This window comes from Aquarana catesbeiana, linkage group LG03 (genome assembly GCF_042186555.1).
Source record: "Aquarana catesbeiana isolate 2022-GZ linkage group LG03, ASM4218655v1, whole genome shotgun sequence".
Taxonomy (NCBI): Eukaryota; Metazoa; Chordata; class Amphibia; order Anura; family Ranidae; genus Aquarana; species Aquarana catesbeiana.
This window is the reverse complement of record NC_133326.1, coordinates 620,660,620-620,804,798: the sequence shown is the minus strand read 5'-3', so window position 1 is coordinate 620,804,798 and position 144,179 is coordinate 620,660,620.

Below are 144,179 nucleotides of genomic sequence, written 5' to 3'. Positions count from 1 at the left end.
TACGCGCCACCATATCCAACCAGACGATGACCATATCAGGGAATTCTTCCATCAAACGCCCAACATCCAACTTGATGTCTCGCGTAATGTCTACCATCGACCTGACCCCCAAATCATTGCCGCCAACATGCAAGACTAACACGTCAGGCGGTCCATCCCTGGCTGCATAACGCTGCACCTCTGGGACCAACCTACCCCATAATATTCCCGGGACTCCTAACCATTTTATACAGGCTTCCCTCCTATAAAAACCCAACTGCCTGCCATCATACCTTACGTCCCCTCTCCATGCCCCCCAGCACACATAAGAATGGCCCATGATCCAGACCATTCCTGCAGCCGAACCTGAAATTAAAAGAAGAAAACAAAACACCACAACATGACCATAATATTCGAGAGCACTATACCCGGGCAGACTGAAAAGTCACTACCCACATTATTATCTTACAAACTTACCACCAAGTGGGGCCTAACGTAAGACCTGAACCTGTTTGATTCCCACCGCCCAATACGTTTTACCGCTTCTATATCCATCCCCTGTCTAGCCGCTTCCGTGGCTGCCCCTATCCTGAACGAGTGAGATGAAAATGCTTTGAACTCCAAACCCAACTTCTCCAAGCATTTTCTAAAAACAGCCCCAAACTGAAAACGCAACAAAGGCGTTTCATCTTCATCTGCCATAAAAGCGCCTAGCATCGCCGGGCGAACCCTCAAGAAAACCCTCACCGCTCCTACCGGGCACATAGGCGAACCCGGAATTGGATACACCTGTACCAACCTCCCTTTTCCCGCTTTGATCTCCGTAACCACAAGGACAACCTTCCATCACTACACTCCACCTCATGACTCCCAAGTCCCCCCTGTACCTTCTTTGAAGGGCTGACCAATTCCCCAATCCTAAATGCCCTAAAGAACACCAACAAAAAGGCAACTTTGAACAACTTAATTTCAAATTCAGATGAACACACTTCCCCCAACCTGGCTACAATACCCAGCAGAATCTCAAAGGTCACAGGCCTCCTGGCATCCTTCCGAACCACCGATCGCCTGTAACTTTTTACAGCCTGCCGTACCCAGAAATCCTTTGTGAAATCAGGCAGCCCTTGTAATTTAAACAAGAAAGCTAAACCTGCCAGCTGCGCATTTACTACGGATGCAGATGCCCCCTCCTCCATCTTTCTTGCAACGTAGTATAAAACGAGTAACCACACTGCCTGCCTAGTCGGCTCCTCACCCACCTCCTGCACAAAAGCCAACCACTCCTTCCATACCTTCATGTATGCTGACCACGTGGACCCACTTACCGACCGCTTTATCCATCCCGCGATGACTCCAACGCTATCCCCCACAACCACTCGGGACAAGGTACCCCTTGCTGCTCCGAATCCGGTGCCAACTCTTGGAACCGGTCCCACTGGAAGCGAGATAATGCATCAGCTATCACATTCTCCACGCCTGGAAGGTGAACAGCATGAATGAAAACATTCAGTTGTAAACATCTCAAAACCAAATGTTGAAGTAATCTAATGACCGGCGGAGAGGATGCTGTATTCCTATTGATTACCTGCACCACCCCCAAATTGTCCCCATGAAAACGCACCTTCGGATCCCTGAATGATGCTCCCCACAACTCCACTGCAAGTACTACTGGAAATAATTCCAACAACACCAAATTTTTTGTGAAACCCGCTTCGATCCATGACCGTGGCCAAGGACCTGCGCTCCATTGTCCCTGGAAAAAGGCTCCAAAACCTGTGGACCCCGCTGCGTCCGTGAAGAGCTCCAGGTCAAAATTACTAACTGGCCCCGACATCCATAGCGCTCGGCTATTGAATGACTCCAAAAAGGTATGCCATACCCTCAGGTCATCTATATGTGTCCTGACCAAGCGTACAACGTGTCTTGGGGACTTAATTCCGTACGTACTCGCTGCCAGTCGGCGACTGAACTCCCTCCCCATAGGTAAAATACGACACGCAAAATTAAGCTTGCCCAACACTGATTGCAGCAAACGCAATTGCACTTTCCGCAATCCAATCAGCCCTGCAATTTCTTTTTTCAAGTCCGCCAACTTCGCTTCCGGTAACCTGCATTCCATTGCTTCTGAATCCAGGACAATGCCTAGGAACGTGATGACCATACAAGGTCCCTCCGTTTTTTCAGGCGCCAACGGAATGCCAAACCTGTCCACTATGTGCTCTAGAGTTGCCAAAAGCACCAAGCAGGTTCTGGAACAAGCAGGTCCTATACACAGGAAGTCATCCAAGTAATGAATTATCAAATTCACACCCGACACATCCCGTACCACACATTCTACAAAAGAGCTAAACTGCTCAAATATCACACACGATATAGAGCAACCCATCGGGAGGCACTGGTCGACGTAAAACTCATCGTCCCAATGACATCCAAGCAAAAAGCAGATTCTATATCAGCCTTAGCCATCAGGGCCTCTTTTCCGTAACGGCGCACCCAACCTACAGCAGCATCGAATGACATATATGTCACTGAGCATGCCTCCTGATCTATGGCATCATTCACCGACCCCCCTTTTGGAAAGGACAGGTGATGGATGAGCCTGAATTTATTGGGTTCTTTCTTAGGCACTACCCCCAATGGTGACACCACCAGATCAGCCAAAGGCGCCGACGGAAATGAACCCACCATCCTCCCCAGTGCAACCTCCTTACGTAGTTTCTCGGAAAACACAGCTGGATGTTGCAAAGCGGACCGCAAGTTGGGAGATATGGGGGGAACTACCTCCAACGAACAGGGAATTCGGAAACCTGCCGTGAAACCTTCCTCCAGTAAATGTGCCGCTTTGCTACCTGGATACCTACCGAGAAACGGCTGCATCCTTTCCACTTTCACAGGAGTCCTCCCTCTTGTGTCCAGCTTCCCCGGCGCGGCCTTTTCCTTGTCTGAAACATCTGGACGCTGGATGAGCTCCACTGCACCCTGAACACTCATGCTTGTACCTACAGGCACCCCTGAACTTGCATGTCCCTGTGTTGTATTGCCAGCACACCCCTTTTTTATTTCCAGCCGATTGTCCCTGGGTCGAAGGTCCACCCCCCCCCTGAAAAAACTGGTTCGGTGCCTGCGCAGTCGTCATTAGGCGCATCCATAAGCTTATGTCTTTGTGGTCCCATCGCAGTTCCTGACGCACCGTCCTCCGTTGACGGAACTGCTCATCATACCTCAGCCACGCTGTCCCACAATAAACTCTATAAGCTTCCCCAATGGAATCCTGATAACAAAACAGCGCCGAACAGTGTTCAGGCTGCTTTTCCCCAATGACACTTGCCATGATGGCGAACGCCTGCAGCCAATTGGCAAATGTACGTGGGATTAACCTGTATCTTCTCTTCTCCTCGTCCTCTTTTTTAGAATCATCTGGCTTTACTCTGTCTAAATTGAATTTTTCCAATGGTAGTAGAGAAAAAATCTCCACATACTCACCTTTCCACAGCTTCTCCCGAACCTCCTGTTTCAGGTGAGCCCCTAACAGCCCTTCGCAACACACATAAACTTCACATTTTGCTGCATCCGCTATCCTAATTATATCCTGCCGCACCGCAGTCTCATTCGCCACAGCTGTCTTGCCTGTCCCTTGCGCACCCCCAGTAACCACCACTTCTGTGGCTGGCACCGTGACAGCCACTGGAACTGCCGGTGCCACTGCACCTATGCCCGACGTAGTGCCTTCCCCAGTTCCTCCTAATGGCGGGACCCAAGCCGCTGCCGGCCCAACGGCTGCCTTCCCTGCCTGTTCAAACTTCTGCACCAGCTCCTTTATTCCCTCTAAGAAGCCCAATAAACCCACAGCCCCCCCGGAGGCCTCCCCCGCCCCCCCACTGGCTGTCACAACCCCTGACCTACCTTCAGGCCCTCTGCTCTCTATCAAACATGAATCAGGTACAATAGACGCTGACTTACCGGGCTGCACAGGTGTTGCCCCATCAGCCGACCGTCTGCCTTCCACCGCCGCTGTCCTCCCGGAAAGGGGGCCACCTCCTCTTCCGACTCGGATCGATCACCTGCCAGGTTCAGCACCTAATCTTCCTCCTCTTCTGATGAAAGCCTGCCAGGCCCGCAGGCTGTGGTTGCCGCAGACATCCTCCCCCTCCTCTGCGCAGCGTGCCCGTTCAGCGATTTCTGGACAGCCTTGCCAGGACCGGTGTGGGGTACCTCAGTCCTGCCGACCTCCGCTCTCCCATTCCCCTGCTCCCTCTGCCCTCGATCAGGCCGCTGTGGTTCTCCTGCCGCTGTATGCCCGGAGATCCCATCTGCATCCCTCCTCTGCATCCATCTTGTCCCCACCACTGGAAACCTGGGGGCGGGGCCTGTGCGCTCGTCTTCACCGTGCCTACTAGGCCTCGATGCAGCCCTGTCCCTCTCCTGCCTTCCCCTAAAAGATCTGGTTTCACGAGCAGGTTTCCTCCCCGGGCTGCCGCTGTCCGCCCATGACGCCCGTTTTGATGGTGGGCCCGCTGGAGGTCCCTTCTGGCTCCCCCCTAGCTGCCGCTGTGAATTCGATCGCTGCTCCAGAGAATACCGCTCCAGCGGCCCGGCCCTGTATGCCCTATTACCGCTCCTGACGACCGGACCGGTCGCAGCCACTGGCCTCATCAACGCTGCACCTAATGCGTCCTGAAGCCACTCGGAAACCCGCACCACTGCCTCCTCCCTGAGCTGGCCCAAAATTCTCTCCACCTCTGCCATGCTGCTCTCACTGGAACTTTCCCCCACGCTTTGGTGACTCATCCCAGGTGGAGTCACTTTTTAAGTATTCCACCGGCCCCTCCCTCTCGGCTCAATAATCACCACCCCTTAGTATAGTTAATTTCCGTGTTAACCCCGTCATGCCCGCCCTTCGCCTATTCACTTCATTGCTATTGCTCCGGGCTTTCTTTATCACGGAACAAGAGTTTCTAGTTTGTTTGCCTTGCCTCCTTTTTTGCAGTGTTTACTTTATGATCTACTAGAGTCTGGTTGTGATTGTAACCTTTCAATTCTCTTGTAGGGAGAATGGATTAGCCCACTCTCCCTGTCAAAATTCATTAGTTAGTTTCTCCCCGTTCCCTTTCCTGGTTAGCCCATGTCCCTGTTCCTTTTTTTACTCGTGGAAGGCTCTGTAAGTACATCCTCACAAGTCTTGCAATGTGTTTTACCTCCCTCCTGGATAAGCATTCCACATAGAGAAGCTCTCTCTCAACGCCCTACAACATCTACAAACCTCTACTGTTATTTTACAAATAAAATTAAGAAAGTTAAAGGACTTTGTTGTGCTTTTCTAGGAAGGCGAGCTAAGCTATCTAGCCTTATTTAAATCATCTCATATGACACTGGGGTTACAGAACAGTAAAAAACAGAGTGCTGTGCTTTGAAAAACAGCACAGAAAGCTCTAGCTTCTCACAGTCCTTATGCTAGGAACAAGCAACAGTGACAGGGCTCTCTGACAAAAGGGACTGCAAGCAACCTTACAACAATTCTGTCTTTTCTGGGTCCTCCCTCTGCATAGCATTACAGTGAGGAGCAGCCATCTTACCTAGCCCTGGGCACGCCACCTTTCAGCGGCCAGCAAAGGTCAGGCCCCAGGATACCTGACCGCTGCAGGTCCCTGACCAGCAACATCTGAGACTGTCACCCATTGCTGACTAGGTAACAGACCGCACGCCACACTCACTGGCTAAAGGCCTACACACATGGCAGAATGCAGACCCTCACTAGACACCACACAGGAGAATGATAACTCGGACAATAAGACCATTACACAACTGCGAGCGATGCAAGAAGGTGCAGGGCCTAAAATGAACAATCATTCAGACACAAAAGGCCTGCGAAAATTATGAAGCTGTCAGAAACCATGAATCAGACTGAGACAGAACTACAGTTAAATCACACTTGTTTAATAACAATAAAAAAAGGTAAACAGAGTAAACGTAGTCAAAACATAGTCAAAGTACAGGAACTGGAACAGATAGTCAGACAAGCCAAAATGTCAGAGAGCCAGAAGGAATGTCAGCCAAGGAAGTCTTTAACAGGAACACAGGAGAGCGTCTCTAGAGATGTGACCAAGGCGAAGGCAGAGATCATCTGGACTGGACACCTTAAGTAGGCAGGACTGACGAGCAGGATCATCAACAGGTGAGTCACTGTGGAGAGATAGAAGCTAGCAATTAGCCGACAGATGAGCGGCCAGCTCAGAGAAGGAAGGGCTGGGCACAGCCCTGACAGTACCCCCTCCTCAATGACCCCTCCCCCTCGAGAAAACACCAGGCTTGAGGGGAAAATGTCTATGGAAATCACGGAGGAGGACAGGGGCATGTACATCTGAGGATGGGACCCAAGTGCATTCCTCCAGACCGTACCCTTTCCAATGCACCAGGTACTGTATGCTCCCATGGAAACTACGGGAGTCATCAATGGACTGTACTTCATACTCCTCATGGTTCTCAACCTGAACAGGGTGAAGACATGGCACGAGGTGGTAAAGTGGTTGCAGACCAAAGGTTTTAATAAGGAAACATGAAATACATTTGAGATACGCATATTAGAAGGAAGATCTAATGCGTAAGCCACGGGGTAATCCTGCGAAGAATACGGAAAGGCCCAATAAACTGAGCTGCACATTTCAGAGAGGGAACACAAAGTCAGAGGTTGTGAGATGACAGCCAGACCCTGTCAACAACCTGCTAGGAAGATGCAGGCAGGCGTCTGCAGTCAGCATGGAATCTGTACCTATCATTAGCATGTCACAAAGCCTCCTGGACTTGTGCCCAAGTGGAGCGAAGACCACAGAGATGCTCCTCTAACACAGGAATACTCTGCGGAACAAAAGAATCAGGCAACATGGAAGGTTGGAAACCATAGTTCACCATAAACGGGGACAATCGTAAAGCAGAATTCAAGGCACTACTGTGAGCAAACTCTGCCCACGATAAGAGGTCTGACCGGTTGTGATGATGGTCAGAAATACAGCAATGTAGGAATTGCTCCAAAGACTGATTGGCTCTTTCTGCAGCCCCATTAGACTGCGGGTGATACGCAGAGGAGAAAGCAAGCTGAATTCCCAACTGGGCACAAAAGGCTCGCCAGAACCGGGACACAAACTGACTACCCCTGTCCGAGACAATCACCTTGGGTAGCCCATGTAAGCGAAAGATCTTCCGAGCAAAAATGGAAGCCAGTTCCTTAGAAGTGGGCAACTTCTTAAGTGGAATGCAATGAGACATTTTCGAGAACTGGTCAACCACCATAAGGATAACTGTGTTGCCCTGGGAGGTGGGTAACTCCACAATAAAATCCATAGACAGGTGGGTCCAGGGCCTCTCTCCATTGGGTATGGGTTGTAGGAGACCCACTGGAAGGTGTTGTGGAGACTTACTCTGAGCAGACACGGAAGAGGCAGCCATGAAGGCGGTTACATCAGCACGTAGACTAGGCTTTTGGGCCATTTTTTGGCAAATGGCCGAAAAGAGTTGATTCTTCCCAGGGTGGACAGCAGCCTTGGGAGAATGGTAAGTCTGGAGCATGGCAGTACGAGATTCTCTGGGACAAAGCAGCGGTCACAAGGTTTCTCAGGAGGATCATTGTCAGGAAAGGCTTGCTGGGAGTAGCAGTTCCACACAAGTAGGTGCATGTTTGTGGGCGCCTGTGCACATGCGCATGCGCACAGGCGGGCTATTTAAACTCAGCTGTTACAATGAAGCTTTGCTGTCTGACCTACAGCATTCCCTGTGAGTTACCTGCTTATCTGATCTGTTCCTGTGATGGAACATCATCTGATCTGTTCCTGTGATGTTTCTTGTGTGGAACATGCTGATTCGGCTTGTCCTGTGACTACCTCTGTTATCCGCCTGCATCTAAACCCGGCCTGTCCACGACCTTGCATCTGCCTTATCCTCTGGTCCATCCGTGCCTGTCTGTTACCGACCCAGCTTGTCTTGTGACTCTCCTCCAGTCTCCTGCATCTGTTCCAGTACTTGCTTGTGTATGACCCGGCCTGCCTGACCTTCCTGTGTTCCAGTCCCTGGAACCTCCTCTCTGTATCCTGTGAGTGCCTTCCTGATACAAGCCTGTTCCAGTTCCCAGTCTGCTGTATTCAGTCTGCTGTTTCAGTCTGTTGACCCCCAGCTTCAGCATTATCCAGAGCTCCAGACCTGCCGACCAGCTGTTGATCCTGCCAGGCACTCGTGCTACCTTGTACTCCCATGCCTCCTGTTCACTCTACCAGGGGCTGCGAGTCAGGGACGTAAGAGAGGCCTCCCTCTGCATATCGGGCTCATCTACTAGGTACGTGACAGTATCAGACAGCCATGTCTGAGCCCGAGCATGGATCCTCTCTGATGGATGAACTTTGTTTAAATCCAGCAGGCCTGACACAGGCTGTCAAGAGCCTCCAAGAAGGCTATACCTGCATGGAAGGGCATGTTCAAGCACTTTCATCTCCTGCTGCAACCCAGGGGTCTCCGCATGTCTCAGCCAGCACCTCTGCTCCACCTGCAGTATTGATGCTACACCCAGAGCCTTGTGTGCCCACACCTGAAAGATTCTCAGGAGATCACAGCAAATTTAGGGCCTTCCGTAATTCCTGTGAACTTTATTTTGCCCTGCAGCCACGCACCTTTTCCTTAGAGGCTGCCAAAGTGGGCTTTGTGATCTCCGTGCTACAGAATGAGCCCCAGTCTTGGGCACACCGACTTCTTGAACAAAAGGCTGCAGTACTGACTAACCTGACTACTTTCTTAGATGCCATGGCACAACTTTATGAAGATCCTCAGCTATCTGCAACCGCGGAAGCTGCACTTCATACATTACAGCAAGGTTGCAGAGCAGCAGAGGACTATGCTGCACAGTGTAGATGATGGAGTGCTGACACCAGCTGGAATGATGAGGCCCTCCGCTACCAGTTTCATATGGGACTATCAGATCCTCTAAAGGATGAACTGGCCAGGGTTGGGGTACCCCCAACCTGGATGCACTTATTAACCTGGCCATACAGATTGACTGACGTCTGTGAGAACACAGATCCGAAATGGCCATGGGTCAACCTCGCCCTACCTGGATGTTGCCAAGAGTCCCTAGCTTCTCCAATTCAGCTCCACCGGTACAGTCAGCACCCATTCCTGACACGTCCGAACCTGTGCAGTTGGGTGTGCTACATCCTTCACTTACAGAAGAGGAATGCCAACAAAGACATCTAAATAACTTGTGCATGTACTGCGGGGAACCTGGGCATTACGTGAGAACCTGCCCGGCTAAGCTCCGTAAGTGTCTTTCAAAGCCTGCTGACCACACTCTTGCTGTGACCAACACTTCTTCTCTCCTTGCTCTTCCTGTTCTGTTGCAGTTCCCCGAAAGGAACATCCAGGTACCCGCTATCATTGATTCAGGAGCATGCACTTTCTTCATGGACTCCACATTTGCAGCTAGACACTCAATCCCTTTACTGCCCAAGGCTCAAGGACTCTTAGTACACCTAGCCGATAGGTCTGCCATCAAGTCAGGTCCTGTCACACAGGAGACGACCCCTCTCCCAGACACCATTGCCAATCTTCACCAAGAACTGTTACGTCTGGATATCATCACATCACCACTGTTTCCAGTCATTCTTGGCATGCCCTGGCTACAGGCCCATAACCCTCACATCAATTGGGCCACCAGAGAGGTCACTTTCCCTTCTCCTTATTGCCATCAACACTGCCTCCAAGCAGTTACCAGTAATTCTCCCTCTTTGGTGTGTCTGGATTCCGAAGCCCATCAGTTAGTCCCAGTGGTATACCACAACTTCTTGGACGTCTTTAATTAAAAAGGTGCAGAAACTCCTCCTCCTCACCGAGTCTATGACTGCCCTATTGAGCTCCTCCCAGGAGCCAAGGTGCCTTTTGGAAGAATTTTCCCTCTAACTGAACAAGAGCTGGGTACACTCAAAGAGTATATTGATGATAATCTAAAGAAGGGGTTCATCCACCCATCCACATCCCCGGCAGGACTGGGCATCTTCTTCGTGGAAAAAAAGGACCACACTCTTCAACCCTGTATTGATTATCACTAACTTAATAAAATCACCATTAAGAATCGCTATCCTCTTCCTTTAGTACCTGAAATATTCCAGAGACTTGTGGCTACAGCCATCTTTAACAAACTTGACCTTTGAGGGGCCTATAACCTGGTCCGTATTAGGGAAGGTGACGAATGGAAGACAGCTTTTCGCACTCAATTCGGACATTTCGAATACCTGGTAATGCCATTTGGACTATGCAATGCCCCTGCCACCTTCCAGCACTTTATCAATGATATTTTTCGAGACTACCTAGACCTATTTGTTATCGTCTACCTAGATGACATCCTAATCTTCTCCTCCTCCATTGACAGTCATCGAAAACATGTCAAGTGTGTATTGGGTCGACTCCGGCAGCACGGCCTATACGCCAAAGCTGAACAATGCGAATTTGAACAACAAAGTATACAATTCCTGGGACTGATTATCTCAATCGGGAGCATTAAGATGGATCCCCAAAAGATTTCCGCTATCTTAGAATGGCCTATCCCTACAGATAAGAAGGGGATTCAGCGGTTTGTGGGATTTGCAAACTTTTACCGAAAATTCTCAGCCATCATCTCCCCCATTACTCAGTTGACCAAGCAGGGAATCCAGTTCCACAGGACTCCTGAGGCTCAAGTAGCCTTTGACACCCTCAAGAGACTGTTCATCTCTGCTTCAGTGTCAAAACAACCTGACCCTGCCTTACCGTTTATCATGGAAGTCGATGTTTCTGAAGTTGCTGTCGGTGCGGTGCTCTCGCAATGACAGGGACCCAAGGCCCTCCTGTTCCCCATTACCTTCTTTTCCTGTAAGTTATCCGTCACTGAAAGGAACTATTATGGGGGGGGACTGGAAACTTTTGGCGATAAAAGCCGCATTGGAGGAGTAGCGATATCTGCTGGAGGGGGCACTTCACCCGATTCTAGTTTATACTGATCACAAAAAACTGGAATACTTGAGAATCGCAAAACGATGGAAGCCACATCAAGCCAGGTGGGCATTATTCTTTTCCAGATTCTCCTTCCACGTCACGTACCGGCCCGGCTCAAAGAACTCGAAACCAGACGATCTGTCTTGTATGTTCAATTATTCTAAGACAACTGCATCTCCAGATACCATTCTGCCTGCAGAAATTTTTTTTCTAGTGCAGGGAGATCTACTTGCCCGGGTCGAACAGGCTTCCATTAATGTTCCTCCTCCTCTTGAAACAAAGTTGCTAGCAAAGATGGCCTGTTGTGGCACAATGACAACATCTTCATACCTGAGAGTCTCCGGGTCACCATACTTGAACTCTGTCATGACCATGTGTTAGCCGAGCACTTTGGCGCATCCAAGACATCCGATCTGGTACAACGCACATTCTGGTGGCCTCAAGTAGCAAAAGACTGTAAAAAATATGTGCAATCTTGTCCTACCTGTATCCGGAGCAAGAATAATGGAACCAAGGCATGGGGCTTGCTTAAACCTTTACCTGTCCTTGACAGGCCTTGGAAACTTATTTCCATGGACTTCATTGTAGAGCTCCCTCCCGCAGAGGGCCATACCGCCATCTTTGTGGTTGTGGACCGGCTGTCCAAGATGGCACACTTCATCCCTATGAAAGGAACACCTTCTGCCCCTGAAACAGCACAGGTCTTCATCAGGGAAAATTGTCAGACTTCACGGAGTACCAGCCAACATCATCTCAGACAGGGGAGTATAATTCACCTCCAGATTCTGGAAAGCATTATGCAAGTCCCTTGGCATCGAACTATCATTCTCCTCTGCCTACCATCCACAGACAAATGGCCAGACGAAGAGGACCAACCAGACCCTCGAGCAATACCCACAATGTTTTCTTCCTTTTCCCAAGATGACTGAATCTCTGCTGCCGTTGGCTGAGTTTGCTTATAACAACTCTACCCACTCAACCATAAAACAAACCCCTTTCTTTACCAACTATGGGTATCATCCATCAATTCTACCTAGTTCCATTCCAGAATGTTCAGTGCCAGCCATTCTTGAAACCGTAAACTTTTTCAGCACAAACAACAAATTGCTACAAGAAATGATGGCTAAAGCACAGGAACTCAACAAAGAGACCTTTGACAAAAAGATACGGGGAGAATTAATCCTGGAACCCGGAAACCAGGTATGGCTGTCTACAGTGAACCTAAGGCTAGCATGCCCTTCAAAAAAGTTGGGTCCTGGGTTTGTGGGTCTCTTTTCAGTAAAAAGAAGGATCAATCAGGTGGCCTATGAGCTGGAACTGCCGGATTCATTTTGGGTACACCCTGTTTTTCATGTCTCTTTACTTAAACCTGCTGTTGCCAACTCTTTCCCAGGATGAAATATGGGTCCTCCTGAACCCGTGGTGATCAATGGGGAACAAGAATTTGAAGTGGAAGTGATCATAGATTGTCTGAAGATAAACAAATTCAATTTCCTATAAAATGGAAGGGGTATGGTCCTAAAGAGAATTTGTGGGAGCCTGAAGGTGATATTCATGTCAAAAGACTAATCCAGTCCTTCAAGAGGTCTCACCCTGAGAAGTTGGCTCGGTTGGGCATCCGGAGGTTGCCCCTTGGGGGGGCAATGTGAGGAAAGGCTTGCTGGGAGTAACAGTTCCACACAAGCAGGTGCACGGTTGCGGGCACCTGTGCGCATCCCCAGCGCCATGCGGGCTATTTAAACTCAGCTGTTACAATGAAGCTCTGATGTCTGACCTACAAGCGTTCCCTGTGAGTTATCTGCTAATCTGATCTGTCCCTGTGATTATCCAGCTTGCCCTGTGACTACTACTGCTATCCGCCTGCATTTAACCCCAGCCTGTCCACGACCTTGCATCTGCCTCATCCTCTGGTCAATCCGTGCCTGTCTGTTACCGACCCGGCTTGTCTTGTGACACTCCTCCAGTCTCCTGCATCTGTTCCAGTACTGCCTGACCTTCCTGTGTTCCAATCCCTGGAACCTCCTCTCTGAATCCTGTGAGTGCCTTCCTGATACAAGCCTGTTCCAGTTCCCAGTTTGCTGTATCCAGCTTGCTGTTCCATTCTGCTGACCCCCAGCTTCAGCATTATCCGGAGCTCCAGACCTGCTGACCAGCTGTTGATCCTGCCAGGCACTCGTGCTACCTTGTACTCCCATGCCTCCTGTTCACTCTACCAGGGGCCGCGAGTCAGGGACATAAGAGAGGCCTCCCTCTGCATATCGGGCTCATCTACTAGGTACGTGGCAAGCATGGACCTGAGCAGCAAGAATTTTGTTACCCAAAGGAGAAGTGAGACTGGTGCGAACCATAGCCAGAATATGATCAAGAGGAATCACAGGAACCGGAACCGACTCCATCTTGGAAGTGGAGGAAAATTGTCATGACAAAGCGTCAGCCCTTACATTCTTAGTACTGGGTAAGAATGAGACAATGTAATTAAAACTTGACAAGAAAAGAGCGCATTGCACCCTTCTGGGAGAGAGGCGTTTAGCCTCAGAAAAGAATGTGAGATTCTTATGGTCAGTAAGAATGAGAACAGGCACAGTGGTACCTTCGAGAAGATGTCTCCATTCTTATAGGGCTAAAATGATCGCTAACAGCTCTCTGTCACCAATCTCGTAATTGCACTCCGCAGGTGACAATTTCTGGGAAAAGTAGCCACAAGGATGCATAGTGCTCTCAGAGGTAGGACGTTGAGACAGAAGGGCGCCAACTCCAGTCTCAGAAGCATCAACCTCAAGGATAAAAGGTAACGTAGGATCAGGATGTGCAAACACAGAAGCAGAAACAAAGGCAGCCTTGAGACTCTCAAAGCCCTTAATAGACTCCGGAGATCCACTCTGTGGGTTATTGTCCTTTCTGGTAATATCAGTCAGGGGCTTGACCAGAGACGAGAAGTTACAAATAAACTTCCGATAATAATTGGCAAAGCCAAGAAAATGCTGTAGAGGACGGAAAGCCATGGGTCGGGGCCACTGTAGGACTGCAGAAAGTTTCTCTGGGTCCATCGAAAAACCAGCAGTGGAAATTACATAACCCAGGAATTAACCTGTTCACGATGGAATTCGCACTTTTCCAATTTACAATAGAGATTGTTCTCTCTTAGTTTCTGAAGCACACAACAGACATCTGTGTCATGGCTCTTCGGGGACTTGGAAAATATGAGGATGTCATCAAAATAAAACACCACACATAACTGCAACAAATCTTGGAGGACATCGTTAATAAATTCCTAGAAAACTGCCAGGGTGTTACAAAGGCCAAAAGGCATTACAAGGTACTCATAATGGCGTGTTCTGGTATTAAACGCAGTTTTCCACTCGTCACCCTCCTTAATCCTCACGAGATTGTATGCCCCTCTCAAATCAAGCTTTGTGAAAACAGTTGCTCCCTTGAGGAGGTCAAATAACTCCGTAATCAATGGAATCGGATAGGCATTCTTAATCATGAAACGATTGAGAACCCTATAATCAATACAAGGTCTCAGTTCATCGCTCTTCTTCTTCACAAAGAAGAAACCAGCACCAGCAGGAGATGAGGATTTGCGGATGAAACCTCAAGAAAGTGCGTCTGCAACATATTTCTCCATGGCCTTATCCTCCAAGACTGACAAAGGGTAAACCCAGCCACAAGGGGATATGGCACCAGGTTGAAGGTCAATTGTGCAATCATACGACCGGTGTGGAGGTAAACTACCGGCTTGACCTTTGTCAAAGACATCGCTAAAATCACAATACTCCTCCAGCAGGGAGGAGAGTGAAGAGGTGCAATGGACCTTGGTTACCTTCTGAAAGCATGTCTTATTGCATTGTGGCGACCAGGAGAGGACCTCAGCATGGAGCCAATCAAAAGAGGGGTTGTGCCTCTGTAACCAAGGATAACCAATAACCAGCGGAAACTTAGGTGAGGAAATAACTTGGAATTGGATTATCTCATGGTGAAGAGCCCCTATGGCCATGGACAACGGAACAGTCTCATGAGTCACATGGGCAGGCTGTAGAGGTCTTCTGTCAAGAGCCTCAATGGCAAGTGGAGTGTCACGCAGCTGCAGTGGCATCGAGTGGTTCAATACAAAGGCAGCATCAATGAACAGGCCTGCAGCCCCAGGGTCCATTAGAGCCTGTATCTCGACGGACAACTCAGCCCAAGAAAGGGTAACCAAAACCAGGGGCTTATCCTTCTGGAAGGTTCGGGATGGGTCCCTGGATGCAGGGCTGTGTTTTGGCCTAGGCCGACAAGGCCTAGGCCTAGGGCGGCACTTTGCGGGGAGCGGCAAAATAGGCCGCCCCCCCGCATGAGACAAAGTCCCCCCACCCGTCTGACTGATTCCCGGCTCCCGCTGCCGGTTCCCGCTGCCGCCTCCCGCACACTTGCAGCCCACGGCGGCCGGCTTTCTGTAGCGGCGCCGCGGTGTATGGGCGTGCTTGGCAGAGGGTGGGGGCATGTATCTCACGCCCCCTACTCTCTGCCAAGCACGCCCATACACCGCGGCGCCGCTACAGAAAGCCGGCCGCCGTGGGCTGCAAGTGTGCGGGAGGCGGCAGCGGGAGCCGGGAATCAGTCAGACAGGTGGGGGGGCTTTCTCTCATGCGGGGGGGCGGCGTGTGTCACTCGCGCCCCCCATATGCAACAGGTGACAGGTGGAGCCTTAAGCTCCACCTACCCTCCCCTGCATTGCTTTCCTGCAGTGAATCTTCTCCTCGGCCCTGGGGCTGTGACGTCAGGAGGAGAGAGAGGAGCACGAGGGAAACCCCCAGGACAGCAGGTACAGTGATTTAATAAAGTATATCAATGTTATGGGCACTGGCAGAATTTGATGGGCACAGTGGCAGCGTTCGATGGGCACAGTGGCAGCGTTCTATGGGCACAGTCGCAGCGTCCGATGGGCACAGTGGCAGCGTTCGATGGGCACAGTGGCAGCATTCGATGGGCACAGTGGCAGCGTTCGATGGGCACAGTGGCTGCGTTTGAGGGCACAGTGGCTGCGTTTGAGGGCACAGTGGCTGCGTTTGAGGGCACAGTGGCTGCGTTTGATGGGCACAGTGGCTGCGTTTGATGGGCACAGTGGCTGCGTTTGATGGCACAGTGGCTGCGTTTGATGGGGCACAGTGGCTGCGTTTGATGGGGCACAGTGGCTGCGTTTGATGGGGCACAGTGGCTGCAATTGATGGGCACAGTGGCTGCAATTGATGGGCACAGTGGCTGCGTTTGATGGCACAATGGCTACGTTTGATGGGGCACAGTGGCTGCGTTTGATGGGGCACAGTGGCTGCATTTGATAGGGCACAGTGGCTACGTTTGATGGGGCACAGTGGCTGCGTTTGATGGGCACAGTTGCTGCATTTGATAGCACAGTGGCTGCATTTGATGGGCACACTGGCTGCGTTTGATGGGCACAGTGACTGCGTTTGATGGGCACAGTGGCTGCGTTTGATGGGCACAGTGGCTGCATTTGATGGGCACAGTGGCTGCATTTGATGGGGCACAGTGGCTGCGTTTGATGGGGCACAGTGAGACCCCCCCCCCGTGATAGCATTAAAACTCAGCAGCTAAAAATACTGTAGCTGCTGACTTTTAATATTAGGACACTTACCTGTCCAGGGATCCAGCGATGTCGACACCTCAGCCGATTTTCGGATTGGCTCTCGGGTTTTGCCACTATCATTCATGGTAAGGGAAACCGACCGGTTCCCTACTGCACATGTGCGAAGCGCGTTGCACTTTCTGAATGGCCCAGCGGAGGAAGGAGGAGGGGGGCAAACTTCAGAGGGGACAGCGCAGTCTCCCGGAAGTGGGGAAGGGTACCTGTCAGAAACAGGTACCCGTTCCCCCCTGAAAGGTGCCAAATGAGCCTAAAGAGGAAGGGGTGTTGTTTACAGATGATAGGGTGGGTCTTAAACAGGAAGGGGTGTGGCCTCGGCAGGATGGGGTGGGTCGTATTTAAATTAGGGGGGTGCATGCGTTTAGTCAGGCCTAGGGCAGCACAAAACCTAAATACACCACTGCCTGGATGGGTAGCACAAGACATCAAAAAGTGACCTACCTGGCCACAATAAAGTCACAATCTCTCCCTCCTCCTAAAGGTTCTCTCATCCGCAGAGTCTGGAGTCTGGAGTCAATGAGGATGGCAAACGTGATTAACTTCTCCAGCTCAGTGGGTATATCTCGGGCTGCTATCGCATCCTTGATGGTATCTGAGAGACCATGAGAAAAAGCAGCCACAAGGGCCTCATTGTTCCAAGCAACCTCTGCTGCCAGAGTAAGGAATTCAATGGCATAATCGGCAACAGTTCTCATACTCTGTTTGATGGACATGAGGCACTTGGCAGCAGAAGCGGAGCGTGCGGGAAAGTCAAATACCCTTTTAAAAGAAGCCACAAACTCAGGGTAACTCAAAACAACAGGTTTTTGTGTCTCCCATAGGGGGTTTGTCCAGGCCAAGGCTCTCTCAGAAAGCAAAGATATCATGAAACCTACTTTGCTTCTGTCCGTGGGAAATGCCTGGGGCAGCATCTCAAAGTATATCTCAACCTGGTTGAGAAACCCTCTGCATTGGACTGGATCACCCCCAAATCGCTGGGGAAGTGGAGCGGAACCAGACATACCTCTTACAGAGGTAATACTCAAGGTGGGTGCCTGCACATAGACTGGAGCAAAGCAGGGATGGACTGCGACACAGGTTGTACCGGAGCAGCCACAGTGGGAGATTCCAGGTGAGCTGTGTGACTCATAAGCGTTTGTAATGCCATTGCAAACTGATCCATACGGTGATCCTGCTCATCCAATCTGTAAAAAATATTACCAACAAGTGGATTGACTGCATCTTCATGGCCTTCGCCGACTGTCAGAAACCATGAATCAGACTGAGACAGAAGTACAGTTAAATCACACTTGTTTAATAATAATAAATAAAGGTAAACAGAGTAAACACAGTCAAAACATAGCCAGAGTTCAGGAACCGAAACAGATAGTCAGACAAGCCAAAACGTCAGGGAGCCAGAAGGAATGTCAGCCAAGCAAATCTTTAACAGGAACACAGGAGAGTGTCTCTAGAGATGTGACCAAGGTGAAGGCAGAGATCATCTGGACTGGGTGACTTAAGTAGGCAGGACCGACGAGCAGGATCATCAACAGGTGAGTCACTGTGAGGAGATAGGAGCTGGCAATTAGCTGAGAGCTGAGCTATATATATATCTATAGCCTGGAGCCCTCAGAGAAGGAAGGGCTGGGCCCAGCCCTGACAGAAGCTAACATTGATGCGCACTGCGCCAAGTTAGAAAGAGTTTTGGAAGACACAATACTTGAAATGTGTAATGCCATAGGTGTTAAGTCATGCCATGGACGTTACGTAACGATGTCACTGACTTACTTCACCTATCTGACTAGAATGAACACAAACGACAGCCTGCAAGAAAGTGACCTGCAAAAATCGATTAATCTGGAGCGAGAAGGCATTGTGGAGACTGCCGTTACAAAAGCAAAGAAAGGAGCTCCTCCTGGAGATGGTGTCACTGTGCTCTAGCACATTCAAACACTCCTTAAGGTCAGGCGAATCAGTGCAGTCTAATGCATCCAGTGCAAGTGGAAATGCTATCAAGGCATGAGCCACCGCGGAGGCTGCACATGCTAGGGCCAAACATGGCCAGAAAGAGGCAGCCATAAGAGCTGAAAGAGCATGCATAAAAGAGGAAGAGCAGACAGCAGCCGCCGCCACTGCGCATAAAAATGCTGAATTGGATGCAATCTTAGAAGCCCTAAGTAAGAAAGAGGACACAGCAGCCTCCATACCCCAGGCTGAAGTCTTGGAAGCAGCCATGCAACTGGACTGTGGGGAGCAAAAGTACAACCTGACACTGACATACAGCAGATTATGCGAGGAGCCTTCTCTGTTTCAACACCAGTGCAGTGAGGGCAACATATCTGACACCAAAGACTTGCTAGACCCGAGAGAAAACGCTGTTTCTCCAAGGGTACTAGGTGCCTGGGGTATCAGCAGTCAAAGAGGTCATCCACATGCCAGTGTGCTCATGGATGCACCACCACAGGCTCACCATGCGGCTGCGCTAACACAGAGAGATACAGTTATACACACTGGCCAGCAATCATCACGCACTTACATCAAAAGAGGAGGAGATCACAAGACCCTTCCAGGGAACCATGGCAGAACACGACCAGCACACTAATGTATCAGGCCTGACTGACATGGGGACCAGACAGCCTCTGGAGTCAAGAAGCAGAAAGACATAAACAAAGAATTTTCCATACATAAAAAACCACATCCGCTTAACAAGACATCGGGTTCAGAATGAAATACCATAAAGGAGTGCAAAAACGTACTCCGAGAGTTGGAAGCTTGCTTTAAATGCTGTGCTTCTAAAGGACATCTATCCAAGGAGTGTAAAGAAGCCATAAAATGCCAAAAAGTGTAACAGTGATAGGCATGTGACATCTCTACACCCAGAGACATTTAAGCCTAAAACGGTCAAGACCCCTAACCCTATAATAAGGCAGGGCGGGGAGGAAGAATAGGTTAAAGACACCTCCCCCATCGATAGCATCTAAATGTACTGAGATTTGTGGAGATGGAGGCAAAGGTAGATATTGTTCGAAGATATGCCATGTGGCAGTGCAAACCAGAAAGAGCTGTAAGAATGTATGCTATCATCGACGATCAGATCAACCGATCATTGGTTAGATAAGAATTTTTTAACCTATTCAACATACAAGATAACGCCTCCCCTTACATGCTTTTAATGTGCGTGGGAGGAATAGAGACAATAGGGAGGAGAGGCTACAATCATATGTGCCATGGATGGTAAGGTAAAGATGCCACTTCCCACACTTTTTGAGTGTAATCACATGGAGGAGGATAGGAGTGAAATCCCGACACCAGACGTGACACGCCACCACCTTTATCTCAAGGCGATAGCCGACTGCATCCCATTACTAGACGAAAGCACCCAGATCTTGCTGCTACTCGGTAGGGACATCATGAGTGTGCTTATAAAATCCGCAAACAACGGGATGGGAAACATGATGTCCCATGCGCCCAGAGGCTTGACCTAGGATGGGTCATAGTAGGCGAAGTATGTATTGGCAAGACACGCAGGCCTGACAATGTAGAAGCCCTACATACAAACTTGCTGGAAACCAGTCGTGCATTTGTCTTTAAGCCATGTCTGAACCACTTTCATGTTAAGGTGATGCTCAGGATCAAAGGAAGATAAAGGCATGTCATCAAAGCACTACGAGACGTTCCTGGGTTAGAGAAATGCACCAATAACCTACGGTGCACAGCATTCCTGACAACAAGGGACGATAACAAACAAGCACCTTCGATAAAAGATAGAGAATTCCTGAGGTTGATGGACAAGGAGCTCTAAAAAGCTACATTGGGTAGTTGGGTGGCCCCCTTGCCCTTCTGTTCACCCAGAAGATGTCTCCCTTATAGTAGAGAGCACGCCATCTCTAGGTTCACTTCACTCTGTCGTAACTTACAAAGGAAATCAGAGAACAGGGATCGTTTTGTAGCTTTCATGCAGAAAATGTTCCTGAGTGGTCAAAGAACCAGCGCCCCCATTAATGGAAGGTGAAGAAAGCTGGTACCTTCCCTCATTCGATGTCTACCATCCTCAGAAACCTGGTCAAATCTGAGTAGTGTTCTACATTCAACAGATGTTTTACTGTTTCCTTGTACGAGAAGATACCAGAAATTATCTAAGGTACCTTTGGTACCAAAACAATGATGTGAATGGAATATAGAATGAAATGTCTTCGGTAACAGCCCATCCCCTGCAGTTGCCACCTATGGACTCAGAAGAATGGCCCAAGAAGGGGAAGACGAGTAGGGAAAAAACGCTAGGAGTTTAGTCAAAAGAGACTTTTATGTGGATGACGGGTTGAAATCGGTACCCACAGAAAAAGAAGCCATAGATCTACTCAAAAGAACGTAAGGGATGCTAGCAATGCCCAATTTAAGGTTGCATAAAATAGCTTTCAATAGCACCACAGTAATGAAGGCATTTCCTGCAGAAGATCACATAAGTGACCTAAAGAATTTGGATCTGGGGATCAACACACCTCCTTTACAGCGTAGTCTGGGGTTAAGCTGGAATCTCAAAATGGACACATTCACTTTACAGGTGTCTATCGACAGAACCCTACACTCAATGAGGAGTCTCCTGTCCACAGTCAACCGTCCTTACGACCCACTGTGATTCATAGCCCAGGCACAATTCAAGGCAAGTCACTTCTCAGAGGATTGTCCTTCGGGAAACAGGACTGGGACTCTTCGTTGCCTCCAGAGAGATGAAAAGAATGGGAAATGTGGAAGGATTATTTGAAGACCCTTGAACAACCTCAGATCCCACGCCCCTACTCGCTGATATCACTCATGCTTCAACTGAGGCAATAGCAGCGGTGGCCTACTTAAGAACTAAAGATGCAAGTGGTAAACACCATATCAGGTTCATCCTAGGCAAAGCTAAGCTGGCACCACAAATCAACCATACCATACCCAGACTTGAGTTATGTGGCGCAGTATTGGCAGTAGAGTTGGTGGAACTCATTTAAAATCAATAGACTGTAAATAAGATGCTATCAGGTTCTTCACAGACAGTGGTGTTAGGTTACATATGCAATGCGAAGAGAAAATTCTATGTATATGTGGCAAATCAGGTGGAAAGGATCAGGAAGTCTACCCAATCAAAACAATGGAACTACGTGCCCACAGATCAGAACCCTGCAGATATTGCAACCAGATCAGTACCTGCAGCCAGTGGCATCTCCAGCTTTCATATTTAGGGGGGGCACATGGGGGGACAGGGACAAAAGTAGGGGGGCAACTATAAAATGCCATTATATATATATATATATATATATATATATATCCTGGGGCCCTTTACTACGAACCCACAATGGCCCTTTCACATGTTCTGCACTGAGCTCCCTTCCTACTGTATTGGGGCCCCCCAGGGTGGCAGAAAACAAGAGATGTCACCAGCATACCAAGAAAATATACCGCGGCGCTGATTAGCACTAATTAGCGCTAATTAGCGCTAAAACGCTATTCACTATAGTGCTGGTAAAAAAAATACTCCCAAAATCGAATTTACTATAGTTCCCTGAAAACAAATAGTGCCCAAACCCTTACTCTGCTAAAACCTGGAGTAGTGCACATGGAAATAATGTTTAGAGCATACTCAGACCTGCAAATAACTCTCATTTTAGCTCCAATGTCTTTTTTATAGGACACTATAGTAAATACCAGAATGAGCAGAGCGCTGTGTTAAAGAGCATTTTCTCTGAAATAAATATTCCTTTGCAACATTGTTGCTTCTACTTCAACTATTTTGTTTTTAAGTAGCTAGAATGTGGAATGTTTTGATGTTTTGGTAAAATATATTTTTCTTTGTGACTTTCACTTGTTACTCTCCATCTCACAACAATCTTTACCCAAACTCACACAGGTGTCTTTACAAACCACAAACAATACCATTGCTGATGCAAATTTAAAATGAGTTCAGATGTTTGTGCTTTTTATTATTTCCAAATAATCATAATTTGAGCCCAAACAATGTGATATGTGTACCAACATCAGAAATCAAAATGTAATTCTAAAAAATTTGAGGGTAATATCACTATTCTACGCTCACTCACAAAGTGCCACCAAATATCACAGAATAAATCAAGAAGAATGACTCTTGAGTAATGTAATTTCATCACCTGTATGTCCAAAGAAATGCAGTATTTATGTGTATTTATGTGTAGGAGGTTTTCACATGTGGCAAATCTGTGGCTTAGAGGTTAGAACTTCTATTGAGTGTCTGGGTTAAAATCCCAAACATGCAGCTTCATGTAGAGAAGTTGTCTCATCTCCCAGGTCCTAAAAATATGTCTAAATGTAGTATTTATGTGTAGAAGGGTTCCACCATCATTGTAAATCTTGCCAGATCTATCTAGCCAAAAGCATTGGAACGCCTGCCTTTACACAAACATGAACTTTAATGACAGCCCAGTCTTAGTCCGTAGAGTTAAAAATTGATTTGGTCCACCCTTTGCAGCTAGAACAGCTTCTGGGAAGGCTAGGCTGTCCACAAGGTTTAGCGTGTCTATGGGAATGTTCGACCATTCTTCCAGAAGTGCATTTGTGAGGTTAGGCACTGATGTTGGATGAGAAGGCCTGGTTTGCTGTCTCTGCTCTAATTCAGCCAAAAGGTGACATGGATGAGTGAGTTTGGGGTGGAGCAACTTGACTGTCCTGACCTCAACACAACAGAACACCTTGGGGAGAATTTGAGCAGAGACTGTAAGCCAGGCCTTCTCATCCAACATCAGTGCCTGACCTCACAAATGCACTTATGGAAGAATGGTCAAACATTCCCATAGACACACTCCTAAACTTTGTGGACAGCTTGCCCAGAAGAGTTGAAGCTGTTTTAGCTGCAAAGGGTGGGCCAAATTAATTTTGAACCCTACAGGCTAAGACTGGGATGCCATTACAGTTCATATTAGACATGTGCATTCGTTTTCGTCCGAATGCATTTTCGTCCGAATTTCAGGTATTTTCGTTATCGTTTTAACAAACGATAACGAAAGTGCAGAGTCCGAAAAACGAAAGATCCAACATAAACAAATGCTTTATTTTCGTTTTCGTTGCTACAACAGTTCGGTATAGATAGGAGATTCGACATGATGATAATAACAATCTGTGTCCATCAAACCTGTGGTCGAATGTGCCTAACCTTAACTCTTTTAGTCCAAGATTATTCTACATAGAGAGAAAAGATTCGACATAGAGAGGAAAGATTCGACGTAGGGGAGGAAAGATTCGACGTAGGGGAGGAAAGATTCGACGTAGGGGAGGAAAGATTCAACGTAGGGGAGAAAAGATTCGACGTAGGGGAGAAAAGATAAATAAAAATAATGTTGATGATGAATGTTATTGGCTGATTGTAACCAAAGAGGAGGAGCAGAAAAATAGCTAGAACTAAGTACACACGTACTTTGGCTTATGGTGTCTGTTGAAAGTTCTAAGATTCGACGGTGCAGGTAAACTATACGGCGTCGTACAGTTTAGCTGCTCCGTCGAATCTTCTTTGAACATTCGACAGACACCATAAGCCTTCAATGACAGATTCAACCTTAATTTTCGGACGAATGCAATTTTTAACGAAAAACTAAATAAATAAAAACGAATTTCGGGAGTAACTAAATAGATTTATTTTTCAGACGAAAACGAAATTCCGAAACGAAATATTTCAGTGTGCACATGTCTATGCATATAAAGGAGAGTGCCCCAATACATTGGCCAATATATTGTATATTGCTTGTTACACTGAGCATGGCTATGGACTTAGGGCTGGTTCACATGACAAAGATGCAGACAACATGTGTGAGGCTGCCTGCTGGCTAAATGGGTAGCAATTCCATTTAGCAGCACTGGGGTTGCTGGTTCAATTCCCGAACATGCTAATGCTTGTGTTGAAGTTTATATGTTCTCCCTGTGTGGGTTTCTCACCACAATCCAAAGACATGCTGGTATGTTATTTGTCTCCTGTCGAAATAGTCTCTAATGTAAGAAAGTTAGTTTTGGACTTTAGATTGGAAGCTCATTGCAGCCAGGGACTGATGTTAATGTTTGTCGGCACTAATCATGCCCAGGGACTTGGACATTTAAAATTGTAGAGTTTACATTGCACAGGTACATATGCTTAGAAAACTGTTGCTTTGTTTATGTGCATGCAAATGGACTTTGATCTTTGAACTGTAGTTGGAGATTTGATGCACATAGCCAAGGGCTAACACGGTTGCAAATAGTATTATGTGTTCCTGCTCATCAGGTGCAATCACTTTAGACATACATGAAGAGACAGATTGAAAGATACTGGTGGGCGTGTACTTCTATTGGGCATGTGTCAGTGTGCTAACAATACAACCTATCTTATATAAAGGGCTGCAGTAGGGGGGCTGATTTGGCTTGAGAAGGCCAGTTTGTTTGCTGTGATTTGTGAGGGAGAAGGAATGATATTGTGCATATTGACAAATGCCCAACTAGGGCTGTTTGTTTGCTGAAATTCTTGTGCATTGTTTCCATCAAAAGTGGGTTTATGTGGCCATGCTGTCAATGTTGTGTGTGTATTGTTCCTGTCTGACCATGCAAACATGGTTTGGAGAATGTGCTGACAATCTACTCATTGCTTAATCATGTACACAGAAAAGCCAAATTAAAATTAAAATAGAACTGGTGACAAAAAAGCAAAAAGTAAGATGAATGCTCAGAGTGAGCCATGTGCAAGTAATGAAGTGTACCTGGAATTGGTGGAAGTAGGTGAGTCTGGTAAGTCTAGGCAGGTGAATCAACAGGTGTGTGTGTGTGTCGTCTGTGATGCAAAGACTAAAATGCACACCATGTCAGCCCTCCAATATATACCCCCAGGAGATCCAACAGGGTTCCGCCCCCAACGCCATGATTGGATGACTGACACATGAGTGCAAGAAACACCCAGCTTCATGGGGGGGTGTGCGATCACAAACGCCTCCCTGGTGCATCCAGATGGTCTGGTATGTCCAGCCGCAATGACATTGCAAAATCGCAGATGCCATGTGGCTGGCACACATGCATGGCGTTGTGGTGTAGGTGTCCCCATCCACTCAAGAGGGAGGTTAGGACAGCTGGAGACAAGAAATCTCCCTGTATACACCTCGCAGCTCCCAGGTAAGACAATGGTGCCGCCACCACAAGAGAACTACACAACAGGGGGCCTAAATGTATGCCAGTGCTGGAAATTGCAAACTAAACAGTCTCCAACTCCTATGCCCCTACTATTCATGGCTCAGGCTTTCTATTCATACATATCATTAGTACTTAATGCATGATTATACTTTTTTACGCCTACAGTTCCCATTATATATGGACTCTCTGTTTATACATAGACACATACATATCATTAGTACTCAATGCATTATTATACTCTTTTACACCTACAGTTTCCAATACACATGGATTCAGTGAGACTCCTGGGGGGACACTCTCACATGCGCACCATGCCTGTCCTCTGGTTTGCCCCACTGGGGTCCTGTTTGGCTCTGCCTCCGCGGGTTCCCAGTTGAGACACCTGCTGCTACCTCTGGGAACCACACACCTGCTGTTCTGGCCTCATTTAGTGGTGAGTATGGGACCCCATATTATGGCTCCCACACTCTGCAACTACTCCATCAATACTTTACCACCTACCCATTTATATTCTTCTATCTTAGGTACATCTGTACACGCATCAACCCCTGAAGAGCGAGCTGGGTCACAGGATGAAGAGGAGGAGGAGGAGAAGGAGGATTGTGTCAGCATGGACGTGGAGGATAACACTCAGCAGCAGTCTTCAAGGGATGGTTTTTAGTCCCCAGAAAACCACTGGCCACAACTAGCTCAATATGCAATTGAGCTACTGGCCTGTCCTGCATCCAGTGTTCTTTCTGAATGCACATTCAGTGCTGCTGGAGGGTTTGTAACGGATCATAAAGTGTGCCTGTCCACAGACTCCGTTGGCTCACATTCATAAAAATCAATCAGTCTGGGATCAGCAGCAGCTATCAAACACCTGATGCTGATGTAACTGATTGACTTTTCTCTGGATGTGGGATCCCTTGAAGACTGCCTATGCTTAGTGACTATCCTATTCCTCCTTAATCTTGATGATGCTAGCTTCCAACAATATTTTTGGTTTAGGGCACCAATACCACTGCCTAAGGCCCAATTTTTCTGTCAATGTTTAACAGGGGCATGTAATTACAATTTTTGATCTAGTATTTCACAGCAGGGCCTATTTCTGCGCCCAACAAGAGTATCTGTGAGGGGTTACAGTGTTGTGGCACCAAAGGCCCAATATTTCTGCCCCTGTCCCAGCAGCAGAAAAAAAGGACAAGCGTGCCCCACGGCCACCTGCAGAAGATGCACCATGTCCATGACCAGCACCGTGGACTGTAGACACAGAGCCTGCTTGCCCTCTTTTAATGGCCTGTGAGCGTCTGCCTCTCCTTGGTGGCCTTCCAGACATGATGGGGATTTTGTTTTTCAACACCACACTACACTGTATTGTGTACTGTGTACACCACCAGAAAAGTAGTAGCAACTGCACTAGGGGTGCACGGTACTGTGTACACCAACAGAAGTCTAATAGTAACTATGGGTGCACTGTTTGTATTGTGTACTGTGTACACCACCAGAAAAGTAGTAGCAACTGCACTATGGGTGCATGGTAGTGTGTACACCAACAGAAGTGTAAGAACAATTATGGGTGTACTGTATTGTGTACACCACCAGAAAAGTAGTAGCTACTGCACTAGGGGTGCTCAGTACTGTGTACTGTGTACACCGCCTGAAGTATATTAGAAAAAGTACACCAGGAATGGCCTGCAGTCAGATATAGCTAAACTGGATACAGTGGAGATATATATATATATATATATATATATATATATATACACACAGGAGACTGTCTGTATATATATATATATATTAAATACACTGCAGCTAACTGAATAACCTGTCTGCCTGAAGTCTATTAGAAACAGTATACCAGGAACGGACTGCAGTCAGATATAGCTAAACTGGATACAGTGGATATATATATATATATATATATATATACACGAGACTCTCTGTATATATATATTAAATACACTGCAGCTAACTGAATAACCTGCCTGCCTGCTCAATCTAAACTCTCTCTCTCAACAACACACTACACGGGGCCGACGTGCAGGCAGACTTTGGCCAATTATGGCTCTCTTAGCTGAGGGCGCTAGGATTGGCCAAAGCTTGCAGGTCATGGTGCATGCTTTGGCCAATCATCATACAGCAATGCACTGCGCTCCCGCAGTGCATTATGGGCCGTTATGCGCCGCTCTAATTTAGCGCAAATGACCCATAATGTTCAGTTTTCGACGAACGGGCAAACAGCCAATGTTCGAGTCGAACTCATGTTCAACCTGAACAGAAAGCTCTTCCATAATTATAATTTCTATATGTATTTGTGCACCAAAAAAACTAATCTTTTCAGCAGTGTCAGCACACCTGCAAGTAAATGATAAAGGTGGAATCTTAATATATAACAGCTGTGGAAAATTGTACGTAATGAATTCAGCTGGTGGATAGGCAGTGTTGTATGTGTCAGCCCTGGTTCACATTGGTGCGATTTGACATGCAATTTGACATGTCAAATCGGCGGCAATTGCACCGTTCTAATTGGTGCGGCGCCGCAATTTCCAAAAGTAGTTTCTGTACTACTTTTTGGCGACTTCGGGGTATGATTTTTTTATTGACATCAGTGTAGAAACCTGCATAAGGCCTCATGCACACGGACGTTTTTACAGCCGCGTTTTTGAGCGTTTTTTACAGCTTAAAAACGCCTGTCTATGTTAGTCTATAGATTCATGCCCACCTAGACGTTTTTGAGCTGCAAATGGCATAGGCGTTTTTAAGCTGTAAAAAAACCCCAGGACCAGTGCGTTCCGAGGCGTGGTGCTAGAGCTGTAAAAACGCGAAACGCAGAAAAAAGCGAAAAAACGCTCAAAAACGTGACCGTTGCGTTTTTTCGCGTTTTTTAGCTCCGGCGTTTTTTTGCTCAAAAAAGATGATTGGACACTGTAATCTCTGTAAAACACAGGAAATTCCTGTCTGGACATTAGATTACCCAAGAGTCCTTTGCACAGCCGTGTGACTGTGCTTAGTGAGTTCAAGATGGCAAGTTCTGTGTCACAAGTGGAGTTGATAAGTGCTGTACAGGCCCATCCTGAACTGTGGGATGTGGCACATCCACTTCATGGAGACCACATCCGCAAAGTAAAAGCCTGGGAGGATATCAGTTCTGCCATTACCCCTGGCTGGGAAGAATTACGAAATGCAGAAAGAAAGGAAATAAGTAAGTCTATTTTACTTGAATGCATGATCTGTTTGTGTGTAATGTAAACGAAGATTGCATATTTAACCCTTTGTTTTCCTTGTTATTTTAGGCAAAATTATACAGCGCCGCTGGAAGTCCCTACGTGACCGTGTCAGGAGGGACCTCACGGACGAGGACAAGGTGGCACGTAGTGGAGCACCAGCGCCAGCTAAGAGACCACATGTCTACCACACCAATCTTCTCTTCTTACGGCAAAATATGCTGAGCCATACCAGACCGTAAGTTTTTTTTTTTTTTTCATATATTTGCCTATGTACATTGCTTTTCAGGCAGTATGTTCCATGGCTATTGTAACCACTTTCCGAATGCCACATGTATATATACGTTGGCAGAATGGCACGGCTGCACTAATGGGCGTACCTGTACGTCCCTTTTAAGTTGCCGCCTTGGCGGCGCGCTTTCCCATTGCGAGGTCCATGAGTCCGACCGCGGGTCCTGCGGACTCAATGTCCGCGGGCACACCGGCGATCGTCTCAGGGAGAGGAAGAGGTTAACCCATTCAATGCCAGTGTAATTTTTACAGTAATCATTGCAATTTTAATCGCACTGATTGCTGTAAAAATGACAATTTTCCCAAAAATGTGTCAAAATTGTCCAATGTGTCCGCCATATTGTCGCAGTCAGCCTAAAAATCGCTGATCGCCCCCATTACTAATAAAATAAAAATTAGTAAGAAAAATGCCATACAACTCTCCCCTATTTCATAGACGCTATAACTTTTGCCAAAAAAACCTTTATTAACTGAAATCTGTAGAAGAATACATATTGGCCTAAACCAAAAAAAAATTTTAGATTTATTTATTTTTTGGGGGATATTTATTACTTAAAAAAATTAAAATTCAAAATTCTAAAAAAAAAATTTACTCTTTTTTATAGCTCCGAAAAAAAACCCTCCAAAAAATGCAGAGGTGATCAAATACCACCTAAAAAAAGGTCTGTTTGAGGGGGAAAAAAAGGACGTAAATTTTTTGGGGAGCCACGTTGCACGACCACCATTGTTAAAGCGACGCTGTGACAAATCGCAAAAAGTGCTCCGGTCTTTGGCCAGCTAAATGGTCCGGGCTGAAGTAGTTACATTTATACATTTTGTATTGTCTGCAGGACAACTTCTAACATTAGACAGAGAGAGGTGGATGCAGAAGAGGCAGAGGTTCAGAGATCAAGCAGTCCCATGACGAGCACTGGATCTCCACGTCCAATAAGCTAAGGAGGTGTTGAGTGCACAGATGAGATAACTGCTTAGGTCTGCCTGTCTATCTCATTGTCTGTCTGCCCATGTACATGTCAATGTAAACATTTTTGTTCTTTTGCAGGAATCGAGGGCTTTGGAATCAGTGTCTCCTGCCAGTCAGCAAGGTGGAGAGCAGCGCGGTCGTGGCGGTGTTCGTGGCCGTGGACGTCAGACGAGGGGCGGGTTCAATACGGAGGCTGATGACAGAGTGCTAGCACTGCTGCAGGAAGTGCGGCAGGAGAGGCGCAGTATGGATGCCTTTTTAGACACCAACAACCCACACGCCTGCTTCTGCCGCAGCCTTTACCACATCCTGGAGGACATTGGGGGAAACCAAGAGAAGCTTTGTATGGATCGCATGTACGGTATTGCAATGCAATACCGACATGCAAAATTAAGTGGCGGACCACCTCCATGCGATCCATATAATGTTTCTCATGATCCCCCAATGGCCCCTGGGACCTCAGCAGTGCTAGCACCCCCCTCTCACTATCAGCCCCCTCCTCAACGCCAACCACCACCTATCCCGTCCCAGACCTCGTTCTATACCCCGCACTCCTATGCTGAATTTCCACCTTCTAACTCCCATTTTCAGCCCTCATACCCTGTACCCCGCTACCAGCAGGATTTTGGGAGTGATCCCCAGGCCCAAGCATTACCCCGTCCCCAATCCCCACATCCCCAAAGCGATCAAGCATTCACCACCACCTATCACCAGTTGTGATCCCAATCCTTTAATAAATATGTTTTTTGCTTGAAAATAAAATGTGTTCAATTTGTCTTTTATATGATGCACAACAGCACTCCTTTGCACTCTGCTTGCCCTGAAGGCAGAGTGCAAAGGACTCTATCGTACTCTGTCTTTGGACAAGCGTAAGCTAGCTCTTTTTTGGGCTTAGCCTAGGCTTACCCCGAAGGCAGAGTCAAATTTACTTGTTGAACAATCGTTGATAAATGGACATAAAAATAACAAACTTCAATTCTGAAATGCTTTATTTAAAAAAACACAAGAAAGCAAAGGTAGATCTAGTCCAAATACTTTTTAGACATAATCATTCTGCAATGATACTTCTCCATCAGGGGATTAAAAAAATTCTGCAAATTGGTTTCGAATGCTCATGACACGTGCAGTTGAACACAAGTCCATAAATTGAACCCTCTGAAGTTGGTTAATGGGCTCCTGTTCAACATTATTTCTGTCACTGTTCCGCAGAAAATTGTGCAGAACGCAGCATGCCAGGATGACTTTAATGGCGTTGTCAACATCCAATTGCATACTTGTCAGCAAAACTCGCCATTTGGCCGTGCACACCCCGAATGCACATTCAACAACACGGCGTGCACGGCTGAGCCGATAATTGTAGATTTTTTTGTCGTCGACTGAGGCCATTGCCACTGTATGGCCTCATAAGATTTTCAGCCAGTCCAAAGGCCTCATCTGCCACCATGACTAATGGCAAGCTGGGTTCTTCAGTGCAGGGTAGAGGCCTGCTTTCAGGAATATTGAGTTGTCCCTCATGTAGACGTTGTCCGAAGGCCGACTCGCGGAATATGCGGGCGTCACCTTGGCTTCCATATGCTCCCACATCAACAAAAAGAAATTTAAGGTGTGCATCGGACAATGCCAGGAGGACCACCGAAAAATATTTTTTATAATTAAAATATGACGATCCAGAGTGGGGAGGCTTCTTGACCCTGATGTGTTTCCCATCAAGGGCTCCTATACAATTTGGGAACTGAGTTTTTTCCCAAAAAGTGTCCACAACTGATTCCCAGATGTCTTCTGTTGGCTCTGGCATTACAATGTTATGCAATTCCTCCCATATTGCCACACATGTTTCCTTTATTATTTTTGACACCGTTGAGAGGCCAAGGAGGAAGTAATGATGCAAGGAAGCATAACTTTGTCCCGTGGCAAGGAACCTAAGATAACATAATAAATGTAGTTATTGAAAGAGAAAAGCATAAACATAAGTCCTAACCCTACCCTTAAACCTAACCCTATCTCCTAACCCTAACCCTATCTCCTAACCCTATCTCCTAACCCTAACCCTATCTCCTAACCCTAACCCTATCTCCTAACCCTATCTCCTAACCCTATCTCCTAACCCTAACCCTATCTCCTAACCCTATCTCCTAACCCTAACCCTATCTCCTAACCCTATCTCCTAACCCTAACCCTATCTCCTAACCCTATCTCCTAACCCTATCTCCTAACCCTAACCCTATCTCCTAACCCTATCTCCTAACCCTAACCCTATCTCCTAACCCTATCTCCTAACCCTAACCCTATCCCCTAACCCTATCTCCTAACCCTATCTCCTAACCCTATCTCCTAACCCTAACCCTATCTCCTAACCCTAACCCTATTCACTAACCATAACCCATATGTGTATTCACTTACCTGAGTGTCACTAGCATCCGTTCCTCCGGTGACACAGAGCTACGCATCACAGTGTCCATCCTTGTGAGCCTTGGTCTGAGCCTCTCCAACAGGTCATCAAAGAGCGGCACTGACATCCTTGTAAAGTTAAATAATTTTGTCGGATATGAGCGCAGTTGGGAATAAATATTGCCAAAGTACCCCGTAGAAAATCGATTGGATACCATTGGATGCACCCAAAATTGACGTCTGCTGCTTCTCTCCTCCTCCTGTCTCCTTCTCCGCAGCCTCCGCAAAACAATCAGAAGGATTGCCTCATCGATCTTCTGGATGACAGGATCCATATTTCTCAGAAAAGTACACAAAACTCAAACAGATTCTGAAACACTCTCTCCTCTCTCTCTCTCCTACCAAAATGGCACCGACACATGCTCATTAACATATTTTCTTTGGTTTCTGTGGCATTGTGGAAAATTTGGGAGTGTATATAGCTGAGAGATGTGTTTTTCATTAAAAAATGCTACTTAGCGCTAACGCTAAAAAACGCGCAAAAACTCTAATGCAAAACGCGGTAAAAATTGCGTTTTTAACGCCGGTTTTTCCAGGCGTCGAACCTAGCTTTACAGCTCGTTTTTTAAAACGTCCATGTGCATGAGGACTAAATGTTTCTGAAATTCCCCCCGCAGTCGGGACTGACATGCGGAAATGAAATCGTGTGAGTTCAGCTGAACTCGCACAATTTCCTCCCACTGTCAGTGTGAACCAGGGCTCAAACTGTGCCTTCGTCTTTGTTATTCACCTGCTGCTATCCCAGGGATAGCATTTCTTATCGAACTCCCTTAAGTTTACCTTCAAATATCATATGTAGAAATACAGATTCACATACCTGCAAATAAATAAAAATAAAAAAATTCTAATCGTGGTTGTGATCAAATATTCGCAGATGCGATCAAAAGAGTGTGAATTCACCTTCTGACCTGAAAATGAGTCATTGTAATCACCCAGAAGTTCCTGTGCTGGTCAGGATCTCCATCTAGGTAGACATGGCGAGGTCCCTCTTTATCAAAGAGGAGGTGCTGCTCATTTGTCGTGTAAGTGTAGAATATGTACTTGTGCTTACTCAATGCAGGGGTGGATGTGGTAGTTAGATTTGGTGTGGATGGGGTTCATTGATTTGTTTGCCATTACCACACATTTGCTTCTGGCCCATGTGCACACATCACTTCCTGCATTTGTTCTGCTGATGTAAATCAGTAAGGACTATGCAAATATAAATGAGAGCTCCTTTCTATTAAAATATATATGACTTGTTTCACAGTTGGGTGACTTTTCCAGCAAATTTGGACCTCCGAGTTGCATGACAAGTTGTAACCCATGATTCTCAATGATAACCATTCATATCTGTGCTACTTCAAGTTGCAACAACTTCAAAGTAGTCCCTGTACTACTTTGGTGTGACTTTCATGTGACTTGAGGTACATAGTGTGCAATATTACACAGGCATTCCCAGAAGTTGGGGCCAAGTTGCAGCAGCAAAGAGGCAGCAAAATAGTGTGACTTTCAGGTCGCAGCAGTGTGAATGAGATTCATGGGTAATACCTTTGAATTAGGCACTATTTTCACTTGTGCATCTTGCAAGTGGGTCAAATTCGTCTCTGCACTACTTTGGTTTGACTTTGATGCGACTTGAGGCCCATATACCACAATATTACACAGACATTGGTTGCACAAGTGCAAATGGGGCCTAATTCAAAGGTGTTATCAATTAATCTCATTAGGTTCCTTTCACACTTGGCTAACTTTTTATACAACTTGAGGTCTATAAACCCCCTTTCACACTTGTGCGACCTGAAAGTCCCGCGATTTTATAGTTTTTTTATGCTGCAAGTTTAATGTGATTTGAAGCAATGCCAGTGTAATATTGAGGTCTATGGACGCAGGAGCACAAGTGTGAAAGGGGCCTTAGGGGCCATCTGTCCGACATCAGATGTGATTTGCTCCGCACTGCAAATCATATGTGATGTCTGTGTGATGCAAACTCAGCCATACAGATTGTATGGTTGAATTTGCATTGCATTCAAACCAAACTCGCACAGAACCCTTTTTTTTGGTCCGTAGCAGAATTGGATCGCATGGGTGTTGTCTGAAATTGCAGTTCACTCTGCGATATGCAAACTGATTTGGGGGTGTCATTAGCTTTCTACTGACACTCCCAGCAGTTCGTATATGGCAGTGTGAATTGCCTGCAAGTTGTATGCGATGCGGGAACCCGCACTGGCTTCGCAGGGTTCCCGCATCGCTCCAGTGTGAACTGGCCCTGACCCTAGATTCACACCTATGCATTTTTTAATGCGGTTTGCAGAAACACTCTACAGTCCATTTAACATGGTTTCCAATGATACTAGTTCAAATCTATGCGTTTTGCGGCCAGTGCGTTTTTGGAAATGGTCGGGGACCTTTTTCACGCTATTTGCAGGTAATAGATTTCAATGGAACCGCACCAGAAATGCAACTGTTGCATTTGTGATGCGATTTTTGATGTGTTTTGCGGTTCTTATATAGCTAGTTGCTAACTGGGGGTCTGGGAAGCCAGACGCCGTGTCCTTAACAACCAATGAGTCATCAGCTGTCAGCGACTTCACCACTGAAAGTAAAAAAAAATGGCAGCCAAAAAAATTGCAAAAAAAACTGCATGGGGTCCCCCCAGGTCTATACCAGGCTCTTCGGGTCTAGTATGGATTTGGATGGGACCCCCGCGCCAAAAGTAAAAAAAAATAGTGTGGGAGTCCCACAGACCCATACCAGACCCTTATCCAAGCACGCAACCTTGGATAAGGGTCTGGTATGGGTCTGTGGGACTCCCACACTATTTTTTTTTACTTTTGGCGCGGGAGTCCCATCCAAATCCATACTAGACCCTTATCCAAAGTCCATACCAGACCCTTATCCAAGCACGCAACCTGGCAGGCCGCAGGAAAAAAGGGGGGGACCAGAGAGCACCCCTCCTCCTGAACCATACCAGGCCACATGCCCTCAACATGGGGAGGGTGCTTTGGGGTCCCCCCAAAACACCTTGTCCCCATGTTGATGGAGACAAGGGCCTCATCCCCACAACCCGTGCCTGGTGGGAGTCTGCAGGTGGGGGGCTTTTTGGAATCTGAAAGCCCCCTTTTACAAGGGGGCACCCAGATCCGACCCCCCCATGTTACTGCGTATCAGGTACATTGTACCCCTACCCATTCACCAACAAAAAGCAGTTAAATGTGACAAAAAACAATAGCTGGTTTTTGAAAATTTCTTTATTGTAAAATAGCTCTTAGTGGTCTTCTCCCCCGAGCTGTGTCTCATCTCCCGCCATCATCTTCTCCTGGTGCTGTCTCTCCCGCTGTCACCCTCTGTTGCTGTCTTCTGTCGCCGTCTCTCCTACCACCGCCTACTTCTCCCACTGCTGTATTTTTCCTCGCTGCTGTCTTCCTCCGTTGTGTTGTTACCCGCTGTCTGGCATCTCTTACACAGCCATGAGGCATGACCATCCATTGATGTCACACGGAAAGCCCACCCCCTTTATTTTTTTTTAAAAAGGGGCAGGCTTTCCGTGTGACATCAACGGGGAGAAGACCACTCAGAGCTATTTTACAATAACGGAATTGTCAAAAACCGGCTATTGTTTTCCCCGGGATCTATCATCTGTCATATTCTGGTAATCCCCCCTGCCCATGGACCCCCACAACCACCGGGCAAGGGTTGTGGGGATGAGGCCCTTGTCCCCATCAACATGGGGACAAGGTGTTTTGGGGGGCCCCAAAGCACCCTCCCCATGTTGAGGGCATGTGGCCTGGTATAGTTCAGGAGGGGGGGCCTGCTAGGTTGCGTGCCCTGATAAGGGTCTGGTATGGATTTTGGGGGGACCCCACGCCATTTTTTTTCAAATTTTGGCAGAGGGTTCCCTTTAATATCCATACCAGACCTCAAGGGCCTGGTATGAATTTTGCGGGGACCCCCACGCAATTTTTTTTTCATGCGGGGTCAATTGCAGGAAGGGGCTTTGGAGACAGAGGTGGCAACCTGATATTGCATTATTATGTGTACATGATGTTATGCACTGTTGTTTTGTTTTCACATATATACCACATAGTTAGTAATAGTGGTATCTCCAGATAATAGACAGGGAGTATCATGGAACAAGAGTCCCTAGTTTTTTGCCCAGCCTCCTTTTTTGACAGTGTTTACTTACTGATCTACTAGAGTCTGGTTGCCATTGTAACCTTTCAATTTTCTTGTAGGGAGAATGGATTAGCCCACTCTCCCTGTCTAAATTCATTAGTTAGTTTCTCCCTGTTCCCTTACCTGGTTTGTCCACGCCCCTGTTCCTTTTTTTACTCGTGGAAGGCTCTGTGAGTACATCCTGACAAGTCCTGCAATGGCATTCTGTTTTTATCTCCTTCCTGGATAAGCATTCCACATAGAGAATCTCTCTCTCAACAGCCTACAACATCTACAAACTCTCTACTGTTATTTTATAATTAGAGTTAAGAAAGTTAAAGGACTTTGTTGTGCTTTGAAAGGAAGGCGAGTTAAACTATCTGGCCTTATTCATATCCTCGCATATGACACTGGGGTTACAGAATACTCTTTGTGGGGTTTGTGGTTAACATCTGCTTTTTTTAATAAATAAATTACAGGCTTTTGTTAACATGTCACTATAAAGCTGGGAGAAAGGAATACAAATAAAACAGAAAAGCACAAAAGGCATGCCAATAGAAGACCACAGTTTCCACTTGTATTATGAAAATTAGTAAAACGATGCATCTGGCGACCATCTTAGTCCATAGCCCAAGTTACACAAGTGAATCCAGGACATGTGGAGTAGCTTTTCATCAAATATTAGGTTCTAGTAGAATCACATTAATGTGTTGCTGTCACTGTCGAACAATTGGCATGAACAAGTACTACATTTTATGTATGTGTGATCCTTTCGGGCAACATGCAATCTTTTATCAATCCCAGTTGAAGACATTCGGGAGAAGGCTGGGGAATAGAAGGTCAGTAACCAACTGTGGCCCTTTTCCTGTCACACAACTCACTATAATGGAAATCACCAATGTAGTATAAAGTGAACTTCTGGGCAAGTGATGGAGACTGGAGGGTAAAATATTAACATATTTTATAGTAAGTAAGTGGTTATAAGTAGTACATGAACTTTGGGTGAAGTCCTCACTGACCTCTGTAGCTCCAGTCACTGTGGAGTGATTAGCCATTGTGAAGTGGTTTAAGCTGGGTCTTAGCACTGAGATTTTCCCCTCTTCTCGGCCGGAAGGCTGTCAAGTCCCTGCTGGGAGGGAGCAGAATAAGCGTTTCTGGTTTACAATTAAAGATGAATTGCTCAAAGGAACACTTAACCCAACCCATTAAGTCAGTGGTCTCCAAACTGCTGCCTGGTGGCCAGATGTGGCCCTTTGCCTGTTTTTATCTGGCCCTCGAAGCACTATTTCATGCATTGATACCAATATTGGGGCACAAAACCCCCCACCACCACCAATGAACAGGCACAATTCCTCCCAATGACACCAATAATGGGTCACAATTTCATCCAATGATGCTAACAATGGGGCCCAATGACACCAATGATGGGGCACAATTTCTCCTAATGACACCAATGATGGGGGATCATTTCTCCCAGTGACACCAATGATGGGGCACATTTTCTCTTAATGATACCAATGATGGGGCACAATTTCTCCCAATGACACAAACAATGGGGCCCAATGATCCCAAGGATGGGACACAATTTCTCCCAATGACACCAATTAAGGGGCACAATTCCTTCCACTGTCACTAAAGATGGGGCATTGTTTTTTTACCACTGATGTCAAGACCTTTTCTACTTCCAATGGCCACAGTCTGGCCACCCTAAATTCTGAAGGACAGTAAACTGGCCCTTTGTTTAGAAAGTTTGGAGACCCCTTGTCATGGGCGCATTGTCCGGTGCACCAATGTGCGCCTGCGCGCAAATCCATGCGCGCCAATGCGCGGGTGCACACACGTACACGCACACCAGTGAGACTGCCGCCAAACCACAATACTGTCTGATAAGTATTGTGGTTTGGCGGCAGTCTCACTGGCATGCGTGTACGTGTGTGCACCCGTGCATTGGCGTGCATGGATTTGCGCGCAGGCAAATCTTTTCTGTCTGATCTGCAGCTTGTACCTGTGAAAACCTGTTCCTGAGATCCTGATCTGATTCCTGTGTTTGACCCGACTTGTTCTGACTACGTTTGCTCTCTGTTATCCTGACCCCGGCTTGCCTTAACTATGCTCACCTCTCCACTACTTGATATCCTGTTGCCGAACCTTGCCTGCATCCTGACCATTCTCTGCCTGTCGTTTATATCTGCATGATTGTCTGTTACCAAACCCGGCTTGTTTGACTACGCATTGCCTCCTCAGTTCTGCACATACCTGCTTCCTGTTCCCTGTCTGCATCAACTGAACTGACTACACCTGCCATTAACTTGCTGGTCTACCCTGGTGAAACATCAGCTGCACAGAAGACAATCCAGGCCCCCATACAACACCAGGCTCTTGTGGCCACTGTTGCAACATCGGTGGCCCTTGAACCGGGGTTGTACACAAGGCCTTCCCACTGCACGTCAGGTCACCCATCAGGTACGTGACACCCCTGGCATAAAGTGGATGTAAACCCACAACTCACCCAATATAAACTAATGGCACAGTATTAATGTATATATACATGCAAGCCTCCTGCATATATCCTTACCTTGCAAATGTCACCCCCTTCAGCAGTAGGAGCCCTACAAAACGCTGGAATCGGTGGGTTTGTCTCTTTGCCAGAGTTTGGTGGGCGGAGTCATGATGTCACAAGACTCCCCATCAACCTCTACACTCTCCTACTCTCCTATTCCTGAGTTTTGAGTAACATCCAGTCATAACTCAGGAAAGGCATCACATGGCTTCAGCATGCCCAATCATGCTGAGGTGTGGAGCAGCCAACCCTGGGAGAGCTGGAGAAGAAAGGAGGAGGGATGTGAAGCTGGAATCCTAACACTCTCTCTCTCTCTCTCTCTCTCATATCGTTCATGAGATAATGAAATCAAATGTCAGTCACAGCAGTGGGGGATGTGGCAACACAAACTTATCTGTGTGTCATTTTTTAATTTACTAAAAAAAGACAAAAGGATTGCTCAGAGCTGGATTAACTCTTCATGGCAAGACTGGGCAAAGATGACTTGACATCCTCTACTGTACCAGGTAGAAGTCTTCATTAAAACTTTTTTTCAGGTTTACATCCACTTTAAGTGGTTGTTCGACCTGCTTGTAATCAATTATATAGCTGCCAATAACTGCTGGAGTCACATTTAGAAATTGATGGACTTACCTTGTTTATGTGTGTAGGTAATGGTGTAGGTAAAACATTTTTCAAGAAGTTTAGCCTGAAATACTAAACAACCATAAAAAAAGAATTTGTTCAGAGAAATTTTGGTTTTTGATGAATGTTGGATGGTTGTCGTTTTATCGCTCATGGATCCCAGCAGTGAGACCTACGTTCCCAAGCTCCAATCACCTAAGGCAAGCCACACTGTGAGGAACACGTCTCACGCACCATCTCTGCATTTCCAGGATTTACAGACCCTCCAGGTCCACCAGGACTTCTGCTATGACTTCCAGAATATCTGTCATTACTTCCAATAATGCTTGCAGAATCCCTACCAGTACTCTCAATGGCATTTGCAGAATCCCTGCTAGTGCTTCCAATGGTGTTTTCAGATTCCCTGCCATGGCTTTCAGAATTCCTTCTAGTAATTCTAATGGTTCTCACAGAATCCTTGCCTGTACTTCCATTGGTGCTCAAATAATTCCTACCAGGACTTCCAGAGCTCTCTCACATGACACTGGGTTGTCTTCTGATCCAATGGATATTTAAGCATCAACCTTGTAAGTGGCTGGTGCTGTGTCCTCTCACAAACTACCCCTTGTTAGAAAAGAACTACAATACTTACGTAAGGATCTGTCTGACCATTGCTGACCCAGATTAACCTGACTACTCTTATTTGCTGCCTGCCCTGACCCCTCCCTGGACCTGACTATTTTCTTGGTGATCTCCTAGTGTATATTTCCCATACTATAGATCTCCTGTCCTCACTCACCTCTAAGAGGGGCAATCCAGATGACTGTGACCTGGAACCAGCCTGTAGCAAACAGCTCCAGGGGCTATTAGTGTTCCTGAGCCACCTCCACCATCAGAAGCTATGGTGAAGATCAGCTGGTGTTTAGACCCTGTGTCTCTGGTGACCCATGTCACCCAGTAGGGGGTGTTGCCATAACATTCATAAAGGACACCCACTGACATTTTTTAGTTGCTGAAACAGCAGAGATAAAATGAGAAGATTTCCAAATATATGAATATAAATAGTGGTAAAAATTTATTCAAAACTGAAAATAATAAAACAAAATGGCAGGAAATACTCTTTAATAGTTTTGGGTGAAATTGGCCTTTGATGGTATTTATGGCACTGTAAATCAGGATCTTACTGAAGGATCACAAAGTAAAATGTATGGATAATTTAATTAGAATGTGGAGCAACACATTTGAAAATTAAACATTTCAGTGAAGATCACTGTATACGATTGTAGAAAATGCTGCTGGGGACTGTAAGGGCAGCTGTCCATTACTATAATATTTGTTAGTCTAGTCTGAAGTAAATGGGTTACATAGATCTCCTAGATAGCTTTGGCCACAAGGTATGCAACAAAAATACGCCCATTAAAGTAGATGTACACCCTAAGTGAATGACATTTAGTTCGCTGCAGCACTTTGTCTACACAGCAGTTCTCAGGACAGGTTTCCTGATGGTGAAAACAGTGGACCATGCCAGCATAATGTGTGTTTAATTTTAAACTTGTAGTCTTCATCATAAGCCCATGTTACAGGATGAAAACACACAATACGATTGAGAGACAACAACAGCGATATGTCACCCTACAACAGGTAGTGCCTGAACAAGGACTTTTATGGCAGTATCACCAGAATTTATTGTATTGAAAGTTGCAGATTTAGGCCAGTTTCACACCTTTACTTGTGGTAATAGGTGTTTTACTGCAACTTACCTTGATCCATTGTATTGTACAAATTGTGGCACAGTGTCATTCATTTTTAATGGTATACCAACACACATTTCAACCGACACACGTTTTATCACAGCTCAACATGCAAAAGTGAAACATTTGTGATTTGTGGCATACTGGAAAAGAATGGAGGTGTGTGTGTAGGATCCTTTGATCCTCATGTGATTGATGATTATACGCATAGGGCGGAGCTGGGTTATGTCATAATCAGGAAGCAACATTGACAGTGGCAGAGCGGTGTCCAGCAGTTGATTACAAGTGGGAATATTGGAGGCTGTCTCTCTGTAATTAACTGTAGTTAATAAACATTGTATGCAGAGGATTGCTACACAGTGGAAGTTACTTCTTTCTTTTGAGCACATAGCCATCTATTTGAATGACAAAGACGATAGGAGTGGAGGTCTTTTCTCCTTTCAGAAGACATCTACCTTGTTGTCTTGCACAAAAGATCCTGGGTTGGAGATGGAGAGAAGAGGTGGGAGTTCACTAACCCTGTAAAGGGAATAGTACACTTTGACCTGTATTAAGCCCCTTTCACACGATCGGACCGTTCAGATCCGCCTGTCAGTTTTGACGGCGGACCTGAATGGGCGCTCCATGTTAGCCTATGGAGCGACGGATGTCAGCAGAGACATGTCCGCTGACATCCGACCCCCTCCGATCCGCTAAAAGCAGACGGATGGCCCTACATCTGGATCCGTCGCTGGCGGATCGGGTAAGATCTGATGAAAACGTACATGCTGTCCGTTTTCATCCGATCCTTCCATAGGCAGCAGCGGCACCTGACAAGCCCCTCCCCGCTCAGTGAGCAGAGAGGGACCTGTCATCCGCTGGCTCAGCGGAGATCAACAAAGTGATCTCCCGCTGAGCCGGCGGACCGAGGCGGGCTCCGTGGAAGCGGAGTCCGCCTCGTGTGAATGAGGGCTTATATATAGGTCCTTGAAAGAAGCTGGGAGTTTGAACACACTACGGCATACCTCCCAACTTTTTTGAAATGGGAACAAGGTACACCTATGAGCAAAAGTATGTAGGCATTGGACACACCACCTGCCATGCCCCCTTAAAAGAGAATTATACAAAATAATAATTAGTTAAACCCCCAAGTGCTTTTTTTTTTTTTTACCACTACTACTCCTTTATACTGGCTTTTGAAATTTACAAATGCAGCAATTTAAAAATTGGATGAAAAGGTTTAGCACTGGGAAAGTTTAGAATTACTCTCTTTGATCTTGGAATCACAAAATTAGAGACTTTATGCACATTTCTATATTGTGTTTTATATGGTTTTTCACCTTGTATAGTTTGTTACTCATATTGATTTCTATTTGTTGCTACACTGAACTTTTCCACATTTGTCTCTGGTGATTGGTGGGAGAGCAGCACTGCACTATTATATATTTGTATACTAGTGTCAAAAGGCTGTTGTAATGCATTGGCTGCTCATTCAAAATTAAAGTGCAGCCTTATTGAAATGCATTTTACCACACATCATAATACACGTTATCCTTACACAACACAAAGATCAGAATCTAGTTTTAAAAATATTGTAAATGGTTGAATATTGAAATTGTATTAACATGCTTAATTCTTATATGCGATTTTGGTGATTGTGTTTACATCTACTTCAATAAAGCTGCACTAAAAGCCAGCAGCTCTAGACTTGCATTTGGCCACTGGGGTATACAGGAATGCTTTCGCACTACACTACCCTGCCAACTATCCTAAAATGTGGAATGATCCTCTTGATTTTTGGATCTGTGATGGAAGTAATGATATGTGAATACATTGCTATTTAGGAAGGCTTTTCTTTACTAGTTAAAACTCTCCAATGTGCAAAAAAACCCACAAACTAAGCTGTGCAAGGTAGTATGTGAATGTTCTAATTTATCATGGAAATTACAGACAAAAAAAATATCAGCACTGCATGCATTTACATAGCTTTACTTGATATCTTAATTATTGTTTTTGGCATGCTTGCCTTTGTTACAAATAATCCTTAGAAGGGGAACAGAGCCAAAATGCAATTAGGAATAGTTTATAGAGAAGACAATGTAAAGGAGCGTAGTGTCATTAAACACTATATTTTAAACCAGTAAATAAACAGTTCTGTCGATTTCAAAGAAAGGAAGCTCATAATGATATACAAATATACTGTATATCCAGCATAAAATATGAAAATGTTCATAGGTATCATTTAAAAACACAAACCTTGTGTGAAAGAATACAGTGTGAATTTGCTCTGCTTTTGTGTTACAAAATAACAAGATACATGCAAATGCAAAACCAGAATTTGCTGCAATATTTACCTTTAAACCAGAGATTTTACCCTCCAGTACTTTTTTCTGCCACTAGATTTCCTCAGTCTGAAGGCCAGCATTATACAACCCACTACTTCTGATCCCAGGTCATCATGAAACCGCCCTAGCATGTGACTGGACAGTGAAAGGAGAGGAAGCACAGTGATGAGCTTATCTCTTTCGCTCATCTCTATCCAGCTATTAGCATGTTTTTTACTCGCACAAGAAATGATTGGCTACTTGTGCTGTTTGTTCCTCTTACACTCCAGCACTGCTATACAAGGACTGAAAGAGGGTGATACTAGATCAAATAAAGGTACTTAAACTACTGGTGTTTAGAAAATGTATCTGCCTAGAGTTCGTCTTTAATGGTATTGTATCCATGTATTCATTGCAAAGCTGCATTCATTTGTGTCTTATATCTGCCTAGAGTTCACCTCTAGAGGTGAATGCCACTTAAAGCAAATATTTTAACTTTACCTGGTTACTGGAAAGCTGAATTATGTGCTAGTTTCATTTACCTGCTGCAAGTATTACACAGGGGAATGATGGCAACAGGCTCCCCATTCTGTAAAATAAAGCATTGGAACCCAATGACTCCTTACAGCCTTGTGGAGGGTTCTTGGACACTGCTGCATAACATTTTTGTCTCTGGTTTATTACGCTGGTGCTCACCCAAAGCCGATATATCATTTTTAGCTTGAGTCAGCCCCTAAATAAAATGTCTTTATTTAATTGATCCTTTACAATCAAGCTATTCATATAAGGCAAAGAGCTCCATTTAAAAAAAATCAAGTGTTTGCTGATTGGTGAACAAAGCATTGGGCACGTATGGGTAGTCCAGAAACTGATCTTATGAAAAATGTGATGTAAAAATATAAAGGCATATACAGATTTCCTTTCCCCTTGCAAAATATTTAAATAGGGTTGGAGCTGCTAGTGGGATGGGGTGGGGTATTAGAAGAGAAGAGCCAAGGAGAGCTCCAGTAGGTGGTGGTAAGCAGCCACGCATTTTCCCTAAGCAGGCCCCAGCTTTGGGCCTAGTGCCATCATGGAGATGGATAATGCTTTGAGAATAGCCTATGGCAAGGACTCAGACCATTGGTGGCTAAATAGATCATTGTCATATATCCTGCCTAATTCAACCCTGTTTTATATCTGAATAATATTGACAAATATTCAATGAGCAAGCATGCTAAAATTCCAAGGAAGGTAAGATAAAAGTTATTTCTTGATGGACATCCTAAATTTGAGTAACTTTGCTGGGTACTCAAAAGTTTAATGGTATCCTATGTAATGTAAAATGAAGAAACACAAGCTGTGCAAACTCTGTGTAAGGCTGATTATTTGATAGATCTTGGACCGGAGTCACTTATACAAGATATATGTGAAACCAATCAGCAATCCAAACTTGTAGCCCCCCACAAAATAATTTCAGTTTTAGATGAACTTTTAGCCTTTAATGTAACAAACATAAATGTCCATAGTTCTCATGTTAACTGCTTTATAGAGTGCTTAAATTAGAGAATTTTGGGTGAAGCTACAGCAATTGTAGAAGCTAGAGGACATAGCAGTTGACCACTACAGCTGCAATGATTCATTGTAGTATATACATTGGAAGCACATTTCAGGGACAGATTAAAGCTGTCGAGTAATTGATACTGAAGAAACACAGAGGTTGAGCACAGCCAGGGAAGGGAGCAGAAGATAGTAGCTGTATTGACGGTGACTCTCTTCTAGGATTGCTGCCAGATATCGGTGCCCCCAAAGATTGAAACCTTAAACCAAGAAACATCTCAAGTATGTAGGCAAGAACCCAAGCAGGCACAAACCCAACAAGAAATGCCGCAGTGTAGAATAATTATCCATCGGATAACGTGGCTCAGAGTTCATATGGATGAAGTGGGCCACTTAACCTCTTGCCAGCAGGATTGGCTGCCGGATACAAATTAGTAGCTACAGATTAGATACACATAGTCTGCTCCAGACTCGCCAGCTGCAGCAGTGCTTCAAAATCACCTGTGAGTGCTGAGACTTGTAGTGCTACAACAATGGAACTTACATATGCTTCATATAGATGGATAGCAAGAATCGTAAAGTCTCTTTTAATCCCAACCCAAATTTTACATTTATGAAGACACTTTAACCACTTCAGCCCCGGAAGGATTTACCCCCTTCCTGACCAGAGCACTTTTTCCAATTTGGCACTGCGTCGCTTTAACTGCTAATTGCGCGGTCATGCAATGCTGTACCCAAACTAAATTTGCGTCCTTTTCTTCCCACAAATAGAGCTTTCTTTTGATGGTATTTGATCACCTCTGCCGTTTTTATTTTTTGCGCTATACACGGAAAAAGACAGAAAATTTTGAAAAAAAATGATATTTTCTACTTTTTGTTCTAAAAAAAATCCAATAAACTCAATTTTAGTCATACATTTAGGCCAAAATGTATTTGCCCACATGTCTTTGGTAAAAAAATGTCAATAAGTGTATATTTATTGGTTTGCGCAAAAGTTATAGCGCCTACAAACTAGGGTACATTTTCTGGAATTTACACAGCCTTTAATTTATGACTGCCTATGTCGTTTCTTGAGGTGCTAAAATGGCAGGGCAGTACAAAACCCCCCCAAATGACCCCATTTTGGAAAGTAGACACCCCAAGGAAATTGCTGAGAGGCATGTTGAGCCCATTGAATATTCATTTTTTTTGTCCCAAGTGATTGAATAATGACAAAAAAAAAAATTACAAAAAGTTGTCACTAAATGATATATTGCTCACACAGGCCATGGGCATATGTGGAATTGCACCCCAAAATACATTTAGCTGCTTCTCCTGAGTATGGGGATACCACATGTGTGGGACTTTTTGGGACCCTAGCCACATACGGGGCCCCGAAAACCAATCACTGCCTTCAGGATTTCTAAGGGCGTACATTTTTGATTTTACTCCTCACTACCTATCACAGTTTTGAAGCCCATAAAATGCCCAGATGGCACAAACCCCCCCCAAATGACCCCATTTTGGAAAGTAGACACCCCAAGCTATTTGCTGAGAGGCATGTTGAGTCCATGGAATATTTTATATTTTGACACAAGTTGGGGGAAAGTGACAATTTATTTTTTTTTTTTTGCACAAAGTTGTCACTAAATGATATATTGCTCACACAGGTCATGGGCATATGTGGAATTGCACCCCAAAATACATTCTGCTGCTTCTCTTGAGTACGGGGATACCACATGTGTGGGACTTTTTAGGACCCTAGCCACATACGGGGCCCCGAAAACCAATCACTGCCTTCAGGATTTCTAAGGGCGTACATTTTTGATTTTACTCCTCACTACCTATCACAGTTTTGAAGGCCATAAAATGCCCAGATGGCACAAACCCCCCCCAAATGACCCCATTTTGGAAAGTAGACACCCCAAGCTATTTGCTGAGAGGCATGTTGAGTCCATGGAATATTTTATATTTTGACACAAGTTGGGGGAAAGTGACAATTTATTTTTTTTTTTTGCACAAAGTTGTCACTAAATGATATATTGCTCACACAGGTCATGGGCATATGTGGAATTGCACCCCAAAATACATTCTGCTGCTTCTCTTGAGTACGGGGATACCACATGTGTGGGACTTTTTAGGAGCCTAGCCGCGTACGGGCCCCCGAAAACCAATCACCGCCTTCAGGATTTCTAAGGGTGTACATTTTTGATTTCACTCTTCACTGCCTATCACAGTTTTGGAGGTCATGGAATGCCCAGGTGGCACAAACCCCCCCAAATGACCCCATTTTGGAAAGTAGACACCCCAAGCTATTTGCTGAGAGGCATGGTGAGTATTTTGCAGCTCTCATTTGTTTTTGAAAATGAAGAAAGACAACAAAAAAAATTTTTTTTTTCTTTTTTTAATTTTCAAAACTTTGTGACAAAAAGTGAGGTCTGCAAAATACTCACTATACCGCTCAGCAAATAGCTTTGGGTGTCTACTTTCCAAAATGGGGTCATTTGGGGGGGTTTTGTGCCACCTGGGCATTCCATGGCCTCCGAGACTGTGATAGGCAGTGAAGAGTGAAATCAAAAATTTACGCCCTTAGAAAGCCTGAAGGCGGTGCTTGGTTTTCGGGGTCCCATACCCGGCTAGGCTCCCAAAAAGTCTCACACATGTGGTATCCCCGTACTCAGGAGAAGCAACAGAATGTATTTTGGGGTGTAATTTCACATATTCCCATGGCATGTTTGAGCAATATATCATTTAGTGACAACTTTGTGCAAAAAAAAAAAAAAAAAATTTGTCTCTTTCCCGCAACTTGTGTCACAATATAAAATATTCCATGGACTCGACATGCCTCTCAGCAAATAGCTTGGGGTGTCTACTTTCCAAAATGGGGTCATTTGGGGGGGGGTTTGAACTGTCCTGGCATTTTATGCACAACATTTAGAAGCTTATGTCACACATCACCCACTCTTCTAACCACTTGAAGACAAAGCCCTTTCTGACACTTTTTGATTACATGAAAAAATTATTTTTTTTTTGCAAGAAAATTACTTTGAACCCCCACACATTATATATTTTTTTAAAGCAAATGCCCTACAGATTATAATGGTGGGTGTTTCATTTTTTTTTTTTCACACAGTATTTGCGCAGCGATTTTTCAAACGCATTTTTTGGGGAAAAAACACACTTTTTTAAATTTTAATGCACTAAAACACACTATATTGCCCAAATGTTTGATGAAATAAAAAAGATGATCTTAGGCCGAGTACATGGATACCAAACATGACATGCTTTACAATTGCGCACAAACGTGCAGTGGCAACAAAATAAATACATTTTTAAAAGCCTTTAAAAGCCTTTACAGGTTACCACTTTAGATTTACAGAGGAGGTCTACTGCTAAAATTACTGCCCTCGATCTGACCGTCGCGGTGATACCTCACATGCATGGTGCAATTGCTGTTTACATTTGACGCCAGACCGACGCTTGTGTTCGCCTTAGCGCGAGAGCAGGGGGGACAGGGGTGCTTTTTTTTTTTTTTTTCTTTATTATTTTTTTGCTTTTTTATCTTATTTTAAAACTGTTCCTTTCATTTTTTTTTTTAATCATTTTTATTGTTATCTCAGGGAATGTAAATATCCCCTATGACAGCAATAGGTAGTGACAGGTACTCTTTTTTGAAAAAATTGGGGTCTATTAGACCCTAGATTTCTCCTCTGCCCTCAAAGCATCTGACCACACCAAGATCGGTGTGATAAAATGCTTCCCCAATTTCCCAATGGCGCTATTTACATCCGGCGAAATCTAAGTCATAAAATGCTCGTAGCTTCCGGTTTCTTAGGCCATAGAGATGTTTGGAGCCACTCTGGTCTCTGATCAGCTCTATGGTCAGCTGGCTGAATCACCGGCTGCATTCTCAGGTTCCCTGTTGAGACAGGAGAGCCAGAGAAAAACACGGAAGACGGTGGGGGGGGCATTCTCTCCCACTGCTTGTAAAAGCAGTCTAGAGGCTAATTAGCTGCTAGGATTGCTTTTACATGAAAGCCGACCGCTGGCTGAAAAGAATGATACCAAGATGATACCTAAACCTGCAAGCATCATTCTGGTATAACCACTCAAAGTCGTGAATGGTGTACCTGAAGACAAAAAAATGGTTAACAATAAAGCACAGTAAACGGTAAAGTATAAAAAATTGCATACCTGAAAAGCAAACATGATAAAACATAATAACAATAAAACATTGCAGAATAGAATACAGTAAAAAAGAGCAGAACAATAGAGAGAATAGAGAGAGAGAGAATAGAGAGAGAACAATAAAACGACAACTATTATTTTTTATTTTATATTTTTGTTTGTGTTTTTTTTTTTTTTTACACTTTTTTTGTAACTGTAACTTTTATAACTGTAACCGGTTCCAGGTTCGGGTCTCTCAAAATGCGATGGCATCTTGGGAGACCCTGTGAAAGTGTGTCCTAGTCTGTGCAATGCTGTACCCTACGCTAATACTCAACTAGTGAATGGTAGCGTTCAAAACATTCACCAATGCAAAGACCAGGATTGACAGGAGGGACAATAATAGCGGGTGTCACGCCTATATCCGCGTTTGCTGCAGACACAACATCTTTTTTGGGGGGTTCGTTGGGTAGGGGTACTCGGGAGGACATAAAAATGCCTCTCATGCAGCCGACTGCATTTGGTTGGGGATGTGAATGGGGGAACTACGGGCGCTGCAGAAGTGGTGGGTTCCCAATTAGGATTGGCGAATGCAGCAGGAAGGGCATTATGGGCACGACGGGCCTGTGTTTGTCTTTTTGGTGGCAGCGGGACACTATTTGTGCTTGCCACCTCACCAGCTTGAACTGCACTTATGGGACTCGCCACGTCACCAAGTGTTACTGCAGTGCTGGTTTGACTACGACCGGGGTGTACTAGGCCGCTGGCGCTTGCCAGTTCACCAAAACGCTACCAAAAAAACTGTTAGCGATTGCAGGGATCAGGCCTGACTCTGCGAACGCTGCAGTAATGCGTTTAGTGTTTTGTAAGTGACAGTGATCGATCGATACTGCACTTGGGTGGGCTGGGCTGGGCCGGGCGGAGGGGCAAAACGCAGGTGCTAGCAGGTATCTGGGCTGATCCCACTAACACTGCGTTTTTGGGAACCCTAAACTGCTGGGGACGCCAGTATAGATCTGATCGGATCAGATATTGATCAGTTCAGATACTATACCACTAAGGGAGGTGTACGGTGCGTGCGTGGGTGTTAGCGCGACCGGCGCTAACCTGACGCTGCCTGGGGCTGGTGCTTGCCAGTTCACCAAAACGCTACCAAAAAAACTGTTAGCGATCGCAGGGATCAGGCCTGACTCTGCGAACGCTGCAGTTATGCGTTTAGTGTTTTGTAAGTGACAGTGATCGATCGATACTGCACTTGGGTGGGCTGGGACGGGCGGAGGGGCAAAACGATGGTGCTAGCAGGTATCTGGGCTGATCCCGCTAACACTGCGTTTTTGGGAACCCTAAACTGCTGGGGACGCTAGTATAGATCTGAACGGATCAGATATTGATGCGTTCAGATACTATACCACTAAGGGAGGCGTATGCTGCGTGCGTGGGTGTTAGCGGTACTGGCGCTAATCTGACGCTGCCTGGGGCGACGCATATCACCGCCGGGCGATCAGGGGGCTAAACCTTTATTCGGTAATAAACGGCGGGTGCCCTGACACTATAAAAAATAAACGAACTAACCAGCGTCACCCGTAACGGTTATACGGTGATCAGTGGTGAAAGGGTTAACTAGGGGGCAATCAAGGGGTTAAAACATTTATTAGATAGTATATGGGGGTCCATGTCGCTATAAAACGCTGACGGCGAACCTAAATATTTACGTCCCTAACTAGCGTCACCAGCGACACTAATACAGCGATCAGAAAAATGATCGCTTAGCGACACTGGTGACGGGGGGTGATCAAGGGGTTAAAACTTTATTAGGGGGGGTTAGGGGGGTATCCTAGACCTAAAGGGGGCCTAACACTCACTGCCCTAACACTGTAACTGTCACAAACTGACACCAATACAGTAATCAGAAAAAAAAAAAAAAAAAAAAAACCTGCTTGGTGTCAGTTTGTGACAGGGGGGGTGATTGGGGGGGGATCGGGGGGGATCGGGGTGTTTTGTGTGCCTGGCATGTTCTACTGTGTGTGTGTGTTGGTGCACTCACATACCTGTCTTCTCTCCTCGGGCCGGAACGGAAATTACCGAGCCGAGGAGAGATGACATCATTTCCTCTGCCTCTGTGTACAATACAGAGGCAGGGAAATGATCCCATTGGCTGGGAGCGATCGCGAGGGGGGGGCCACGAATGGATGGCCTCCCCCTCACCACCGATCGCCGGGGGAGATTTGCCGACCGCCGCCGGCACCGGGGGGGGTCCGATCGGACCCCCCACCCGCGGGCAGGCAAGGACGTACCTGTAAGTCCTTTTGCCTGCCCGTGCCGGCAAGTGGTTAAAGTGCATGTAAAGCCCAAACCATTTTTTTTTGTTTTAAATAAACTGTTGAAGGGTTAGAATCAGTATTAGGTTTTGAATGCTGTCTGTCTGGTCACCATTGTCACCCAGGACTGAAAGAAAAGTAAGAGGATATACAAAATTTTGGGTTGTCACCACAACAAGAATAGTTGGTATTTTTTTCATTTGGGACAGCTTTCTAAGGCTGACCATAGACCATTCAAAGTTTGGCCAGTGCCACAAGAATTCAAGCTGTGCATGGCCCAGTCAATTTTTAATTTGACTTTTGTTGAGCCAAGTGGAAAATTACCACATACGAGATGCAGTCACTAATTGGCAGTCCCATTAAATTCAGGCAACTGCAGGTGTTGCGTGTAAGCAGGGCTTAACCCCCCCTCCCCCGAGAATTGGGAGGAGTCCACACATGGATACTTAAACGTTTAGTATATTGTAGAATTTAATGATCACAGAAATAAATCAAATTATGACAATGGCACTACATATGTTGTAGGTCATATGGTTCTTTGGACAGAAAAGGTAATGTTTATCAACAAGGCACTGTTTCAATATTAACCTCTTCACTCACGAATAGACATGTTTAGACACATTTACCCATGTTTAGGCGCTTCAAGCATTTTTTTCTGACAAAACTCTGCTGCTCCTGGATGCACTGGCAGTGGGGTTTTTTTCTGCCTCTAAACACCCCTGACTCCAAACTCTAAAAAAAAAAAACACTGAACTCCTGGGAGCAGCAGAAAAAACATCCACTGCCAAGCAGACCTATTTTATCACTCTCATTAACAACTTATCATCCCGTCCCTTTCAACTCTTTTCTACCTTCAACTCTCTACTTCACCCTCCACTGCCTTCACCCAGTATCTTACTCACTGCTCAGGATATCGCCAATCACTTCCAACATATGATTGGTGTAATTCATGAGGAGATCTCCACTGTACATATGCCTTCTCCACCTCACACCCCATGTCTACAGGTACAATCATTACTTCCTTCATTCAACCCCACCACTATAGACGAGGTTGCTAAACTTTTCTCTAACATCCACCTTACCACCTGCCCCCTGGACCCAGTTACCTCACAAATGGTACGTTCACCCTCTGACTCTATTCTACGCTCCCTCTCCTTCTAAACTCACATCTTCAATCGCTCCCTCTCTTCAAGCATCTTCCAAAACTCTCTAAAACATGCATTGGTCATCCCCATTCTTAAAAAGCCCTCACTAGACCCCACCAATCTTAACAACCAACACCCCATCTCCTTGCTCCTCTTTTTATCCAGACTCCTTGAACGTCTGGTCTACAACCGGCTGAGTGACCACCTCGCCAAGAATAACCTTCTTGATCCCCTTCAGTCTGGATTCCACCCTCAACACTCCATGGAAACTGCTTTCCTAAAACTCACATACAATCTGCTAACAGCTAAATCCAATGGACACTATTCTGTACTCCTACTCTTAGACCTCTCTGCTACCTTTGACACAGTGGACCACCCCCTCCACCTCAAAAAACTCCACACCTTTTGTCTCCGTGACTGTACTCTTCCCTGGTTCTCATCCTATTTATCCAACCGCGACAGTAGTGTCACTTACAACTCTACTTCCTCCTCTCCTCTCCCTTTCTCTGTCGGGGTCCCCCAAGGTTCTGTTCTTGGACCTCTCTTATTCTCCATCTACCACACCTCCCTGGGTCAGGTAATAGACTTTCCATGGCTTCCAATGACATCTCTATGCTGACAACACCCAAATCTATCTCTCTACCCCTCAGCTCACTCCTTCAGTCTCCTCACATATCACTCATTTACTAACAGACATATAAGTCTGGATGTCACACCACTTCCTCATACTCAATCTATCCTAAACTGAGCTCATGATTTTTCCTCCTCCACGTGCCTCTGCCCCTAATCTCTCTGTCAAGATCAATAGCACTACTAACAGCCCGTCCCCGCATGCCAAGGTGTAACGATGGACCCCGAACTATCCTTTCAGCCCCACACCCAAACGCTTTCGAAATCTTGGCATCTCAACCTCCGCAACATCTCCAAAATACGCCCCTTCCTAACCAATGACAACACAAAGCTCCTAGTTCACTCCCTGGTCATCTCCCGCCTTGACTACTGCAACTCCCTCCTCACGGGATTACATTTACCTAGGCTATCCCCCCTTTCAGTCCATGATGAATGCTGCTGCCAGACTCATTTACCTTACCAACCACTCAGTGTCTGCTACCCCTCTCTGTCAATCCCTCTACTGGCTTACACTCACCCAACGATTTAAATTCAAAATTCTAACAATAACTTACAAAGCTATCCACAACTCAGGACCCCAGCTACAGCACTAACTTAGTCTTAAAATACCAACCTACTTGTTCCCTTCATTCCTCCCAAGACCTCCCACACTCTAGTTCCCTCATCACCTCCTCCCATACTCCAGGACTTTTCCCGAGCCTCTCCTATCTTATGGAACTCCCTACCCTTCTCCTTCAGAGAAGCCTAGCTGTCCCCCCACCTAACAACTGTACTTTTACTTTCTCCATCAAACCATCCCCCCACAGTTATTACCTTTTGTAACACTTGACCCTCTCTCCTAGATTGTAAGCTCTAAGGAGCAGGGGTCTCTGATTCCTCCTGTATTGAATTGTATTGTAACTGTACTGTCTGCCCTCATGTTGTAAAGTGCTGCGCAAATTGTTGGTGCTATATAAATCCTGGGTCATAATAATAATGAGACCTAAAGACATCTTCCAGTATAGACAACTCAAGTTTTTTCCTTTAGCACAGTGTTTCCACCACTCGTAATATCATTGTTAATACGAGATTATGGGGGAGATTTACTAAAACTGGAGAGTGCAAAATCTGGTGCAGCTGTACATAGAAACCAATCAGCTTCCAGGTTTTATCATCAAAGCTTAATTGAAAAAGCTGAAGTTAGAAGCTGATTGGCTACCATGCACAGCTGCACCAGATTCTGAGTGCTCCATCTTTAGTAATTCAACCCCCATGTTTTCTATTTCACTGCTGCAGATTTGCAGGACCATGTAAGCAGCAGTGGATCCCTACAGTTCAGTTGGAGTGTGTATATTTTTTTTTTTTTGATAGTCCTTCAAAAAAGGGTAAGGGGGACCTTGGGGGTGGGGTTAACTTGCTTAGTAGCACTTTCTTTCTATACTAAGTGAGTTATATTTACCTGTTGATTAGATGTTCACCAAGAAGTGTAACAAGATGTGCAATTTATGTAAATGATCAAACAGAGAGTAACTAACGTTCAATTTACTAAATAGATGCAAAGTTAGAATCAATACTGCAAAAAGGGGCAGAATGCAAAAAGCATGCATACACCGCAGTATAAGAAGATCTTTCTGTTCTTGTTGGTTCATGCACTTAGAAGTCAACTTAGGCAGGTATCAATCAAGGATAAGGGGTATTTATATGATACACTTGGCTCTGTGCCAGCTCTATAATGAAAATCCATGTGAAAACTGAATTCCAAGGACCCAACTGTTGTGGGAATATCAGGAATATAAAAAAGCCACCTAGACAGATACTGTAGGTCACGCTGTGTGTTTATTCCCAGGCAGATAGGTCCTGCACATGTTCAATGACACGCTTACAGCTATAAATAAAGCTCAAAACCAGGTATATATAAATGTTATAGATTAAAGCATCTCTGTATTCATTAATACATCATTAAACAGATTTTTAAATGCAAACAGTAAAAATACCTGAATGTGACCTGGTATCAGCCTCTTGCAGCACATGTACAACAGAGCTCAGACTGTGGGAAGGAGAAGCAGCATATGGAACAAATCAGATATGCTGCAATGCAAAAAGCATTCTGTCCATTCACAGGGTGGGGATGTAGATGCAGACTGTGGCGGACAGTCCAGCACCCAGCTTCAGTGCTTCTATCAGTATATAGCTTCCTCCAGTCTGGGTCTAGGAATCAGGTATTATAGCTGAGCACCCAAGAACTAGATGACACTAGCTCAGGTGCAAACTGGAATTGACTTTATTGTAAATTCATACAGAATTTATATACCACACAAAATCAGATAAGAACTTAATCACGTTATACAAACAGTAATAAAATTAACATAGTTAAGGAACAACCAACATAAACATAAATATTAAGCTAATTAAACAGTAAGCTATTTAACAACTAGTCACCTAGACAAGCCTAGGTGACTTAGTGCCCACCCAGACTGTTTGGCAGGAGTTCCCCAGTAAGAAGGCCTAGGGTTGTCCAAATCTCTAAAGAATTGGCAGACAGACAGAAACAATAGGTGACTCAATAAACAATGGGAATTCACACCTAGGAGGCACACAATAGGGAAATGATATCACGGGAGAAAGACACCTTAGTAAACAGATTATAGCAGGAGACCCCAGCATTAGGTTGTTTTGAGCTGATTATATTAACATCTGCTCTGAGTCTCACAGTCTAAAGCAGTCATTGCTGGTTTGGGCACAAAGGCCCCAAATCTGTATCCAGGTCCTAAGTTCCCAGAGTCTGTGTGTTTCGGGGAGACACAGACCCGAATTCGATGCAAACCACTCCAACGGTCCCCTAGGCACACACTTCCCAACAATTAAGCCCCCTCAAAAGCCAGGGCCCATAGTCAGTAGGCAAGAGACTATCCTGCAGTCCCCTCCAAAAGCCCCTGTCCTGGTTGGGTGTGTCACACAGACCTGTTATAGAAAATGCAGCAGAGAAAAATCAGGCCCCCTGCCTCCTCAGTAGGGGCCTGTGGCTTTGCTGCATATACAGTATGTTACAAAAGTAGCAGTTGCATGTGGAGACAGACCCCTGTCAAGAGACCTGGTTGTCCCTATTAGGGACTTCATCCTGTGTGAGGAGGACCTCTTGTCTATAGGATCAAGATGGTCAGGACAGCTATGTGGGCCTGGGTGACCACGAGAGGATCTGGGAGGCAGAGAAAGCTTTTGATGTTATTAAAAAAAATAAATTATATTATTAAACATGAATAAATATGGTCATAATAAAATATGTTTTTACTTGACAAGAATGAAATATTACTTTAAGAGGCCAATAAAAAGCAAAAATCTACTCCTTATTTTTAGTTCAATGTCTTATTCCTTGGCACATCATTCCCAGCATGAGCAAATTACAGTCCCTAGCTCAGGAAGTCTATATTTAGAAGCTGTAAAAGGTTTGGATAAACAGGCAGTTAAACTCTCTATCTTCATAGCCACCCTGTGCCAGCCAGTGCATGATGTCATGCAGAACCAAGCACCTTTAAAGTGGACCTGTCAGAAGGAAAAGTGGGAGTTTCTGCGGATATGCCAACAAATTCATAAAAAAACACTAGTTCTCTTATGTGAGGCACAGAATTTTGACCTGGACTGTTTATACACCAAATACATATCAAAACGTGGATGTGAATGACGCACTGTGGCCTACACTCTGAGCACAGCAACATTTTAAAAAACAGTGCCCTTTTTACAAAACCATACTACTGTACATTTCCACTGGAAACTATTGTCCTGGTACAGCATGCATCTGGTAAATCTGTGTGAAGTGTACTGACAGGAAATGACAGTTTATATGCTATACATGCTCAACTGCTATCGCCTCTTTTTTGGTTAAAGGGTAAAAAATTAGCAAATAAAAAATAATAATATAGCATAAACAATTGCGACACAAGTCATATTGTAATTGAATGATATTAAAAATTACCTTTCCTTTTCATTCTGCAGCTCTGTAATTTTCTGTAAAATACAATGCAATATGGCTACCTTTAGGTGTTCTGTACACAGATGGTGTATAGAATGCCCCCTGAAAATGCCATTTCCTGTTTGTGTGGCTCACTGATTTTCCCAGGAGTCTGCACTAAGATGCAAATTAGGTTTTTGGCATCCCCTGCTAGGAAAATGTCATTTTTGTTGAGATACTCCCAAAGGGAAATCATGCCTAAAGGGATGCAGACCCTGCAAGTTTCCTCATTAGAAACCTGTAGGCGCAACAGCTGATTGATAATTATCAGACATCCCAACCTGCAAAAACTCATTTCAGGGAGGTGGCAAACTCATTTCAGGGAGGTGATGCGCCGCCCCCCCCCCCCCCCAATTAAATGCAGCCTGATCAGTACCAATTAAAGTTTGCCGTTTTTGACATACATAGGTATTCTGTGTCTCTTATTTTTCTTTTTTACTAGTAAGGCTGCTTTCACACTGAGGCCCTTTACAGGCGCTATAGCGCTAAAAATAGCGCCTGTAAAGAGCCCTGCCTCTAACTCCAGTGTGAAAGCCCGAGAAGTGAGACCGGTCAAGAAGTGAAATTTTGTGGTCCACAGGTAGTATCATAGATAAATCAAATAAATAAATAAATTGACTTTTCTTTTTCTATCCAAAACTAAAAGGGTTTAGCAGCTTTAGATACACTTTATTTTGGCACATTGGTTCCATTGGTCATCATCAATATCATTTGCCAGCGGTACCCTGTTAGGATTGTTTGTAAAACTCTACATGTTTTAAAAATCCTTAACATGTTTGCTTTTCATTTTCATAAAGAAGTCATTATATAGTGTTGCATGTATAGTGCTACCCCTGTAGCAGCCACTGGATAGGATTGGTCCTCTGTTCTTTGCCTCAACCTTCTCAAGAATCTAAGCCCCTCTGACACACCAGGTTTAGTGTACACACATAGAATATCACAGGAAATTGCTGATACTCAGTAATACTTAGTACCCAATAGTAGTGCTATATTAAAGAAAACAAGCATCAAACGAGGTAGTAAAGGCAAACTTGATATATTGTCACCATGGTTGGTAACTAGGCAAGCATAAAATGGATTAACAATGGTAATAACACAATTTAGCATACAATGGGAGTAACAGTAAGGACTAGGCATAAGATTACACTTGGCATCCAGATCAGCATAATCAGTAGCAAGGCCACCTAAACTACAGGTGTGAGCAGTAAAAAAGTTTAATCTACTGAGTGCTGGAACTATACAACCAGAGCGCATTTGTGGCAGCATTGCTAGTCCTAGACTGGCTGGTAGGGATGAGCTTCGCGTTCGAGTCGAACCCATGCTCGTCTCGAACATCGGCTGTTCGATCTTTCGCCGAATTGTGAACATTATGGGCCGTTCGCTCCAAATTCGTGTGGTGCGTCACGGCTCATAATTCACTGCGGCATCGCAGTGCATTGCTGGCTGATGATTGGCCAAGCATGCACTATGACCCGCATGCTTGGCCAATCACAGCGCCGTCGGTAGAGAGAGCTGTAATTGGCCAAAGCCAGGGTGGCTTTGGCCAATTATGGCTCAGGGGGTTTAAAACACGCCCCACACTATATAAGGCCGCCTACACGGCGGCCCTGTGTAGTGTGTTCCAGCTTGCTGGGAGATAGACAGAGAGAGAGACAGTGTCATTTCATTTCAGTTAGCTAGATTAGGCAGGACAGTCAGTGAGTTAGCTGCACTTACAGTGTATTGTGTATATATATGCATCCCAGGTGTTGCATATATATATATACACTGTATTCAGTTTAGCTAGATCCGTTCCTGTTATCTTCCTACTGACAGGCAGGCTTGTCTTGTTACAGTATTTACAGCTACCTGAAGAAATTTGCTGGTGTTCTTTTGATCCTATTAGTACCACAGTCAGGCAGCTAGACTATTTACAGTTAGTGTAGTGCGTCCTCCATACAGTGTTCAGTTAAAGCTACAAGTTAGTTTAGTGTGACCTCTGCACAGTGTTCAGCTAAAACTACAAGTTAGTGTAGTGCACAGTGTTCAGCTAAAGCTACAATTAGGGTAGTGTGACCTCTGCACAGTGTTCAGCTAAAGCTACAAGTTAGGGTAGTGCATCCTCCTCACAGTGTTCAGCTAAAACTACAAGTTAGTGTAGTGTGACGTCTGCACAGTGTTCAGCTAAAGCTACAAGTTACTGTAGTGCGTCCTCCTCACAGTGTTCAGCTAAAACTACAAGTTAGTGTAGTGAGACCTCTGCACAGTGTTCAGCTAAAGCTACAAGTTAGTGTAGTGTGTCCTGCTCACAGTGTTCAGCTAAAACTACAAGTTAGTGTAGTGCGACCTCTGCACAGTGTTCAGCTAAATCTACAAGTTAGTGTAGTGAGACCTCTGCACAGTGTTCAGCTAAAGCTACAAGTTAGTGTTGTGCGTTCTCCTCTAAAGCTACAAGTTAGGGTAATGCGTCCTCCTCACAGTGTGCAGCTAAAGCTACAAGTTGGTGTAGTGTGTCCTCCTCACAGTGTTCAGTGAAAACTACAAGTTAGTGTAGTGTGACCTCTGCACAGTGTTCAGCTAAAGCTACAAGTTAGTGCAGTGCGTCCTCCTCACAGTGTTCAGCTAAAACTACAAGTTAGTGTAGTGAGACCTCTGCACAGTGTTGAGCTAAAGCCACAAGTTAGTGTAGTGCGTCCTCCTCACAGTGTTCAGCTAAAACTACAAGTTAGTGTAGTGTGACCTCTGCACAGTGTTCAGCTAAAGCTATAAGTTAGTATAGTGTGTCCTCCTCACAGTGTTCAGCTAAACCTACAAGTTATTTTTTTGCAAGCTCTGCACAGTGTTCAGCTAAAGCTACCTGTAGAAGGTTGGTGGTGTTTTCCTGATCCTATCACTACCGCAGGCAGCTAAATAAGCTGCAAGTTATTTTTTGGCGAGCTCTGCACAGTGTTCACCTAAAGCTACCTGTAGAAGGTTGGTGGTGTTTTCCTGATCCTATCACTACCGCAGGCAGCTAAATAAGGTACAAGTTAATGTAGTGCGAGCTCTGCACAGTGTTCACCTAAAGCTACCTGTAGAAGGTTGGTGGTGTTTTCCTGATCCTATCACTACCGCAGGCAGCTAAATAAGCTACAAGTTAGTGTAGTGCAAGCTCTGCACAGTGTTCAGCTAAAGCTACCTGTAGAAAGTTGGTGGTGTTTTCCTGATCCTATCACTACCGCAGGCAGCTAAATAAGCTACAAGTTATTTTTGGGCGAGCTCTGCACAGTGTTCACCTAAAGCTACCTGTAGAAGGTTGGTGGTGTTTTCATGATCCTATCACTACTGCAGGCAGCTAAATAAGCTACAAGTTAGTTTTTTGCGAGCTCTGCACAGTGTTCACCTAAAGCTACCTGTAGAAGGTTGGTGGTGTTTTCCTGATCCTATCACTAACGCAGGCAGCTAAATAAGCTACAAGTTATTTTTTGGCGAGCTCTGCACAGTGTTCACCTAAAGCTATCTGTAGAAGGTTGGTGGTGTTTTCCTGATCCTATCACTACTGCAGGCAGCTAAATAAGCTACAAGTTAGTTTTTTGCGAGCTCTGCACAGTGTTCAGCTAAAGCTACCTGTAGAAGGTTGGTGGTGTTCTCATACTACAGGCAGGCAGTTGATTTTGCTAGCTGCAGTACATATATATATATATATATATATATATATATATATATATATCCCAGCTTAGTGCAGCTACAGGCCATTAGTATGTCTGGAAGGCCAAGAAGGAGATGCAGACAGTCACAAGCCAATAAAAGAGGGCAAGCAGGCTCTGTGTCTAGTGCTGGTCGTGGGGACGGTGCATCCTCATCAGCACGTGGCCGTGGGACACGCTTGGCCTTTTTTTTGGCAGCTGGCCGCGTTGAGCCGCAACATGCGGAAGACTTAGTCGAGTGGATGACCAAGCCGTCCTCATCCTCCTCATCCTCTCTCACCCATGCTCAGGGTACTTTGTCTGGCAAAGCAGCGGCCTCTTCCCTCGGCTCAATGTCATCAGTGACTCCTTCCCTAGCCCCACCATGTCCTCCTGAGGAGTCCCTCGAACTGTTTGACCACAGTGTTAGGTACATGCTCCAGGAGGATGCCCAGCGTTTGGAAGGCTCTGATGATGATAATGAGCTAGGTGAAGGCAGTAACGTGAGCACGGACAGAAGGGGCGCCCAAGAAGGACAGCTATCTGGCAGTCATGCTCCCCCTGCTGCAGCATACTGCCAGGTTTGCTCCAGTGATGAGGAGGGAGGGGATGATGAGGTCACTGACTCAACGTGGGTGCCTGATAGGAGAGAGGAGGAGGAGGAGGAGGAGGCGGCACATCACCAACGAGGCAGGATGCCCTCCAAAAAGTTGTTTGGTGTGGGCCTTTTTGGAGACGAGTGCATCAGATTGCACCGCTGCTATTTGCAACATATGTCTCAAGCGTATCTCGCGTGGCCAAAACATCTCCCGCTTGGGCACCACATGCTTGACCAGACATATGTTGACCTGCCAAGCAGTTCGTTGGCAAGCGTATCTAAAAGACCCACACCAAAGAACAAAGAGGATCTCTCCTTGCTCCTCATCAGCTGAGATCTCCAACCCCACTATACCTTCAGTCCTCTCTAAGACCTGCACTGAGAGGAATGAAGGTGCAGAATTAGGTGTGTCACAGCCAAGTAGTTGTGGGCAATCTGCTTTCGGTACACTGACGTCAGATTGTACCAGGCAAATTTCCCTGCCCCAGCTGCTGCACCGCCGAAAGAAGTTCGCTCCCAGCCATCCACATGCCCAGCGGTTGAATGCTAGCTTGGCAAAATTGCTAGCACTTCAACTGCTGCCTTTTCAGTTGGTAGACTCTGCCCCCTTCCGTGAGTTTGTGGAATGTGCGATTCCTCAGTGGCAGGTACCCAAACGCCACTTTTTCTCACGAAAGGCGATTCCGGCTCTCTACTGGCATGTGGAAGGCAATGTCCATGCCTCGCTGGAGAGGGGGCGGTCAGCGGTAAGGTGCATATTACCGCTGACTCATGGTCCAGCAGGCATGGACAGGGACGTTACCTAAGTTTCACCGTGCATTGGGTGACTCTGCTGGCAGCTGGGAAGGATGCAGGACAAGGTGCAGTAGTGTTGGAGGTTGTTCCACCACCACGCCTCCAAAATGCCACTACTAATAATTGTGACACACCTCTCTCCTCCACCCCCTCCTCTTCTTCTTCTTCCATGGCCTCTTCCTGTGCTTTGTCCTCGGAACCAGCGGTGCTCCGTAGCCGTTCAAGGGGCTACGCAAGTATGCAGGCCAAAAGATGTCATGCGGTGCTTGAGTTGGTGTGCTTGGGGGACAGGAGCCACACTGGGGCAGAGGTTCTGTCAGCTCTGCAGGGGCAGGTTCAGAGGTGGTTGATGACCACGCCAACTTAAGGTAGGAATGGTGGTTTGCGACAATGGCACCAACCTCCTCTCTGCCCTCCGACAGGGACAAATGACCCATGTGCCCTGTTTGGCTCTCGTCCTTACTTGGTGGTGCAGCGGTTCTTGGGCAGGTACCCGGGCTTACAGGATGTCCTGAGGCAGGCCAGGAAAGTCTGTGTGCATTTCCGCCAGTCATATAATGCCAGTGCTCGGCTGGCAGACCTCCAAAAGGAGTTTAACCTGCCCAAGACCTGCCCAATCTGTGACATGCCCACCAGGTGGAACTCAACGTTGGCCATGCTGCAGCGGCTGCACATGCAGCAGAGGGACATCAATGAGTACCTGTGAGACTATAGCACCAGGACAGGGTCAGGGGAGCTTGTTTTTTTTTCCCCACGCCAGTGGGCCATGATCAGGGATGCATGCACTGTCCTGTCACCATTTGAGGAGGCCACAAGGATGGTGAGCAGTGACAGTGCATGCATCAGTGACACTGTCCCCCTTGTCCACCTGTTGGAGCACATGCTGCGTGGAATAATGGACAGGGAACTTGAGGCAGAACAGAGGCAGGAAGAGGAGGACTTCCTTAGCTCTCAAGGCCCCCTTTATCCAGACAGTGTTCCTGCGTGCCTGCCGATCACACAGGAAGAGGAGGAGGAGGAGGAGGAGGAGGATTGTGTCAGTATGGAGGTGGAGCCTGGCACTCAGCATCAGCAGCAGTCTTTAAGGGATCAGTCCCAAGAAACACATGGACTTGTACGTGGCTGCGAGGAGGTGGCTGCGGACCATGTCATCCTTAGTGACCCAGAGGACTCCGGACCGAATGCCTCAGCAAACCTACGCTGCATGGCCTCTCTGATCCTGTATTCGTGGTATCAAGGAGAAGGACCAATACTGGCTGGCAACCCTCCTTGATCCACGTTACAAGGGTAAGGTTGCAGACCTTATCTTGCCATCGCAGAGGGAGCAGATTATGAAACATCTTCGGGAGGCCTTGCAGAAAGGTCTGTGCAATGTGTTCCTGACAATGTGTTTCTGAGGCTTCGGTCAGTCAAAGAAGGAGCGGTGGAGAAGGTGGCTGTCTGACCGATGCGTTCAGACAATTTTTTGGTCCGCAGCCCCAAGGTATGATCAGTTCCAGCAACCATCGCCAGCGTCTGTTTTACATGGTGCAGGAATACCTAGGGGCAAGATCTGACTTGGACACCTTTCCCTCCGAAAATCCTCTGGGTTACTTGGTCTTGAGGATGGATCACTGGCCAGAGCTTGCACAGTATGCAATTGAGCTACTGGCCTGTCCTGCATCCAGCGTTCTTTCGGAACGCACATTCAGTGCTACTGGAGGATTTGTAACCGATCACAGGGTGCGTCTGTCCACCGACTCGGTTGAACGACTGACCTTCATAAAAATTAATCAGTCTTGGATCACCACCAGCTACCAAGCACCTGATGCTGATGTAACAGAATAATTTTTTTTGAAATCTCAGATCCCTTCAAAGACTGCCTATGCTGATGCTGAGTGACTATCCTGAGTAATTATCCTCTTCCTCCTCAATGATCACGCTGATAGCTTGTAAGAACATTTTTGGTTCTGGGCGCCACCACCAGTGCCTGAGGCCCAATTTTTCAGCCCCTGTTTAACAGGGGCGTGTAATTACAATTTCTGATGCAATACTTTGCAGCAGGGCTCGTTTCTGCATTCCAACTAGAGTATCTGTGAGGGGTTGCAGTGTTGTGGCACCAGCACCAGTGCCTAAGGCCCAATTTTTCAGCCCATGTTTAAAATGGGCATGTAATTACAAGTTTTGATGCAATACTTTGCAGCAGGGCTCGTTTCTGCGTTCCAACTAGAGTATCTGTGAGGGGTTGCAGTGTTGTGGCACCAGCACCAGTGCCTAAGGCCCAATTTTTCAGCCCCTGTTCAACTGGGGCATGTAATTACAATTCTTGATCTAATATTTCACAGCAGGGCCCGTTTCTGCGCCCACCAAGAACAAGTGAGGACTTACAGTGTTGTGGCACTAGCACCACAACCACCAAAGGCCCAATTTTTCTGCCCCTGTTCAACAGGGGCATGTAATTACAATTCTTGATCTAATATTTCACAGCAGGGCCCTGTGAGGGCTTATAGTGTTGTGGCCACAACAACACCTAAGGCCCAAATTTCTGCTGAGTATATAGGGCAGGCCCCTACTTTCAAACATCCAACTTACAAACGACTCCTACTTGCAAACGGAAGGAGACAACAGGAAGTGAGATGAAAGCTACCCCTAGGAAGGGAAATTCTCTCCTGTAAGAGTTAATCTGGGAAAAACGTTTCTCCTTTCCACTGATGCTTTATCATCAATCCTTGTTTCACAAAAAAAACCCACATTTTCAAAAAACATTTGTCATTGGGACAAAAAATGAGGTGAAATCTTCTGAAGAGGAGCACAGACAGCAAAACAAATGTCACAGGGGTGATAACCCTTCCCTATGTTTTCCAAAAAGCTTAAAATAGATTTTTTGGCTGGAGCTAAACACGTTAAAAATGTACCAGTTCAAAATTACAAACAGATTCTACTGTTTCAACAAACCTACAGTCCCTGTCTTGTTTGCACCGCCTGTATACTGCTGTTCAGAGTATATAGGGCCTGGTGGCCCCACGCCTTTCTTTTTTTTAATTTAGTTGCGGGCTTCCCCTTAATATCCATACAAGACCCAAAGGGCCTGGTAATGGACTGGGGGGTACCCATGCTGTTTGTCTCACTGATTTTCATCCATATTGCCAGGACCCGACATTACATTAAAGCCGCAAGCAGTTTTAAATGACTTTTTTTCCTTTAAAAATGACATTTTGTGCAGGGACTGTTCTAAGCATGAGAAACACGCGCCACTTTACAGGCATACTATAGACACCCCCCAGGTACGATATTTAACGGAATATTTCACTTTTTTTTTTTAACTTTAAGCATCATTAAAATCACTGCTCCCGAAAAAACGGCCGTTTTTAAAAGTTTTTTTTGCATTGATACATTACCCCTGGGGCAGGACCCGGGTCCCCAAACCCTTTTTAGGACAATACCATGCAAATTAGCCTTTAAAATTAGCACATTTGATTTCGAACGTTCGAGTCCCATAGACGTCAATGGGGTTCTAACGTTCGTGCGAATTTTCGGTCCGTTCGCAGGTTCTGGTGCGAACCGAACCGGGGGGTGTTCGGCTCATCCTTACTGGCTGGGTATGCACCTTTGAAAAGAAAAGGAGGATGGTAGTGGAGGGGGCATGGGGAATAAAGGGGAATTGTAGAATAATTATTATGGGAGGGGCAATTCTTTGAGATGTTCTTCTGCCAGCTATCATTGGGGCCCTTTAAGAGCATCCTTGCACTTAAAGTGTTACTAAACCCACAACAGTAAAATCAGTGTGTATATGCAGTAAAGCATGCTTGTTATACTCACTGTGGAACCTAAAGGGTTAATCCTCTGCATTGTGTAAAAAGGCTGTTTTATCCTGTCTTCTCTGATCCTCCCCTTCTTCCACTGTGCCAAATCCATCTCCTGATAAGACAGAGCCTTTGGAGTCACTCTGTACATGCTCAGTTTGGTGTGTATTGCTAGAGAGTTTTTTTCTTGGGAGAGTACATGTGATCAGCACAGGGCCAATCAGCACTGTCCAGACAGAAGGCCAGGGGTCCTGCAGTCTGATAGGACAGTCTGAGGAGAATGAAAACTCCTCATACAAGCTCTAACCAGACACTGATAGAAGTCACAAAACTGCTATATATTGCTGAAGAGAAAAGGTATTTAGCAGTTTATATTTACTAAAATGATTGCATTTCCATGTTCTGTGTACTGCGGGACACTAGATATAGAAAATACAGGCTCCTGGGTTTAGTAACACTTTAACAACAGTCCCTTTAACCTGCATGCAGTATAGGTACAGTATAGTCTCGACACAGGTGCAAGATAACCCAAAATATAGCTGCTCCAGGCGATCCAGCCAGGCTGCAAACCATGAAACAATGATCAGATGGGGTGCACGCCCTATCACTGCTGCAAAAACATGTGTAAAGAAGATGAAAGTAATGGCTGCACTCCCAACATGATGCAATAAATTTATTTCCAGGAGATTATAAAAACAGATGTACAGGCATATGGAAAAAGGCAGAAAAAGGTGACGCGTTTCACACAACTAAAGTGCTTCATCAAAACCACAGGTGCAAGGTAGACGTGGTTCAGATGCAGTAAAGGTTCGGTATATTGTGGTATTGGATTGGCATAGGTACAGTCTAGGTTTGGAATAAGTGTGGTGTACAGTGCAGTATGGATTGGGTACACATGGTGTCCTGCTTGTAATGGCTCGGTTCCTGCTAGCAGTATCACCGGTCCCTAGGATGCTGCAGTGACCTGTCACTGTAGAAGGGGGCCCCTCAGTTTCTCTCCAAAAGCCTCCAGTGATCACAAATGGGAAGCAGAGTCAATGCTCCAATTTCCCTCCTGCAGCGATGTAAGTGCTGTGATGTGTGCGCTGCTGAGCTGCCCCTGGGTGTCCTCAGTCTCAGGCTCGGATCTCCGCTGGTATGGTCTCCAGCTGGCAGGCAAATATCCAGACAGAGATTTTCTCCCTCTAACTCCCTTAGTGCTAAGAGGAAAAACATTTTTTTTTTTTTTTTTTTTTAGCCCTTAAAGTGACTGGCACCCAATTGTTACACATTCCCCACCTTTTAGCCATGGACTCAGAGGAAATGCTAGCCCACCCTGTCTTTGGGGGTACTCCACCTGTCTCCAAGGGTCAGGGGAGTGCTACATAAAAGAGTGTAGCTTTGATATCTGGAAGAGGCTTAGCGCGGTGCAAACCTTTTACTATTATGTCACAAAAGCTTGTTCTGTCAGGGAAGTAGAGAGAGATCTGCTGTTCCTAGTGATCAGGAACAGCAATCTCTCTCTACTCCCTGTCAGTCCACTCCCCCCACAGTTAGAAACACCTCCCTAGGGAGCACGTAACCCCTTGATCGCCCCCTAATGTAAATCCCTTCCCTGCCAGTGACATTTATACAGTAATCAGTGGCTATTTTTAGCTCTGATCGCTGTACACATGTCAATGGTCCCAACAAAGTGTCTGCCACTATTTCGCAGTCCCGATAAAAATGGCTGATCACCGCCATTACTAGTAAAAAAAAAAAAATTATAATAAAAGTGCCATAAATATATCCCCTATTTTGTAGACGCTATAACTTTTGCGTAAACCAATCAATATACACTTATTACGATTTTTTTTACCAAAAATATGTGGAAGAATACATATTGGCCTAAACTAATGAAGAAATTTGTTTTTTTAAATTTTTTGGGGGATATTTATTATAGCAAAAAGTAAAAAATATTGTTTTTTTTTCCAAATTTTCGCATTTTTTCATTTATAGCGCAAAAAATAAAAACCGCATAGGTGATCAAATACCACCAAAAGAAAGCTCTATTTGTGGGGAAAAAAAGGACATTAATTTTGTTTGGGTACAATGTCGCACAACTGCGCAATTGTCAGTTAAAGCAATGCAGTGCTGTATCGCAAAAAATGGTCTGGTCATTAAGGGGCAAATCTTCCGGTCCTTAAGTGGTTAAAGACATTGTGGCCGCGGCATGTGTACAGCCCTGAGCAGCATACCCTTGTTCAAGCAGGCAATCGGAGGGGGGGTAAAACTTACTCTCAACCACCTGATTTTACTGCCTCCTGGACAGCTCCTGTGAACAAGCCCACACACGCCTGAAGCTTTCTATTTGTAAAACTGTAACCTCTTTACTACAGTTGTAAAATTTGCTGCTTTAGTACATGCTAGATTAGCTACACTGTAAAGTTATTTAGAGTTTAGGGCCCTTTTGCATTGGCTTTCCGATCAGGTCCGCCTGTCAGTTTTTCAGGCGGACCTGATCGGGGCCTCTATTCACTCCTATGGAGCTGCTATCCAATCTAATCCTGTCTGTCAAATCCAGACGGATGAAGGTCGTATTTTCCATCCATCTGGCGGATCAATAATAGTAATAATAAAAAGTATTATTATTTATATTATTATTAATATTATTATATATATATATATTTTTTGTTTGGGTTTTCATTTATTATTACTATTTTATTTAATATTATTATTATACATTTATTTAATATATATTTTTAGGGTTAGGGGTTAGTTTTATTTTTTTAATTTATTATTACATATTAATTTACTTTATGATGATAAATAAATATTAAATAAATAAATAATAAATAAATAACGTCAATTAATATGTAATAATACATTAAAAAATGTAAAAAACATTTTATTGTCATTTGTGCATTTATTTACCATCTATCTATTCATATTTTTCTCTTTTTTGTTCATTTGAGCCAAAAATTGCCCAAAAAAACGCGTGCCAAATTGTGCAGAAGGCTCAAAACGCATGTTTCCATTCACTTCTGTGGGAATAAAAACGCTCCAAAAATGTGCAGATCTGCTCAGTTTGAACTACAAAAAGCTCCAGAACTCTTTTTGAGCTTCAGGTGTTTGGCTTCAGGCAGCTTGTAGTGGAGATGTGAACCATATCCACAGAGAATAATCATTTTTTTTTTTTCTCCTCCAACATTTTGGAGCTACAAAACGCTGAGGTGTGAATGGGGCCTCGCTGTTGCTTGTGAGATTTATCTCTGAGATACAAGTCCTGTAAAAACATTATCATGCTCCAATGGTCATGGAGGAAATGTCATAATATAAAGGATATGCACCTGGCATCAGACTATTCTACTCTATAAGTTTCACAATAGACCTAGTAGATACTGTATGTGCCATTCATAGTAATCACGTCTAATTTATTACCACCATTACTGCTTTTCTACTAAGACTGACCTATTTTATTGACCTTTATATAATTCACCATCATTATTACACTGTGGTCTAAAAAGTCAGAGTGCACTTAAACATATTAGCTGTATTGGTATTTCTCTGGGGGTCCCCCTATGTGACCTGTCACTGCCTGCTCAGTACCCTTTGTCCTATGCATCCGCTCTTTGACCTTGGACCTCGCGTGATGAGAGTAGAGGGTCTGTATTGGATAAAAGTAGCCATGCCGTCTTTTTATATATACATATCCCCGTCGCTGCATGTGATTTACTTCTGTTCCCCATTTTTGGTCATTAAAAGGTTTATAAATCAGCGGCAGAGATATGAAATAAAAATCCCATTGCTATGACTGGGAATTGTTTTTGTAATTAATCAGGTTTTATAAACATTCCCCCCCCCCTCTCCATCTGAAGCTACTTTTACAACCAGCAGATATTAATAAGCTTCTCCGTCCCTCCCAGGATGACTTTTTACTGCTGTTTGAAATTGCTCTTTCACATTAGACTGCTGCAATAATTACCAAAGTAAGACTCAGAACAAGCTAATAAACTGGCTGTCTGTTACCATGAATCACACAGGCCAGAAACCATACCATATATGCAGGATTATGTAGTGCCGCGATCATTAAATAAAACAAACTTCTGTAATCCTTAACTTCCTCTTCAGATCTCAGAGGATTTCCTAGCATTAGATACCCATGTGAAATAAAAATTCGAGTCAGTTCTTTTGGGGGGTGATATTTACATTTTACATTCATTCTTACTTGGATGAGGGAACCTTGTAATTTTGAGATAATAGGTGGAACTGGAATGGCTGTAAACGGATGGGTATAATAGAAAGGTTTTGGATACAATAAAACAATGAGGTCTCTACTGTCTACAATATAAATACATGAAGTGTTCAATGGATGTCTGCAGTCTAAGCTTAAAGGGAAATTCCACCTTATAAATAATGTAAACATCATTTCCAACTGATACAAATGTGCTGGATCTAGTGATCTGACCAGTAACACATTTTTCTTTCCTAGGGTTACCTTAGAACAGTGCTACCGAACCCCTGCCCTCCTTTTCTCTATGTAATGCAGTAACGGCTGGTGCTCAAAATTTTTTTGGGGGGGCGGAAACAAACTGAAAAATTCTGAAAAAAAAAAATCAATTGCAGCCTCACTGTGCCCATCAAACGCAGCCACTGTGCCCATCAAACGCAGTCACTGTGCCATCAAACACAGCCACTGTGCCCTCAAATGCAGCCACTGTGCCCATCAAACGCAGCCACTGTGCCCGTCAAACACAGCTACTGTGCCCATCAATCGCAGCCACTGTGCCAAAAAAAAAAGCCACTCTGCCCATCAAATGCAGCCACTGTGCCCATCAAACGCAGCCACTCTGACATCAAACGCAGCCACTGTGCCATCGAACGCAGCCACTGTGCAATCAAACGCAGCCACTGTGCCCATCAAACGCAGCCATTGTGCCATCAAATGCCGCAACTGTGCCCATCAAAAGTTGCCACTGTGACCCCCCCCACACCCACTCACCGTCTGCCCGGCACTTACCCTATCTCTGTGGCAAGCTGTGGAACCCTGCAGCGGGTCAGAGAACGGCGAGCTGTGTCCCCCATGCATCTCCTCCCCTCCTCCTGATAGGCATCCAATCGCAGCGACTGTCCTTTCAGTCAATCAGATGACGGGTATCAGACCTGCGCTACGTGATTTGTGGAGAGACAGTTCAGTGTTAGAAAAGCAAATATTCATTTCCATTTCTAACACACCTGGGTGGACTCCAAACGCAATGATTTGCGCTCCGAGTTCACCTTTTTTGGCTATGGCTCTAATCAGGTGCTTCCAAAATACACCCTCGCCACTGTAATTCAGGCGCCCGGCGTCCAAAAAGGGGCCGGATGCCTGAATTGGGGGTGGCAGCTGCGGCCATGGATAGATTCATGCAATGCACGAATCTATCCATTAGACATAGAGGGGGCAGCACCCATGCGCCCTTAATGGACGGGCTGCCCCTGGCTGCTGGTGAATAGGGATCCCCCACCCTGCCTACACAGCCAGGCACACCAAATTTTCCACAGGCTCGCTTAAGTCAGGAAACAGTCTAGTAGCTTTGTTTTTGTTTTTTTATTTAGCGGTTAATAAACTTGGAAGGGGATAGGGGTATTATGGTATTCCCACTTGACTGGAACTAAGTCTCTTCATGGACACTTATATACACTCTATATACACTCCTCTTCCTCCAGCACATCACTTGCTTGCAGAACAACACAGGCCACAGCTGGAACACTGTTTTGGTGGATATGGCAAGGCACTTGCACCAGATCAAGCCAAAAATAAATAAGATGAGTCTGATGGATTCGGAATACTAACTGCAAATAAACTGCACAACATGTCCGAAGAGCAGAGACAAATGGCCGAGTGCCTGTTGCTAAAGAGATACTGGAAGAAAGGTGTGAGGGGTGATATTACTAGCAACACCTGCATTTCGGAATACCCAGCTCCTGTTCCAACTCCACCTCCACCAACACATCAGCACACACAGCATGTTGCCATTATCCTGCCCCTGATGGACCAAACTCATCATGGTCCCATGATTATAGCTACACAAATTTGTTTTATTGGTTTAAAAGTGTTGTTTTCATTGTTTTTTAACATAGTCCTGATAACCAATTTGCTCCTACCTTTTGGGGCTGATGCCCCCATGCTTCGGCATTTATAAATGGTACATGTATGTCCATCATTAGAAGTGGGTGGATGAAGGGAGGTATTCCAATGGTGGGCATACGCACCGATCAATCTCTTTTTTTCATGCAGCCCACAGGCTGCATGAAAAAAAAGTGTACAATATATGCCCAACAAGGACCAGCAACGTACTGGTATGTTGCTGGACTTTGAGTGGTTATACCAGAATGATGCCTGCAGGTTTAGGTATTATCTTGGTATCATTCTTTTCAGCCAGTGGTCGGCTTTCATGTAAAAGCAATCCTAGTGGCTAATTGGCCTCTAGACTGCTTTTACAAGCAGTGGGAGGGAATGCCCCCCCCCCCACCGTCTTCCGTGTTTTTCTCTGGCTCTCCTGTCCAAACAGGGAACCTGAGAATGCAGCCGGTGATTCAGCCAGCTGACCATAGAGCTGATCAGAGACCAGAATGGCTCCAAACATCTCTATGGCCTAAGAAACCAGAAGCTACGAGCATTTCATGACTTAGATTTCGCCGGATGTAAACAGCGCCATTGGGAAATTGAAAAAGCATTTTATCACACCGATCTTGGTGTGGTCAGATGCTTTGAGGCCAGAGGAGAGATCTAGGGTCTAATTTTTTTTTTTTCCAATTTTTTCAAAAAAGAGTACCTGTCACTACCTATTGCTATCATAGGGGATATTTACATTCCCTGAGATAACAATAAAAATGATTTAAATAAGATAAAAAAGCAAAAAAAAAAAAAAAAAGCACCCCTGTCCCCCCTTGCTCTCGCGCAAAGGCGAACGCAAGCGTCGGTCTGGCGTCAAATGTAAACAGCAATTGCACCATGTGAGGTATCACCGCGAAGGTCAGATCGAGGGCAGTAATTTTAGCAGTAGACCTCCTCTGTAAATCTAAAGTGGTAACCTGTAAAGGCTTTTAAAGGCTTTTAAAAATGTATTTAGTTTGTCGCCACTGCATGTTTGTGCGCAATTTTAAAGCATGTTGTGTTTGGTATTAATGTACTCGGCCTAAGATCATCTTTTTTATTTCATCAAACATTTGGGCAATATAATGTGTTTTAGTGCATTAAAATTTAAAATAGTGTGTTTTTTCCCCAAAAAAATGCGTTTGAAAAATCGCTACACAAATACTGTGTGAAGTAAAAAAAATGAAACACCCACCATTTTAATCTGTAGTGCATTTGCTTTAAAAAAATATATAATGTTTGGGGGTTCAAAGTAATTTTCTTGCAAAAAAAAATAATTTTTTCATGTAAACAAAAAGTGTCAGAAAGGGCTTTGTTTTCAAGTGGTTAGAAGAGTTGGTGATGTGTGACATAAGCTTCTAAATGTTGTGCATAAAATGCCAGGACAGTTCAAAACCATTTTGGAAAGTAGACACCCCAAGCTATTTGCTGAGAGGCATGTCGAGTCCATGGAATATTTTATATTGTGACACAAGTTGCTGGAAAAAGACAAATTTTTTTTTTTTGCACAAAGTTGTCACTAAATGATATATTGAACTTAATTTTCATCTCCGGTTGAGATGACTATTGTTCTAGTTCTATCTCGAGATAGATGTGTGTATATATATGTATTGTGTTTTGGACAAAGGGGGAAGTACTGCTCAGTTGATATTATGGACTATACGATTATGGATACGATTATTCCACTTGTGTTTTTTCATTTTAATATTCTTCCGGGTCATCAGCAACTTCCAATCATGTGCAGACTTTCATATCCGATTTTTATCGTACGGATTGTATACACATTAAACACAAATTAGTAGTGCTGTTGATGGACGAAAACTTTTTTCATGTTTGTCCTTCCGTTTTTTTTTTGTTCGGTGGATCAGAATCGGCTTTCGAAAGTTGTGTACACACTATATGAAAATCTTACAATCGTTCCTAGGAATTTTTGCCCGATTTTCCTGTACCCCACTTTAGCCTGGTTGAAAAAAAGACACAAGTCCATCTAGTTTAACCAATAAAAGGAAAAAAAAATCACTTTACAAACCTATCTACTGTACACAATCCCATACCCACAGTTGATCGAGAGGAAGGTAATTGGATATTTCCTGGATCAACTTTACCTATAAAAGGTAAGTATCCAGTTATATTATGTACATTCAGGAAAGAATCCAGGCCTTTTTGTAGCCTCCCTGGCGGTATGATTCTGTCAGATTTTTGAATCTCAAAGCGGTACAATTGTTTTGCATAGAAATTTGACATTTTATATTGTACGCCTGTAATTCTTAGGAATAACTCACTTAAATCTGTCCAAACAAGAGTCTAGTAGACATTACGGGTTTGAAACACAAAATCATAAATTATAATATAATAAATAGCTATAAATAATTATAAAAAATAATAATATAATAATAATAAAATAAATTTTCCCACTAATCACTATCGCTCAATTCTGCAAGTGTTCTAATTTACTATCACTGTTTTCTAGCTGATCTAAAACCACTTTTGAAGTAAAAGGACACTTTTTGGATGCCATGGATATTCTCAAGTTTCCAGGCAGAAAGAACAGGTTATATAATATAAAAGTGCATGCAGGGCACTGGACAAATCACTAGGGACAAAAGGGAGGTGACATGATTTGATACAGTAATGTAATCTTACAGATTACAGTGTACTGTATGTGTTATTTTTCTGTACTTTTTGAATTTGCCGCCGGGCTCCACCCCCATGCGTCGCGACGTTTGCAGGGAACGGAGCCCGGCACACAGAGGCATCGGGCGGAGGACAGAGCCCGCAGACACAGCGGGGGGACATCGCAGGATCCTGGTGACAAGGTAAGTACGCTGTACCAGGATTCTGCAATGCAATCCCGAGTGTGGCTCAGAGTTACCACTAATGGTACTGAAATATAATCCCGAGCCACACTCTCACACAATCTACTGAATTGGACAGAACCAGCTCTTGAGGGAAACTTCCTGGAAACTTTTTTGAAATGTTGGCAACTATGGTATTGCAGTTTCTGCTTGTTTAACCACTTGCCGCCCGCCCTATTACTAAATGACGGTGGCAAAGTGGTTTGATATTCCTGACCGGACATCATATGACGTGATAAGGATATCGAGCCGCTGCGCGCCCCCAGGGGCGCGCCCCCGGGGGCGCGCATCGCGGTGATCGTTGTTGCGGGGTGTCAGTCTGACACTCTGCAGCACCGATCTAGGTAAAGAGTCTATGACGGAGACTCTTTACCACGTGATCAGCCGTGTCCAATCATGGCTGATCACGATGTAAATAGGAAGAGCCAGTGATCGGCTTTTCCTCACTTGCGTCTGACAGACGCGGGTAGAGGAGAGCCGATCGGCTGCTCTCCTGACAGGGGGGGTCTGTGCTGATTGTTTATCAGCACAGCCCCCCCTCAGATCCTACCCAGGACCACCAGGGAAGCCGCCCAGGACCACCAGGATGACCACCACATGAACCACCAGGTATGCCCCCTAGACCACCAGGGAAATACCAATCTGTGCCCAGGCAGCTGCCAATCTGTGCCCAGGCAGCTGCCAATCAGTGCTCACTCCAATGCCTACCACTGCCAGTGCCACCAGGGATGCCTATCAGTGCCGCATATCAGTGCTGCGTATCAGTGCCCATCAGTGCCACGTATAAGTGCCCATCAGTGCCATGTATCAGTACCCAGCAGTGCCGCCTATCAGTGCCCATCAGTGTCCAGCAGTGCTGCCTATCAGTGCCCATCAGTGCCCAGTAGTGCCGTCTATCAGTGCCACCCTATCAGTGCCCATCAGTGCCCAGCAGTGCCACCTTTCAGTGCCCATCAGTGCCAACCAGTGCCACCCAGTGCCACCCATGAGTGCCCATCAGTGCCGCCTATCAATGCCGATCAGTGCTGCATATCAGTGTCACCCATCGGTGCCGCCTACCAGTGCCCATCAGTGCCGCATATCAGTGCCGATCGTCAGTGCCCGTCAGTGCCCGCTCATTGGTGCCACCTCATCGGTGCCTCCGTATCAGAGCCTGTCAGTGCCGCCTTATCAGTGCCCATCAGTGAAAGAGAAAACTTACTTATTTACAAATTTTTTTAACAGAAACAAAAGCAAAACTTTTATTTTTTTCCAAATTTTTGGTCTTTTTTTATTTGTTTAGCAAAAAATTAAAACCACAGAGGTGATCAAATACCACCAAAAGAAAGCTCTATTTGTGGGAACTAAATGATAAAAATTTGTTTGGGTACAGTGTAGCATGACCGCGCAATTGTCATTCAAACTGCAACAGCACTGAAAGCTGAAAATTGGTCTGGGCAGGAGGGTGTCTAAGTGCCCAGTATTGAAGTGGTTAATCTGAAGTGTCAAACAGGCTGAAGTTATTCACAGAGTCAAGGCAAAGAACAGAGAATCCAATCTACTAAGTAGCAGGGTAGTGTTACAAATATTAAAACTTGATGAATGATAACAATAAACTAAGATGCTCTACATTTAGAAGAACAATGGCACTTTACAGAGACATTTCCTGTTTATTCCACAAAAATGCCCAGAAATTTCCATGTACAAACACAAAAGTGTCTCCTCTACAGCATCACTACTATTTACCTATGTCTATGAGCTGCAATATTGTATTCCATCTGTATCACCACCTGGTGGTTACATGTGATATTACAGCCCAACCATGTAGAAAGTATGCACCATTGTGGATCTGTGGTGAGCACTCATTCCTTCCAGTGTTGAGGGTCCTTCGTTCGTGTTACATCAGGGATACTCTATCTGTGTGGAGTTTGTAAGTTCCTTATTTTTTCTTTTTTTCACCAGGAGCTCCACTTTTCTACTGCAAACCAAAAACTTACTATTAAGTTAATTGGCTTCTGACCTTCAGAGTATCATAAGTGTGATTGGAGCATTAAACTGCAAGCTCCTATAGAAGCACAAGTGATGTGAATGGTTCCAGTACTCTTGAAAAATAATTGCAATAACCACTAAATAATAATATGATCCAATCAAATCCAATACTTTGGTTGGATTTTGCTTCGAGGGAGCCCAATAAAACTCAAGTTTTACAGAGAATAAAAAAATAGGCAGGCGTGCATTACAAAACAGCAGCATTTGCTACAATATTCACATCTTTTTTAGCACTGTCCCCAAAGACTCATTGTTCCATCCTGCTGTTGGAAGAATGATGTCATTGGCTTCTGAATAAGCTTAAAAAATATAGTAAACATAAATATTGTCTATAGACTTCTATAATTGAAGGTGTATTTATAGTATTCTTTTTTTTTTTTTTTTTTAGTTTAGTTTGCCTGCCAGCTATAGCTGTACTGTGAAACTACAATGAACAAAAAAACAGAAGCAAAAACTCAGCTGTTTCTCACATTGGCCCAGCAAGTTTCACCTTTTATTCTCTGGAATAATGGGGAATGTGAAGGGATCCAATAATGTTTGTCATTTTGTTAGTTGTTATAAACAGACTCTGTGGGGGGGATTTACTAAAACTGGTGCACTCAGAATCTGGTGCAGCTGTGCATGGTAGCCAATCAGCTTCTAACTTCAGCTTGTTCAATTTGATTCAACATTAAAACCTGGAAGCTGATTGGTTTTTATTTGGAGCTTCACCTGGTTTTGCACTAGAATGCATTAGGTGAAAAACCCTGAGGGTTTTCAACCCCTTTAAGATATACTTTAACTATAAGCAACGGAAGCAATGTCAATGCACTTGGTTGTTGCTGAGAGACCTAGAAATATTAACAGAGTCTTAGAGCCCATTCACACAGGGGCAACTTTGGATCCGACTTCAAGTCGCCCCAAGTCGCCCCTAGTCGCCTCAAGTCGCGCTACATGAAAAAATCAATGTAAGTGAATGGATCTGTCTTAATGCACACTACTGCAGTCGCTCCGACTTCAGAAAAGGTTCCTGTACTACTTCAATCCGACTTGAAGGCAACTTGTACCCATTGATTTCAATGGAAGTTGCCTCCAAGTCTGATCACTGTTCATACTGAGGCAACTTTACAGGAAGCAGAAAAGAAATAGAAAGTAATTTCCTCCACTAAACAGCCAGCCCCCTCCTTCTCACACACAGCTGATAAGCTCTGATTGGCCACTTGTAAAGTTCCCTGTCCTGGAGGCGACTTCAAGTTGTGTTGTAAGTTGCCCCAAGTCGTGCTGTGATTCATACTCAAGTCGTGTCCAAGTTGCCTCCCAAAGTCGCGCTGGAAGTCGTGTTGCCCCTGTGTGAATGGGCTCTTACTTTGCTTTATTTCTTCCCAACTTTGAAACTTTTTGCTATTTGATCCCTAGGGGATCCTTGTCTGAAAGAAATTAAAGTCATTTTTATTGAAAGCACAGTAGAACAATTGGCAAAATAGTTAATTCTCCAGACAGAGGCTGGAGTGCATGCGTACAGTTTATATATTCCCTGGGGAAATGTGAGGATTGCATTGTAAAACCAAGCTTTCAGAAAATGCACTTCAATTCATGACATCATTGCAATGCATTGTATTCATTCTGATCACAAGCACTCACTTTATATGGAAGCCTTTTTATAAAATTATCTACTGGACTACACTGTACTGTCTTAAAAAGGGGGATTTTCTATAAAAGTCAAGGAAAGAAATATTGGAGATGTTGTGTGAAGCGGTTATCCAGTTTTTTTTTTCCACTGTAAGTATGAAAGAGAAGGAAAGAATCTGATTTGTTGCCATGTTCAAGACATCCAGTTTTATATTCCTTCACTTTTATTGGCTATCACCTAATTTATGAATCATCAAGAATTTAAAGACCCAAGCCAAGTACAAATAATTTTAGATATACAGTATTTCAAGCTTGTAACAGCCAGTTTGAGGCTGGTAATTTTGGGCCTCATTTACCAACGCGTTTTAAAGAGAACCTTAAGCTGGCCATACACTAGTAGAATTTCATTAGAAATTTGTTTTCAGAGCATGCGTTCAGTTTTGAAAGAGCATCATGGAAGATTTTCCTTGAACAGATGAATTCCTAACATTGAATGTGGTTTTCATTCAGGAAAGTCCATTCACGTCAAAATTGACTGTTCAATTTTTTGAGAACTTTCAAACGGCATATATCAAGTCATCGAATGTGCTGATGAGAACCTTTGTGCAAACTTTCATTCAAAAATCTACTGGTGTACAACCAGCTTTAACCACTTCAGCCCCCTTCCTGACCAGAGCATTTTTTTGACGATTCGGCACTGCGTCACTTTAGCTGACAATTGCGCAGTCATGCGACGTTGTAACCAAACAAAATTGACGTAATTTTTTTCCCACTTATAGCGATTTTGTTTGGTATTTTATCACCTCTGTGGTTTTTATTTTTATAAACAAAAAAAGGTTGTCAATTTTGAAAAAAAAGCAATGTTTTTTACATTTTGCTATAATAAATATCCCCAAAAAATATATATAAAAAAAAAATAATTTCTTTCTCAGTTTAGGCTGATATGTATTCTTCTACATATTTTTAATTAAAAAATCGCAATAAGTGTATATTGATTGGTTTGCGCAAAAATTATAGTGTCTACAAAATAGGGGATAGATTTATGGCATTTTTATTAATATTTCTTTTTTTACTAGTAATGCCGGCAATCTGTGATTTTTATCGGGACTGCGAAATTATAGCGGACACATCGGACACTTTTGACACTATTTTGGGACCATTGTCATTTATACAGCGATTAGAGCTACAAATAGCCACTGATTACTGTATAAATGGCACTGGCAGGGAAAGGGTTAAACACTAGGGGGCAATCAAGGGGTTAAGGGTGTCCTAGGGAGGTGTTCACTACACCATGACAGAGATCACTGCTCTCGATGACAGGGAGCATACGTCCATTTGCCTCCCTGTGCCATTCTGTCGATGTACATCTGTGTGCGGCGGTCAGAAAGCGGTTAAAGTGGTTCTAAAGCCAGAAGGTTTTTTATCTGAATGCATCCTATGCATTCAGATAAAAAAAAACCTTCTGCGTGCAGCAGCCCCCCTCAGCCCCCCCAATACTTACCTGAGTCCCATCTCGAACCAGTGATGTTGCACAAGATACTCGGCTGTCCAGGACTCTCCCTTCTGATTGTCTATGACACATCAGTGGGCGCCATTGGCTCCTGCTGCTGTCAATCAAAGTCAGCGAGCCAATGAGGAGAGAGAGGGGATGGGGTAGAGTCACAGCTCTGTGTCTAAATGGACACACAGAGCAGTAGTTCGGCTTGGGTGCCCCCATAGCAAGCTGCTTGCTGTGGGAGTACTCGGCAGGAGGGAGGGGCCAGGAGCGCCACCGAGGGACCCCGAGAAGAGGAGGATCTGGGCTGCTCTGTGCAAAATCACTGCACAGAGCAGATAAGTATAACATGTTTGCTATTTGAAAAAAAAAAAACAAGAAAAAAAACAAGACTTTAGTATCACTTTAAGCTCTTTCAGTTATATGGAAACACTGGGATTTATTTACTAAAGAAAAATAGACTGTGCACATTAGGAAAGGTTCCAGACGAGTAGGGAAAGGATAGGGACACGTCATCATTCCTGGAGACCTTCCCATTTGGGCACAGACTGGCCAGGCCGCATTCCGCCCCTCAAGACAGATGCTGCTGGCACATCCGACACGTATAATTTTTTTTTTTTGTATAATTTTTTTTCCCTTTTATTGGTTGAACTAGATAGACTTGTGTCTTTTTTCAACCAGACTAACTATCCGAGACCTGCTCTGCTACACATCACTGTTGCATTCTGTGAGTGTTCCCAGTTGGGTGCCTTCCCGCGGGGCTTGTTTTGAATTGCCTCAATTTGATGTTAACACAAGTTCTGTTTTTTTTCAACTGGATTCTGAGTGTTTACTGCCACTGCGCCACGCTGCACCTCGCCACATGTGGGCATTAAGAACTTGACCAGGTAGCAGAGTGTACGGACAGTATAGGGACTTCTCCTAGACAGCACTCTCCCACCAGAACCAAGCGTACCTGCTCTACCGATCATCTCCTCAGGCTCTCTCCTTCCAGTTCTTGCAGCTCTCCACACGGACATCTGTCAGTGCCCCTCTCTGAGCATGTCCGCTACCTCAGTGAGGCATGTTGACAGTGGAGGCTTTGAGGGCTGGATAGGGACAGTCAAAGGCCCAGATGTGTGCCTCGGGCCACAATTTGCCCATGTCTGCTCTAAAGTAAGGGAAATCTTCTCTTAACAGTGTCCCTATGTGAAAGAGATGCCAGGAGAGACTGATGGGTGCAGCGGCTGCCGTTTGCATTAGTACGGCAGTCAGGTGGGCTGGCAGCAGGCAAACAAGCGGGCCTCCACAAGTAGAAGGAACGGCATCCGGGAGGAGAACGCCAGTGGCATCTGTTGCAGCTTGGGGGGATGGTTGCAAGCCCCTCTGTAGGGGTGGAACCTCATGCACAGCATTATACTCAAGTTGCTGCCCCTGCCCTCCCTTCCAAGGCCCGCTGGGCTGAATGGGATGCTGGACAGGGAGTCCCCTGCAAAAAGCACAGAGACTTTGAAAAAAATTAATGTTTTGCAGCTCCTGTGGGTCCGGAGGAAGCACAAACAACTGAGGCACACAGCTAAGACTGACAAATTTATAATGGTGGACTAATGTGTTTCCTGCTTCAGGGAGAAGGAGCCTATCTCTCGGATGCTGCCCTGGAAGATGATTTGAGAAAAAAAAATTTTTTCTACTTTCTGTTCTAAAATATATCCAGTAAATTAAAAAAAATCAAATTTCTTCATAAATTTAGGCCAAAATGTATTTTGCTACACGTCTTTGGTAAATAATCCCAAATAGTGTATATTGGTTTGTGTGACAGTTATAGCGTCTACAAACTGTGGTATATATAATATAATTAACACAGCTATGACACTATAATGGAAATGGCAGTGATCAGCGACTTATAGTGGGACTGTGATAGTGTGGCAGTAAATCTGATGCTAGCTGACCCTGGCTGGGAGGGACACTAACTGACTCTGACATCAATAGTGACACTAATATAGTGATCAGTACTAATACTGTACATTGTCACTGTACTAATGACACTGGCTGGGAAGGGGTTAACATCTAGGGCATTCAAAGGATTAATTGTGTGCCTAACAGTGTGTAATGTGTGTAATATGTGCTGCTTTTACTTTACTATCCCCCCCCCCGCTTTGCAGGGAGAAGAAACTATATACTATATTGCAATATTATATAATATTATACTATATTACAATATTACATTATACAGGGATATGGGAAATTATTATCGACACTGACACACTTACACCAACAAAGGTGGAACTGTATGGACTATTGCCTTTATTCAACCTTACCTACTATTTAAAGTGGAGTTCCACCCAAAAATAGAACTTCCACTTTTTGGATTCCTCCCCCCTCCGGTGTCACATTTGGCACCTTTCAGGGGGAGGAGGGAGCAGATACCTGTCTAATACAGGTATTTGCTCCCACTTCCTGGCATAGATCACCGCGGCGCTTGCGGTGACCTACGCCACTTCCGGCGCCTACCCCGTCCTCCCCCGCTGTATTCTGTGAGACACAGAACACAGCGGGGACCTGAGAGGACGCGCAGCGCGACTCGCGCATGCGCAGTAGGGAAACAGGAAGTGAAGCCGCACGGCTTCACTTCCTTATTCCCTTACCGAGGATGGCGGCGGCAGCAGCCGAGAGCCGAAGGACGGATCGGCTTCGGCTGCCGACATCGCGGGCTCCCTGGACAGGTAAGTGTCCATATATTAAAAGTCAGCAGCTGCAGTATTTGTAGCTGCTGGCTTTTAATATTTTTTTTAGCGAACCTCCGCTTTAAGAAACAAACAGATTACTGTTCACAGAATACAGAGTTGGGTGATTGGCCACAGCAAAATCATTGGCTGAAATCAGATGCCAAACTTGTGCTGTATCCAATCACAGTACGGGTTGGCAGTGGGCATGCCCTCAGATACACCGCATCACCGACCAGGGTAAAGAGCTGATGATGTAGGCTCTTTACCATGTCCAGTCACAGCCGATTACATGTAAACAAATGCCGGTTATCGGCATTTCTTTTCCTCAGCGCTGTCAGTGTCTGAGAAAAGGAAAGCTTATAACAGGAATTCCAGTTAAAGGGGACATTTACACTGATAATCAGGCACTGATCGTCAGTGTCCTGATGATCAGTGCAGCATATCAGTGTCCATCAGTGCAACCTAGTGTCCATCAGTGCAGCATATCAGTGTCCATCAGTGCAGCATTTCAGTGCCCATCAGTGCAGAATATCAGTGTCCATCAGTGCAACATATCAATGCCCATCAGTGCATCATATCAGTGCACATCAGTGCAGCATATCAGTGCCCATCAGTGCAGCCTCATCATTGCCCATCAGTGCCTCCTCATCAGTGCCGCCTAATCTGTGACCATCAGGGCCGTCTATTAGTGCTGCCTATCAGTGCCCATCAGTGCCGCCTATCAGTATCCATCAGTGCCGCATGTCGTTGCAGCCTCATCAGTGCCGCCCCATCAGTGCCCTTCAGTGCATCATATCAGTGCCCATCAGTGCAGCCTTATCAGCGCACACCAGTGAAGGAGAACAATTACTTATTTACAAAATGTTATAACAGAAACTAAAAAAACTTTTTCATTTTTATTTTTTTAATTTTTCGATCTTTTTTCATTTGTTTAGCAACAAAAAAAAAAAAACTGTGGTGATTAAATACCATCAAAAGAAAGCTCTATCTGCCTCAAAAAAATTATAAACATTTAATTTAGGTACAGTGTTGCATGACCGCACAATTGTCATTTAAAGTGTGACAGCACTGAAAGCTGAAAATTGGCCTGGGCAGGAAGGGAGTGAAAGTGCCCAGTATTGAAGCGGTTAAAGAAGAATGTACAGTCAGATTGTAAAATTTATGGTGAGATTTATATACAACTACAGAGACCAGTGGGGTAATACACTACAGATGCCATGCTATCAAAAGACCTACTGTCAACAGACATTTTATAATGTCACCAGCTACAGGAGCAAGGACCACTCTATTTTGCTAAATATCTGGGTCTCCATCAGTATTCAAGTATTGTTTTATCCTGAAAATTTATTCTAATAACTATTCCAGCTAACAGCTCTTCTCTTTCACTAATTATTACAAGCCGTAACAAGGTAGGAAAACTTTGCTGCACAAAACATTGTTTTCCTTCATTGTAAGCTAAGACAGCGTACCTGATGACAAGTGAAATGCTAGTGAATATTTATGATCTTTCTGGACGGCAAATTGTCAGCTACATGACAAGTAGCACGCTTTTTCTGGCATTGTGAGATACAGGTCTGACAGCTGCCGCTGCATCTGTCATACAACTTGGAACGCATTCTACAGAACAATGGAATAAAACATTTGTTTACTGTTTATTACAAGTTTCTCTTTAGTGACACCGTCAATCCGAACGCGATTTAGCAAAGACCAAACTCGGACAAAGAAGTGGGTAACGACCCAAATATGATCTTGGCTTGTTCCTGAACATATACTGCATCAAGCATATCTCGATCTTATATCACACACCTGTATAAAATGTGATTTTTGTGAAAAACCCCTGCTGCGTTTCTATTTGTCTTAATTCCCCCCAAAAACCTTTATACATAAGATTTGTTGGCACAAACTGATACTGTATTCTAAGTTTAATTTTATAACTACAAGTAGTTTTGTAAAGAATTGTATAACAGGAACTGCAATGGGGTGTCTAGAAAGATTGTTTTAGAATCATACTGAGGCCTACTTCTGGCAGCAGGTCTTGTTTGAGAGTAGACTGCAACAAGCAGACCCTTTCTGGTAGCCAACCTGGTAGTGTGCAGACAGAGAAAAAATAGGATTTTTCTACATACCATAAAATTATTTTCTTGGAGTCCAGTGAAGGACACAGGTTGTCTTTAACGTGGTTGTAAAGGCTCAAGCTTTTTTGCCTTCATGCATTCTATGCATGAAGGTAAAAAACCTTTTGTGTGCAGCAGCCCTCCAAAACTTACCTGAGCCCCATCTCGCTCCAGCGATCCTCCTCACTGGCTGACACAGCACCGGGAGCCATTGGCTTCCGCTACTGTTAATCACAGCCAGTGAACCAATAAGGTTAGAGCAGGGGTGGGGCAGAGCTGCACTCTGTATGTGAATGGACACAGAGCAGCGGCTCATGTGGGATGGTGCTATGGGGACACACGGCAGGAGAGAGGATCAGGAGTACTCGTGGGGGACACCAGACAAGGGGGATCAGGGTTGCTCTGTGCAAAATCACTGCACAGAGCAGGTAATATGACATGTTTGTTATTTATTTTTTTAATCTGCCTTTAATATCACTTCAACCTTTGGGTTATACTGCCGCTTACAGGAGACTTGGAAAATGGCAAAAGAGAAAAAATGTAGGTTAGCCAAGGATAATCAACCCCCCCCCCCCCCCCCCCCCCACAACCAGCATGTCTCAGATTTGGTTAATTTAGCAGTACTAAAAGAATGATCATAAACACAGATTTCTGGGGCCCGTGTAGCACCCCCCTGACCCTTGGCATCAGAGAGAGCTGACATTTCATCTCGGGGTGCTGGTTCTCAGGCATGTTGGGTGTGTATGGTTGTAAATGCACTCAGGTGCGCTACTAATGTCAAAAAAATATTTTAAAACACTGGTTGAAAGAACCCCTTCAGCCTCGGTATGCATGTTATTCAAACTTTGGATGTGAATAAAGCAATGATTATTCCAATAATGTGCAATACATAAAATGCAAAAAATGCAATGAATGATTTATTCCAATATTGTGCAGTCCACTTGGGGAGTGAATAATTAGAAAAGTCCTGCAAACTCAGTGTGTGCTTTCCTATGTGAGCGATCCTTTTTTCAAAGGTGTGAGTGAGTGAAGTGTCATCTTCTTTGTATTATACAAGCCAAACTTTTGTACAAAAGAAAAAAGGGGGGCCGCTTACCAGATGTGTAGGACCCCTGTTAGGGGGGTCTTAAGGGCTCAGATATGTCAGATCCCGTAGGCAGGAACAGCTGATTAGGTTTTCATATTCAGACATCCATCCGCCTTGAAACCTTCACTAGTGCTGGGATGACAGTATGATGAGCTCCCGTAGGCAGGAACAGCTGATTTGATTCTAAGCATAGACTTCGATCCGCCATGAACCCTTCACAAGCGCTGTGATAACTGTGTGGTGGACTGGCCTCTGTAGAATCACTCGCAGTATATAGGGAGAGATTACAAAAACAGAAGGTCCTCCATAGTGTAGTAGGTTAAAAAAACTCTTTATTAAAAACAATGGGTGGCCGGCATTAAAGGTATTATCAGAAAATCAATGCACAAAGTTAACAGCTCTGCTGCAGTAAAGTCAGCCAGCTGCTGTGTGGTGACGTCAGGTCCCGTAGCTCCGCCCTACACTGCGTTTCTCCGTAAGAGGCATCGACTGGGAGAGGAGACTAGAGCTAGACATCACACACCACACTTTATAAGCATCTCAGCGGGCAAGGTGACACTGGAAACAAGATTAGAATGATTTATCAATCAGTTCACAGTGTAACCGTAACATATCTATAAATGCTGTTAGATGTCCAAATCTAACTGTGCTACATGCAAATGGGAAAAACAATTAAAATACAGAAAATAAAAATAAAAATAAAAATAAATACATATATATATATATATATATATATATATATATATATATATATATATATAAAATACCAAAAAAACAGCAAAAACGATTGTTTAAAATATTGAAAAAGGACTAATATATGTAAAAATTGCATATAAGACATTACTTATGCTGGAAAGAAAGTGCTGCTGACTCATGCATATGAGTGAACAAGCCTAGCCAAATTCAGAGCCCAGCATTGAATCATCCTCCCCTGCCCATTTACCCTCTGATCAGAGGGAGGAAGACATTGTGGGCCAGGTAGGATGTCCAAAAGATTCTACCTTATTTTGGATACATTAGAATAAATAAGTGCAGCTGAACATACAATTATAGTTCTAAGCGACCCCAAATAGCCTAAATAATATATTGAAACATTCTGACTCATATATGGATAAACGTTGTCATCTTAGGGAAACCAAGTGATATAGAGGAGAACTCTTCACCTAATGATATATATATATACTCATACCAGAGATGGGGGAACAAAATTAGCTGTTATCTATATAGCAGTTTATGTCCCATTCAATGTTAAGGCCCAAAGGGCTATAACACTGCATGTCGAATATCCAGCGGGTTTCACGGCGTGAGATATAACGTTTTAAATTACTGCCCCTCCAATGGGGGGTACATTTTTCTATGGCCATAACTTTCAGCAATGATGTATCACGGTTGTGTAACTGGCGAAAATGCCTTGAGACACTATGTCCGATGAACCCCCTACGTATATTGGACAAATGCTCATCGATCCGGATTTTGAGCGCGCGGGTGGTCCTACCAATATATTGAAACCCGCACGGGCAACTGAGAAGATATATCACCCCTACAGTCCCACATGTAATGAAATCTTCAATGGAATAGACTCTAGAGGTGACAAAAGATGAAACGGTGGAACTTTTAACGGTTTGGGATAACCTACACACCGCACATTTTCTGCAGGGAAAAAACCCTCTCAAATTGCCAAACATTTGTACTCTGGGGGTGGATCAATGACACTAGGTGCCAAAAGATCTTTAAGGTTTTGATTCCTTCTGTATAGGACATTAGGCCGATCCAGAAGTGCAGGTCCTAACACCTTGTCACACTTCAAGGTCTGCTAATGCTTTTGAATGGTTTTGTTTACCCACCAATACTGTGAGGAAAAGGTGGTCAAAAAAGACCACTCCAAATCTTTATTTTTTCTTCTCATCTCTGTTTTTAGGGACTAAAAGACTTTGTCTATCAAGAAGGGCAACTTCCTGTAGGTCCCTATCAAGTGAAGAGGGCTGGTATCCTTTTTCTGTGAATTGATTTCTTAGAACAGTAGCTTGGGCCTGAAAATCTTCTATATGAGAGCAATTCCTTCTAATGCATTGAAATTGTCCCTTTGGGATTGCTTTGAGCCACTTCGGATGATGTCCACTGTCCAATGGAATATATCCATTACGATCAGTGTTTTTAAAAAAGGTTTTAGTAAGGAGGGAACTGTGTTCTTTGAAAATCACTACATCTAAAAAGTTAACTGAAGTAGAGCTATATTGATAGGTAAACTTAATTCCCCAATTGTTGCTGTTCAGTTGAGTCATAAAAGAGTAAAGGGATCCTTCGTCACCCTTCCACATAAAGAAGGCGTCGTCTATGTAACAACGCCAAAAAATGAGGCGGGGCTCATCCAGGGAAAAAAGTTTGTCATTTTCCCATAAGGCCATGAACAAGCCAGCTAAGCTGGGGGCAAATTTAGCCCCCATAGCAACTCCAGTGCTCTGGAGGTAAAACTGCCCTCCATAATAGAAATAGTTATGTTCCATGGCAAATTGAAGTAATTTCATAACAAACTCTATAGTGGAAGTGTTATATGAAGGCTCTTTTTTGAGAAAAAACTCAGCCGCCCGATATCCCAACTCGTGAGGTATGATAGTATAAAGGGAGGCAATGTCTGGCGTAACCAGCAAGAGGTTGTCCTCCACTTTATACTCAGATATTTCCTTAATAATTTGCACTGAATCTTTTAGAAATGCTGGTGTCTTGATTACTACCAGCTGGAGGTAAAAATCAATAAATTTCCCTACTCTGGAGGTCAGGGAGTCAATGCCACTTACAATAGGGCGGCCAGGGGGTTGGATAGGGTTTTTATGGATCTTGGGGATGTAGTATATGATTGGTGTTCTAGGTGCCAAGGGTATAAGGAATTTGCGGTCTTTCTCATTAATGATTTCTTTTCTGTAACCATCCTGTATTATGCTATTTAAGGACCTCTTGTATTTATTTAAAGGATCCCTGTTAAGAATAGTATAAGTATTCCTATCTGACAGAAGAACCTCCATTTCCCTCAAATAATCCTGTTTTTTCAAAACAACAACCCCTCCCCCTTTGTCCGCTGGCCGTATAATAAGTTCCTTCCTTTGACAGAGGGAGACTACACCTTCCTCAGTACTTTTCTGGTGTTCTTTTTTAAATTTCACCTGTTGTAAGTCTTGTAATACTAAATCTTTGAAAACCGATATATTGGGGGTTAGTTTTCCCGGGGGACTAAATAGGTTTGCATTTTTAAGTCCTGTTCCCTTAGAGGTTTGGTTTCCTGCTTGAGAATGATTTTTTACAATATGATTTGAAAGAAAATAGCATTTGATACTTAATTTTCTAATATATTTCTGCACATCCAAAAACATCTGGAATTTATTCAAAGGTTTTCTGGGGGGCATACTTCAAACTCTGGTTCAATGTTAATTTTTCTGACCTAGTTAGTTCCTCTCCACTTAAATTGAACACTCCTTCACATGCTATCTCCTCTGCTTTCTTGGGGTGGCTTCGTTTCCCTCCTCTGCATCCTCTATTAGTCTTCCTTTTTTGTTTTGGCCTTTCCCTAAAAAATTATCCACCTTATTTCTTAGGGGGGCTGCTCCTAGGGGAACATCATGGGTACGACTTTGTTGGTTTCCCATAGATCTTGATGCTGTAATAATCTGTTTCTTCCACATTCTCCGTATACCCCTGTAATGGACCATATTAATTTCTTGTTGGTATGCCATACTTCCAAGGAACCTGTGGGGAAAAGGGAGGACATTCTCTATGTCCATCGCCTGGATGGTTTCTGTATGTTTGGTCATCATAATATCCCCGATAATCCATTTCTGGTTGTCTAGTTCGGGGATATGATTGAGGACCAACATGATGTTGATTGGACCCATAAAAGGGTCTACTATTCCTATTGCCTGTATTTGAACCCCTTCTTGGGTTCTTAGGCTGCTGGTAGGTAGAGGATGGGTGTTGATTATATGGTCCATTATTAACAGGTCTACCTGCATTATTGGTAGTATTTTTCTTTCTATAAGATTGGGGTGTTTGGTCACCTGCTACTCTGGCAAGTTCTGAATCTCTATGGGCTGGAGTGGAGGTGCCCTGTATCGATCTGAAATGTTTATTTGTAGGAGGTGCTGATGTGCTGACGACCATCTCACACCCCTCCATGTTATTTATTTCAGATGGTTTTGCAAAAACATCACGATAATTTTCCTGCCACTTAAAGACATTGTGGGATTTATAATCCTCCACGTCCCTGAGATACTTCTTTGGTTTTTTGATTTTCTGCTCCTCCTCTTCTTCTATCATAATGTCATGTAATTCTTTCATGTATACTTGATAAAGTCTCTCTTTGTTCATAGGGGCTAATTTTTCTTTTATGCCATTAATTTCTAGTTGTAACTTGGCCACCTTAGATCTTTTCTTGGCAACCAAAAGCTCCAAAAACGCCACTTTTAAAATGAACAAGGTGAGTTTATTGCCCACAGCAACAAAAAATGCAGGAAGAGAGAGTTAGGGCACAGAACACCCTTAGGGCAGTAGGTAGACAGACTCCAAAAACAAAAACAGCCAGGTAGACAGCAATACACAAACAAAGGCCTTAGGCCTGCACCCAAAGCTCTGTATCTATTGTAGCTGCAGGATTTCTTTGGATGAGTCTCTCTTGATGCTTTCCCATCCTCTCCACGGTCCCCGGCTTGTGGAGGTGTAACCTCTGGTACTCCATCCCAGAACTCCATCACTTTCCTCATGCCTCCAGGCAAGAACCAGGCTCTCTCCACCAGAGCCTTCCTTGTGCCTCCAGGCAACAACCAGGCTCTCTCTGCCAGATCCTCCCTCATGCCTCCAGGAAATAAACAGGCTCTGTCCACCAGAGCCTCAAGGACATGGCCAGGTCTTGGACTCCAGGCCTCATCCAATGCAGCTGTTCCTCCCACATCCACTACAGACCAAGGTCTGGGTGGGAGGACCCCGATCACCTGACTTCCTCCAAATATACAATGTCTCCCAGCATGCTCAGTGGCATGAAACTCTTATTGGCTGAAAGAGATGTGCATATTCACTGCATAGTCTCACTGTAGCTTATTATACTAATGCCAAAGTCAACAGTGCCACCTATTGACAGAAGAGAGGAACAACAATCAAACCAGGCTTAGGAGAAAACCCTAATGATCACAAAGAATAGAAATTATCTAGGTTAGTTACCACCTAACACAGCTGAATTTACTAGTAACTCCTGTTTAAGTCTAGGGTGGTACACCCCCAACAGACTACAAGAAAAAGACTTTATGATGAGAACAAAAATCCTATTTTCTTTCTCATCCATTAGGGGCACAGAAAGTCTTTAACCTCTGGGATGTCCAAAATCAGTCCAACTGGAGGGTTGGAGAACATGTGAACAGACACGGTGGAAGGCTTGCAGATCTGGGAAACAGTTGCTTGATACAAAAAAAGCCCAAGAAGCACACAGATCTAGTAGAATGTGCTATGACAGGAAAGAGTGGAATCTGATGCTTGAGACCATAAGCTTGGATGATAGTCTAAGTCACCTAGAAGTGGAGGAGCAAAAAATGTTGCACCCTTATGGAGTCCATCCAGGATGGTAAAAAGCAACCAGTCTTTCTCAAAGAAGCAACAGCTGAGAGATAGATTCACACAGCCTGGAACACATTCAGACAATGGAAAGAATTTGCCTTTTGGGGAGCTAGAATGGAGGAATAGTCCTGGTAAGATGAAAGGCAGACTTTATCCTAGACAGCTTCTGCCTTTCATCTGTCCTGGGTGTCAACACAACCTTGTCCCTATTGCAAAACCAGAAAGGACTTTTTGCAGGATAGGACTGCCAGTTCAGACACTTGCTTTACAAAGGAGATAGCTACATGAAACACCTAGCCGAAAATTCTAGGGAGGAAGCCGCAAGACTCACATCATATTAAGTATGCCTTCCACGCCTGATAAAAGACCTTGCAGGAAGTAGACCTTCCAGTTTTTAGCATTGTAGGAGTCACAAACTCAGAGATGCCCCTGTCCCTCAGAACCTGAGCTTTAACAGCCATGTCATTAAAGCGGTAGTAAACACAGCTGGGACATTCGTACCTACAGGTATGCTTACTAAAGCTTACCTGTAGATAAAAGGAATATCTCCTAAATGTGCACTGTTTAGGAGATATTCACTGTATACACATGATGTACCTTCAGAGCTCTGTGCCACAGCCATGACTCCCATGTGCATGTGACTCCCATCCCATTCAAATAGCCGGAGCCTGCAAACCTGGAAGAATAAGACCAGCTATACATGGAGCGAATTTCTTTGCTGCAGCCACATGTTGCCACAAAGAAATTCGCTTGGTTCCCCCATCAACACAGACAGTGTTGATGTGGGAATCCCTCCTGCTGAACCATTGTCTTCTCCTGGTGGGGAGGCAGGGGAAGCTGTCCCCTTGGGAGAAGACAGTAATAATCGCAAGCGAATCCAGCAGAATGGTTGTACCCAAGATTACCCAAGATTATCGCACAATCAACTTGGTACATTCAGCATTCCCATTAATGGTTTGAATTCAAACTATGGCAGGCCTAACCGGGTGAAAATGGATGCACTGTCAGTGGTAACAGTGAGCCACTGGAGGGCTTCATTTTAGGTAAGTATTTCGTAAAGTGCTAGTATGCAATGCATATTAGTACATTATGCCCTTATCTGGCAAGTGGAAAATTTATTTTGTAACTCCTGACTTTACTACAACTTTAAAGCCAGGGACTGTGAAGCGGGATGGTAAATCTGTAGTTGGCACAGAAGATCCTGAAAATCTGCCAGAGCCCATAAAGTATCTGACAACCTTCACCTGGGCCAGTCTGGAGCAATTAGGATCACCTGAAGGTCTTCTGTCTTGATCTTACAAAGCAGAAATAGCAGAAGTTTCAGGGGAGGAAATGCATAGATCAGGGTGTACCTCTGGTAGTATCCACTGCTTCTGCTAAAGGATCCCTGGACCTGACGACAAGCCCTTCCAGTTTGTTGTTGAACCTGAAGGTCAGGAGGTACACATCTATTGTTCCCCAGCTGCGACACAGATCCTGGAACACATCTGGGAGAATGGACCACTCCCCCATATCCAGACATTGCCAGCTGAGGAAATCTGGCTGCCACATGGAATGTACACAGCTGACAATGCTTGAATGGTACATTCAACCAATCATAAGATCCTTCCTATCTCTCCTGCTGCAGCAGAATTCTATTTCCTCCCAGATGATTGATGTGTGCCACAATCGTGTCATTGTCTTACTAAATTAGATTGACCCTCCAGGACGGTGTTCTGATACTGCAATAACAACCAATTCACCCTATGCTATAGAATGTTGAGTGGGAGATGAGACTCCTCCTTCAATCAAATTTCTTGCACTGATAGGGTGCCCCTAAATCCTCCCCAACCCAACTGGCTGGCATAGGTCATAAGGATCCTCTAAAAGATGTGAAGGAAAGACTTCCCATTCCAGAGCCAGATTCCTGAGCCCAGCCTTCCTTGACAACCAAATCAATGGTGATTTGGTTGTCATGGTGAGTTTGAACCTGAAACTGTAGCGTCTGTCCTGTACTTTGTCCATGACTAGACACAGATACTCCAAATGATGAGTGAAGATTTCTGAATACTTAAGAATTCATTCCAATAGCTCTAACATCTAGACAGTCAATGTCACAGTGGGGGAGATTTACTAAAACTGGAGCACTCAAAATCTGGTGCAGTTGTGCATGGTAGCCAACCAGCTTCTAATGTCAGCTTTTTTAATTACACTTTGACAACAAAACCTTGGAGCTAATTGGCTACTATGCAGAGCTGCACCAGATTTTGCACACACCAGTTTTAGTAAATCAACCCCATTGTCACAGATTCTGTGCCAATTGTTCCTTTAGCAGCAGGTCGTCAGGGGCGGACTGACCATTGAGCCACTCGGGCACTGCCCGAGGGCCCTGGGCCACTAGGGAGCCCCATCAGGGTTGACAGCCTCAGTAAAACCAGGGACAGTATGGACCAGGGACAGCCAATAGACAGTATAGACCAGGGACAGCCAATAGAAACATGTCTGTGTATACTGTGTGTACATGTATGTGTATACTGTGTGTGTGTATGCTATGTGGCCCCATAATCTCTGATTGCTTGGGGGCCCCATAATCTCCTATTGCCCGGGGACCCCATAATCTCCTATTGCCCGAGAACCCCATGAGTTGTCAGTCCGCCCCTGCAGGTCGTCTAAGTTTTCTACAATGCCATGATGCCATGAGAGCACAGCAAGGCTAGTACTGTGCATGCACCTTGATAATAATTACCTGAGGTACTGAAGAGCAGAGCAATGAGCTGGCAGTGTAGAGGTCCAAGAACAAAGCATAAAAATCTCAAATGCACTGGAAAGACAGGTATATGTAGGAAGAGGTGTACATGCCTAGCACCAGGATCTCTATTTCCTTTTGAAAAGGTGTTCATTATCCCAACATTCTTATTATGAGTGTACTCATTATGCTATGCACATTACAGTATTAATGCATAGAGATACTCAACATCATTATACAGAGCACAGTGTTCATTATCAGTGTATAGAGATACTTGCCATCATTATAGAGAGCACAGTGTTCATTATCAGTGTATAGAGATACTCGCCATCATTATACAGAGCACAGTGTTCATTATCAGTGTATAGAGATACTCAACATCATTATACAGAGCACAGTGTTCATGACATATGAAGGACATAACCCACAGTCTCTTACCAACCTGTTATACATACTCTAAACCCCTCCAAATCCTCCACAAATGAATTGACAAGGTTTTTGGAGTAAATGGCCTGACGGCCTTTTATGGCGGCCTGTTATTAACAATTATCGTTAATAGAATAAATAACTTTTAAATAACTTTTAAATAACCGTTAACTGACTTTTTATATATATCCTTTTTGGGGTCTTCGAAGGCAACGACACACAACATGGTCACTGCGACCAACTTCTTTTAAACTTTAGGCCTCCAGTTGCAAGTCCCCGACTCCGAGGCGATACTCAAACTTCACAGTGACCTACCTTCTACCCCTTCCTGGTTAACCCCTCGTTAACCGGAAGGTACCTGAGAACTCCATACCACAGATGGGTCCCAACCATGTTATATGTATATAACAGTCATCTTCTCCTCCTCCAAAGATCCAACACTGCCGGGCTGTCCTGACAGCCCCACTTTTTTATCAGCCAACCTCGGGAGGGTGTGTGGGAATCTTTCTCTCTTCATCGCTCACAACTGACGTCACTTCCCCCTTCTCCTGTTCATCCTAACCACGCGCGCCTCCCTGCTCTGGCCACCCCCCTTTTCTTAAAGGGGACAAATTCTCCAATCTTAATGCATGAATGTGGCTGTCCACATTGTCATGCCGTTGGTCCGTTCATCCCTTACTCTCATTCATTATCAGTGTATAGAGATACTCATCATCATTATACAGAGCACAGTGCTCATTATCAGTGTATAGAGATACTCGTCGTCATTATACAGAGCACAGTGCTCATTATCAGTGTATAGAGATACTCATCATCATTATACAGAGCACAGTGCTCATTATCAGTGTATAGAGATACTCGTCGTCATTATACAGAGAACAGTGCTTATTATCAGTGTGTAGAGATACTCGTCATCATTATACAGTATTATAATACAGTATATAATAATGTTGAGTATAATAATACTTGGTGTCATTATAATTTTAGTTATTTCAACATTTCTAGTATTCTGGGCCAAACTACCTAACTTGAATTTATGTTCCTTTTGTTGCAGCAGATAGGGAGTAGCATGTCTGGTTTCTGGGGAATATCCTACTGCGGTTTATTAGCAATTAGCTCACACTAACCACAATTAGATTTCACTCACCATAATAGCAGTGTTCACCTTCCCTGTGAATAGCTGGAATACTTGTGGTCCTTTACTGACACAGCACATGGCCACAGCCACCAGGCTCTGGTAGAGATATCCTGCACACACCACACACCACAGACCATGTACAGCACATAAAAAAGTCTATAACTTTATTTTGTTACTGTGTCTGCATGGGGACGATCAGTTATTGGCCAATAATCATCTAGGGACAACCTTCTATATGAGCAGGCACCTCTGAATGAATTAGTAGGAAATATTGATTAAAACTACTTTTCTGATAGGTCATTGTAGTAGTGGCAGAATGAGGCCAGTACTCATGGCATCTACATAGTTAGCAGACATGGATTCTGCAGCAAGAAAAATTAAGAATGCTCAAACTTACAAGGCAGATTTTTAGGATGCTACTTAGGCAAAATATCTTCGCTAAAAGAGCAAATCTTCACCTTTTGAACTCAGGTCCACTAGGGTTTTGTTACTTTGGAACATAGTGAACATTTTCTGAGGCATTGCAAAAAGAGCAAACACTGCTGTGTATATGTATATATATATATATATATATATATATATATATATATATATATATATATATATATATATATATATATAAAACTGCACTCCAATTGTTAAGCTTTCAGAAAATGTTGAAAACAGGCCTGCCATCATAATAAAGTGATCTGACTATAGTCTTTAACATGAATATTCTGCCAGCTCAGCTGGGGCCCTTGGCATGCAGGGAAACAAGAGTATATCTGTAGACTGGGTGTTGCCGTATTGTGCCTGGGAAGTGAACTTGGGCAATGTCTTTAGATGCAGTTGAGTTCTTAAATGGAGGCAAGCACAGCTGCAGCACTTTGATAATAGGGTGTAAGCAGTTGTAAAAGTCAGACATTAGGGTGTACACACCTACAGCACTCTGAGGAGCAGAACAGATAACTTGGCTGTGTTGGACCTAGCCTAGCAACAATATGAACAGTTAGCACAATAGTGGGTGAAAAGTTTATATCTGCAGCTTTTTGTAACTGGGAATTGGCAATATCAACTGTGGGTCTGTGACTCACTCACCACTCTATCTCTCTCCTGGTAGTTCTCCTGTAGCAGTTAGTTTGAGGAGAGAGGGGCCACCTTCTTGTTGTTTACTGTCACTTATGGCAGGCGATATGGCGAATACCTTGGTGGTTCACTCTCGGGGTTCCCCAGTAGGTATGGATCACAGATTGGCATTTTAGGGCAGGCACTGGAGCAGTTAGTTGTACTCAGCTCAGCCCACCCACCTGGGTCAAGGTGCATTAGCATCCTATGAAACTCAGCACAGCACAGCACATAATTTCTTCTCTCAGCCTCTCTCTGGCTGGTACACTCCCCAACTGCCCCTCTCCTTCCCAGGCTTTTCCTTTTGTCAGACCTATGCTGCTCCCAGGTATCATTGGGTATTGTAGTTGATTTCCCAGTTATGGTCATGGCTCAGATCATCCTCAAAACTACTCCCAGAGTGCCATAGCCCAAAGTCAGTCACAAGCTAAAAAAAGCGCACTTGCTACTGCCACCTTATGGAACAAAAAGTTTTGCAGCAAGTGACATTACCTCCTGTTACACAACCATAACTTCTATAAGGTTTAATTAATCCCAAAACTCACAGAAGGCACTTGCTTGCCTGAGCAAGAAATCTGTAACCTGGTTAAAGACATTCCAGGTGCTTACCCTGGAGCCTCTTTGACAGTGTGATGCTTTGTTTGGTATGCCTTAGATCATCAAGCTATCAATATGCTTCCTGCAGGAACATGATTAAGTGCTTTATTTAAAATCAGTGGCATCAGTGCCATTCTTCAGTGCCATTCTTCACTGCAAAAAGAGTAGTAACTTATTGCAACCAGAATGTATCACTTATTGATGGGTACATTAATCTAAATGTGCGTGTAGCACAGGGAGCTCCTCACAAATTTTCTCGCCAGGAGTAGTTATCCTGGTTGATTGATAGAGATCTATTGATTTCTCCCTAAGTTTGGCCTTGTTGCACTTTTCTCTTCTACCAGGCCAGGTACTTGGCCGGTTACTTGGTGGTACTAGATATTAGAAGGGCAACCCAAGGTCAGGTTATGGATATATGGGGTATCTCAGCCAATGGCCAGGGGTTTTCTTGAATCCTTTGGCCTGCTGGGAGCACCTATATATTTGGGTGGAGTCAGGTGATCTGTGTTCTGTGCCACCTGGACGGCTGTCTGGGTGGACGTTTGTTGTATGCCCTGGGCTGCTAGGCTGGAGATTGGGCCTAACCAGGGGGCATCTGGCTGCCAGGCTGTGTGAGGGCCTATCCAGAAGTAAGAGGCAGCGCAGGGTTGGGATTGCGGCTTGTAATTTAACCAAAAGTGACGGTTCTGCCGGCTGGAGAACCAGTCGTGGTCGGAGTTAGAAGGGGGCTGTCACCTCTAAGGGACCAACCACCCTTACCAGGGACCACAGTGGGTAACTGAAGCAAGTACTGGAGCAGTATTCTCACCGAACGGGCACGGTGGAGAATCGGGAAAACTTCAGGCGGTGATCAAGTCAGGGACCCAACCAGCGGAGGTGACGCTTGCAGAGCAGCCTTGTGAGTGAAGCCAGGGACCGAGTCGGTCAGCAGGGGTGACGCTTAAGAAGTATCTGGAGTGCCAAGCTAGGGACCCAGCAGGGAAGCGTGGGTGGCGCTTGAGGGCGATACCACCGCAAAGATTGAAGGAGCTCAAGGGATTCAGAGTCAGTGAATCAGTGGGTCTAGTGAGAGACCGGGAGCCCATTGTTGAAGAACTACAAGAAGCAGTTATAGTAAAGCTGAAGGAACTGTTACGTTTGAGTTAGGAACTGTTAAAGACTGTTGCCATAGGAGACAGCATTCCTGCATGTGCAGATGTAGCACCTTGCTGGGACCTTTCCCTGCACCGATGTCCTCCTATTGAAATCTCAGAGTCTGCCAACTACTTAAGAGTGTCCTGGCCCTAACCCTCTTTCCCCCAAAATTGAAATGGACTGTTACCCTGGGTTCACACTGATGCGATGCAGAAACCAGCGCAATTACAGCGCTGGTTCTCGCATCACTTCTCTCCTGCAGGCAGTTCACCCTGCCTTATGCGAACCGCTGTGAGTGTCATTAACAAAGTTAATGACACCCCCAGTTTTGTTCACAGATCGCAGTGTGAACTGTGAACTCACACAGGAATCGGATTGCATAGGTGAGAACACCCATGCGATGTGATTCTAGTGCGGGGAAAAACAAGTCCCTGCACTATTTTCTGTGCGATTCTAATGTGAGTTCAGCCATACAACTGTATGGCTGAACTCGCATTGCTCAGAGATCTCATGTGATCGGCACCTGCAGTGCGGGACTGAATCACATGCGATCTCTGAGATCGCAGCAGTGTGAACCCGGGCTTAAGAGAAATAAAACCTCTTTTACAACCAAGAAGTGTCTGGCGCCCAATGACTTTCACCATCTTTGCATCCAATATGCCTCACAACCCACTCCATATTGAAGGATGTCAGCTATCTTTGGCCTTGAAGGTCCTCATTAAACTGGAAGAGGCTAAAGACTTTGCTACATGCGTAAATACCATTTTGCGCATAGTCATTTCCCCTTGCACTCTGCTTTGTGGAAGTAGACCTGATCAGACTGCAACATTGTAATACTGTGAGAGAGATAAGGCGAGAGGCTTGGCAAAGTGTTTTCTGAGTGGGCCAGGAGAAAATCTGTCACAGTTGTGTATGAAAACTCTGTGCCTCTTATGCTGCTTGCAAAATTCAGTGAAGTTATGGAAACATGTTTTGAAATAATAATTCTGATTATTTGGGTTTTTTAAACCTCCACATCCTGCACAGCACAGTGACACATACCATATGTAGAGCGGGGACGGATGTCCACCTCCACTATCAGTCTCATATTAGCAAATGACTCATTGATCTGTTTTGTTTTAGAAAATTGGAAGCAGTCCATGGAAAATCAATAAATATCCTAACTTTAAACAGTCCATAATATGATACAAGCTTTTCATCAACATCTTGTATGAATAAAATTACAATAAGCTTCAGACAGCCTCCACAGTTCATTAAATGCATCTTAAATGTTTGGTTAATATTATGCAGAAAAAAACAGTGATTATAGCTAAAGTAAACTTTTTTGTACTATATACTGTATGGATATACAGCTGACTTGTTGCCTGATTCACATTGCCATGCTGCATTCCCTTAGCTTGTGTTATTATCCCCCATGCAGGTCTCATCTAGATCCTTCAATCACAATCCTCATCTGTTTGCCCAGATCTTGGCCTACCTTTTGGGTATTGCTGTTAAGAGGGCTTTCACACCGAGCCGCCACCGGCGTCAGCGGTAAAGCGGTGCTATTTTTAGCGCCGCTTTACTGTTGTTTTAGCGGTGCTATTCGGCCGCTAGTGGGGCTGCTTTAACCCCCGCTAGCAGCCGAAAAGGGGTTAAATCCGCCTGCAAAACGCCGCAGGAGCTGCGTTTTGCTGGTGGTATCGCAGCACTGCCCCTTTGATTTCAATGGGGAGCAGCGGTGGAGGAGCGGTGGAGGAGCGGTGAGTTCACCGCTCAATCACCGCTCCAAAGAAGCTGCTGGCAGGACTTTTTGTGACGCCCTGCCAGCACACTGCTCCAGTGTGAAAGCCCTCGGGCTTTCACACTGGAGTGAATGGAGCCGCTTTTTTCAGGCGCTATGCAGGTGCTATTTTTAGCGCTATAGGGCCTGAAAAACGCTGGCAGTGTGAAAGGGGTCTTAGTCTCTTGAAGTGTGCCTGGACTGCAGAAGTTGTGCCCCCCCCCAAAAAAAGGACTAGTCATCAGTATTTCCCAAAGGCCTCCTACAGCAGGTGTTTTCCCCATTACTGACTTACCATACATGGTTCTGTACTGTATCTCTGTGTGGAGGTGGCCATTCTGGTAGAGGAGCAGGGCTTTGCTTCCTTATGTCAAAGCAGCTGCTTTGGTGACTGATAGCTGATGACAGATAAGGTAATGATTACAGATCAGCTGGAGAGATGAAGATAGCACTGACCTAAAGCATGAATGAAGTAGAAGCAGACAGATCTTTGTACTTCGTGTCCTCATGTACAACTTCCTCTCCAGCAAGGATAACAGTGAGCAGTATAGTAGTGACATGGTGAGACTAGATGTCAGAGGCAGCAGTGCTCCAGGTGTTCACAAACTGCTGATATACAGCTATTAGGCTGTAGACACAGGAGTGCCTAGACAGAGAAAGTGCACTGCTATGATCCAGGAGAAATGTGGCAAAAGGTAGAGAAAAGGTGGCAAAGGGTAGATTTATACTGTAAGTCTAAGGCACAATTACACAATTAACATTTCTATTTTTCCCTATTTGACAACAAATTTTCTGTACTTGATTTCAGGTGCATTTTAACCCCACTCCAGGTTAAAACTTATTCAAGTGCATTTCATTCTTTGTTCCCACACCCTACTGTATATACCACATTGGTGGAGTTACTGCTCTTTAACCACTTCAGCCCCGGAAGGATTTACCCCCTTCCTGACCAGAGCACTTTTTACAATTTGGCACTGCGTCGCTTTAACTGCTAATTGCGCGGTCATGCAATGCTGTACCCAAAAGAAATTTGCGTCCTTCTCTTCCCACAAATAGAGATTTCTTTTGATGGTATTTGATCACCTCTGCAGTTTTTATTTTTTGCGCTATAAACGGAAAAAGACCGAAAAAAAAATGATATTTTCTACTTTTTGTTATAAAAAAATCCAATAAACTCAATTTTAGTCATACATTTAGGCCAAAATGTATTCGGCCACATGTCTTTGGTAAAAAAAAGTCAATAAGCGTATATTTATTGGTTTGCGCAAAAGTTATAGCGTCTACAAACTAGGGTACATTTTCTGGAATTTACACAGCTTTTAGTTTATGATGGCCTATGTAATTTCTTGAGGTGCTAAAATGGCAAGGCAGCACAAAACCCCCCCAAATGACCCCATTTTGGAAAGTAGACACCCCAAGGAAATTGCTGAGAGGCATGTGGAGCCCATTAAATATTACATTTTTTTGTCCCAAGTGATTGAATAATGATAAAAAAAAAAAAATGTCACTAAATGATATATTGCTCACACATGCCATGGTTATATGTGAAATTTCACATATTCCCATGGCATGCTTGAGCAATATATCATTTAGTGACAACTTTGTGCAAAAAAAAAAAAAAAAATTGTCTTTTTCCAGCAACTTGTGTCACAATATAAAATATTCCATGGACTCGACATGCCTCTCTGCAAATAGCTTGGGGTGTACTTTCCAAAATGGGGTCATTTGGGGGGGGTTTCAACTATCCTGGCATTGTATGCACAACATTTAGAAGCTTATGTCACATATCACCCACTCTTCTAACCACTTGAAGACAAAGCCCTTTCTGACACTTTTTGTTTACATGAAAAAATTATTTTTTTTTTTGCATGAAAATTACTTTGAACCCCCAAACATTATATATTTTTTTAAAGCAAATGCCCTACAGATTAAAATGGTGGGTGTTTCATTTTTTTTTCACACAGTATTTGTGCAGCGATTTTTCAAACGCATTTTTTTTGTAAAAACACACTATTTTAAATTTTAATGCACTAAAACACACTATATTGCAAATGTTTGATGAAATAAAAAAGATGATCTTAGGCCGAGTACATGGATACCAAACACGACATTCTTTAAAATTGCGCACAAACGTGCAGTGGCGACAAACTAAATACATTTTTAAAAGCCTTTAAAAGCCTTTACAGGTTACCACTTTAAAATTACAGAGGAGGTCTACTGCTAAAATTACTGCCCTCGATCTGACCTTCGCTGTGATACCTCACATGCATTTTTTTTTTGCTTTTTTTATCTTATTTTTAAACTGTTCCTTTCATTTTTAAAAAACATAATTTTTATTGTTATCTCAGGGAATGTAAATATTCCCTATGATAGCAATAGGTAGTGACAGGTACTCTTTTTTGAAAAAATTGGGGTCTATTAGACCCTAGATTTCTCCTCTGCCCTCAAAGCATCTGACCACACCAAGATCGGTGTGATAAAATGCTTTCCCAATTTCCCAATGGCGCTGTTTACATCCGGCGAAATCTAAGTCATGAAATGCTTGTAGCTTCAGGTTTCTTAGGCCATAGAGATGTTTGGAGCCATTCTGGTCTCTGATCGGCTCTATGGTCAGCTGGCTGAATCACCGCTGCATTCTCAGGTTCCCTGTTGGGACAGGAGAGCCAGAGAAAAACATGGAAGACGGTGGGGGGGGGGGGGGGGGCATTCCCTTCCACTGCTTGTAAAAGCAGTCTAGAGGCTAATTAGCCACTAGGATTGCTTTTACATGAAAGCCGACCACTGGCTGAAAAGAATGATACCAAGATAATACCTAAACCTACAGGCATCATTCTGATATAACCACTCAAAGTCCAGCAACATACCAGTACTTTGCTGGTCCTTGTTGGGCATATATTGTAAACTTTTTTTTCATGCAGCCTGTGGGCTGAAGGAAAAAAAGAGATTGATCGGTGGGTATGCCCACCATTGGAATACCTCCCTTCATCCACCCACTTCTAATGATGGGCATACATGCACCGTTTATATATGCCGAAGCATGGGGGCATCCGCCCCAAAAGGTAGGAGCAAATTGCTCCTCCGCCCCTGCTGCCCCCATGCTTCGGCATATATGCTCTTTTTTTTAACTGTGGTGGTTAAATCACCTCCTACAGCGCTGAAGTCACGGCTTTATGTATCGTGGGAGCAAACGCTGTTGCTGTCAAGATAAATAAACCCCCGCTGCAACTGAATGGCGTACCTGCTAAGCAAATCATGGTTAACAATAAAACAAAGTAACATTACAGTATAACAGTAAGACTTACCATACCTACAAAGCAAATACAAAAAAAAACATAGTAAAAAATAAAACATTTTTTAACGCAACCTATGCCTAAAATATATATATGCCGAAGCATGGGGGCATCCACCCGCAAAGGTAGGAACAAATCGCTCCTCCGCCCCTGCTGCCCTAATGCTTCGGCATATATGCTCTTTTTTTTAACTGTGGTGGTGAAATCACCTCCGACAGTGCTGGAGTCACAGCTTTATGTATCGTGGGAGCAAACGCTGTTGCTGTCAAGATAAATAAATCCGCTCTGCAGCTGAATGGCGTACCTGAAAACAAAAAAATGGTTAACAATAAAACACAGTAAACAGTAAAGAATAAAAAAAATTGCATACCTATAAAGCAAACATGATAAAACATAATAACAATAAAACATTGCAGAATAGAATACAGTAAAAAAGAGCAGAACAATAGAGAGAGAATAGAGAGAGAACAATAAAACGTTGTTTTTTTTATTTTATATATTTTTATATATTTTTTTGTGTTTTTTTTTTTTTTTTTTACACTTTTTTTTGTAACTGTAACTTTTGTAACTGTAACCAGTTCCAGGTTCGGGTCTCTCAAAATGCAATGGCATCTTGGGAGACCCTGTGAAAGTGTGTCTAGTTTGTGCAGTGCTGTACCCTACGCTAATACTGAACTAGTGTATGGTAGCGTTCAAAACATTCACCAATGCAAAGACCAGGATTGTCAGGACAGGAGGGACAATAATAGCGGGTGTCACACCTATATCCGCGCTTGCTGCAGACATGACATCTTTTTTGGGAGGCTTGTTGGGTAGGGGTACTCGGGAGGACATAAAGAAAATGCCTCTCATGCAGCCGGCTTACTGCATTTGGTTGGGGAAGGTGAGGTGGAGCACCGTCTGGAAACAGAAGGGCTCTGATGATCTCTTCCTGGAATTTAAGGAAGGATCCAGTCCGTCCTGAAGCTCTGTATAGCACATAAGCGTTCAGCAAAGCCAATTGAAATAAATAAACAGACACTTTCTTGTACCAGCGTCTGGCCTTACGGGCAACTAGGTACGGCGCCAACAACTGGTCGTTGAGGTCCACCCCTCCCATATTTTGGTTATATTCGTGGACACAGAGGGGTTTCTCCACCACACCAGTCGCCGTAGTAATTTGGATCGTCGTGCCTGCATGAAGGGAGGTAAGAACGAAAACATTATCCCTCCACTTCATAGCGAGCAAATTATTACACCGCAAGCAGGCTCTCTCCCCCAGCCTAAGACAGGAATCTACAAGCCGCTGGGGAAAGCCCCGGCGGTTAGGTCACACGGTGCCACATGCTCCAATCTGCTGATCAAACAAGTGACTAAAAAGTGGCACGCTCGTCTAATAATTGTCCACGTACAAGTGGTACCCCTTTCCGAATAAGGGTGACACCAAGTCCCACACAATCTTGCCAGCGCTTCCTATGTAGTCAGGGCAGTTTTTCGGCTCTACGTGACTATCTTTGCCCTCGTAAACCATAAAACTACATGTATAGCCTGTGGCCCTGTCACAGAGCTTATACATCTTGACCCCGTATCTGGCACGCTTGCTAGGAAGGTACTGTTTGAATGACAAGCGGCCAGAAAACTTAATCAGGGACTCATCAACGCAGACAACTTGATGGGGAGTAAACAAGTCTGCAAAACGTTGGTTGAAGTGGTTTACGAGGGGGCGTATTTTGTAGAGCCGATCGTATCCAGGGTCTCCACGAGGACGACAGAGTTCATTGTCATTGAAGTGCATGAACCGCAAGATCTGCTCGTATCGTGCCCTGGTCATGGAGGCAGAGAACAAGGGCATATGGTGAATTGGGTCAGTGGACCAATATGACCGCAACTCACTCTTTTTAGTTATGCCCATTGGTCTCCAATCTCTGGCAAGGGAGGACTGGGGAATAGTGGCGATGTGTTGACCAGCGTACAAATTGCTTTGGTCCACAATAGATCTAGATCTTCGGTGAAAAACAGCGCATAAAAATCAAGTGATGTAAAATCAACTGTTTCCACCTGAATGCCGGCTTGGCCAGTGAATGGGGGAAGTACGGGTGCTGCAGAAGTGGTGGATTCCCAATTAGGTTTGGCGAATGCAGCAGGAAGGGCACTATGGGCACGACGGGCCTGTGTTCGTCTTCTTGGTGGCAGCCGGACACTACTTGTGCTTGCCACCTTACCAGCTTGAACTGCACTTATGGGACTCGCCACGTCACCATGTGATACTGCAGTGCTGGATGTATGACCAGGGTGTACTAGGCCGCTGGTGCTTGCCAGTACACCAGAAGGAATAGCGGCGCTAGTACTGATCTGCTCCATTTGAGGGACCTGCGGTTCTTGCACATCAACGACAGAAGAAGAAGTTCGGGGTCTGGTACGCCTGACCTTGGCAGGGACCATACCTCTGTTGTCAGAGCTATCTGTCATGGAGCTGCTGTAGTCTACAGGATCATATTCTGAGCCTGAATCTGACAGATGAGTGACTTCCTCTTCACTATCTGTCATGCTCAGAAACGTGTAGGCCTCTTCAATAGTGTACCTTCGATTTGCCATTTTGGGCTCTAAATTTAGTGGTACACTAGTGAGACTCACAGGTAAATAAGCTCCTGACTGTTAGCGACTGTATCAAAACTCTACCAAAAAAACTGTTAGCGATGGCAGGGATCAGGCCTGACTCTGAACGCTGCAGTTATGTGTGTTTAGTGTTTTGTAAGTGACAGACGCTAGTATAGATCTGATCAGATCAGATATTGATCTGTTCAGATACTATACCACTAAGGGAGTTGTATGCTGCGTGCATGGGTGTTAGCGGTACTGGTGCTAACCTGACGCTGCCTGGTGCGACGCAGGCCCTATCTGACCCTAAAACCTAACTTATATCACCACTGGGCGATCAGGGGGTTAAACCTTTATTAGGTAATAAATGGCGGGTGCCCTGAAACTATAAAAAACAAACTAACTAACCAGCGTCACCCGTAACAGTTATACGGTGATCACTGGTGAAAGTGTTAACTAGGGGGCAATCAGGGTGTTAAAACCTTTATTAGATAGTATATGGGGTCCCTGACGCTATAAAACGCTGACGGCGAACCTAAATACTTACCTCCCTAACTAGCGTCACCTGTGACACTAATACAGCGATCAGAAAAATGATCGCTTAGTGACACTGGTGACGGTGGGTGATCACGGGGTTAAACCTTTATTGGGGGGGGTTAGGGGGGTATTCTAGACCTAAAGGGGGCTAACACTAACTGCCCTACCACTTATAACTGTCACAAACGGACACCAATGCAATAATCAGTAAAAAAAAAAATGCTATTGGTGTCACTGTGACAGGGGGTACAGGGGGTAATCGGGGGGTGATGGGGGGGGGTGAAAAGTGTGCCTAGAGTGTTCTACTGTAAGTGTAGTGTTGGTGCACTTACTTGGATGTCTTTTCTCCTCAGCGCCAGAACGAAAAAGACCGACTCGAGGAGAGATGACATCACTTCCTCTGCCGCTGTTTACATTACAGAGGCAGAGGAAGATTGTCATTCGTTGGGAGCGATTGCGAGGGGGTGGCCACGAATGAGTGGCCTCCCCCTCAGCATTGATTGCTCCCCTAACGATGCTGACCGCCTCGGGCAACGTCCGCGGGAGGCAGATCACGTACCAGGTACGTGATTTTGCCTGCCTGTGCCATTCTGCCGCAGTATATCTGCGTTAGGCAGTCGGCAAGTGGTTAAAGCGGATATTCATCAAGGCAAGCCATACATGGTGCAACTTTCTTTCCTGCAACCATGGGTTGCAGAAAAGAAATTCTCATGATTCCCCCATCAACACAGACAGTGCTGACAGGGGAATCAGCAATTGTCAGACAGTGATTATCGCTTGTGGCTATAGCAGCCGCTAACGATAATCGCAAGAGAATTAGGTAGGCTGGTTGTACCCAAGTTGATCAATCGATCAACTTGGTACATTCAGCCTGCCCGTTAACAGTTCGAATTGTGTATGGCCGGTATAAGTACATGACATGCATCCACTGCAGAAGCTTTGATGACATCTTGATGGTAGTGAGGGTTATGTGAGGCCTCTCTAAATACAGCATAATATACAGTGTCCCCTAGTTTACAAAAAATAGGTAGCAATTCAGAGTTACAAGGCTTAAAAGCCATTACTGGTTTCAAAGACCACCACCATTCAGATATACTTCACTACTGAAAAGGCACTCAGAGCTGTATAACTTTTATTTCTCAGTACATAATTTAAATCTTCTGTGTGTGCAACACCACACTTTGGGGTTGATTTACTAAAGGCAAATCCACTTTGCACTACAAGTGCACTTGGAAGTGCAGTCGCTTTAGCTTTGAGGGGAAGATCTAAAATGAAAGGAAGCTCTGCTGATTTTATCATCCAATCATGTACAAGCAAAAATACTGTTTTATATTTTCCTTGCATGTCCCCCCTCAGATCTACAGCGACTGCACTTCCAAAATGGAAGTAGTGCAAAGTGGATTTGCCTTTAGTAAATCAACCCCAAAGGGAATCCAAACCACAGCAGCTCCAAAAAATCAGCAGAGGTGGTGAGCCTAGTCACTGTCAGCAAATGATTTTTTTACCCAACATAAAGGACGAATAAAAATGAATATATACAGTACTGTGCAAAAGTTGTAGGCAGGTGTGAAAGAATGCTTTCAGAAATAGAAGTGCTAACAGTTTAATTTTATCTGTTAACAAAATGGAAAGTAAATGAACAGAAGAAAAATTCAAATCAAATCAATATTTGCTGTGACCACCCTTTGCCTTTTTCTGCAAATGCAAATGCAGATTTGGTCAGGATCAGTGGTGTCCTCAATGCTTAGAAATATAGGCAGATACTTATTCATCATGCCATACAAACAGGGATGAGTGTTATTGGCCGCAAAGTTATTCTGCAGCAGGACAATGACCCCAAACATACAGCCAATGTCATTAAAAAGTATCTTCCACAAGAATAACAAGGAGTTCTAAGATGTAATGGTTTGGCTCCAACAGAGTCCTGATCTCAACTCAATCGAGTCTGCCTGGGATTACATGAAGAGACAGAAGGATTTGAGGCAGCCTACATCCAAAGAAGATCTGTGGTTATTTCTCCAAGATGTATGGAACAACCTACCTGCCGAGTTCCTTCAAAAACTGTGCACAAGTGTAACTAAAGGAATTAATGCTGGTTTGAAGCCAAAGGGTAGTCACACCAAATAATGATTTTGTTTAGATTTTTCTTCTGTTCAAACTTTCCGTTCAACTTTGCATTTTGTAAATTCATATAAACAATTAACAAACAAAAAATAGGACAAAATAACAGAAAAGGTCAATGTGTATAACTATTCACCCCCCTGAAGTCAATAGTTTGTAGAGCCAACTTTTGCGGTTATCACAGCTCCAAGTCACTTTGGATAAGTCTCTATGAGCTTGCCACATTGCTTGCCACATCTTACCACTGGGATTTTTGCCCATTCCTCTTTGCAAAACTGCTCCAGCTCCTTCAAGTTGGATGGTCTGCTCTTGTGAACAGCAATCTTTAAGTCTGACCACAGATTTTCTATTGGATTGAGGTCTGGGCTTTGACAAGGCCATTCCAACACATTTACATGTTTTCCCTTAAACCACTCAAGTTTTGCTTTAGCAGTGTGTTTGGGGTCATTGTCCTGCTGGAAGGTGAACTTCCATCTTAGCCAGGGCCAGATTAAGAGCAACATGGGCCTGGTGCTAAGGATTTTGGTGGACCTTTTTATGGAAATAAATCAAATGAAAACGCAAACAATTTTTTGTTAAATTTAAATTAAAGAGAGAGAGGGGTGTGAGAGAGAGAGAGGGGGGAGGGGGGTGTGATAGCGAGATGGGGGGTTGAAAGAGAGGGGATGAGAGGGAGGGGGAAGAGAGAGAAAGGGGGTGAATGAGAGAGAGGGGGTGAGAGAGAGAGAGGGTGAGAGAGAGGGGATGAGAGAGAGGGGGTGAGAGAGAGGGGGTGAGAAAGGGGAATAGAGAGAGGGTGAAAGAGAGAAAGGGTGGTAGGGGGTGAGAGAGAGAACAGGGTGAAAGAGAGGGGATGAGAGAGAGGAGGTTGAAAGAGAGAGGGGGATGAGAGAGAGGGGACGAGAGAGAGGGGGTGAGAGAGAGTGGGTGAGAAAGGGGAATAGAGAGAGGGTGAAAGAGAGAGAGAGGGTGGTAGGGGATGAGAGAGAGGGGGGTGAAAGAGAGAGGGGGGTGAAAGAGAGAGGGGGGTGGGAGTGCGGGGGTGAGTCTGTGGGAGGCACAGCATAGTACATAATACGGGGGGGGGGATAGCACAGTACATTACATGGTTGGCACAACACATTACATGGTGGATACATGGATACAGCACATTTAATGGTGGGCAAAGCACAGTACATTACATGGTGGGCACAGCACATTACACGGTTGGTACTGCACAACACAGCACATTGCATGGTGGGCACAACACAGCACATGCACACGGAGGGCACAGGACCTTATATGATGGGCACAGCACATGACATGGCGGGCACAGCTGAGCATATTACATGGTGGGCACTGCACATTACAAGTGGGCACTGCACAGCACATTATATGGTGGGCACAGCATATTATATGGTGGGTACTGCACATGGCATGGTGGGCACTGCACAGCACATGATAAGGGCGGCACTGCACAACACAGCACAGCGCATTACATTGTGAGCACAGCACATTAAATGGTGGACACCGCACATGACATGGTGAGCCCTGCACACCACATTCCATTGGGCACATTGGTGGGCACTGCACGACACAGCACATTACATTGTGAGCACAGCCCATTAAATGGTGGACACTGCAAATGACATGGTGAGCCCTGCACAGCACATTCTATTGTAGGTACTGCACGGCACATGTCATGGTTGACAATGTACAGCACATTACATGGTGAGTACAGCACATTAGATGGTAGGCACTGCATGGTGCAGCACATGACATGGTGGGCACAACACAGCACATGACATGGTGGGCACTGCACAACAATTTACATGATGGGCACAGCACATGACATGGTGGGTACAGCGCATTACATGGTGGGCACTGCATGGCAAAGCACATGATGTGGTGGGTACAGCACATTACATGGTGGGCACTGAATGGCACAGCATATTACATGGTGGGCACAACACATTACATGGTGGGCACTGCATGGCATAGCACATTTCAAGGTGGGCAATGCAACTCCACATTACATGGTGGGCACTGCTGAACAGCACAGCACATTACACAGTGGGCACAACACAATACATGCTGGGCACAACACATGGCAGGGTGGGCACAACACATGACATGGTGGGAACTGCACATGACATGGTGGGCACTGCATGGCACAGCGCATTACATGGTGGGCACTGCACATTACATGGTGGGATCACTGCATGGCACAGCGCATTACATGGTGGGCACTGCACATTACATGGTGGGATCACTGCATGGCACAGCGCATTACATGGTGGGCACTGCACATTACATGGTGGGATCACTGCATGGCACAGCACATGACATGGTGGACACTGCAAATTACATAGCGGGCATTGCAAGGGACAGCACATGACATGGTGGGCACTGCACATTACATGGCGGGCACTGAATGGCACAGCCCATGACATGGTGGGCACTGCACATTGCATGGTGGGCACTGCAAGGCACAGCACAACATAGGGGGCACTGCACATCACATGAAGGGCAATGCAATGCACAGCACATGACATGGTGGGCACTGCACATTACATAGTGGGCACTGCAATGCACAGCACATGACATGGTGGGCACAAGAGAGCACATTACCTGGGGGGAAGCAGCAGTCTGTCCCCTAGCACAATAATTACACAACATCTCCCTAACAAATGTACTAACCTTATCATAACAGCATGGGAGATGTCCTTCCTCCCAGGCTCCTGCTGGTTAGGAGAACATCAGCGCCCCTCCCCCAGACACTGAGGAGGATACATACATGAATAGAGCAATGTGTGAGTAATAATACCCACAACATAACAACAACCCAGCATTTAAACATATATATAGAGAGCATCGATGCTCTCTATATATGTTTAAATGCTGGGTTGTTGTTATGTTGTGGGTATTACTATTATTACTCACACATTGCTCTATTCATGTATGTACAATTACTCATTTTTCTACATTTACCTACTGATGCAGCAATTTACCATGTACTGTATGGTTGTTTTATGGATATGTATTGTGTGTAATGATTGATGTTTTGTTTTTATGTTTGCTGATAGCTTGGCCACTATGCCGGGTAATGCACACTTATTGCTATTCCCATTTGGTTATACAGCATTTTGTAATTAATAAAATGATTTTATTGCATTCTCATGTATGTGTGCCTAATCTCTCCCACCTCACTCAAAGTCCCAGGGCGACTTCCCCCACATTTTTTGATCTTAGCCTTAAATCACACACAAAGTGGTACAGGTTCTGCTCAAGAATATCCCTGTATTTAGCACCATTCATCTTTCCCTCAACCCTGACCAGTTTCCCAGTCCTGACTGCTGAAAAACATCCCCACAGCATGATGCTGCCACCACCATGTTTCACTGTGGGAATGGTGTTCTTTGGGTGATGTGATGTGTTGGGTTTGCGCCAGACATAGCGTTTTCTTTGATGGCCAAAAAGTTAAATTTTAGTCTCTTCAGACCAGAGCAACTTTCTCCATACATTTTGGGAGTCTCCATGCCTTTTTTTGCAAACTCAAAACATCCAATTTTATTTTTTGCTGAAAGCAATGGCTTTCTTCTGGCCACTCTGCCATAAAGCTCAACTCTATGGAGCGTACGGCTTATTGTCGTCCTATGTACAAATACTCCAGTCTCTGCTGTGGAACTCTGCAGCTCCTCCAGGGTTACCTTAGATCTCTGTGCTGCCTCTCTGATTAATGCCCTCCTTGCCCGGTCCGTGAGTTTTGGAGTGCAGCCATCTCTTGGCAGTTTTGCTGTTGTGCCATATTCTTTCTAATTGGTTATGATAGATTTGATGGTGCTCCTAGGGATCATCAAAGATTTGGATATTTTTTATAACCTAACCCTGACTTGTACTTCTCAACAACATTGTCCCTTACTTGCTTGGAGAGTTCCTTGGTCTTCATGGCAGTGTTTGGTTAGTGGTCTTACTTAGGTGTTGCAGCCTCTGGGGCCTTTCAAAAAGGTGTGTATATGTAATGAGAGATCATGTGACACTTATATTGCACACAGGTGGACATCATTTCACTAATTATGTGACTTCTGAAGGTAATTGGTTGCACGAGAGCTTTTTATGGGTTTCAGAACAAAGGGGGTGAATACATACGCACATGCCAATGATCAATTTTTTATTTCTGAAAAATAGTTTTATGTATAGATTTTTCTAATTTTACTTCACCAACTTAGACTATTGTGTTCTGATCCATCACATATAATTCAGATAAAAAAACCCATTGAACTAAAGGCTGCAATGTAACAAAATAGGTAAAAAGCCAGGGGGGGGGGGGGGGGGGAATACTTTTGCAAGGCACTGTATATATCTATCACTATCCCCCTACACAGAGAGTTATTGTTTTTACTAGTTTACGTATATAAACATTATATTTTTGCCTTTTTTATCAGATATTATCTTATGGGCTTTTGGCTGCAACTTGCTGTGAATGTGTATGCTGCTTTAATCATCCAACCACAGATTGGATAAGTGGTCTACTCCACCTCTGAAACTGGAATGACAGTCTGGTTTATGAGTCATCTCCTTCTCCATATGTCATCTGATATCTGCCTCATTGTTTGTTGTGCAACCAAACCACTTCCCTCTCATCAATATTGTTGTGTATTTTCTATTTTGACCACCTCTTAGTCTTTTGACAAATTCCAATTTTATTAATAAAACATTTGCATGTTCTACTCAGTTTTCCGGAAGGTCTTTTGCATTTAGTTTTAACCCCACAATGTACACACTTCATTTATAAAGTATGGAAGAGCCCTGGGGCCATCATAAAAAAAATACAGAATTATGAGTTTGAAAAAAAAAAACATGTTTTTTTTTTTTGTTTTTTTACAGAATTCTGAGTTTGAAAGTCAGAATTCTGAGTTTGAAAGTCAGAATTCTGACTTTCAAACTCAGAATTCTGAGATTGAAAGTCAGAAAGGTGAGTAAAAAAAATTCTACAGAATTCTAAGATTAAAAGTCAGAATTCTGAGATTTAAAGTCAGAATTCTGAGATTAAAGGTCAGAATTCTGAGTTTCAAAGTCAGAATTCTGAGATTCAAAGTCAGAATTCTGAGTTTCAAAGTCAGAACTCTGAGATTCAAAGTCAGAATTCTGAGATTAAAAGTCAGAATTCTGAGTTTCAAAGTCAGAATTCTGAGATTCAAAGTCAGAATTCTGAGTTTCAAAGTCAGAATTCTGAGATGTCAGAATTCTGAGATTCAAAGTCAGAATTCTGAGATTAAAAGTCAGAATTCTGAGTTTCAAAGTCAGAATTCTGAGTTTCAAAGTCAGAATTCTGAGATTCAAAGCCAGAATTCTGAGATTAAAAGTCAGAGTTCTAAGTTTCAAAGTCAGAATTCTGAGATTCAAAGTCAGAATTCTGAGTTTATAAATATAGTAGTCTCTATTAGGAAGATTTTAGGACCAAAGAGCAATAATGTAGTAACACCCACAGACCATCATTCTGCAGACATACGTCTTCTGCTCTGTATATGGATATGTAAATGCAGGCCTGTACTGGCCATAGGGACTACCGGGAGATTCCCGGTGGGCTGATGGCTCAGTGGGCCAGTCAGGTGCAGTCCTGGAGCCGCTCCTCTCTGACAGTGAGTGATCGCAATTTCACTCCTGTCAGGAGGAGAAGCTTCCTTCCATTAGGCGTTATGCTCCCTCCAGCCTGCAGGGGGAGATAGACCAACGGCAGACTTTCCTTCCTCTCTCCCCTATCACTTGTTATCAAATGACTGGAGAGAGGAACGAGAAGCTGCCTTCAAAATGGTGAGTAGATGTGGGAGGGGGAGAAGAGGGAGGACACTGATGTGAAGGGCTGCTGATGGGGGCTCTCTGATGGGGACTGTGATGTGAAGTGAGCTGCTGGTGGGGACTCTGATGTGAAGTGAGCTGCTGGTGGGGACTCTGATGTGAAGTGGGCTGCTGGTGGGGACTCTGATGTGAAGTGGGCTGCTGGTGGGGACTGCTATGTGAAGTGGGCTGCTGGTGGGGACTCTGATGTGAAGGGAGCTGCTGGTGGGGACTCTGATGTGAAGGGAGCTGCTGGTGGGGACTCTGATGTGAAGGGCGCTGCTGACTGGGACACTCTGATGTAAGGGGGGCGCTGTTTGGGACACTCTGATGTAAGGGGGGCGCTGTTGGGGACACTCTGATGTAAGGAGGGTGCTGTTGGGGACACTCTGATGTAAGGGGGACGCTGTTGGGGACACTCTGATGTAAGGGGGGCCCTGTTGGGGACACTCTGATGTAAGGGGGATGCTGTTGGGGACACTCTGATGTAAGGGGGACGCTGTTGGGGACACTCTGATGTAAGAGGGGCGCTGTTGGGGACACTCTGATGTAAGAGGGGCGCTGTTGGGGACACTCTGATGTAAGAGGGGCGCTGTTGGGGACACTCTGATGTAAGGGGGGCGCTGTTTGGGACACTCTGATGTAAGGGGGGCTCTGTTGGGGACACTCTGATGTAAGGAGGGCGCTGTTGGGGACACTCTGATGTAAGGGGGGCGCTGTTGGGGACACTCTGATGTAAGGGGGGCGCTGTTGGGGACACTCTGATGTAAGGGGGGCGCTGTTGGGGACACTCTGATGTAAGGGGGGTGCTGTTGGGGACACTCTGATGTAAGGAGGGCGCTGTTGGGGACACTCTGATGTAAAGCGGACGCTGTTGGGGACACTCTGATGTAAGGGGGGCGCTGTTGGGGACACTCTGATGTAAGGGGGGCGCTGTTGGGGACACTCTGATGTAAGGGGGGCACTGTTGGGGACACTCTGATGTAAGGGGGGGCGCTGTTGGGGACACTCTGATGTAAGGGGGGCGCTGTTGGGGACACTCTGATGTAAGGGGGGCGCTGTTGGGGACACTCTGATGTAAGGGGGGCGCTGTTGGGGACACTCAAAATAAAGTGGGCCACTCATGAGGAAGTCCAGGGCCAAATTTTTGTCCCAGTCCAGCCCTGTGTAAATGTAACTTGTTAACAGCACACAGTATAGGGAAGCAGGCAGTGCTGGGTTCTCTGGTTCCTCTGCTGTCTTATCCTTCTTCTCTGTCATCTGCTCCAACATAAAGAGCCATGCTGAAAACATGTGTATTGTGTGTGAGTGGGGGGGCACAGCTTCCATAGATAACAGAACACAATGGCCAGCACAGCTCTGCATCCCAACTTGTAGGAAACATTGCACTGTTGCCCCTACATGAGGGAATTGTGAATGGCTAGAAGGCAGCAGGACAATGTGTGTCTATGGTCATAACGGATTGATCATAACAAATACTTGTCTGGACTAATAGAGGTGTTTCACAAACAAATAACCTCATATTAAACATAAAAGCAAACCCTACCAGCTAATGAGAGATAGCATAGTGGTTAGAGTAGTCAGCTTATATTGGTGAAGTTGCGGGTTCTGATCCAGATGAGGCAATTTTTTTATATATATTTTAAAATATGTGATAGTGAGGGCTTAAATTGTATTTTATCAATATATCCAAATTGATTTCAAGGTATGTTAACAAAGACACACTGATATATTGAGCACACAAAGTTGTAGTATATGCTGGCTACTATAAATTAGAGAGTAGATATTTCAAAGAAAAAAACTGTGTATATATATATTATATTAGGCTGATCAGATGGGATCATTAGGGTGTCATCTTCAGTTTCCCCGGGGGGCAGTTCACAATTTCAGGAGACTGGTCATAATGGATCGATCATAGCAATTGTTTGTCTGAACTAATAATTATTTCACAGAGAATTAACATCATATTAAACATAAAAAGCAATTATTAAGACCCCTTAAGTGATAGTTGTGGGTTCTAATCCAGTTCAGAGCAGATTTTTTAATTATATATATATTTTCAATATATTGATTTTATATTAAACATATTTTAAACTATGAGATAGTAAGGACTTAAACTGTATTTTATTGATATATCCAAATTGATTTCAAGGTATATTAACAAAGACATATTGATAAAATTGTTGTATAAGCTGACTACTATAAATTAGAGAGTAGGGATTTTTTACAAATCTGTGTATAAATTGGGATGATTTTGGTGACATGGGGCCAGTTCTCAATTTCAATTCCCATCCAATGACACCACCGATGCAGGGTCATTTTCCCCATCCAATGACACCACCGATGCAGGGTCATTTTTCCCATCCAATGACACCACCGATGCAGGGTAATTTTTCTTCTTCACTATTGTTAGCCCCTTATATGTGCACCAGTTTTAAACTCTTACATACTGCAAATATATGTATATATAAATATATATATATATATATATATATATATATATATATATATATATACAGGTACAGTATTTTGCTCTGCATGCCACTATTTTCCCAGAATCCCACCTGAGAGGGGGGAACCGCCACAGTTTGTAAACTTTACCCTGGGTACTGGCAGAGGGCGGGGCGCTTAGTGATTGGGGGAGCTGGAGGGTTATAAAAGGAGGGTGGAGTAACAGTCTGGGACACATAGGAAGTCCTGTGCTGCACCTGCTTTTGTACAATCGATCCCCATAGCGATGCCACTGCTACCCCTGGCCTGGAGGAGGGGGCGGCTCGGGCTGTTGTGGTTGACAGCCGGGAGATCGTGCCGCACTCATGGGTGTCTGTGAGCCCTGCCATCAATTACGGGAGACTCGGGATGTCTGCATTGCCATCATATTCTGCTGATTGAACAGAATTGCTATTACACACGGCTCACTGCCCAGACACTGCATTGTGTTTAATCACTGCCCTGACACAGCCAGTACATACAGCTCATGGCCTGCACTGCACTGCCATTATATACACTGGTTACTGTGCCTGCTCCCCCCTCTCAGGTGTGATTCTGGGAAAATAGTGGCATGCAGAGCAAAATACTGTACCTGTATATATATATATATATATATATATATATATATATATATATTTGCAGTATGTAAGAGTTTAAAACTGGTGCACACATAAGGGGCTAACAATAGTGAAGAAGAAAAATGACCCTGCATCGGTGGTGTCATTGGATGGAAACAAAATGACCCTGCATCGGTGGTGTCATTGGATGGAAAAAAATGACCCTGCATCGGTGGTGTCATTGGATGGAAAAAATGACCCTGCATCGGTGGTGTCATTGGATGGAAAAAAATGACCCTGCATCGGTGGTGTCATTGGATGGAAAAAACGACCCTGCTTCGGTGGTGTCATTGGATGGAAAAAATGACCCTGCGTCGGTGGTGTCATTGGATGGAAAAAAATGACCCTGCATCGGTGGTTGAGTTGTGAGACATGATGGTTATCATGTAGCTACCAGAGACAATCTCCTGAAATTGAGAACTGGCCCCATGTCACCAAAATCATCCCAATATATACACATGTAGCGCTGACAACTGTTGTTCTTAGCCATATGTGTGTTATGCAGTACATAAGTTGTTATAGTGCCATCTTGTGGATAATTGAAAAGGTACAATACTTTTACGTTTCATGATTAAGTGAAGTGACATGGAAGTGATTGATTGTTTACTTCGGAACTTTAGCTCTGACCCACCCACAATGCTCCTGGACAAGAGGAGAACTGAACTGCATTGTGGGAGGATATAAAAGGGTAAGGAGCGGCCATCTTAGGGCTCTTGATCCTGGGACGCATGGCCTGCCAGCAGAACTCTGTGGGTGTGTGTGTTTCCCACAGGGTTGCGGCCTACTTTGAGAAGGAGTGGAGCAGCTGCAAGGATCCTGCCGTCGTATCACAGTGTGCTGGAGGAGCAGAAGTGATCATTCCGGAGACCCGTGGGGAGGTAACCGAGGACTCCTGGTCGTTAGTGAACGGAACAGTGTGACGGCGTGGTGGTGCCTCCATACGGACTGAGAACTGCTGAAACGGAGACATCCATCTGCCCGGATCCCATGTGGTGAGAGGGTTAACACCCGGAAGTTTGTTTAATACTACACACACACTTACAACTGTTACAGAGTGTTGCTGGGACTGATAGTCCCACAGAACAAGTTAAGTTGGAAAACAGTACATCTGCATAGACTTCAGTATTCAAGAGCGGACGCTAGATGTTTGTCTTCTTCATATGAGAACACTTAGTCAGGCTGCCGGATTATAACTGCCTTAGTGTATTACCCTACACTGCGCAACACCCAAGAGGAACCCCTTGTGGATTACAATTACAAGTTCCTAGCTAGCAAAGACTGAAGACGTCAAGACTACCTTTTTTTTATTGCAGGGCTCTGCATTTATTTACTAAGTATAGTGACTTTACAGTTTAGAGTAGGGGGAGCTCCCTGGTATAGATATATACAATTAGGTATATTTGTGTATGTTACCAATTGTTATAACTATTTACTATATTATTGCACTACGTTGGTGTGATAGTGTAGTCATTGTAATAACCCTTTATATAAATATACTACTTACTCAAAGAAAGAAGTTATTTCTGGTTATTATTGAAGTTTGTGTGCAGTGTTGTTATTTCTCCTGCAGGTGGAGCTACAGACACTCAGGTAGAGGTAACTATAAATATAAGTGTATATTGTGGGTTAAAGTCAATACTCATATCATCACAACACTGCACTACAGCTGTGCCAAGGGGATTGAACAATTTAAGAGGGGTAAAGAGATAAGAGGACAGGTCCGCTTAAACCAGCAGCTCCACTGAGAGTTATTGCTACACACAGATTTGTAAAAAAAAATCCCTACTCTCTAATTTATAGTAGTCAGCTTATACAACAATTTTATCAATATGTCTTTGTTAATATGCCTTGAAATCAATTTGGATATATCAATAAAATACTATTTAAGCCCTCGCTAATTCATAGTTTAAAATGTTTATTATAAAATCAATATATTGAAAATATATACATAATTAAAAAATGTGCCCTAAACTGGACCAGAACCCACAACTTTCAGCACTATAAGCCTGTTGCTCTAACCACTATACTATCACTTAATGCAGTGGTTCTCAACCTGGTGGTCATGACCTCCTAGGGGGTCAAATGACAATTTGCCAGGGGTCACCAAATCCTGGGCTGTTCCTGAAGCTCGCATCACTCTCCCAGCCTTTTCGCGGCCACCCACTCAGCCTCTTTCCAGTTGCTCATTCAGTTCACGGCATGGCTGGGGGCAGAGACTAGAGGTCAGCTGACTGGTGAGGAATGTGAAGTGGGAGGCTGGAGGAGACCCTATCTCCTGATTTCGGCACAGGTGTCACTGCTGCGAGCTGGAGACACAGTGAAGCCGGAGACACAGTGAGTAACACTACCTGTGATTATAGTTGCCATTAAAAATCCCCACTACAGTTCTCAGATCAGCAGATGACCTTGATCAAGAGCACCTAAGTTGCCTGATCAGAACTCCCCCCAGCACTGCCACTCATCCCATTCCCCCCACCCCCCAAGGCATAAAAGAAGGAATAAAAATAGAAAATACATGGAAGGGGGAGGAAAAGAGGGGGAAGATCACAGAGAGGGAGGGGGAAAAAAAAACAAGAAATTAGGATAGAGAGAGATAAAAGGGAACGAAAGGAGAACAAAGAGAAAGGGTGGTACATCCTAAAATGTACCATAAGGGGTTTTAATACTGTACAGGTGGAAGGGACTCAGGGAGCGCTAAATGTCTGTGGGTTAGGGGTGCAAATTAATTGTCTTGCCTTGGGTGCTGACAACCCACACTATGAAAATAATTTTACTGTTAGGGGTCCCTACAACTTGGGAAATTTTATCAAGGGGTCACAGTACTAGAAGGTTGAGGACCACTGACTTAAGGGGTCTTAATAATTGCTTTTTATGTTTAATAAGAGGTTAATTCTCTGTCAAACAACTGTATTAGTCCAGACAAGTGATTTATGATTGATTCATTATGACCAGTCTCCTGAAATTGTGAACTGCCCCCCGGGGAAACTGAAGATGACACCCTAATGATCCCATCTGATCACCCTAATATATATACACCGTTTTTTCTTTGAAATATCTACTCTCTAATTTATAGTAGCCAGCATATACTACAACTTTGTGTGCGCAATATATCAGTGTGTCTTTGTTAATATACCTTGAAATCAATTTGGATATATTGATAAAATTCAATTTAAGCCCTCACTATCACATATTTTAAAATATATATAAAAAATCCCTTCACCTGGGTTAGAACCCACAACTTTACCAACATAAGTCTGCTGCTCTAGCCACTATGCTATCTCTCAGTAGTGTTTTTGGTTTGCTTTTATGTTTAATATGAGGTTAATTGTATGTGAAACACCTCTATTAGTCCAGACAAGTAATTGCTATGATCAATCCGTTATGATCATAGACACACATTGTCCGGCTGCCTTCTAGCCATTCACAACTCCCTCATGTAGGGGCAAAAGTGCAATGTTTCCTACAAGTTGGGGTGCAGAGCTGTGCTGGCCATTGTGTTCTGTTACCTATGGAAGCTGTCCTGTCCCCCCCCCCCACTCACACACAATACACATGTTTTCAGCGCGGATCTTAATGTTGGAGCAGATGACAGAGAAGGATAAGACAGCAGAGGAATCAGAGAACCCATCACTGCCTGCTTCCCTATACTGTGTGCTGTAACTAAGATCAATTTACATATCCATATACAGAGCAGAAGACATGTATGTCTGCAGAATGATGGTCTGTGGGTGTTACTACCTTATTGCTCATTGGTCCTAAAATCTTCCTAATAGAGACTACTATATTTATAAACTCAGAATTCTGACTTTGCAACTCAGAATTCTGACTTTTAATCTCAGAATTCTGACTTTAAAACTCAGAATTCTGACTTCGAATATTACAATTCTGACTTTAAAACTCAGAATTCTGACTTTGAATCTCAGAATTCTGACTTTAAAACTCAGAATTCTGACTTTGAATCTCAGAATTCTGTAGAAAATTTTTTTTTTAAACTTACAATTCTGAATTTCAATCTCAGAATTCTGAGTTTCAAAGTCAGAATTCTGTTTTTTTTTTATGATGGCCCCAGGGCTCTTCCATAATAAAGGAACTGTTGTTGTATAGTTTCTACATTTTCCAATTTAAAACAAAAACAAAAAAAACCTGTTTACATTGAAATTTGTGAAGACGAAATCCACCAGTCCTGATTTGAATTCCAGAGCTTGCATGAAACGTCGGTCTACCACGCAGATTAATCTGGCAATGGCACTATGTTCTCAGCGAAACTCCTATGTCAGGATATCTGCTGTCAGGGGGAACCGGCCAGCTGGATTCAAGAAGCATCAAGAGCAGAAACTCATACCGGACAAAATACCTTTGTGTTTGTTTTCTGCCTTCATACATAGATACGCTGTCCAAGCTATGTGACGTGTAATATCTAAGACAGATGTCTTTAATCTTTTTACAAGATCTCTTCCCGTACATAGCCAGCTTGCATTTCTCTCTTCTTTCAAAGTATACATGTTGTGGATCTCTGCTTTTGTCATAAAGATAACGTAAAGTCCAGAAAATAAACTTCATTTTGAAATCAACATCCTAGAATGTATTCATAGATCTTTGGGTGACATAAATTCAGATATAAAACATACACTATATTTTCAAAAGTGTCAAAAGTATTGGGATGCCTGCCTTTACATTCACATGAACTTTAATGGAATTCCAGTCTTAGTCCGTAGGGTTCAATATTGAGTTGGCCCACCCTTTACAGCTATAACAGCTTCAACTCTTCTTGGAAGGCTGTCCACAAGGTTTGGAAGTGTGTCTATGGGAATGTTTGACCATTCTTCCAGAAGTGCTTTTGTGAGGTCAGGAACTGATGTTGGAGGACAAGGCCTGGCTCGCAGTCTCCGCTCTAATTCATCCCAAAGGTGTTCTATCGGGTTGAGGTTCCTCCCCCCCCAAACTCACTCAGCCATGTCTTTATGTACTTTGCTTTGTGCACTGGTCCAAATTATTTGGTGGAGGGGGGATTAAGGTGTGGGGTTGTTTTTCAGGGGTTGGGCTTGGCCCCTTAGTTCCAGTGAAGGGAACTCTTTAGGCATTAGCATACCAAGACATTTTGGATAATTTCATCCTCCCAACTTTGTGTGAACAGTTTGGGGATGGCCCCTTCCTGGTCCAACATGACTGTGCACCAGTGCACAAAGCCTAATGAAGGAGCATGCATGCTCTGAACGCGAAGCACCGCCCGCCTCACCCCACTCCCGGATGTGAAGACTCAGGTCAGCACGGCGCTCCACGGAGGATCTATGACCAACATCCTGGCTGCCCGGAGGCTCTGAGGACCCTTGGCACAACAGCTACCAGGACCCAGGTCACAGAACTCACATCCCAGGAACCCCCCCACCGGCCCGTGACACCCACATCCCCCGAGAGCACGCGGATGAAACTACTTATATGCTGGTTTTTAGCAACTCAAATGTGAGTGTTTTTATCTATTGTAATAAATATTTTTAACATACATGCTGCACTTAGAGGGTGCCGTCCTTTCTATTTTATTGTTCCAGAGCCTCTTCTAGCTTTTATAGACTGGCTGCCTTCCATTTATTCAGCATCATTTTATCCTTACATGGACTAATACCCGAACTTGTTGTGAAACATTAGCTACCACCACCAAGTTCCCCCTCTCAGGAAAGTTCATGTGCATGTAAAGACAGGCATCGCAATACTTTTGACAATATAGTGTATGTTTTATATCTGAATTTATGCCACCCAAATATCTATGAATACATTCTAGGATGTAGATTTCAGAATGAAGGTGCATTTTTCTGCCCCCAACCCACAATGCAATCCCCCCAACACGATATGGCATACACTTTATTTGTGCTCCATTGTGTGGGGGGGCAGGGTTATGCATTCCCTGCTTCCCCTCACTGGCTACAGGCAGTTGGCAGGTGAGGCAAATTAAAACTTCCACACTGTGTGTGGTAGGAGAGAGGGTACACAGGGGACTTTTTTTTCATTCAACCCAGTGGGCTGAAGGAAAAAAAAATTACAGATTACTGCACTAACACATCTGATGTTAGTACAGCAATCTCCCAACCGAGCGAATGTGTTCTGGGATTTGCTAGCTGTGAGTGCTGATTGGATGCTGGTTTTCCAGCATGCTTCTGAGACTGGCTTCTGTCAGACGGACAGCTATAAACATGGACCAAAAGTCGGATGATTTTTGGTGCATGTGTACTCGGCTTAAGAGAATGGAAGACAGGTATTTAAAAGATTCAAATCCCCGGCTAGTGGCTGGGGATTCGGATTTTATCACCCCAAAAACACACAAAAAAATTCCATGCGCTCAAAGATTATCAATCTGCCAAAGCAGCAAACACAGTATCAGTCAATTGATTAGGACACAGGTAGCCCCGCAGAGAACCACAGTAAGGGCCCTTTCACACTAGGAACTGCATGTGATTTACATGCAGTTCTGTGCAGTGCGATTTCACTGCACCGCACTAAAAGTAGTGCATGTACTACTTTTTGAAATGTACGGCAACCGGATCACATAGTACTTTTGTACCATGAGATCTGTTGCGGGCAAACGACACTACATTTGCAAACTGCATTTGAGGTGTCTTTAACTTTGCACTAGAAGAAAATATTTTTTTCTTCTACTGTACGGTCTTATGGCTGCACCATCTTTAATGCATCTTTTAGGGTGTGCCCCCAAATATCTTGTTTGTCTATTGTATGGATTCTGACCAAATCCTTTTGGGATAGGAGCACCCTATTCCCTCATTAAGTACCTCTCATTAGTGTCCACTTGTGTCATAGGTGGAGACCTTTAAATTCTCCCATTTAGAAGAGTGTAGCTCTCATGGTTCAGAGAAGCAGGATCTCCCAATCTATGGATAGTGTAGGACCCACTAATCATGGGGTACTTTGTCGCAGTAAGTGGGCTTAGCACCATATAGCAATATGGTGTGACCAAATCCCCATATTTTTTGATAATGTTTTTTTGAAAATGTTTAGGTGTTTTAAACTAGCCTTGCTGGAGGTAAATGTCTTTTTTGCATGTGTGCGCTGTAATATTTTCTTCTACTGTACGGTCTTATGGCTGCATCATCTTCACATTGGAACGCGCTGCAGGAAACCTGCGTTTCCTGCGCATTTCCCGCACTGCCCTTGCGATCTGCAGTGGGTGTCAATGCAAAGTTCAGGACACCCCAAACACGGGTCGCAATTGCAGTGAATTTGCCCACATCGAAGCACATGGTAGAAGTGCCATGCAATCCAGTTACAGTGCATTTCTAAAAGTAATGCATGCACTACTTTTGGAGTATTGCAGTGTAATTTCAGCCCATTTGAATTGAATGGGCTGAAATCGCACTGCATTGCACCCAGATCACATGTGAATCGCACGGGAACACGTAGCACATTCCTGTGTGATTCGTAGTGTGAATGGGCCCTTAAATTGCGAAAAATAAATAAAAAGAACCCAGTGCAAAAAGTTCCTCTAATTGTAACATAAAACAAATACTTTTCTACAAATGGAAAAGCGATCAGACATTAACCAGTTCCCGCCCAGCCTATAGCAGATTGATGGGCCTTTCTTCCCTCCATGTGGCTGTCATATAATGACCTCCCCTTCTTGCCATGCATGCGTGCCCCTGGGGAGCGGTGAACGATTGTGAAGCTCTGTCCCTGGGACACACGCATCACTGATCAGGGTAAAGAGCCAATGACGTTGGCTCTTTGCCATGTGATCAGCTATGTCCAGTCACAGCTGATCACATGTAAACAAATGCTGGTTATCGACATTTCCTTTGCATTGTCACTGTCTGAGGAAAGGAAAGACGATAATAACAGAATGTGCATTTGCGTGCACACACACGCACGCACCCTGCTACTGGAGCCAAAAGACCTATTTAAAGCAGACCTTCACGCTATTCCTTATGTTCCTTCCATTCCACCCCTCCTCCCATCCTGCATAAGCATCAGGCTTTTTTGTTTTGTTTAACCTTTTTTTGGATAAAAAAGTCTGGCCCCGCCTCCCAATGCACGTCATTTGCCTAATGCCCTGTAGACACGGGCGGACTTTTCGGCATCAAAGGTCTGACGGTCTTTCCGACGGACTTTCGACTGAGTTACGACAGACTGTCTACGGACTTTCTAACAAACAGACTTGCCTACACACGATCACACCAAAGTCTGACAGATTGGTACGTGATGACGTACGACCGGACTAAAATAAGGAAGTTCATAGCCAGTAGCCAATAGCTGCCCTAGCGTCGGTTTTCGTCCGTCGGACTAGCATACAGACGAGCGGATTTTTCGACTGGACTCGAGTCCGTCGGACAAATTTGAAACATGTTCCAAATCTAAAGTCCACCAGATTTTTGACCGAAAAAGTCAGCTGCAGGTCCGATGGAGCCCACACACGGTCGAATTGTCTGCCGGATTCGGTCCATCGGACCAGTCCGGTCAAAAAGTCCGCTCGTGTGTACGCGGCATTAGGCGATTGTAATGCATGCTGCCCGCTGTGCCTCCAGGGATATGCAAGTCATGTATGCCAGGAGGCTTAGACCTTCATTCAAGGAAAGGAGGAGTGGCAGGCCTATCGGCGTGTCATCGAGAGGCCCACCCGCTGAACCCAGAAGAGCTGGCAGGCCTCTTGATAACGTCAGAGAGAACATGGCGGTGCAGGATGGAGCTGTGGCCAGGCGTAAGAGGATCTCAGTGGGACAACGCTGGATCCACTGGATGGGTGAGTATCTGAAATGTGCAGATACCACCTTCAGGTAAACAGGGTCATTAAAAAAAATTGGGGAGTCAGCCGGAGGTCCTCTTTAAGCTGGACTGTGGCATGAACAGATTGCTGAGTGGTCTTCAGCTAGTTCCTGTTTAATCCGTGCCTTGACCCTCTATATCTGCCTATTTTTGCTCGACCCTTTGACCAGTCTCTGATTCCTGTCTGCCTGCTGTGACCTTGGCTTGCACTCTGACTCTGCTGCTATCTTGTGCTCCTTACTGCCCGACTGTGTACTGACCCTGGCCTGTATCCTGACTCTGTCTCTGCCTGATGTTCCTGTACCTTGCTGCCCAGCTGTTGATTACCTTTTGGCTTGTGTCCTGCCTATACTCCTGCCTACTGATCAAACGTACTGTGTTCCAGTTACTGGATTCTGCCGGGTGATCCACAGTTATCTGCTACCTGCAAACCTCAGCTGGCGGTGCCTGTTACACTGCCCCTCATGCCACTCTGTGTCCTCACACCTCCTGTCATCACTACCAGGGGTGTTGGACAAGAGGTGTAAGGAGAGCCGGTACAAGGGGGGGCGCAAAGGGCGGATACCCTGGGCGGTACAATTTATTGGGGGTGGGGGGGCGCAGTGAGGTGTCCTTCTAAAACAGCCATCACTAAATGGTGGCCCGCGGTCTGAGTCCAGACCGAGTGATGCTTCTGCCCAGACCGCTAGGCCCCAGTATAATTGTAAATGTCAGCAAGCGTTGGTTTGCTGTTACTGTGGGTTTCCGCAGCAACCAGTGATGCTGCGTGCGTGCGCCCACCCTCTGCTCCTCACCGCAGGTCTCAGAGTTGACAGAAAACCAGCTCGCACTCACGGGCTGCAAGTAGGGACGTGACATCATGTGCATGCCCCACGCGTCGCCCCCCTGCTACTCGCGGTTCCTGGCTCTTGATATCTCCCAGCTTCCGCTCCTTCGGTATTTCAGTTGTGCCCTCCTGCATTCAAGGTATGTGGGCCACATGTTAACTAGTGATCACTAATGGGCATATTTTTCTTGTGCACACTGCTGGGCATATTTTGTTAAAGGTCATGTTGATGGGCACCTTTTTTTTATGTTAAGGGGCACTCTGATGGGTATATTTTTAAAGTGCACATTCCTTAAGGGGCACACTGATGGACACATTTTGTTGTGCCCATCAGAGTGCCCCTTAACATAAAATGTGCCCATCAGCGTGCACATTAAAAATATACCCATCAGCGTGCCCCTTAAAATAAAATGTGCCCATCAGAGTGCCCCTTAACATAAAAGGTGTCCATCAGCGTGACCCTTATTTTATGTTAAGGGGCACACTGATGGGCACATTTTATGTTAAGGGGCACTCTGATGGGCATATTTTATTTTAAGAGCAACATTTGTATTAAAGGGCACTCTGATTCTCTGATTTTACGTTAAGGGGCACGTTTTGTTGTGCCCACCAGAGTGCCCCTTAATATAAAATGTGCCCATCAGGGTGCCCCTTAATATAAAATGTGCCCATCAGGGTGCCCCTTAACATACAATTTGTCCATCAGAGTGTCCCTTAATATAATAATAATAATAATAATAATAAGTATATTCTTGTTTTGAAACAACATTGATTCTTTCTTAAAAACGGTGGTGGTGGGGGGGAGGGTCGGTGCAGTTTGCCATCTTCGCCCTGGGCACCAAATGGCCTTGTCCCAGCACTGGGTGCATGAGAAGCCCCCTCTACAACTTGATCTTCACCAGATATGTGACACTGCCCAGTGATCCAGGAAAAAGAGCTGACCAAAGTGAGGCCACGCAGGAGTCAGAGCAAGAGTCGGAACTAGAACTTATAACTTAAGTTTCCCACTAGATCCTGCTGAACAGCCTGAAAAAAGAAGATCCACTTAGATGACAAAGGGGATACCACCCCGCAAACTGTCATATGCTGCTAGGACACATAGCATATTGAACCAACATCCAGGAAGATATAGAAGATATAGAAAAATTAGCAAAAAGCAAAGCCAATAAATGGAGAAAGAAAAATAAAATCGCTTTAAGGAAAAACTAGACACTCACAGAACTCCCTCCCTAATAGTAAAACTACAAGAAGCAATATGGATTCTCCAACTTTTATTGGACATGGGTGTAGACATGTCAAAGCTCATTTTCATTTTCAAAGACAACCAAGGATTTATAAACCTGACACAATCAGAAAGGGTAAATTCTAGCACATCGACGTGCTGAACACATCCGTGGAATTCATGGGGGGACATGGCTTCAGCACTAGCAATAGCAACCACCACAAAAACAAAAGCGTTGATAGGAAAAAAATCCAGCGCTGAATAAAACAGAGTGGAAAACAACTCAGATAATCAAACAATGTTACATGTAAGTGTGGCTATGTGATGTTTTTTTTTTTTTTAAAGCTTGTCCACTGTTTGTTAGGAATATATTTGAATGTCCTTAGTCTGGCCACAGGTTCAAAGAGAAGTATGTTTTTTTTTTTTTAAATTTAATAATCATGCTTACCTAGGTGGATGCAGCATTGGTCTGATGGTGCATCGGTCCCCTGGCGCCTCTAACACTGAGAACCAAGCGATCTAACACCGCTGATCATTCGGTTCTCAGAGCTCCCTGAGCAGAGAGCCGGTGACTATCAGTCAGCAGCTTTCTGCTCTGCCCCTCCAGCGCTCACTGGTGTGCTGGGCTGTGGAGGGGGCGGGAGCAGCTGGCTCAGGCATGTGGGTAGATCCTGACCCCATTGTTGCAAACTTGCCCAAGCCTGGACAGGCTCTGTGACGTCAGCATACAGCAGACTTCAGCCCGCTGTCTGCTGAAAATGGGACACAGGAGTGGAGAACGAATTGCACTCCTGGGATCCATAGGAGAAATACAGCCCAACAAACTTTGGCTGTACTTCTCCTTTCAGTTTAAATTGATGAGTAATTTAGATGCATATGTGTATGTCTGAATTTGAGACAGGTTTAACGTGAGTCAGTAAGTAGGTCCTATCAATGTATGTATAACCAGGATTGGGTGCAATACTGCAATACAAACACTTCTTTTAGAATCCTCGTTTATACTTCTCATGCACTGCACTGTTAGTGGATATTATACTATATTTATGGGTAGAGGTTTGTCTACATCTGTTAGCCATTACAATTTGACTTCACAGGGATATGCTATAATGAGATATGACAATGTGGCTTTCCTTTGGTGTCTGCTGGCAATATTTCACATTGGAATGGATTACCCCAGACAATTGCCATGCTAAAAAGAAATAGTGTTTCTTTCAAACTGGAGGATTATGTATTTTTAGTGTTTAAAACATTATAATCTGTCTCTTACAGGAACTGGTAGATACCTAAAATGTTAAAGCGCAGCTCGGGGCAAGTAAAAATCTATCCCTTGAAGTGGGGCTATGTCTACACTGCAAGAGGGCCATTTTCTAGGGGAACAAAAAAAATAGGGATTTATTTACCCGATCCTCCAAACCTCCCCACAGCTGGACAGGTCCCTGCAGTGTCTTCTCCCCCATGCTTCAAGTCAACAATTTTAGCGTAATCATATTCATGCATTGGATGTGATGATACCATGGGACAGTCCACTGCTGGAATGTAGGGGATCACTCTTGCTAAGGACTAGGTAAGTAAAACGGTTTCTCCTGTTCCCTAGGCAAAAACAAGCTATTAACCTTTGCCATGCAGGCGCAATCCCTCTTCAAGGGATTATTTTAAATTTTCCTGGAGTTGGGCTTAGGGTTGCTACCTGTCCAAGATTTACCCGAACAGTCCGGGTTTTGAATCACGTGTCCAGGTTTCAGTCCGCCTGAAACCCGAACACAATATTCAGACAGAAATGTGGCTCGGAACAGGGCCTGACAGGATGGTAAGGGGGCACTATACATGCTGCATTTCTATTCTCTTTCGAGCGCCCAAAGATGTCCCAGGTTTGTTACAATCCTATATTGTGTGGTAGAAAAAAAAATGTTTCTGTGCGCTGCTAACGTTTTTGAGCTTGGCTTGAAGAAAAAATGGCAACCCTAGCTGGGCTTCAATGCTACACTGAAGTCAAATTTGAAAATGAAACCTTGAAGTGTAACAAAAAGCAGGCCTACCCCCTGAATAGTCTCATTCTTTATTCAGACTTTGCCATACTGCGCTAATTCATAATGCTTACTTTACTGTACCTGGTGGTCCTGGAAAACACCTCCTGGAGCTGCAGGAACACTCTTCTTCCTGCCTATAACATACAGAAAGCCTGACTGATAAATGTTTCAGTACAGAAATTCTGCACAGCCACAGTCCTCATCTTTTTCGAAAGCTTGAGGCTCCATGGCGTTTTTTTAAGCTCCTAGAAGCTGTTAATAACATTTTTTTTCTCCTCCTACAAGCTAAATAGTGTTATCCTATGTGTCCATGCACACTACTTTAGGCTATTAGCATTTTTTGAGCTTCAGCATCTATAAGCAGAAAAAAAAATGTTTTTGTAGAGTTTTTAGGAGCGTTTTTCCAGCAGAAAAAATGTTGAATGCTTCTAAGTGCTCCTAACTGCTTCTAAATGCTACTAAATGCACACTTGCGTTTTTTTGTTAAGCTAAAAAAATGCTGGAAAATCATTGGATAAAAAACGCTGGTAATTGCTTTTTGTAACAGCATTTTAGCAGAGTTTTACGAGCGTTTAGGAGCGTTTAGGAGCATTAGCATTTTATTGGCATTTTTTCAGTAAAAGAAAAAAAAGCTCAAAAGCGTTTGGAAGGAGCGTTTAGCAGCACTTAGGAGCGTTTCTCCAGGAAACTCAGCAAAAACGATTTTTTTTATCTGAACCTAGGCACTCAAGCTCAAAAAACGCTAATGGTCTAAAGTAGTGTGCATGGACACATAGGATAACACTATTTAGCTTCTAGGAGCAGAAATAAATGCTAATAACAGCTTCTAGGAGCTTAAAAAAACGCTAGTGTGCATGGAGTCTAAAATGTATGTCTAAAACAGCCTTTTTTTTATCTGTTTTTTTTTTTTTTCTTCATTTACTAAAAAAACGCTAATAAAATGCTAATGATCCTAAATACTCCTAAAAGCTACTAAAATACTACTAGAAGCTGGCACAAAAGTGCTATTATCAGCATTTTTCATCCAGCGTTTTTCTTTTAACAATAAGTTTATTGAAGTTTTCACAGGGTATCAGTACAGAAGGTTGAGATAATTAGCAAACTACGTTGCTTAGTGAGTAACATAGCGGACATTGTCAAGCTGTAACAAATGTAACAACAAATACATAACCACTTAGTTTTAAAGTTCAAGTGCCACCTCCAATCCCCAAACTGGGCACTCACTGTGCCATGGGACTAGAGGCAACTCCATCATTAATCAACTGTCAAGATCTAGATATTTGTATAACCTGTAACATCCTAGATCTGCAAACTTAAAACTGAGGAGCAAAGGTAACTTGTAAACCTGTAAACCTACTTGTTATAAGCACATTATGCATTTATGAGTCCCGTCTTGAGGAGCAACTGGTAGAGGTACATCTATGTGGAGCCGTGGTTTAGTTTGGGGGCCCATATATTATGTGTGTGTTAGATGTGAGGGGTTGTAGCAACCTGTGGAGATAAAGATTAGTAGTACCAGAGAGTTCCTATCTTATGAAGAGGAAATAATTAATAAAGTGTCGTGCTCCTTGGGTCAGTGATCCATGGTTCCCAGTTGAGGCAAAACGTTGTGGTAGATAGGTTGGACTTGGCGAAGGAGGCCTTCATTTGGAAGTGATTGTTCAGCAGAGTGATGAGATCCGAGCCGGAGGGAGGTTGTGGCGCTTTCCATTTTCTTGCTAGAGCTAAACGAGCTGCGATTAGAATGTGAATTGCCAATACTCTGACATTTTTGGGCCAATTGGGGATGTTGAGGCCCAAAAGAAGGTCCAGCGGGGATATCGGTATAGGGATTTTGCATAGCTTGGAGATGAGGGCAGACACTTCTTTCCAGTAATTGTGGATGTTAGGGCAGTCCCACCATATGTGCCGCAGGGTGCCTTTTCCCGTACAGTTTCTCCAGCATTGAGAGGAGGTAGATGGGTAGATATTTGCCAATCTGGCTGTAGTGAAGTACCACTTATGGAACAGTTTTTGCGCTGATTCCCAATGGGAAATACATCATGAAGCTCGAAGGGGGAGGGTCAAGGCTTTGTGCCATAGTGGGGACTGAGGTGGAGAGTCTGTGAGGATTGACCAGAAGTTGATGGACGAAGAGGTGTGATCTTCGGAGGACGTTGTCAACAATTTATATAATTTATTAATGCCTTTAACTGCTGGATTAGGGGTGTTGTAGAATTTCAAAATGCCATCTAGTAGGGAGTCGCATTCTGTGAAGCCCAGCGTGGAGAGGATAGATCGGAGCCGCATATATAAAAAAAAGTGTTGGCAGGCAGGTCAAATGTTTGTTGTAGTTGAGAGAATGGGTGGGGTCCTGAAGTGGAGATGAGCTGTCCCAGGTTGGTGAGTCTGTTTTGTATCCATGTCTTGAGGGGTAATTTAGGAAAGATCAGTTCCAGTGATTGGATGTGAAGTTTGCAGAGAATAGATTTGGGTATGCCATTGGATTTCTGTGCAATGGCCGACCACACTCGTAATGCTGCAGTTACAGAATGCAGGAAGTGACGACGTGGTTTCAGGGTGAGTAGTACAGCCGTCAGGGTGTATTTCAGACTTGCAGTAAGAGCTACGGTTTCAATTTGTGTCCATGTCTTGGTTGAGGTGGGCGACCACCATTCTCGTAATTGATCCAGTACAACTGCTTTTGTAGTATGCTTGGACGTTGGGGGCTCCCATCCCTCCATTTTGTACAGGAGATAGAGGAATGTTCTTTTTGAGCCTGGGTTGTTTGTATTGCCAAATGTGGGCGTTTATTATTCCTTGTAATTGCGCCAGTTGTTTGGGTAGCAAAGGTAAAGGGAGTGTGCGAAACATATACAAAATATGTGGCATTAGATACATTTTAGCCTGAGCTATTCTACCAGCCCAAGAGACAGTATAGTTACACATATCTTTGGAGATGCGCAGAAGCTTCTCTTGTAGGGCGGCATAGTTTAATTGAAGCAGTGACTTACTTAGGAAGGTTAGTTGAATTCCGAAGTACGGGAGCGATGAGCTCTGAGACCAAGCGAAAGGTGTGTTTGTCGAGATGTGGCGTGAAATTTGAGGATCTATCCCTAGGTTCAGCATGGTGGATTTGCTGTGGTTTATTTTATAGAGAGACTGAGCTGAACTGTTCCAGTATTTTTTGGACGCTGGGAAGGGAGGATTGGGGATTTGTGAGAGTGATAATAACATCATTCGTATAGAGACCTATTTTATGTTCAACATCTCCTACTTTGTTGCCCGAAATTGCTGGTGTGGATCTGATGATTTGCGCAAGTGGTTCCATCACCATGGCAAAAATCAAGGGGGAAAGTGGGTACCCTTGCCTTGTGCCATTAGTGATAAGAAAGAGGTCTGATGTTATTCCTGATGTCCAGACTCGGGCACTGGGGGAGGAGTAAAGGTTGAGTATAGCCTTGAGGATGTTCCATGTCAGTCCAAACTTGTACATGACTTTTTCCATGTACTTCCAATGCACCCTGTCAAACGCCTTCTCTGCATCCAGTGAAAGGAAGAGAGAAGGCGTTTGACCTTGCTCTACCCAATTGTATCAAATCGATGAGGCGTCTAGTGCCATCCGATGCCTGTCTGCCGGGTACAAGTTCGACTTGGTAAGGGTGTATTATGAGGGGGATAATTTTGGATATGCGTTGAGCCAGTAGTTTTGCATAGAGTTTGGTGTGAGTGTTTGTGAGTGAGATCGGGCGGTAATTGGCTGGCTTATCAGAGGGTTTGCCTAGTTTGGGTATGGTGACAATTAGGGCTTCTAGTGCTTCCGTGGGGATTTTGCCTGTAAGGGTATTTTGGTTAAAGGTGGTGCATAGGTGTGGGGTGATCAAGTCAAAGAAGTGTTTGTAGTATTCGTTTGGGAATCCATCGGGGCCTGGGGCCTTGTGGAGGGGTAATTGTTAAATGGCTGTTCGAAGTTCCTCGTGGGAGAAGGGCATAGAAATGGATTCTAGTTGTTCGGTGGATATTGAGGGAAGGTAAATAGACGAGAGAAACGCATCTATATCTTCTATGTTTGGCTTGATTTCTTGGTCCAAGTCATTAAGATTGTAAAGTTTGGCGTAAAATGTCCTGAACTCATTCGCTATATCTAGAGGATTATGAACTTTTTACCCGGGAGTTGGATAGAAACTGTATCTTATTGTTGGCTCGATGTTTTTGTAGTTGTTTGGCCAGGAACGCGCCTGATTTGTTAGTCGAGGAGTAATATTGTAGCCTAAGGTGTCTTACATAATAATCAAATTTCTTGTGTAGGTGTTCACTGAGTTTGTATCTTAGATTTTTGAGATGTAGGCAAAGTATGGTGGACGGTGTTCTTTTATTGGCATGTTCTAATGCTCTGATCTGTTGTAGTAACTTTTCCGTGGTGGCCGCATGTTGCTTTTTAGCTTGTCCTCCGTATTTTTTAAGGAGGCCTTGTGAGAAAGCTTTATGCGCATGCCAAACAATAGATTGGTCATCAAGAGAATGTACATTGTTATCAAAGTAGGTCTCAATCTCGGATCGAAGCTCATCCTCAAATGATGGGTTGGTAAGGAGGGATGTGTTTAGTCTCCAAATGGTATGATGTGTAGTCATTTTGCATTTGAATAGTGTGATGGATATGGGCGCGTGGTCAGACCAAGTAATTGTACCTATGCGCGCTTCAGTGATCAATTGAAGGAGAAAGTTATCAGTTAGGAACATATCGATCCGAGAGTAAGACTGCTGGGGGCTGGAGAAGAAGGTGTAATCTCACTCCATATCATTGGTACATCTCCATGGGTCATAAAGGTCTTCCTTGTGTAGAAGAGAGGACAAGGCAGAGGGCCTACGTTTAGTTGGATTAGACGTGTCTAGGGAGATGTCAACTATTTCATTGAAATCCCTACATAATATCACTGGGTTGGATCTATACGGGGCCAATTTGGAGATCAGGGTGTTTTAAAATTTCTTTTGGCCAGTATTAGGGGAGTAGAGGTTGACTAGGATGAGACGTTGGTTCTCAATAGTTGCAGAGAGAATCAGGTACCTACCGTCTTTGTCAGTCTCACAGTGATGTAACTGAAAGGAGATAGATGAGCTTATCGCTATCATTACTCCCCTTTTTTTGGCAGGGGCACTGGCAAAAAAGCAGTGTGGGTAACGCTTGTGCAAGCATTTTGGGGAACTGTCTTTGGCGAAATGCGTTTCTTGTACGAAAAATATGTCAGCGTGGTGGGACAGTGCCTCTTTCCACATGAGGTTGCGCTTAAAGGGGGAGTTTAGGCCTTTTACATTTAAGGAGGTGATTTTGACGGCCATGATAGTGGAGAGTGACCTGGGATGACGATGAAAGGAGCGAGATTCTACACACACTATATCCGACCCAACTATGTATGAGGTAAATAACAGAATATGTAAGTACACAGAGTATGTTTGCTATATGCAAAACTACACAGGAAATACCTTTGAAGCTACGCGAGACTGTCAGAGGTATTACGGTGTGACAGTAGGCAGTTCAATCGATAAGTAGAACAGAGATTCAGTAAGAAAAAGTAAATAATAAGAGAAAAAAAAAAGTTAAGAACAGAAAATCAACAACTATAACAACTATATCAGTGTGCGTGGCACACTATAACCTGAGGGAGTGGATTTGTCTCTATGACTGCACCCGTATGGGATCCTGTTAATGCGAAGGACTGAAGGCCTTCTTGTTGTTTAAAGGCATCGCCTTGATCATGTATCCGGTTCCGGGACACGTGTGGGAGCCCCTATTTTTGGTCTCGCTGGCAGATATGGTAGGAAATCCACAATTGGTCAATTTTTTGTATCCATCTTTGGGAGTGAGGATGGGAATTACTTGTTGCGGATACATTACCAGTAGCTTGGTAGGGAAACCCCACTTATATGCGATTTTCTTTTCCTGTAACAAGGAGGTTACGGGGGTGAATGCTCTTCTCATCTCCATTGTGGCTTTGGAGAGGACATTCGTGTACGGTACTGGAAGCGGTTTAGTGGTTTTGGCCATTTGTAGTATCTGTTCTTTAACATGAAAGTAGTGCACTCTCATTAGTATGTCCCTTGGAATGTCAGGGGGGAGGTGTGCTGGTTTAGCGATTCTGTGCGCTCTATCGATTGTGATGTCCTTTGTGTTTAAACAAGGCAATAGACTTGAGAACATCTGTTGTAGGTAGGTTTCATGCGGTTTAACAAATTCGGGAACACCTCTGAATTTTACATTGTTCCTTCTGGAACGGTCTTCCAAATCTGCTAATTTCAGCTTTATGTGGTGTATTTCAGACGCATGATGGTCATGTGCCTCTAGCAATTCATTATGTACCCTGACGTGGTCATGCATGCTTTTCTCTAGTGCATTCGTTCTCCCCTCAAGGTTGTCTACCCTGTCATGTATCTGAGAGACAGAAAGCTGTAGTTCTTTGTGCAAGTCTCTTTGCAGGGTCAGGAGCATGGCTTTAAGCATAGACTCTGTCACAGGGTTATCTGATGCAGGGATGGCCATTAGAGCTGGGGTGTGTGCTGTGTTAAGGTCTCTGTCAGCCCACTGATGCTTTTTATATTGTGGCTCCTTGCTGAGGAGATGGGGGGAAGATGCCAGTCTCTTACCTCTGTCTGCGCTGTGCTGAGAGGATGAGACGTCTGGCGATGGCAGGGTATCTATTTCCTCCCTGTTGGTGTTTTCAGATGGCTGGAATGGAAGATCATCCTGAGGGGGAGCTGCCAACTGTGCCTCGGTGTGTACAGAGCAGGACGTCCTTGAGGTATTGCTCCCGGCGCAGGCGCCATCTTGGACCTCGTTCATGGCTGCGGGGGGATAGTAGTCTGTGAGGTGGCGAGGTGCTAGCGGCTTATTCCGCCTTCTAGACATGCCTGGGATGGTCCAGATATCGTTCCCCCTCCGTGTGGCCGGATTGGGGGTCGGATCGGTGCGTGCGGTCGCTTCGGATCCTGTCCACAGAGCTCAGGCTTCAAGCCTCCATCATGGTCCACAGCAGGCCACGCCCCCTTGTTTGAGCTTTTTTTTGAGCTTATAAAAAACACTAGTGTGCATGGAGCTTTAATGTGATTTGTAGTGCAGGTTGCAGAAAATATGGAGTTACACAGTAAACATCTCAGAAGTACTCTCCTACTGATCCTGTGTACAAGTGTGCTTGCTTATTTTGCAAGGGAATACCCAAAGAATAGATTACAGGAAATTGAGTGAATATTTAAATTTTCACACCATTGCTGTACTTACTGTATATCATTCATCATTCACTGAATGCTTTTGCTTGTTGTCTGAAATAGCTTTTTAAGAATTTAAAGAAGTATGATTTTTTAAATGATTCTGTTACAGATGGGACAAAGTACATACAGTCTTTTGTCCCAACTTCCTAACCGCTAGCAGCAATGTCAGGCAGAGCGCCCCCCCTACTTGGCGCACAGGTGTCCAGCTCTAATAAGCAGATTGCGGCTTTGCTAGAGAACGCCTGTTTCTGTCCAAAAGGCAAGCTTCAGCAAGTGGAAAGCAGAGAGAGGTGATAAATGTCAGCTTCATCCTCCTCTGCATTCCCCATGCCAGTGCTTGCCTCGGGTAAGTGCTGGGAACTGGAGACAGGCTGGGAACTGGAGACAGGCGCTTGCTAGCAAAAAAATACCATATTCCCAAATTCCGCACACAACTCAAAATTATAATAATGCTGCTAACACCAAAATGAATTTCACCACAAGTGAATATAAAATAAAAGCACCTGTGCTGTGCTACACTACACATGTACAATAAATTGGGTATAACTCACTAATAAGATAACAATTCATATCCCTAAAAAAAAAAAAAAAAGTTAATGCATGAAGTTAATCGACAGTGTGTAAAGTTCATATGATCATGGTTTCTTCTAAAATGTGTTATTCTTGAAAAAATAAATAAATTCCAAAGAAAAGAAGTAGTCCTTAACCTGAAAGGCTCATATAATTAATGCTTTCTGTGCAAAGTTGACAATACAGTGCAGTCAGTGTTTCGGTGCTCCACTTCAAATTACAAGTGCTAGCTAGGCTGTTGGACAAGTGTACGCCAAGGGGGGCTCCCTGTTTGACATTGCAGCTAGCATTGCAAGGTGTCTCGAAAAATGAGACAAAGTATTACACGTAATTTGTCCTATCAGGAACTGAATACTGTAGTGTAAAACCTTTTCTTTAATCTATGAACCAGTCCAGCACTAAAAATTCCTGCTTGGATAGGGTTAGGTGAAGTAACACAAATTTACACTTGCTTGGAATAATCCCTGAGCTGCCAATAATGAATACCATTGGCAAAAGTCTTACATTGTCCTGTAGTAACAGCCATTGTTGAGCTTAAAGCAAATCATAGTAGTCCTGTCACTGAATTCTTCATAAAAAAATGAATATAGAGCATGTGGTGCAGGCTAAGTAATACCAATCCATAAATTTTCACAATAACAGTCTCCCTCATGCCTGGCTGGCCCATTACTGCAGAGGTGTTAATGTCTGTGTTTTGCACTTTAACAACATGCATTTTGTCAAGGCAGCCCAATAATTAACACACTTCCTATGCTTTCATAGCTGAGATTCCTCCCCATTGTATCGACTGAAAAAGCTTGTGTCACACAGACGAGGCTTCAAACATGTCTGCCTTTGCCCATCTCCATTACATAGTGGAATGATGAGAATAGCAGTTAACTGCCAAGGCAAATTAACGAAACAATATTTAGTACATTTCTGCAATACATGCACACTTTTCCATGTTTAAGCTCCTTAGGGCTTATTCATATGGGCATTTAAATCGCCATGTTTAGATACATCTAGCATACAGTGCCTTGCAAAAGTATTCACCCCCTTGGCAGTTTTCGTGTTTTGTTGCCTCATAACCTGGAATTAACATGGATTGTTTGAGGATTTGTATCTTTAATTTATTGTGAAGCAAATGATAAATAGGACAAAATAACAGAAAAATTCAATGTGCATAACTATTCACCCCCCTAAATTCAATACTTTGTAGAGCCACCTTTTGCAGCTATCACAGCTCCAAGTCGCTTTGGATAAGTCTCTATGAGCTTGCCACATCTTACCACTGGGATTTTTGCCCATTCCTTCTTGCAAAACTGCTCCTGCTCTTTCAAGTTGGATGCGCTTATGAACAGCAATCTTTAAGTCTGACCACAGATTTTCTTTTGGATTGAGATCTGGGCTTTGACTAGGCCATTCCAACATGATTACGTTTCCCCTTAAACCACTCAAGTGTTGCTTTAGCAGTGTGTTTGGGGTCATTGTCCTGCTGGAAGGTGAACCTCCATCCTAGCCTCAAATCACAGACAGAGTGGTACAGGTTTTGCTCAAGAATATCCCTGTATTTAGCACAATCCATCTTTCCCTCAACCCTGACCAAATTCCCAGTCCCGACTTCTGAAAAACATCCCCACAGCATGATGCTGCCACTATGTTTCACTGTGGGGATGGTGTTCTTTGGGTGATGTGATGTGTTGGGTTTTGTTTTTTGCTGAAAGTATATGCTTTCTTCTGGCCACTCTGCCATAAAGCCCAACTCTATGGAGCATACGGCTTATTGTCATCCCATGTTTAGATACTCCAGTCTTTGCTGTGGAACTCTGCAGCTCCTCCGGGGTTACCTTAGATCTCTGTGCTGCCTCTCTGATTAATGCCCTCCTTGCCCAGTCCATGAGTTTTGGTGTGCGGCCATCTCTTGGCAGGTTTGCTGTTGTGCCATGTTCTTTCCATTTGGTTATGATAGATTTGATGGTGCTCCTAGGGATCATCAAAGATTTGGATATTTTTTTATAACCCTAACCCTGACTTGTACTTCTCAACAACATTGTCCCTTACTTGTTTGGAGAGTTCCTTGGTCTTCATGGCAGTGTTTGGTTAGTGGTACCTCTTGCTTAGGTGTTGCAGCCTCTGGGGCCTTTCAAAAAGGTGTGTATATGTAATGACAGATCATGTGACACTTAGATTGCACACAGGTGGACATCATTTCACTAATTATGTGACTTCTGAAGGTAATTGGTTGCACCAGAGCTTTTTATGGGCTTCATAACAAAGGGGGTGAATACATACGCACATGCCAATTATCAGTTTTTTTTCTGAAAAATAGTTTTATGTATATATTTTTCTAATTTTACTTCACCAACTTAGACTATTGTGTTCTGGTCCATCACATATAATTCAGATTAAAAAAACATTGAACTAAAGGCTGTAATGTAACAAAATAGGTAAAAAGCCAAGGGGGCGAATACTTTTGCAAGGCACTGTAGGTATAGCACCCTCCTAGTTAGTGCAAGTTGATAGGTACATTTAGTTTAGCTCCTCTGTAATCAGTGGAGCAACGATTGATTGTTCTGGCCTGCTCAGTGTCTTACAGGCTGCACTGATTACTTCCTCCTGTACTCTAAATAATTCTAGAATCATAGTGGGAGGAAGAACAGAGTGCACAGCGTGAATATTTATAGGACTCCAGCCAATCCCTAGAGAGGTGTGCCCAGTAGGTGGTGGGAGAGCCCATACATTATCTAGGGTCTGAGACAGGAGCAGCAGAGTTCCTGGGTTCAGTACTGCTGGAGGAGACCCCTGTGCAGGGGCTCTGCTCCTGGAGCAGATCTACTGGAGGTGCCATTTAGAAAACATTGAGGTCCCAGCTGAAGCTTTAGCTGGGGGCCTATTCGCAAAGTCTAGTCCTAAAGATTGTTTGGGTCTGGAGAAGCTCACTGGAGAATACCAGAAGGAAGTTGGGGAAAGGTATCCAGCTGCCCTATGGTGACGTGAGTCCATGTCTCCCTCACTGGAGAGTGCATGGTGGATATGAGAAGGAGGCAACTAATGATCCTGTTGCCGAGTAAGTAAGATACCTTGGTGCTGGAAGTTAGTGACTGTGTGTGCAGCTTTAGTCTTTTGGGAAAAGTCCTAGTCATTTGTCAGCATTAGAGATTCTGTGGGACATTTTTGTGCAGCTCAGTGAGATAAAAAAAAGTGTTCTCAAAGTGTGCAGTTCATCAGTTTGGAGTATCCCATGCTCCCTTCACCCCATGCAATTTCACCATTCCAATAAAAAGGCACCCCTAGACTATTCCTTCGAGCCAGTGGAATAGTGAAGAAGATGCTGTGTGCCTGGCTGTGTGTGTTGTAAGAAACAAGTTCACCAGCCGTTCTGTCGGGGTGCACTACATATAGTTCTTTACGCATCCAATCACAACACTATAGGACTCAGTGGGGCCCTACACACAGCTGGGTGTACAAACCAAAAATTTGCGCCACATTTTGCAGAGTACAAAAAAGACACAGCTATGTCAAAGGCCATACAGATAAAGCACCCTCCTAGCATAGGATTCTATGAAAGGTTAGCTTTTGGCTCTTTCTATAGTGAAGGGAGTAGTGATTGTTTGCTTTGGTCTGTTCAGGTTTTTACGGGCTGAGAGTTTGACTGCTTTCCCCTGTTTCTAGAATATGGGGCTGGGAGAAGCACATGATCAACCTGAATATTTATCATGCCCTTGCCAATTTCTATGGAGGTATGTCCAGAATGTGGCCGGTCAAACAGTCAAAAGATCTGCGTAACAAGGTAATGAAACGTTATAAAAGTTGGAAAAGGATATAAAAATATATCCAAAGCCTTGAATATGACAGTCAGTACTGTTTAATCACTTATTAAGAAGTGGAAAATTAGGGGCTCTTTTGATGCCAGGCCAAGGTCAGGTAGGTGTGAATGGACTGGTGCTTATGAGGGTGGGCGGCCTCCACGCTATTTTCGAAGGACCCGTTATTACCAGTGACCCTTTTGGGGATAACGCTACACATATCTGCAGATTTTTTTAGATTTTATTTTAGAGTGTACAGATGTGTATACGCATACACGCATAAAGTACACATCCAAATGCTGTACGTATCTGAATGCATGAAAACCTAGAGTAATGTACTTTAATAGCATATTTTACACACAATCTTCTGCTACCTTTGCCTGCAAGAACCTGCATTCTGTGCAGAATATACACACATGTCCATGTAAATGAGCCCTAAACATGTTACAAAGACAGATAAATGACTGTTGATGTGCCTTGAATATAGCAGCTCCTACCTTCATTCCGAAACTGACAAACACAGTTTATTTTTATTTTTTTTCAACACAGTGTATTTTCATTTGTGTGGCTGTCTTAGGGAGCACTAACCTCTATAAATATATAAAAAAATCAATAGTGCCTAAAAATAAAACCTAAATAAAAAAGCTGCTGTCTTTACATGTGTGAGAACACAATAAAATCAAACGGATATATAAAGCAGAGCTAGTCATTGATGAAACTCATTTAGGTGGGTCTTGACATCACTTCTGGTCCACAAGTCTTCTGTTTGTACCACTGTAGAGGGCACAGCATGCCAGCTCCTAGTACAGCAGAAGGGAGAGGCTGCAACTTCTAATACATGTTTACGCTGTATAAACAGTGCCAATGTTTAATGGGCACCAAAAATGTGAGTGTATTTGTTTTTATTTTTTAAAGTTTTAAAGGGTTTTACACAATGAGTCCCCCTCTGTTCTTTTTTATGAGTGGACCATAACTTGTCCTTCCCTAAAAGTAGAGCTGTTTCTGGTCTTTAAAGGTAGAAGAGAGAGTTGTTTGCTACCTTATGCGTTATTGACCTTTTATTACAAAAAGATCCATCAGTTTTGGTGAATTTAAGCTGTCCAAAGGATCACAAGTGAATGTTCACTTTTAATATATCAATCCAAGTGAAACCGTGCAAATGGTAATAAAATACCTAAATGAGCTGCAGTAAATATATGTATAGGATAACATACATGAAAATTAATCGGTAAA